Genomic DNA, 119652 nt, shown 5'->3' with positions numbered 1-119652 from the left:
TTTAAACAAAATCAAATTTTAGAATTACTTAATATATCTGTTTTTATACACTCATTTTTCTCACTGTGAAAGTAGAAAGTGTGAAAATGTTATGAGGCCTTCGTTTTCCGAGCTGACACATGCCTGAGTTATCCCCCTTGGACTATGACGTAATATCGGTGCCAATTTTACCGGGTCCCTGTCTAGTCTCAACGCAAAAGATATCAAGTACCAGTTTACGGTAAATCAACATGGCTTACGAGTCCAACGCATCGTCTGATTGAGAAGAATTGTCGTCAGACCGAGAAATTGCAAAGCCAAAGTCAAAGTATGGTGATGAAGAGGAAACAAGATGGAGAAGACCTTCTGTTCGTGTCGTCAAGCTCCGATCCATCTACGCAACAAACGACTCGACCTGACCACCGTACTTGGTAAGAATAAACTAGGCCTAAATATCTAATTACTGATTACAGCTCATTTCCAGAATCGAAACGTATTCTTACAGATATTTGCCATGCCTGGTAACCCACACTCTACTTTATCTATTTATCATGTCCCATCCTGTTTCGATTCTATGGCAATGTCGTCCAATCTGAGCTTTTCAAAGATGCTTTACTTTCCTTACCACCCATGGGCTACTTCGCAGGCTACATGGCAATTTTAATAAACAAATAGATATATCGCCAACCGTTGGTATTCTTTGCGCACAGTTGGCCCAGTTGTCTAAGGCGCCGTGATTGTCTGTGCCCTTGGGCACGCCAGATACCTATGATTGTGGGTTCCAATCCCGGTTCGCCCCAATTATGTTTCTAGATATGTCAGCACCATACCCGTGCTCGTGGGTTTCACCGAAGTGGTAAACGTCTGAGAGCTGCTGCACTCCGGGCTTTCCTCCCACATTAAGCTGACACGCTGCGATATACCTGGAATACTGTTAAAAGCCGCGTTAAACCCAACTCACTCACTCACTCACTTTGGTGAAACTCACGAACACGGGAAATATACTCAGGGATTCGAACTCACGATCTGTGCAGAGTTACTACCCTGGGGATGTAGTCCATATTATGCTGACTGGAATACTGTTAAAAGCGGCGTTAAACACAATTCACCCACTAACATCTAGTCTCTGAAATGAACATGTTTTAAAAAGGAGCCCAGAGACTTTCTTCTGCAGTAATCTAGACTTGCCAAACATTATAGACTTGCATGGGCTGTATTGGATATATTTGTTTCTGTACGACAGAGTAGCTGTCGAGTCAACTCTTTGATTTGTTTACCGATTGAACCACATGACGTGTTAACCTCTCCAGATCTATTAAATATATTTTAGATCCAAATTCATATTGTGTTGCAAGTCAAAATAGTGTAAACAAAAATCGCACAATTACCAAGCAAGTGACTTATCAAAACTTCGCTACCCACAAAGATATCTACATTTCCTTATTATTTCCAAAACTGTATTTCAGTTTGCTGATCAATGTGACCATACGCCCTAATACTATCAATAAAAATGACAAATACGCTTATGAATGACGCAGCATAGGTCGCGAACTAGTCTAGATTTCTGCTCTATCATCCGGGTACTCACGGGGGAAAAACAATAGAATAGGCAACAACCAGTCCCGGGGAATTGCTTTAGATCAGTGCCCCTTTAATTAATTAATTAGTATCAAGCGCTTCACCGAGTACTGCACACCGCACCCCGTCTTGCGTACAAGAATGTTAATGAAAAAAATTATCTGGAACTCTATGGTTACACTACAAGTCACTAATGTTCGTATTTCTTTCTGACTATGCACCCATTCCATCTGACTTTTCATATGGTTGAATGATGATATAACTGAGGTCAACTTCAGTGTATGAATGACCAGATTGTTTTGCCAGGGCTGTGGAAAATTTTGAACTTATCTCTTGAGACCTACAGTAGGTACCCGTGTAGGGTCGGGTAATAGGGGGGTGGGTACCTGGGTAGTAAATTTGGACTCGTCCCAGCCCTAAAAAAACTGGTGTCTGTTACTTCTAGCACTGGTATGGCTTCTAAGATGTTTAAGGGGAGGATTCTTCATGATTGGGCTGGGTTGAGTGATGGAAAAATTTGTTTTATTTATCAAGTTTGACCATATAAGAGCCTCAAAAGTAATTTCAGGGAATATGTCTAAAAAACTTGATGTTAATGAGGGAATATGATTAATACCTGAAAATTTTAGGGATTATGTATATTCCCTGAGTGAATCAGACATTAAATATATTCCCTGAAAATTTCAGGGATTACTGTATTCGACGTAATAAGCGCCCGGGGCGCTCTCAAAATTAGAAATAGGGGGCTCTTATTAGAATATTATGTTGGTGAAAAAAACAGAGTTGAAAGATAAATTTTGTGGTTTATGCTGACAGCCTGAAATGTTTATGTAGGACATATATTTTTCTAGAATTTAATTGCCCATAATTAAGGTGCATATAACACACGAGTGCGTATTGTACGCGAATAAATAAGTCTTGTGTACATTGATCAATCGGAAGGGGTGGTAATTGGGATTGTTCACTAGCCAATATATTAGCAAATATCACTGTGGGCGCTTATTAGAGCGGGGCGCTTATTACGTCGAATACAGTATACATATTCCCTGATTATACATATTCCCTGATTATACATATTCCCTGATTATACATATTCTCTGATTATACATATTCCCTGATTATACATATTCCCTGATTATAAATATTCACTGATTATACATATTCTCTGATTATACATATTCCCTGATTATACATATTCCCTGATTATACATATTCCCTGCAACATATATAATCCAAGCTAAACCATCTTCACAGTTCCGTCACAAATCACAATCTAAATACAGTTTAAACAGTTTTAAACTTGACATATAATCATCTACATACCATAACAATGGTTACCTCACATGTTAATATGCAGGACTTATTCTCATGAATATGGCAAGTCCCAAGATTAATTTATTTGTTATTGTAACCATCTCTGAGACAATTTTTTTTTTCAATTGTGACACTTTCACTTTAATACTGTAACTTATTTTTTTTTATCTCCTGAAGACCTAAACATGCCCAAAGAGTTATATTCTTTTGGAATCTTTAATTATATTCCCATGATTCTTATAATTTTATTGTTAACTAATTCACCATGTACACAATCTATACTGTCTGAATTTTAGAGGATTGCAGGTGGTGTGTCTTGGGGATTTGGGGGGCGGTCGGGGTAGCCTTGTGGTTAAAGCGTTCGCCCGTCACACCAAAGACCCTGGTTCGATTCCCGACATGGGTACAATGTGTGAAGCCCATTTCTTGTGTCCCCCGCCGTGATATTGCTGGAATATTGATAAAAGCGGCGTAAAACCATACTCACTCACTCTTTGGAATTTATTTCAGAATCTTTCAAGAACTGAGCATGATTGAATATTGAATTATTGTAAAATCACAATAGCTGCCATTGGTAAAATTTGAAATTTCATATTGTTATTATTATAAGGGCAGATCATGTGATGGGGGTGGGTTTGGGAAGTGCATATGATCTTGTAATGTTGCAATTTACTTGTTATTGATTATTCATTCATTCAAATACATTCATTACTTTTGAATTAATAGTAAATATTAACTTGAAACGTTCACTTTTTTCGTTTTCAATCAGAATTCATAATATGCTCAAGCACAGGCAATATACATGAAACTGTGCCTATTATATTAACACAGTTTAATAGTCACATAGATTAGCTTTAGATAACAAGTATGTTATGAAATGAAAAATATAGTTAATTCAAATATTTGAAGAAATTATCTGTTGTCATTTTTTAGATGAGGCTGTCAAAATTTCTTGTCTGAAGCACTCCAGATTAATGTCTTCAAATTTCGCGCTAATTTCTTTAATTGGCGCACTGCGTATATTTAGCCAATCAGGTGACTAGCTTGATTCTGCCCGATGTCTAGCCGGTTGAGCCACATTTAAAATGACTATTGCCGAATGTGCCACATTTTCAGCTGTGTGCATTTCCCCTACTCCAGCCGGTAATTAATTAATCAGATTACCGATACCTTTAAATGAGTGTCCCACATTCAAATTGAGTAAACTCACCTCAATTAGCTTGTAGAGATTACTAAGCGTGGTGTTCTTTAGAGATCAATGGCGGTCTTAATAGACATTGAGTTAATCCTGTTATTCATCACATATTTAAGTGACGTCCTGTTCACTCCATGTCAGAACCATGGCAAATGCACACATTCAAATAAAGTTCATTGAAAGTGGCAGAGGAGGCGTCATTTTGTACTGGCTTTAAGTTTCGGTGTAAGAGCAGTCGTGGTGAAAGAAGATACTGGTCCTGTATTGTCAAGGAGTGCACTGCAAGGATCACACCTTGGGGAGTTACTCCACGCCACCTCGTGACAAGGTGGATGATGTGTGGCTTGATGCCATTGCTGACTCTCCTGCTGGCCCTAAAGTGACTGCCTTCATGGACTACGTGACAACCAGTTGGGTTCAAGGACAGGCCTTCATCCCAGAGATTTGGAATCACTTCGACACTCAAGGCCACCGTACCAACAATCACCTAGAAGGGTGGCACAACAAGATAAAAGAGACTTTACATGAAGTGCCACCCGAAGTGCCGATCTACGAGGTAGTGAAGCTCTTTCAGCGCGAGCAGTCCTGAGACCCTCTCACCAGTGGTCAGAACCTTCACGAAGAAGGAAGTATAATTCATTACACAATCGTGACCTGTAATGATATCCATCAATGTAATGTTGAATATGTTATCCCTGTTACGATCTGAATAAAAAATGGGAAAACAAGACTTGTTTTGTTAAATACAGTAACCTGTTAGAATCACAAAGCATGTTTTGACAGCATAGCCACGAGAGCCACATTCCACAATCACGCAACCATAACCATTGCCCCGCGAGCCACATCAATTTTGGCTATCTATTTTCGAAATGTGGCTTAGGCGGCCTGTAACCACTCAGATTACCTGACCGGACTTTCAATAGTCTGTCAGCCGGGCACCCATATTTGACTAATCGGTACCATTCAAGGGGGCAAATTCTAACCTTGTTTATTCAAAAGGGACATATCGCTGCTTCATAAAAATGCATGATAGCAGTCTGTAACTGGTAGCTTTATATATAAAATATGTCCACGAGTACGTCCACCATTTTGAGACAAACTAAAATCTTGTCATTCCATGAAACGATGCTCTCTTTCAACAAACAATTCAAGGACAGTTTAACTTGTGAAAAGAAATATCTGTAATATCTTTTCATTGCATAATATTACACAATTGATTCATTCTTTGCACTCACAACGTTATTGGACATTGAAAAGTCCTCTTGTGTTGATAACCTCTAACCACCCTAAAAGTCGACTTCATCAAATTCATCCTCAGATGAAACATCAGTTCCTGTGTCAACCTCATCCTCTTGATTTTCACACATTTTCAGTTTACACATGCTAGAGCACTTCATTCTGTTGACCATGCATGGACATGATGGCAGCTTGCATGATCGTGAGCATTTGCATGCAAGAAATTCAAGTACTGCTTCTGGTGCTGGTGCACCGTCCATCCAATCAATGACAAGCTTTTCTCCTCCCTCAGGTGCACACTCAATTCTCCAGCCAAAGCCATCAGGACTAGGCACCTCTGGTTTCTGCTGTAGGCTCCTCTTCCAAACTGCTGCTTGGTAGTTTGCCCTCTCTGCATGTTTGTGAAGAGCATCCTTACATGGTTGCATCTGGTGTGACTCAATTGCACCTTTCTTGCTGTAGAATAGGTGATAACGGAAGTCATTAACTCTCATTGATGGCATTCGAGATCCATATAGCTGGCAGGTGTACGTTTCCAACTTGGAAAAGAGTGTTGATGGCAGTGTCCATTCCTGACCAAGTTCTTTAAATACATCCTGTGCAGCTTTGTCATTCTCTAATGTTCTTAGTGCACGAATCTTCCCACGACCAGCAAAAGCGCTGACAGAATCACAACCTGTGAAGGCATGAAGCCCAAGTATTCCTTTACACACATCCATACCAACAGCTCTTGCAACTTTTCCAACATCAATGAACCTTGTTCTGGTGATATTGCCACATTTCTGGTAAAGTGGAACATGTATGGAGTCACTGAAGGCAAGGCACAGAAGAAATACATCAGTGTCTTCTGAGGCAATAACAACTGCAGAAGTATGATTGTCAGCAGCATAGGCAGCGTGGAGTAGTAGTCTGGTATCAGCCTCCTCATGACTGGACTCCAGCTCTAGTACCTCTTGTGTGTCGTCTTTTGTGATTCTATAGCATTTCTCTTCATTTGTCACAAACAATTCCTTCTCTGCTAATAGTTCACGTGAGGTTGGATGTTTCCATTCAGTGACGAGGAACTCAATCAGTGAGGTCTTATTGTCAGTACTTGACAAGAAGTTTCTCCATTGGCGAACAACGTGTGCAGATGCCATGTTCTTGTACTGGACACCATTGTCTTGACAGCGATTCAGTCTCTCTGCCTCCTTGATACTGTGATGCTGATAAACATCAAATACTATGTCAATCCGTGAACTATGGGCTCCTTCTCTGAGGGCTGATGACAGAATCAAAGTTGCGACTTGACCAAACGTTTTCTGATCTCCCATCATTTTTTGAACAAGGGCCATGCCATCAATTATTGTTGTAGATGGCTGTGGAATGTTTTCAGCTACAGATGCTCTCTTCTGCAACTCTCGTGCTAGTACTGCTTTGTTGGTTTTCCTTGGTTTACCATCAGGTGTTGAGAGCGACCATGGCAGTGGTCCAAGGGGATAGCAAAGAACAGTTTTCATCTGCAGCTCTTTTCTGGCCTGTGCAATCAGAATCATCTATGCAAAAAGTTTTCTTTCTGCCACGAGGATGATATCTTTCCCACATGAGTTTACTTTGGTTTTCTTCTTTGACATATTTGTGAAGGTTTGTAGCTTGTGTTGTGGCAATTTGTCATGAAATTTGATTGTTGGTGATTCATTGTCCAATCGTTTTTCTCTAAATCTTTTATAGGCATTCTCACCCACTTTCTCTGCCCTAAGGAGGTCATTGGCAATTTCTGTAGTAGCAGCTGTTGCAGTGGACAGGCTCACTATTTCCTGATATCCATCAAAAGGATTAATCCAATTCTCAATGGTATCAACAACTGTTTTCACTGCTTGTTCATCTTTCAGCATTCTTGGTGACTGGAGTTCTGCATGATGCAGATCACATCTGTTTAGTCCCAACATGTCTCTGAACTGACGAAGGAATGCACTCCGGTATTCAGCAGTTAAGTAGAATCTTGTTACAGCCCCTGCTTTCAAACTGTATTTCCTGATTCCTCCTGGCACTTTGGTGTCCTTGTTCACGGTCTCTTCAGTGGCTTGGTCGACTGGAATTTTGCCGAAAGGATTATCTTGACTGAGTTGAACAGAGAACCTCCCATGCTGAAATTGTTCATATACATCAGGATGTTGTGTTGGTAGCATTGTCATATTGGCATAGTAGACAGGCAAATATCTTGCATAGTTCACTTTGTCATAGGCAAAACACCAGGGAATCATAGCACGCACTGCTGCCAAGTGAAGTTCCCAGTTTCCTTCACGTGACGCCCTTATCAGTCCCAGCAGTATTTTCTGTACCATGTCAATGTAAGACATCCAGTAAGAAGAGAGCGGTCCATTGTCATTCCTCAGAAAATCCAGGTAGGATTGGAAGGCTTTGACTGTAGCTATGAAGGAAGTGTTTTCCAAGACTTCATCAAACTGTTTCTGGCAGACATTGTCTTGAAGTTCAGTTATCAGTTCCTGTGTTTCTTCAGGGTTACACACTTCTCCAGCTTGAGTTTCTCTGAGCCAGGGTACAAAACCTTTCCAAGCAATCCTCATCATTGCTTCAAGAACATACTTGTGAACACGAACTGCTCGGTTGTACTGTCGTCCTTCCATTACAGCCCCAAGAGAACCTTCTGCAACAATACCCGACTCTATGCAAAGATCTCTCAAGCCTGCATCCTGAAAGCGTTTCCCTAAAATGCTCAGTACATTGCAAATAGTGTGAAATGTGCCAAGTCGAAGGATGATACCAGGATAATGGTCCTTGCGCTTCCAGATTACTTCAGCAACTTTTGCAAACATTGCTTGGTCAAAGACTATTACCACCTTTTTAAGATGTAAGTTCCCCATGATATTCTTCGCCTGGTTTAAGATTTCAAAGCATGTTGCTAGGATTGTTGCAGGAGCGTTGATTGTTGGAAGGTAGCCTATGTTGTCTTGGCAGACATCAAGATCTTGGCGGACTGAAATGTTAAACCCTGTCCAGCTACCAATGGTTTGCTGTGGTGAATCTGTTTGCCGAGTGAGGAACCATAAGACATCTTTTCTCAATGCCTGATGCAATGTGTCATCTCTGTTACTGTCAGTAGTGGTCAGCTGCCCAGGTCCACATCTTTCGCCGGTATTATATACTGGCAGTGCAAACTCTCCATCAGGAATGCTTCTCTGTTTCTTTTTTTCTACTATTGGTAGCTGAGGTTTCTCTTCATGTGGTCCGTGCATTCTTGGCTGAACGATAATGCCATTAACCCTATGACTTGTGCCTTCCCCTGTCAATGTCTCTTCTAGGATGTCAATATTATTCCACGCCATGGTTGTGAATACGTGGGGCTGAGCAGTACTTGGAAGCACAACATCACCATCTACAGAAGATGCCATTTTCTGTAGGCAGAGTGCAGTCTCGTTTTCCTCAAGCTGTGAGTAAGATACCCCATGGCCGAGTCTATTTAGTGCTTGAATCAGTTCAGCATTTCCAGTGAGATTCTTGACAACAGCTGGCAAAAGGATGTGTTTTGGTGGTTTCTGCTTGCCACAGCTCACAGCATAGAGGAGGTCCTGTCCAAATGAGTTGACAAGCCAGGTTACCCGCTCTGACGGTTGCTTTGGTGAAATGTCACCAGTTAGCAGCCCAAAAAGAAATTGTTTCAGTGACAAAGGCAGTTTTATTGCAGCTATGTTAAGTGATTCTGGTAAGTGCGGCCATTCCAAAACATCATCTTGCTCCTTGATTCTTGAGCGCAGCAATATGGCAGCAGAGGTTATAACCCCCTTGTCTTCTGATGACTGACTCTGCTTGGAATGAATATCATCTGTAAGTTTTATATTCTCCTTGGCAAGTTCATAGATACTCAGGTTGTCTGGTATAACAAGAAGTTTGCCTTTATCATCTGGAAATATGTGAATTGCTTGACAGAACTCAGCTTCAAGTTTTCTCCGAATGTGCTTCTTTGTAGATTCCCTGATGTTACTTATTCCAGCCATCTTCATGTGATCCACCAGGACTGTTGTGAGGTCTACCATTTTAACAGTCTTTGGGTTTGAAAACAGGGTGTTTCTGATATAGCTAAACAGATGAAAATATGCATCAGCTTCTGCTTCCTGGTACTGGATGTCATGTTCATCAACTTCTGGAATAGAACAGGGAGTGCAGTCAGGTGCCCTTGTGTATTTTTTATAACATGAGCGATGGTAGTGGGCCTCTGCTGCAACAATATCACGTGCTACAAAACTTAGTACTGCTACATCTTGTTTTTTTATGGCCATGTCCCGTACTCTCCTATCAGCACGGAGATCAACACACTGTATAAGGAGTTCTCGACTTTTCTGGCCCTTCTTATACTTAACCTTCCGGCAAAATAAGCATTGCTTTTCATAAACCCTTGATGAAGTTGGTGATTGCCTGTTCGATCTCCGGTTTTCAACACAAGCATGGCTACCTTCTTCTGTTTTGCTTGACTGTAGTGACTGTAATTCCCGTTTTATTGTAAATCTACAACGACATTTCCGATGGTAGAAAATGTTTGGTATCTCAGATGTACTCTTTGCAAACTCCAGAAGTGGTTTGTGATTTCATATTTGTGCTGCTTTCAGCAGAGCTTCCCACGATTCAAAGCTATTAGGTTGAACCAAGTGGCTTTCCATATCTTCACCTTCATAGTGAATGATGCAGGATGTACTACTCCTGGGCTTTTTGCATGGCGGTTCATCGGTGACAATGTCTTCCATATTGCAGTCACTACAGCTATCAGCACTTGTCCCATCTCCATATTTGTCCATTAGAAGTAGTAGTAATACAAATGGCAACTTGGTGTTAAATTCATGGTTGAAGAATGAATTTGTAATCTGTAAGATAATGAAACAAAACATTACAAAATATGTTTAATGTATACTGTATAATTGTGAATAGATCATGTGTTTAGTATGAATGAGTAATAATTTTAAATACATTTAACATGTAAGGATACTAGTATGTGAACTGAAACAATCTTCATTATTTGCAGTTGTTTTTTGTAGATTTTCTGTTTCTTATTTCAAAAGTAGGCATCATTCATTTTTAGGTATGAGAATAAGAAATTTTAATTTTCTCATTTTGGGAATTTTATCATATCATAAAAGAAATAATCAAGTAAATTCAAATTAACACGTGTTTTAATATTTTACATCTAAGGATACTTGTATGTGAATTGAAACAACCTTCATTAATTGCAGTTGTTATCTGTAGATTTTCTATTTATCAATTTCTAAATTCAAAAGTAGGCATCTTTCATTTTTAGGTATGAGAATGAGAAAATTTAACTTTCTCATTTTGGGAATTTTATCATCATATCATATAAAAATATAATCAATTACATTCAAATTAACATTTGTTTTAACATTTTATTGGAAAATGTAATAATTATGCAGAAAAAAAATAATTTTCCAACAATAGTTCAAATAAAGGTTAAAATAAGATAGTAATGATAATTAGTTGTAAGTAAGTGCTATGTACCATTACATCATTATTACATCATCATTACATCATCATTACCAAATTCAGAGATGCTATTGATGCCATTAACTTTTTTATTGAATTGTTTCATAACATTAGTTAAGAGTCAACACTTCTACAGTGTACCCTAAAACTTTGATGAAATAAAAATTACAATTTTATGACATGTTGACAGACAGTCATTGATAAAAAAAACGTTTGGCACCACTTGGTGCCATATACTTATATACTGTGTCTGAAAAGCAGTTTTTGGCTCCCTTTTTTATTGGTAAGATGTATAGTAGTATATGCAACAGCCAAAACAGCAACTTACCCCTGATAGATTGAAATATGATCACTTATGTTCATTAATTACTGTTGCTATGGTCAAATCACCAAGACAGGAAGTAAACAAAGAAGTGAATTATATACTACTCACCGGACAACATATTGTACTGGCCATTCTTCTGTGCCAACTTTGGAGACCTTCAAAAGAACTTTAAAAAAACATGCAAAGCTACTCGATTTCAAATGCTATCATATTTATTCTACATATAGATAGCATTACCTTCAAATTTAAACCGGTCACAATTTGCCCCCTTTTTGGTACCGAAATTTTGCCGGGCTGATAGACTACAAGTGTCTGGGGTAACTATTCAAATCCAGGTTTGAAGTGGGGTAAGATGTATGTTATGTTATATACACGCCCGGTATAGCGAAGCAAGAGAGAGGAATGATCACCTGAGTTAAAAAAAACTGCCATCGATGGATCAACGGAAAATATGTTGATTGATTAATCACTGTTATTTTGCAAAGTGGATTTGTCAAAATTAAGTGTTTACATGTGTAGGTTTACTAAATCAGAAGGAACACAACCATACTTTGCTCAAAGGATTAGCCGATAATACGTTGATTGATTGCTCATTGTTATATATAACTCAATGGATTTATTTCAAGAACTGTGGACATCATGAAAAAAGCTGTCATGTGTGCTATCTCAGCTGACCAATGAGACTTGACACCGATGTGAAACACCAGAAACAAACGTAGACGATCAGTTGTTTCTGACTGTCCCTTACTTTTCCACTCAACAACAATCTTTGAACACTTTGTTTATTGTTTGTTATTTACTTGGGCTTGACATCCTCAACTTCAAGATTATGTGGACATTCTATTATGTTTTACAGCAATATTTAAGTAAATATATTATGTCATCAGACATCTGAGATGTACTTATTCAGTTTATTCATCAATGATCCATCTTTGATAAATTTATGGGACAAGAGTACAACTTTATTTTATCTGGTGCAACTAGGTTCTTATGTCAACATGCACCTGGAGTAAGTTAAATGATTCAAGTTCCCTAACCCCCATCTCGCTACCCTTCCTTGGTATGAAGGTTAGCTGGGGCCTCAGAGGCTGACAGCAGAATATGTCACAAACCCCCTTATTTAATGTAAAAAATGTAGCATACATCAGTTCTTTCTGTTAGGTGCTTTTGTGTGAATGAGTGATGATATTTTTCTATTACATTTCTTAAAACAGACTTTTTTCCCACTAATATGACTTTCAAATAGTTATTTTCCACCCTCAGAACTGTCTCGAGGCTGTTATATCCAAAATGGTTTGACATTTGATATTATATTAACACTGGTCTATGGTCCCTCTGTCTGTCCTTTACAACCTCAGTTCGTTGGATGTAGGGAGGTGATTCACAACAAAATATAATCAAGTTTTAACAGTTTATTAAAGAAAAATAAACAAAACGAAAAAACCCATCTGTATCAAAATATAAATACGAACTCAACAACAATTACAAATCAATCAATCAATCAATCAATCAATCCTAATAAAAAATCCTACTTATTCCCTCAAAATAAAACTCAAAAGCAGCCTAAAGCAAACCCCTCACTAACCCACTTTAATCCCTACAACATCCTTAACACAGTCTATGAAAACAAACCACCCTTTCAAACCTCCAAACACAATCGGTCTATGTAGCTACATCACATAGCTGACATTATTTCCTGATTAAATCCACCCGTCCAACCCAGCTTTCTAACAATTTACCCAATAATTCTAAAGTTGCCACAGAATTTAGATCTTTATTGCCTAAAATCACTAGGGATTGGGGAAATGTTCGTCCTCCGAACACGGTAATTTGGTGTGGTCTCCCTCACCTGTAATGATCTTCCCGATCATGCAAGACAATGCGAGCATTCGCGCCTATCTCTTATATACTCGCAAGGACACGTAACCTCTGGGTCAACACGTCTAAACGGTGCAGCCACTGGCTAATCCAGTCTGTCACCAACCAATCGGAGCGCTCTTACCATACGACCCACGACTGTAAACACTAAATCGGCATGCAGCCGACAAACGCACGTGCCCGCACGTGTGGCAAGATCTGAAACGTGCTGTCCCAAGCGAACTACATATCGGTGAGGAGCTATTAACCACGTAAATGCTACCATCTATCCTACATAATCAGAGGAAATTTCAATATTTCTACACCTTAATGCCTCACTGTGCAGTTTTTCGGTTTGCAAACATGAAATAAGGGCTATATACCAGCCCCAGAATCTGCTTAGTTGAAAATAATACCCACTGGCTCTTCTGGAATGTAACATTATGGTTCCGAAATCATCTGTAAAGAATGTGATAGTGTTCAACAATACTAAATTATCTCCCCTGTTTAGTAAAATACATTTTATCTTTCCTTAAATTATGGGAGAGAAACACTTTTTTAAGCTTGTATTGCATGACACTGTTAATTGTGAATAAAAAGAATTACATTTTTGTCAGGATAAGCTGTACATTTTCTTTGGAATTTTGACTTTGTTTCCTTGAAACTGGCAAATAACTGAAATTAACAAGTTTAGCCACCATGAAACAATAAACAGTATTTTTGATTTCCTGGGAGTATTTTAAAGTCTTAACTGAATAAATCAATAGAGTTAAGTGTAATTTCCTTCCATGTTGTGGTTTGAAAGAGCTTTGGGGCCATTTCCATGTCTTGGTTTAAATGGGCCGTATGGTTCACTGGTCAGTGTTTGAGATTGCTGGCAACAATCCACCCCTTTACTTCCTATTTTCTGTTAAAGTTCATTATCCAGCCTTACATATATGATGACCTTAAAACTGCTTATGGTGTCAATTGCCAATTGTTGACCTGAATTCCATGCTCTCTGTCCAACTTTGAGATTTTTTCCTGATTCCTTTCCATGTGTTCTTATGTCACCAGCCTATATCATAGGTGATTATACTTTTGATTTTTGGAATAAACGAAAGCACAAACATTTGTGATAGCCCTTCCAAAGACGATTAACCAAATGCTGACAGTCATTTGAGTGTTTAATTATATAAACACTGCCGGGTGTAAGTTCCAGCAATCTCAAACAATATCAATCGCATCATGTCATGTGTCAAAACCATATTCCATGAATGTAGCAGACTCTGCTATGTTCTGATGATGTCAGCAAACGAAGGCAAACAACAGACCACTACCGGGTACTCAATTTTATACATGTATTGTTACTGGTTTTGAGGTTTAAAGATTTGTTCATTTTTTTAAGTCAAATTTATTTTAGGGTGATATGATCTATGCAGCCTCAACCATACATGGAATTGACCCTTGACCCTTGACCCCCTTCTTTTCTGAAGTATTAATTGACTCCCATGGTCAGTGTATGAAGGTAGAAACTTCTTTGTTAATACAGAAATAGATTTTGTAAAACATTGATGAAGGGTACATCATTAAACTCTTAACTCTTTCAATTCATCAAAACTATGGATTCTGGTGCAATATAGACATGCTGGATAGGAACAAGAAGTGAAGTTTAATCCAATTTCCATTTTTTTCTGAGAAGCTACATATATATACAATACATAAATCACATATTTGCCTTGGGCAGATGTTTTCTGATTTGTCTACAAGCCCATAAGTTATTGGAGAGAAATACTCTTTTAAGCTGGTATTGCCAAACACTGTTAATTGTGAATAGAAATAACAACTTTTGTGTCGGGATAACCTGTACACTTTGGAGATAGACATTCTGTGCTGGGTCTGTGTAGAGCTAGGTTACCTGTAGATTTAACACGCTAAATTGAATTTGGAACCGAACACACAGTATGTTTATCCCCATTCTACCATGACTAAAACGCAAACTCTTTGGTGTTAGCAAATATACTGAGTGAAGCGGCATGGGTTGAGTTCAGTGTTTTGAGTGGGTCATCGATCTGAATAATGGAATCACCAAAAAAGATATGGTGCTGTATATACTCAAGAAGTTTGTTTACACCGTAATACTTCCCTCGAACATATGGCAGCCATTAAAAGCATATACACACATTGCAACTTGGTAAGCTAACATGAGGTGGGCATCCCTAAAGAAAACAAAGCAAGCTTTGCACGGCTTTTGCTCTACATCGCGCGTCACCATTATGACGTCATATCGCTCATTGGGACGCAAAAGATATGACGTCACAGTCATATATAGAAAAGCGCCAAAATTCCAAGCTCTCTGTTGTCTCCAAAACGTAAACACATTCCCTACGTAGATTTCTATCGTGTTTTCTGCACGAAATGTTTTGCCACACATGCTTTGAATATTGTAGTAACCGCATCTGTGCATTTTGTAACTTTTAATTGTAGATATTATTATTTAAATACGTCTACCGACAATGACTGAAAATAGTACTATTCTATGAATATTAGCTTCCGCAGTGATGCGGCCGTCAAACCAGCTGTTTCAATCAGATGGGGTTTATTGTGATTTATTCTGATTTAATAGCCTTTGATTGACCAATCAGAATCGAGTAAATTCCAATTTCATGGTAGAATTCCTAATTAATATGGAATTTTTGCTTCGTCTCCTTCAAACTGGCAAATAATTGTTATTGGCATGTTAAGCAACTTAAAGACATTAAACAGAATGTGATTCAGATTTTCTTGGAGTATTTCATAGTCTTAAATAAATGAATCATTAAACTTAAGTCTAATTCTCTTTCATGTTGTGGTTTTAAAGTGTTTTCTTTTACTTGAGGAGGTTACTTCCCTTTATCGACTGTGACAGACAGTATGGTAACAATCCACCCCTTTACTTCCTACTTTCTGGTAAGGTTCATTACCTCGCCTCCCATGTAGGAGAACCTTAAAACTGCTAAATGTGTCCCTGGCCAATTTCTGGCCTGAATTCCATGCTTTTTCTGTCTAAATTTGAATAATGTTTCTGATTTCTTTCTGTGTGTACTTAAGTCAGCAGGTTTTATCATAGGTGCTTCTACTTTTGATTTTGGGAGTAAAAGAAAGCACAAACATTTGTGTTAGCCCTTCTATAGATGATTTACTACATGTGGACAGTCATTCATGGCTTGATAGTAGAAACAATGCAGGGATGTAAACTCGAATCTCGAACAATCTCAATCATATCATGTCATGACTGTCAAGACCCTGTTCCATGAATGTTGAAGACTGCTATTATCTGATGATATCAGCACAGGGAGGCAAACAACTGACCATTCATGAATTTGAAATATGTTTTTTTATTGGTGTTGAGGTTTAAAGATTTGTTTATTTTTATATAGTTATACCAAGGTTCCGTCCGTGCGAAAACTTTTCCGTGCGATTTCTCCTAAACTATTCAGTGGATTCATCTCAAACTTAGTACATATAATCTGTGTCATATGGAGGGGTGCAGTCAAAATAAAAAAAATGTTTTTATTAATTTTCCATTTTTTTATGGATTTTTCAAACCCTAACCCTATCCATTATTTTATTTGAAGCTACTGACACATTAGGCAGGTCGGGGTATTAGTGAGCCACGCTCACTTTTGCCCTTGTTTACAGTTGAAAATATATTAAAGGATGAAATGATCTAGGCAGCCTCAACCAAGTGTGGAATTGATCCATGACTCCCCTTCTTTTATGAATAAACTCCCATGGTCTGTATTTGATTGCAGGAACTTCTTATTAATACAGAAATACATTTTGTAAAACATTAATGAAATATATATCATTTAACTCTTACAGCACTTTTGGTACATCAAAACTTTGTATTCTGGTGCCATACAGACATGATGGATAAGTTAAATCCAGTTTTCATTTTTTTTTCTGAGATGCTACATATATATATATACAAAACATAAGTCAAATGTAAAAAATTGTCAACAGGTCCGACAACACCAAATCAGAATCAGTCGTTCAACAAGCAGATTTCATTGAGAGCTTTTTTGAATTTTCTGGCAGCTGTGATTGGATGTAATTTTTTGTAATGTACTTCCATCCAGTAATTAAAACTGACAATGTTTTTTAACATGATGACTTATGCTGAATGTAACTACAGATATTTTCAAGCAAGTGACGCTTGGTGCGGAACTGGGGGTAGTGTGTTTAGCTTCCTGTACTCAGAAAAGGAGCTGGCTAAAGTAGTCAATTCTTTTTGTTTTTATTGCTGCTCTGAGGCCAAACTGTGAACACCTGTGCATTTATTAAATGGCTCCTCAATGCTTAGTTGTTTAAAAAAATATATAACGTTACTATAGAAGTCTATGGGAAAACTTTTAAATCGAGCCCTGATTGTGAACTGTTTTAACTTGCAAACCCCTTTCGTTTTCTAACACCACACCTATCTGTTCTGATATAATGTAAATTGCATTTTCACACTTTGGCTTTTGTGTTGTTTTTTTGAATGTTGAGGGAATCTAATAGATGAGGAAAAAGGCAAAGGAGTTGCAAGAGCAAAGGAAGGGTGCTACACGTTCTATTTCATATTTAAAGAAAAGAAAACATGGTATTTGCAGATTTTTGGCATTTTTATTTGTCTTAAGTGGGAGAGGTAGGTGTCGTTTACGGAAACAAATTGAAAACTGTTAAAGACTTTTCATCCAAAGCAGGTACATGTATTAATCGGGCGGTCGGGTAGCCTAGTGGTTAAAGCGTTCGCTCGTCACGCCGAAGACCCGGGTTTGATTCCCGACATGGGTACAATGTGTGAAGCCCATTTCTGGTGTCCCCCGCCGTGATATTGCTGGAATATTGCTAAAAGCGGCGTAAAACCATACTCACACACACACACACACACACACACACACACATGTATTAATCAAGGGCTGAAGTGATGCCTTTTGCTATTTTGTAATTTTTCAAAATTTGATTTTTTTCCCCAGTTTCCATGGAGACAAGTAAGACTCAGCTGAAACACTAGTAGGTGACGTTTGGGAACAGAACTAAAAATCTATTCAAAATTTTTCATCCAAACATGGTTCATGTATTAATCAAAGGCTGAAGTTGTGTCTTTCGCTATTAAGGAATTTAAAAAAAAAGAAATTCGTGTTTCCATGGCAACAAGTTTGACTTTGACGCTGTTCATAGTGGTGTGTTTGTCTGGGCCGTATCTCTAAAATTATTAGGTATTCTTTCATGACACTTTACACACACAAAGACCAGGTTATCAAATGGTGCCATTTGCTACTTAGGGATGTTTTGAATGTATATCCTTTCTGTTTCCGTGGCAACAAGTTTGATTTTGTTAATATTTTAGTGTACCTGACATCATTCCAAATCCCAATTCCATTGTATTGTTTTGATAGTTAAATAACTACTCATGTATATGGACAGACAGCTTAGATAGAAATTCTCTCATCAAGTTGAACTCAAAGTAACAAAGATAAATTGTTCTTTCGAATTTGTGGGTTTGGGGGGTTTGTCATCTTCTGATGACTCGTGTTTATTCATGTAACAAGAGGCACCAGACTTTTCCCTCATGGGTACAATGTGTGAAGTCCATTTCTGGTGTCCCCTGCCTCAGATATTGCTGGAATATTGCTAAAAGCGGCGTATAACAATACTCACTAACTCAATCTCCCAATGATGATATTATTTGAATATGTTGCTTGAAAACAAACTACAACAGATGTTCCTGTAAATCAAGTTGAGTATACATGTCACCTCTCTTTTGGGGGAACCCTGCAAGCTCCGACGTTCATACAGTTTGGCCGTCACTCTAGCATGGTTTATACTCCAATGAGGGGCATGGGTGGCCCAGTTGTCTAAGGCGCCGCGATTCGCTGTGCAGAGTTGCGTCCCATGGGCACGCCAGAAACCTATGATTGTGGGTTCGAATCCCGGTTCGCCCCTATTATGTTTCTTGGTTTGTCAGCACCATACCCGTGCTCGTGGATTTCACCGAAGTGGTAAATGTCTGAAACCTGCATCACTTCGGGCTTTCCTCCCACAATAAGCTGATACGCCACGATATAACCGGAAAACTGTTAAAAGCGGCGTTAAACCCAACTCACACACACACACACACACACACATACACACATACTCCAATGTACTCACACAAGGTTAAAATCATTTCTTAAGTGTATGTATGTGGGTATTGTATGTATGTAGGTGTCATTGTATTGTATGTACGTGGGTATTGTATGTACGTAGGTGTCATTGTATTGTATGTATGTTGGTATTGTATGTATGTAGGTGTCATTGTATTGTATGTACGTGGGTATTGTATGTATGTAGGTGTCATTGTATTGTATGTAGGTGTCATTGTATTGTATGTACGTGGGTATTGTATGTATGTAGGTGTCATTGTATTGTATGTAGGTGTCATTGTATTGTATGTACGTGGGTATTGTATGTATGTAGGTGTCATTGTATTGTATGTAGGTGTCATTGTATTGTATGTATGTAGGTGTCATTGTATTGTATGTACGTGGGTATTGTATGTATGTAGGTGTCATTGTATTGTATGTACGTGGGTATTGTATGTATGTAGGTGTCATTGTATTGTATGTACGTGGGTATTGTATGTATGTAGGTGTCATTGTATTGTATGTAAGTGTCTCAGCTGGGCTCCTGTTTATGCCTTGTATTACATTGTGTTTATTGTGTGTGAACTTTTGCTAGAGTCTGGAAAAGCGGCTTAAAAGCATACTCACTCACACACTGCTTGAGTGTGACACTTGTTTATTAAAACTGTCTGTAGCTGTTAAACTGAAACTTTTTTTCAAACTTTGTGGCAATCAGAAATGCAATTGTAAATAAAGGTTACCATATTGCAAAACCCATTAGTGGCCATTAGTCAGACAATTTTGCAGATAGTAGAGTTAAATGTTATGTTAGAATAAAATGTTCTATAGATAGATGTGTGGCTTACTTTCTCTACTATGTTTAATTGATAATTACATATTCAAAACACTGTGGTTTATTTTTTTTTTGATGGTTTGTTCTTGTTCCTTAAACTTTATTGAGATGGAATTGTTTTCATTTGAAAAGTATCAGTGTGATTTTTGAATGTGACATTGAAATACACACACACACACACATATATATGTACATACATACATGTATATATAATGTTACACAGCAACCAATGGGTGACATATATCGCCGCGAATAGCTGCAAATTGCTGATGCGGCGTTAGGCAATATTCACTCACTCACTGAAACTGGTACCCAAAGCTTAAGAAAGCTGCTTTCTAAGTGGCTAACGTCGACTTCCTGTTGGTCATTTCATTGGTCGGTCATAGTTCGCGAAAGGTTGTTCTGACGTGACTTGTAATGGGATGTCCTCGTCGATAGCGAGAACTTGTATCTGATTTTAATAATATTGAGGTAATCTAAGCATGTGAATTATCCTGTTTTCTTTATTTAAAGCTTTAATTGTTTATTGTTAAGCAAGTTTATCTCTGCAGCTTTGTAATATGCAGCTAAGTCGACTCGCCTCGCATCAAAACACTAGCTGTGTACTCGCGGGCAGATGACCACGGAGTACGCTAATCACTGTGTCGGATTAACGAGACTGATTAATGAGTGATTTCAGTAATTCGTTGCAAATTAGGTGTGTCGGAGTCGGAGTGCGAGACTGTCGGATTAACGGGTCTAAATAGCACTGATTTAATCGGTTCCCATCATTAGTGTCGGATAAAGCCGATTGTCGGATTAACAAGTGTCGGATTAACAAGACTTAACTGAATTTTTATCCGGGCTTTAGTCATATGAAAATATATAAGTGAATGAGTAATATACGACGTTCTGGACGAAGCATGAAGAAGAACAGCTCGTCAAAACGCATTCCTAATTTTTTTGTGAGCGAAATCGCCAAAACGCAACAAATTGCGTGTACATAATTGAAAACGTGTTTTGTTTCATGGGAAGCATGCAGAATAGGGCTATAAAAGACAGACTTTTAAAAGCCACATCACTTGTTGCTGCAGACATAAAGGGTACTGACACAAGAAATGCCAAGATTATCAGCAGAGGAACGTGAACGTGCCATGGGCATGCTTCAAGTTGGTACGTCAAGTAGAGTCGTTGCACAACGGTTTCAATGCCATCATTCAACAGTCCTCAGGCTACTGAGCAGATACCAGCAGACAAGAACCACCAGAGAGGGGGGTCATGGTGTGGGGCGGCTTCAGTCATAACCATCAAACAGAGCTCCATGTTTGTCGTGGAAGAGTTAATGCCCATTACTACAGGAATAACATATTGGCAAATCACGTCATCCCATTCCTTCATCAGCACCAGGATAATGCAAGAGCGCACACGGCACATGTTTCAACACAGTACCTAGCGAACAATAATGTGCCTCTGCTTCCATGGCCAGCCCTGTCACCCGATCTATCGCCAATTGAACATCTATGGGATTACCTGGGTCAACGCCTCTCACGTCGTCCGCAAGTACAGAACCTGAGAGAACTTGAAGATACACTACGTCAAGAGTGGAATGCCCCAGTACACTATTCGCAGACTTATTCGATCAATGAGAAGACGTTGCATGGCCTGTGTTGCTGCCAGTGGCGGACATAACAGATATTGACTTTTCATTTTAACCCTATGGGTCTTCCTTACACTGATGACGTAAATGTAATTACTGTGTGGTATTCCTGTTTCCTTTGTCGTCTTTCTTAATAATCCGTCTATGTCTGTTCTAATCAAAATCGGTCATTGCTCAAGTTGTTTTTGTAATATTTCAAGATTTATTGCTGGTGCGTTTTCATTGCTGTTCAGTATATATACATGTCCACTGTTCACTTTACCTTTGGGCGACAAGGTATGGGCGACACCAAAAATATATTTTTCATTTGGTGATATGTACAAGGTTTGGTCATTTGTTTATAGTTATGTATCAACATTGATTGTTTGTAACCGTAAAACAACAGTGTGGTTATGTATGGTTGTGATATATGAGTAAGATTGAACACAGTTTTAATAGGCTAGCGCTTTCAACTCGTACCATGTAAGAGCCTCATCAGGCCATAACTGAATAACGGACATGAAGTTGTAACATATAATTACGTGACGTCATAACATTTAGGGGAAACCCTTGCATCATTTTGTGAACGTGGTTGAATGAAGAACACATTATGCTGCCTCTTAAATTTCGGATTCGACCAAAAGAAGGCGAGAGTGATGAAGCAAATGATATTAGTATCAAGCTAGCGGTACACAGATTTCGAAGCAACATTCAGCTGATGCAAATAAATGTGGATCATTATCGCCGTAAGTTTTATGACACAGACAGACAAATGCGAGAATTGCTACATAGAAAAAATTCAGGGCATGTACTTTATAAACTTCATAATAAATAGAAAGATGAAGAAAACGCATGTGAAAAGTGGCGACAAAAAGCAAATTAGTTGCTCAGATATCAAGAAAGATATGGGAAAAGTTTCTTCAAAAATAAGAAGAAAACAGAACACATCCTTTCTGTATCTGTTAATAAACACGCTGTGATGAGGACGTAAGCATCCTACTTCAAAATGTCTAAGACAAAACACAATAAGTCAAAGGTTGTTAAATGCGGGAAAACCTTTGCCGAAACAGTTGCAGTTGGGAATTCTGAACCAGTTCATTCACCACAGCAACCCCTTTCACAAGAAGAGATACAAAGGCGCATCAGTAATGGATACAACGGTGGGGATAAACTAAAGAATATTAAAACATATGGCCGACAACGGGGGCCCAACAGACCGGGACGTGTGTATAAAAAGAAATCAAGAAATATTTTTTAGGAAGAGGCAATTTCCATGAAAAGCCAAGACACCCAAGGTGGAAAAGGGTGGGAATCACATTAAAGATCCTAAAATCATAAACCTGTCTTGTCATCCCTCAGTGTAAATGAAATCAGTTTACCGAAAAAAGGTTTAAAGTTTACACCTACACCTACGCCCAATCCGGATGCTATCAAAACAGGGTTAAAGAACTTTACTCGAAAACTGAGACTGGTGGAATATTTTGAACCTGAAGAGGACAATGACGTTGAATGGAATGATGACGCAGGCAATAAGAAATATAGTGAAAGTCTGGTAAAAAATATATCCAGACTCCACGCGGGAGAGAAAAAATATTTGGAAGACTTTTGTGATATACTTGAAAGTGCTCCTATTCATGTAAAACAAACAAAATGTGTATTGAAAGGCCTTACTAATCTTAAAATAATACAGACATTGTTATTAAAGAAGCCAATAAAGTAGGTGCTACTGTTATTATGAATAAATCATTTTATCAAAGAAAGATAATGTCCATTTTAAATGATGATCAATGATCAATATTATAGCAATTCTAGTAAAAGAGAAGAAAAATCTGTCCAGAATAAGGTTAAGTAATTGTTAGATAAGTATGATGACGAAATTCTAGACAAAGAAAAGGACTATCTCACCAATTTTTATGGCCTACCCAAAGTAGATAAAAGTAAATGTATTCAAAAGGAAATTAATGATCGAAATTGTGAAGTTATTTCTATGGAAAATCCCGAGGATTTAGTCCTATTGTGGGAGGACCCGAGAGCTGTACTCAGCGTCTTAGCCATTTCATAGATATTATTCTTAAGCCTTTATGTAAACATGTAAAAAGTTTTCTCAGAGATGTCATTGATTTTTTATGTAAATGACGTATTGCGGTACCGGAAGGTTCTATGTTAGTTAGTTTTGATGTTGTTAGTTTGTATAGTAATATTGAAACTGAGCTCGGACTGGAAGCTATCTGAAAGAATACCGCCATGAAATACCAGATAGATTTTTGTTAGAGTTTATCATTGATGCATTGAAGTTGCTTATTACATGGCATCACAAGTCAGTATCTCGTGTGTCCGCCATGTGCATTGATGACTGCCGTACAACGTCGGTACATAGAATTGATGAGGCAGTTGATGAAGGCCATAGGCACTTGAGCCCACACTCTGAGGAACGCTTGGCGCAGTTCAGCTGCAGTTGTCGGCCTTGGTCGGAAGTCATTCAGTAGTCTTTGAATCTCGTCCCACAGGTGCTCAGTGGGATTTAAATCGGGACTGGGGGCAGGCCACTGCATGTTTCTGATGCCATTCTGCTGGAGGAAGTCTTTTGTTGCTCTCACAGTGTGGGCACGGGCGTTATCATGCTGAAACTCGTGGTTACGGCGACGTGCCAAATGAGGTATGGCGTGTGGTCTCAAGACTTGATCAATGTACCGAGCCGCTGTGACACCATTGCCTCTCCCTGGACCGATGTTCTGGAAGACAACAGGGCCGACCCTCTGTGCAAAACCAATTCCACACCAAACCAAGATGCTGGGACCACTCCATGAGTCGCTCTCAAGAACACAAGCAAATGAATTAGGTTCTCCACGGCGTCGCCAGACTCTCTCTCTGCCATCTGCTGTTGAGATACAGTAACGGCTCTCATCTGAGAAGAGAACTCTTCTCCACTGCTGGTGGCTCCTATGCTGGTGCTGTGTTGCCCACTGAAGACAGTCCCGGCGATGACGTGTCAGAATGGGTCCTCCCGGGTGTGACCTGTGACTGCTCGTCAATCATCGACGCACAGTGTCCGCACTAATATGTTGCTGGTGTGTCCCCATGGTCTGTCGAGCAGTTTCCACAGCAGTAACAAAGCGATATTTAAGAAGGTTTTTGCACAATGTGACGATCCTGACGTCGGGTGGTGACCCTTGGTCGGTCATCTGTAGTGTTTGTGGTCTGGTACTGCTGCTGGAGCCTGTATATGGTCCTTATGTGGACTTGAAATGCACAGGCTACTTGCCAGGCGGTTTGTCCAGCTTGCAATCATCCAAGGGCTTGGTGTAGCTGATTTCTTGTCAATCTTGGGATGTGGTAGCAATTTAATAACGAATGAATGTTATCCGATCTGGGTCGATTTTTATAGGGCAAAAAATGGGGGAACGCATGTGCATTTCAATTTTCACGGAACTCAAGTGCATCAGGTTACCATGGCCATTGCCGAGGTGCGTTTTGGTGATCGGTTTTATTGTCATCTGCTTTTTTTGTTGATCATCAAATTTCATTTTTCCGGACAAGGGTAAATGTTAAATTTTAGAAAGTTTGACAAAAATTACCCATATATTTAAATGACAACTTTTCGTGCAATGTTACTTGGGGTGATATTTCTTTTGCGGTTCAGTATATATTGTAAAACCTGCAACTCAAGTTGATTGTCTTGAAGTCAACATATCCAAAAGATCTATGTACTGCCTAGCCATCGATAAAAGTACTGGTGTTGTTAGTTTCCTACATTTCTACATTAGTCGTAATATGGAAGCATGAGATATCAATTTGATAAAAGTAGAAAAACCCTGAGGCTTGCTGAGGAGTTTTTTCACTTTTATCAAAAAGTGTTGATATATTTGATATCAAAAGACACGAGGGAGAGCTTTTATTTATAATCCAACATCATTCCTCCAAACTTTTCAGTTTGGAAACAGTAATAAGCAATGTCTTAAGTGTAAAAAGTACTGCCAACAGTTTGAGTAGCAGAGCCATTAGTGATGTCATTTGAGTGTGACGTCATGGTAACCAATGGTGTCACAATGGTCTGTAAAGCATTGTGATGCAATTTCATTGCAGCATCTCACCCAAGCATATCTCCTGTGGGAGCCAGTTTTGTTTGATAAATATGCTTGTCAACCATACTCTGTTCGTCACTTGCTCGATAGCGGTGTTAGAAGAAACAGCGACACGTCGCTCCTAATTGCAATAAAAAAGTTGTTCATCCATACATCTTATCCTTACTTAGTACTCAAACTTCTAAACGCCTCTTAAAGAAGTTTGAAGGTCTATTCATTGGTTTAAAAATACTCCACTATACCGGACCAAAGAAAATAAAACAATAAATGCCTAAAGAAAACTGTCTCTGCCCATGATGACATGGAGTAAATACTCAATGGCTGGAAACCTTGTCTGGAACTGTGCATGCTGATGAAGTAATATATAATCACTGAAATGGTTTCCAGGACAACGCTGGCCAGTGGCAGATCATCTTCTATCTGGCGGCTGCTGTGTATGGTGGCGGCGCCATCATATATGGAATCCTGGCAGGCGAGGAGAGGCAGAAGTGGGCGGAGCTTCCCCTGGGGTACCAGCCTCATCTTGATGACCCAGAGAAGGACCAGTAGGCGGCAGTAGTCTGAACCAGGTATCGGTCCTGGGTATTAGTTTGCAGAAGTCAGAGACAGGAATTGGTGCCAGGAATCCATTCCAGGAACCGGTTCCAAGTATCGATGCCAGGAATCAATTCCAGGAATTGGTTCCAAGTATCGGTGCCAGGAATCCATTCCAGGAACTGGTTCCAAGTATCGGTGCTAGGAATCCATTCCAGGAACCGGTTCCAAGTATCGGTTGCAGGAACTGGTGCCAGGAAACCATTCCAGGAATCAGTTCCAAGTATCGGTGCCAGGAACTGGTGCCAGGAATCCATTCCAGGAACTGGTTCAAAGTATCGATGCCAGGAATCAATTCCCGGAATTGGTTCCAAGTATCGGTGGCAGGAACTGGTGCCAGGAATCTGTTCCAAGTATCGGTGCCAAGAACTGGTGCCAGGAAACCATTCCAGGAATCAGTTCCAAGTATCGGTGCCAGGAACTAGTGCCACGAAACCATTCCAGGAATCAGTTCCAAGTATCGGTGCCAGGAACTGGTGCCAGGAATCCATTCCAGGAATCGGTTCCAAGAACTGGTACTAGGAATCCATTCCAGGAATCGGTTCCAAGTATCGATGCCAAGAACTGGTGCCAGGAATCCATTCAAGGAATCTTTGCAAAGCATGTGCACGCCTGGTATTGAAAGAAAGAATGCACTTCCTTCTTTGAAAACGGTGGACTGAAATGTGATAAGCTCATCCACAATATGGTACACTACCTTATACGCAATGCCTGGAGTGTTTCTTTGAGTGACAAATCAAAGCGTTGCTTCCCTTGCATTGTCTTCGTACTGTGTAAACTATGGATATGTTTTATTTTTGTTTAGTTGAAAGTCAGAAAAAGGAAAGAACAAGGTGTGATGAGGTCCGTTTTGGTTCAACGAGATCTGCATAATTGTTGATCTGCATTAAAGTTGAAGTTGTTGATTATTTGTTGATTCTGCAGAAAACAGAACATAGGCTGACTGTCAGCCATTTGAACATGTGTGAAAAAATACATGTCCTTAATTCAATTTGACATGTCCAATGGGCCCACCCTCCCCGTTCTTCAGTGATTCATTCCACTACTGTGAAATACTAGTATCTCTCTGACTCCACGCTGCTGCTGCTGATCCAGTATTTTCTGGAACAAAAAGTCTTTTTTTTTAAAAATCTCGAACCCACCTCTCATATTCATAGAGACTTGTCATATCTAGACACCTGTCATATCTACAAACACTTGTCATATCCACAGACCACTATTGGACCCACATACCAACCTGTCAATCCAGACCCTTGTCACATCCACAGACACCTGCCATATCCAGAAACTTAACATATCTAGAAACTTGTCAAATCTAGAAACTTCTCATATCCAGAAACTTGTCATATCCCGATTCCTTGCATATCCACAGACACCTGTCATATCCAGATCCTCGTCACATCCACAAACACCTGTCATATCCACAAATGCCTATTGGACCCCTAGACCCACCTGTCACATCCACAGACACCTGTCACATCCACATAAATGTGGCCGTATCTCTAGCTCTCAGTAGGGCTTCGATGACAGCACGTGGAGCCGTACAACCAATGTAAACAAAGGATTAATACGCAAATGGAAATAGTTCTTCATAATTTCAGATATTTTCTCAATGAAAGTTAACCAGTCGATGACATATGTTCGTCTTAATGTGTAGACTCGTCAAAAATGAGACATATGAAAAACATATGCAATGTCTTGAATGGACTCTGTAAAGTGTAACGAATCGTCACATGGCAGAGGTACTCCATGCTGGTGGCATGGAACTCTGGGTAGGAGAGTGCCTTTTCCACTCACTCATTGTTTATTGACTGGTTCCACTGTTGGTTCGGGCTGCAGGCTTTTGAGATTTTAGCCAAAAGGCAGCGGTCAAAACATGTACATAAGTTTATTTTTGGGACAAAATGTTAATCTGCCGTCGCCCTCAAGAAATGATTTTGTCCCCCGCCCCAACGAAGTTGGCGGGGGATATTGAAATGGGTTCCTCCGTCCGTCCGTGCGTCTGTGTTTGCGTGTGTGCGTGCGTCCCGAAATCGTTTCAGGAGCATAACTAAGAAACCGTTAAATATTTCTCTACGAAACTTTGCATGTCTATAAGACTCATACTGAACTGGTGCATTTTGCTATTTAGGAATTTTAGAAATGTTTATTTTTTACGTTTCCATGGCAACAAGTTGGACTTAGGTTCTATAAGGGTGGTGGTCGTTTCCGGAGCGTGACTCAAAAACTGTAAAATACTTTCTTACAAAACTTTGCTTATCTACCAAGCACATATACTGAACTGGTGCCTTTTGCTCTTTAGGAATTTTATACATTTGTAATTTTTATGTTTCCATGGCAACAAGTTGGACTTAGGTTCTATAAGGGTGGTGGTTGTTTGAAGAGCGTAACTCAAAAACCGTTAAATACTTTCTTACAAAACTTTTTTGCACGTTTACCAGACACATACTGCACTGGTGCCTTTTGATATTTAGCACTTTTAATTTTTTTTATTGTTTATGTTTCCATGTCAACAAGCTGTATTTCACTTTTAATATAGGTTGGAGTATAACAAATATACTGTTAAATATTTCCTTGCCAAACATTGCATGTCTATATATAAAGCACATACTGAACTGGTGCCATTTGGTATTAAGGAGTTTTATCATGTAGCTAGTTTGTTGGTTTGTTGGTTTGTTGTTTAACGCAGCTCTCATCAATACTCCAGCTATATGACGGTCGTCTGTAAATAATCGAGTCTGGATCATCGTCTGTAAATAATCGAGTCTGGACCAGACAATCTAGTATTTGATAACATGAGCATCGATCCACGCATTTGGGATACATGCATCAACCAAGTCAGCGAGTCCGACCACCCGATCCCGTCAGTCGCCTCTTACGACAAGCATAGTCGCCCGTAATGGCAAGCATGGGTTGCTGAAGACCTATTCTACCCCGGATCTTCACGGGTCGAATGATTACTGAAGACGCCTTGAACCTTCGTTCAGAGTTGGATACACTTGACCTCAGAGGGTGTTTTCCTGAAGCAGTATCGGCACACCATGACGTCACAATCACATGACATCACTAATGGCTCTGCCACTGAAGCTGTTAGCAGTACTTTTTACACTGAAGACGGCGCAGATAAAATGTCTTGCATTTACTGTTCCTGGTCCTGAAAAATATTAAGTTATAGATATTAAGTATCAATATTTGGCAGTGAATATGGGTATTTTCATAAACGAAACTATGTGAATAATAACTCCGTATCGCATATAGAAGGTATTACCATTTTATTGCCAATAATAATGATGTTATAAAACCACGGCGTGTCAGCACAGTGTGGAAGGAAAGCCCTAAGTGAAACCTACCAGCACGGGTATGTTGCTGACAAACCTAGAAACATATTCAGGGCGAACCCCGATAGATACATAGACAAACAGACCAACTGTCAAATTACCTCAGGAGCTTTTTACAGACTCTGACGCTTTGTAATTCAAAAGGGCTTAGTGACACATTCAGGATTTTTAATGCCGCCCTTGATAGAACCATTCCCAATTAAAATTTGTCAAAAGTCTGATAAAGATCCTGTGATTCGTGGCGGGAAATTCACAAATTTGTAAAAACATTTATTTAATCAAGACAACAATCACATTTTGATTTGTATCTTCCGCATGGTTAAAAAAAATACCGAATCTGTCCCAACAGCGTCCCGATTCTTCCGAATGCGATCCGACAGAGATCAGACAATGACCGGACAGTGAACCGACAAAGACGGTTCACATTCGGCAAGATCTGAACGCAATCTGGACTCAATCGACATGAAACGGCAATGAACAATTTCTCCAAATCATGCCCATTCATGACGACAGCGTCCCGATCCACAGGACACGGTCCAGACAACACAGACAAGCAGTTACATAAAATGTGGAGGTCAGCAAAAGATGACACAGTCCAATATTGTCCGAGGTAGTGACTGAGTGAGTGAGTTGGACTTTTAGGCCGCTTTGAACAGTATTCCAGTTACATCACGGCGTGTCAGCTTAATGTGGGAGGAAAGCCCGGAGTGATGCAGGTCGTAGACGTTTACCACTTCGGTGAAACCCACGAGCACTGGTATGGAGTCGACAAACCCAGAATCACTACCAAGACAAAGAGGGATTCGAACCCACGATCATAATCCGATATAGGTAAAGGTGGATAGCAGAGGGATGTTTAGCTCAGTAAACTTGGTGAAAGGGTTTAAAATGGTTGCTTGGCATTACAGTAACTGTTGTGTGTTGCAACAATATTATATACAACATAGATTCATTCTTGCAGACTTGATTGTGGACATTTGGTTACTTGTTTCATATTTGTTTGAATTTTGTCTTCAGTAATTATTCTTTCATTCTGTCTGAGTTTATTTAAGGATTGGTTGTGGAAAAAAATAATGTATTAAATTCGACAAAGAAAACGTGTAATCTACAGTAGCTTAATCAACAACAGTTGTATAACATCTTTGAGTGGCATTTAGAAGTTGGAATGGTAACTAAGACAAAATTGTTATGGATGAGTAACTTCTTTATTACAATTGGGCTACGTTTCGGTGTAGATTCTATGATCATTTGTTTGATAACGGTGTTAGAATCTACACCGAAACGTCGCCCAATTGTAATAAAGAAGTTGCTCATCCATAACAATTTTGTCTTAGTTAACAGTTGTATATAAACTAAAGCCCAAAAGAAACTTTACGCCATGTATGAAGAGTTACTAAATAACAACAAACGCATGTAGAAAATCAATATGTATATAATTCATTAGAGTAAACATTGATCATCAGGTAGAGAAAATTTCATTTCATTCAATGATAAACTTCCGGTCGGACTTAGACACAAAGACACGTGGGGTCAAAAATTACACAATTCATATTGCGAAAGTTGTGAGAAAACGTTTAAATAGCAATAAAAGCGTGTCTAATGTTTAATTACTAATGCGTGTGTCCACCTTGGTCATTGATACTCACATTAAAACGTCGACGCATTGATGACGTTAGAAGTTGGATGGAGTTAGGCGTGATTCTCTGCCATTCGTCAATAAGACATTTCATCAGAAAACATCACTCGACTCCAGTCACGCACTTGCCAACGTCGAACTCGGCGGGTCCATATAAACCGGTTATGTCGATGTTGATGAATGGTACAGTCGACGAGCTCGAATACCGTATGTCCTTAATCGTCGGTATACAGTCTATCGACTGACCCAGTGTCCCAGTGCCGTTGCTGCCGTTGACGGCGCAGTGGTGAACCGGTTTCTTAAATGCGTTGCCCGCATGTGGCGGTCTTCAGCGGGCGTGGTCACGGGTGGTCGACCATTTCGTGGCCTGTCTATGTCCGACCAGTCTGTTGTAAACGTTGCATTAAATTGCTGACGGTAACACGGCAATAGCGCAGTCTTCTGGCAATGTCGGCGTTGGAGGCGCCTTGTTGAGACACTCTGAAGGCCCTCTCTCTCTCTATGCTTGATGCACGGGGCATAAGTTTGTGTGCTTTTTGTGTACTGTGTTCGTAACGAGTCGCGTAAGCCGTTTTATACAGACAGTTTGCGCGTGCATTTCGTATTACATCACCAAACCTCATTTCTATGCTTTGTACAAATGCAGAGTTTCATGTTTATTTCACACACACAAAAAAGATAAAATCGCTTTTATCTGCCGACTACGTTTGGTTTGGCAGTAGGGATATGTTTAAGTAACATGTCATGACACATTTTAATTTTATAAAAAAAATATAAAACATTTTCGAGAATAAAGTTTCTTTTGGACATACATTTATCTGAGAAGACAAAAATGACGAGATTGATAAACATTTCAGGGCTCATTGCAAAAAGCTATTTTACCACTAAGCTGATACTCCCCTACTTTAACATAGACTTACCACATTCTTAGCACTTAGAAAACAAACTGTGGCGGGTCAGGTGATTGTTTAATTTATGCACCTAACTTGACACGCCCACAATGTCAACAGGCAATCAACGGAGAGTAGGGTCAAAACAAAGTTCATAGGGCCTGTCAATGAAGGCAAGAGGGGAGAAGACTTGCATCAGTCAGTTTGTGACGGTTATCTCCCAAAACCCCTACATTCCATTTCCCCTACAACCCAGTTAGTTCCCCTACAATTAGTTAAAACAACACGCGGCATTTACCTGTCTGGCATTATGAACTCACCTAAAGCAGAGATTAAGGTCTGGAGTAGAGGTAGTAGAAATGAAAGGGGTAGAGCTCCAGGGGTTTAGGTAACTTAAAAGAAAGTTTAAAAAAAAGAGTTGATGTGAGTGTAATGAAAGATGCCTGTATCTTGAGAAGACAATTTTTAGAAATTACAAAAATAACAATAGTAAGAAACAATTATTACACTGAGAAACTGAGATGAGACGATCTATAGTTGAGATGAAAAATGAACATTTTGTTATAATGTATTATGAATTTTGAATAATATCGTAATCGTAATTAAATATTTATCTCAATCTATTCGAGTTTCTTGGGTTGTTTCATTGTATGAAATAGGTAACAGACTAGGTATTAGCAGTGCCATGGACCGTGAACTTTGTTGTCTTAAGCTGTAGGGGAAATGGGATGTAGGGGTTTTGGGAGGTTACCTTTGTGACGAACCGGAACAGATCTGTCTTGGGTGTTTCAAGTGGCCTGGTCAGTTACCGCCAGAGTCGAACATTATTTCCCTGAGAACGAGAGGACACATTCGGAAAAATGCTGGTTAGAAATGAAACCCGAAGACAAGACATTTGTGGAACACAGGCGAGCAGAAATAAACGGGTGAGCGAGCCTGCACGTTTGCTGTTTCACTGCTTCTCGGCCTTGGTCTCAAAGGGTGGTTTGGACAATGAATATGCATGAACTTTGCTAAATGTCCTGTGCATCACGATACCCGTAAGCAGAAAGGGAATTCCCTCGACTGTCATGTTGGGATTCCTCGACATTCCGTAGTAATAAAAGTAGTCCCTTTCAGTGGGCGTGGCTTATTTTTATATATAAGGTTATATCATATATTGTTCATTCTCGACAATCTCTATTAATACTTGATTTTTACTGCACAATAAAACTGTATCTGCTCCTCTTAAATTTTATACATGCTATTTGGACATTATGTATATTGTGTAAAGTGACGCTCATGAACGCATCACGTCATATGTGACGTCATAGATCCATGACTCGAGATGCACCGTTTCTCTCGTGAATGATTAGCGTGTTAAGAAATCACATGCAGCATATCGTGATAAGAATAAAGTCACTCTGTGGTAACTAATTGTTAGTTTTGTCATTAATTGGTACGCGTTGGAAACATCTCTTCTTCACTTCTATTATGTTTCTATGGTTCGCGTTTCTTTTGGCGGTGAGTATATGTGTATATAGTGTTATACGCGTATAAACATAAACACGCACACACACGCATGTATATACATGTACACACATATAAAAAAACATGCCCACACGCATACACACACGCGCTCCGCTCATAGAATCAGGAGTTCGCCACTAAAAAAACAAAAAAACAGTTGATGTACGTGTGTAGACATGTTATATATGATAGTTATTTCTCATCACAATGTTCAGATATTACTTAAATGTTGACTTGTAAATTGGGACAACTGACCTTTAACTGTGTTAATGATTATATAAGTGTTAGACAATGTGTAGATAAGTGTCAGACAATTGATAGACAAGTGCGTGCATTGGGAGGAGAAGAAGGATGCTAGAGAGGACCGGGCTAATGGCCTACTTCAGTTACAGTTGAAACTTACTTCACTTGGGATTGTTTGTCAGTTCAATGTACAAGTACCAATACGCATGTAATGCAGCATATTAATATCACGAGAGGTACCATCACATGACTCATATTCATATTACACGTCCAGAATATTTTGATTGACAGCTACGTCTGCTGTGAGATAAAGTACTTCTCACTCAAGCACACATTCACTCGGATGACATTTAGTCCTTAAAGGAAACGACTCGGTCAACAGCATGGTGTTCCGACTTTGTCTCTGTGTGGTCTTACTGTGTGCTTTCGGATATGTTACCGAATCCAGTGACTGTCAAATTCGGGACAACTACGACACCTTTAAGAAATCCGTGGACTACTTTCTGGCCTCCATGGATAAAACATGTGGGAACACGGACATGCGCAGTGGTGAGTATGTAGCAGCCATTACTTTGCCATCCCACACACGGCATTCGTTCCTTGTGAATTTTGTCCTCTGGTTTAGTTAATGTTCTTACTCGAATTCCACTGACAGGATATCAATCCAAAACCTGACGTATCAGCCAATCTCGCTGTACTACTGACGAGCGGAGCATATAGAAATAACGGTAAAGCACCTCTCCGCGACCAGAAATACGAAACCGACAGTGTAAGATCAACGCATCCTATGCCTAACGTCAGTCGGGGGATTCGCGCCATGTGATTGCCCATTAACATTTGTACAAGGCTTCGATATTTCTCCTTTTTAATCCTTGGAAGAATCGACGCACACCAACTAATCAATTGTTATGCGTTTCCGTCGTTTTGTCCACCCTGGGCACATATACAGAAAGAACCGACGGTTTCGTGTCTGGTGAGGCTGTGCACTCCAAACCTACGGGTCCAAATATGCTGAAACTTCACACAAACATAATTGTTGTTGACAGTGTGTGTTAACACAATAAAATACAACAGTGAAGATCTTCTTGTAACTTTAGAAACATTGAGAAAATATATTTACTTGTTTCATATTTGTTTATAATTTTGTCCTCAGTATTTATCAGGAACATATTTGAATAGCAACGTTGACAGCTTTTGTCAGGTGTCTTTGCTGACATGTTATAGTGTCGGCTACACGTCCAGGTGAGCTAAAGTGCCATACTTCTACAGATCTCGTATATATATTTGATATAATTTATCTGTGAACTCCTGTAAGGATTTGATATAGTTTATCTGTGAGCTCGTATATATGTTTGATACATGTTATTTGTAAGCTCGTGTACATATTTGTCATAATATAAATGTGAGCTCCTGTATATATTTGATATAATTGATCTGTGAGCTCCTTTATATATTTGACATAATTGATCTATGAGCTCGTGTATATATTTGATACATGTTATTTGTGAGCTCGTGTATATATTTTATACGTGTTATTTGTGAGCTCGTGTATATATTTGATACATGTTATTTGTGAGCTCGTGTTTATATTTGATACATGCTATTTGTGAGCTCGTGTATATATTTGATACATGCTATTTGTGAGCTCGTGTATATATTCAATATCATATATCTGTGAGCTCGTGTATATATTTGATACATGCTATTTGTGAGCTCGTGTATATATTTGATACATGTTATTTGTGAGCTCGTCTATATATTTGATACATGTTATTTGTGAGCTCGTCTATATATTTGATACATGCTATTTGTGAGCTCGTGTATATATTTGATATCATATATCTGTGAGCTCGTGTATATATTTGATACATGCTATTTGTGAGCTCGTGTATATATTTGATACATGTTATTTGTGAGCTCGTGTATATATTTGATACATGCTATTTGTGAGCTCGTGTATATATTTGATACAAGTTATTTGTGAGCTTGTGTATATATTTGATACAAGTTATTTGTGAGCTTGTGTATATATTTGATACATGTTATTTGAGAGCTCGTGTACATATTTGATATGATTTATCTGTGAGCTCGTGTATATATTTGATACAAGTTATTTGTGAGCTTGTGTATATATTTGATACAAGTTATTTGTGAGCTTGTGTATATATTTGATACATGTTATTTGAGAGCTCGTGTACATATTTGATATGATTTATCTGTGAGCTCGTGTATATATTTGATACATGTTATTTGTGAGCTTGTGTATATATTTGATACATGTTATTTGTGAGCTCGTGTATATATTTGATACATGTTATTTGAGAGCTCGTGTACATATTTGATATGATTTATCTGTGAGCTCGTGTATATATTTGATACATGTTATTTGTGAGCTTGTGTATATATTTGATACATGTTATTTGTGAGCTCGTGTATATATTTGATACATGCTATTTGTGGGCTCGTGCACAGCTCGTGTGCAACTGTCCTGATATCTGCATGTTATTTGAGTGCAGGCGTAATTGTTGCTATGTACAGTAAACTACGTTTATAACGACCACGCTTATAACAAACTGACGGATATAGCGAACTTACTTTTTTGTCCCGACTATTTGCGGTAGTTATGCTGTATATATGCTTATAACGAACTACGGTTATAACGAACTAAAATTAGTGGTCCCTTTGAGTTCGTTATATCCGTAGTTCCCTGTATTTATTTGCCTCTGTTTATGGCAAGCCTGGGACCAATTGCAATTCGGAATCGGTATTTCTCGTCAGGATTCGTGTGGTTTTACTGATTCGCAAATTTTATTTTCAGAAAGCAAGGCAACACGCCTACAGACTATGGACAACCGTATAAATGATCTCGAGAAGAAAGTCGGTAATTGGTCTTTTCTCAAATAGCATTACGTTTTATTCCTTCGTACTGTCCTAAAGTCGTCGCAGCAGTGTGGTGGATAGAGTGGACGTTCGGTGATTCAGTTCCCTGGACATTTCATACCAAAGGGCCTTAAATTGTGGCATGGTATCCCAGTGGGCTTGCACTTAAAACGACGACGTCCAGTCTATTACAAGTAGGCACACACACACGTACTGCACGTCGAAATATGAATGCAATGATCTTGTCTTTGAAAGGCATTTAGAAGTGATACACATAAGGAAGAGAATTTACGGATGTCAACTTCTTTATTATGAGGAACACAACGTTTCGGAGTATATGCTTACTCCTTCATGAGGTGTATAAATGCTATGTTACTTACTTACTTACTTTGGAGATTTAACGTGCGCTTTTCGACTGATGCGTATTTCGCACACGGGCCCGGCCAGGCCATTTATTGTGTTTCCGAAAGGGGCAAAAATGGTCTGTGCAACCCAAGAGGGGGCTTTAGGGGTTGCTTACATAGAATTTGGGAATTTTGAGATATGGAATAGATGCCGATGGGGTAGGGGAGGAGAACTAAGGGAGCTGGGTATGGTAGATGTTTGTGTGTTTATGTAATTTTGATTTGGTATATTATAGTGTTTTTAGATGCATTTTATTAGTTCCGTTTTGATTAAGAATACGCCTAAGGCCTTGAAGTTTTCTAGTTTATTTTGTGGGTTTAGTATTGCTTCTAGATTGAGGGTGGTTTGTAATGCGGTTCGATGTGTTAGGTAGTGTGTGCAGTGGATGAGTGCGTGTTCTGGGGTTTCTAGTTGTTTGCAGTGTGGGCAGTTACCTGTAGTATGTTTTTTTAAAAATTTTTAGGTGGTTATTTAGGTTGGTGTGTCCTGTTTGGAGTTTAGTGATTACTCTGTCAATTTTTTTGGATGGATGGAGAATTTTTGGTTTGGTTAGTGGTTTGCTGAGTACTTTTTTTATTTGGCTATTTGAGTTTAGATATAGGTTATGCCATTTTTTGGTGATTTTTTGCTTATTTACGCTTTTAATTTCTGATTTTGAGAAGGGTAAGTTTAAATGCTATGTGGCAGAGAACGTATATATGTACCTGTAGGAACAACACAAGTAATAAGATAGCAGACGTGAAAACTTAGCAGGGGAAGCCAACAGATATTTGGCGCTGATAGGTGATTAGCAATGGACAAATAGAAACCAACACTTTATAGTAAATTAGCGCTGCTAGTGGATAGCGATGGACAACAGGAAGCCAGGACTTAAATTACCACTGATTGGTAATGGACAATGGACAATGGACAAACGGAATCCCGGGGTAATAGAATGGAAATAGCAATAGACAAATGGAAGTCAGCTAGATGATTAGCAGTGACAATGATCAAAGCAATAAGTCCCAAGCACTGTGCAGACAGGTTCCCTGGTCGTGGTTCATAGCCGGCTGGTGTCCCCTCATGTCATTGTCTTCTTGTAGTTTTCTTTGTCGCATCGGGCAGGATCCTGAAGCACCGTAAGTCCTCATGATTCCCACTGAGCCCAGATGTGGTTGCTGTGGCTTATAGCCCGTGTCCCGTGTTTAACACAGTCGTAAATACTAAAAAAATTGCTTTCAGATATGACTTTGATGTAATTATATGAGATGCCCCAAGCTGCTACCACTTGTTCTGGTTGCTATATTGTTGAAATAACGCCAGTGTCCCGTTCATTTTAAGTGCCTAGAAAGGGCTGAGTGTAGTGAGTCTTGAAGTATGGTCAACTTGGATTTACGCCGCTTTTACCAACATTCCAGCACTCTCACATTGTGTGTGTGTGTGTGTGTGTGTGTGTGTGTGTGTGTGTGTGTGTGTGTTTGTTGCTGGGAAGCAGTAATCATGTTTACACATTGTACCAATATTTAAAATAAATTCGTAATGTTTGTATGTATATTTACTTTACAGCCAATCTGACGTCTGAGCTGGCTGTGGATTGTGGCTCACCGAACTCTTTAGAAGGCACAGACGTTGTCTACAGTTCAACAGGTCTTCATTCTGTCGCCAAGTACAGATGCAAGAAGGGTTTGCTGAACATGAGTCCTGGTGACCAGATGACAAGCTTCTGTCTGAAGGACGGTTACTGGACGATGGCCAGCATGACGTGTGTCAACAGTAAGTAACTACTTCAATGTCTGTCTGAAAATTTCTTGTACTTTTTAAAATTAGACGTAGGAGTATTTTCCCCAATAATCACGAATGCAAAGTACTTGACCGCTCTGACTACTACTACTACTACTACTACTACGCTTACTACTACGTCTACTACTACTACAACGAGGGCGGTCGGGTAGCCTAGTGGTTAAAGCGTTCGCTCGTCACGCCGAAGAGCCGCGTTCGATTCCCGACATGGGTACAATGTGTGAAGCCCATTTCTGGTGTCCCCCGCCGTGATATTGCTGGAATATTGCTAAAAGCGGCGTTAAACCATACTCACTCACTCACTACTACAACGACGACTACTACTTCTACTACTGCTACTACTTCTAGTATTACTACTACTGCTTCTACCACTACCACTTCTACTATTACTACTACCACTACTACCACTACTATACATTCAGTGATGGATGAAAAGAGGTGCATTTGGCTACCACTGTTTCAGTGGTATTTATATGCATAACCATAGAAGAACAGTACACCCACGAGAAATTGCGAAGGAGGCATAACTTTATTTATTAATGTATTTCTATTATCTTTGACAGTAACCAGTTGCTGGATGATATCTGGTTCAAGAGTGGTATATACTGGCACTCAGTCAACAACCAGATCCGGCAAGACATGCCAGCGGTGGGATGGTCAGGAGCCCCACTCTCACGGCTACGAAGACGGGCAGTTCATTATCCCAGGCTTTGACTCGCTCCAAACTGTAAAGGAATCTGCCAACTACTGCCGTGACCCATCACGTAGCGGGTATTTGTGGTGTTACACCTCGAATAAAAAGGCGCGTTGGGAAAAGTGCGATGTCCCCATGTGTTCCATGCTCCACTCTCCTCCACCCTCCTACTAACGGAAGCAGTATTGTCTGTTCTAGGTTCTATGTTATACTTCAAACTACATTACTAAGAAATGAACCTTTTTCCTTTGAAGATTAAAAACGTCCCGGTGTTACATTTGTTATAGAGATTATTAAAAGAAATTAAACTTCAAATTCAAAGTGTTCTTTATAACGATATGTGATGAAATGTCTATGTGCGTTGCCAATTATACATGTATTGCAATTTGAGAGGAAAAAAACATCAAAAGTTAAACTTTCTCTTTCACTCACTGCCTTGTGGCAATTCCATGGAAGAATATGTTTGGCCTAAGAGGCGACTAAATGGATCGGCGACTTGGGCGAATGCTTGTCGTATTTCAATTCCGCGGATTGGTGCTCATCACTGGATTGTCTGGTCTAGACTAGATTATGTACAGACTAACGTCATAAAGCTGGAATATGGCTGAGTGCAGCGTTATACGTTACCCCACAGACAAAGAAACAAACGGCAGAAATCGACACTCCCTGAAAGGTGTTTTGTTGTCTGTATCAATCACTATACAGTTGACTTCTCGCTCAAGATATCGTGTCATTTGAGATACTGGTACAAACATGTAACCAATATTGTGTTTTGATTCAGTATTTGCGCCGTATTCCCCCATGACGTTATGGTAACGATTGACAACCATTTTACGTCATGTGATACATTAAATTTATCAAAAAGTAGAATTCACAAACGTAAAAAACACTTATCGAGCACCTAAAAGTACTTTTCCTCTTTTTCTTGTTATTTGTCAGTCATCAAAAAGTATATATTTATAATCACGTTTGTTTTCAATTGATACTAACTAAGCTAGAATCATTGAAGCTTTTTTTCACCCGTTTTGTTTCCTTGCCCAAAAGGGAATCCTCGTTTGATGATGCAGCCCCTCAGGGCCATAAAGCCGATTTTGTCTTCGTAAACCCAAGAGGCTAAAGCGTTAATTCGTCACACCGATGGTGTGGGTTCAATTCCCTACACTTGATAATGTCTCTTTTGTTTTGCCCCTACCTTGATGTTGCTAAAATATTACTTAAAACGGCATATAACTATACTCACTAGGTTTTTCTCAGCCGATAGACTTATAAATTGCGAACTAAGCTTCAACATTGTCTTGAATGTGTGTGACGTACTTCATTTTTATGGGCAAAGTTAACTGTCAATCAAGATGCACTTCGTGTATATATCGACAATTGACACATAATACCAAGCCAAGTAAGTTTCAGCTGTAACTGAAATGGGTAATTAAACCCGGTGCTCCCCAAGATGCACACATTTGTCTATCAATTGTTTACTAAGTGTAAACACATTGTCTAACACTCGTATTATCATTCTCTAACATTTCAACAAAATGAAATCGCATTTAAAGATCGCTTGACCTAATTTACAATAAAAAACGACAAAACACAAGAAACATCTACTGAAATCAGAGTAGATTGTACGATTCCCACTATATGATGAGCATGTGTTTATGAATCACTATCAAAAAGTGTTGATACCATCACAAACACATGCAAAGGCAAGTGAATTGTTAATCAAACGAACACAAAAGAACACACAAGAAGATACATTTTCAAATTTAATTAAGAGCCAAACAGTTTTGTTTTCTTCTAAAAAACACATCACAACAAAGTAATTTATATGGCAGACATTTGCATACTCGTTGGACTCAAAAGTTGTGAATTGTGGAGCTGCAGGAATATTGCTCGACACAAAGAGGGAGTGGACTATTGGAGTGAGTGAGTGTGTTTGGTTTAACGCCGCTTTTAACAGTATTCCAGTTATATCACGGCGTGTCAGCTTAATGTGGGAGGAAAGCCCGAAGTGATGCAGGTCTCAGACGTTTACCACTTCGGTGAAATCCACGAGCACGGGTATGGTGCTGACAAACCTAGAAACATAAGTGTGTCGAACCGGGATTCGAACCCACAATCATAGGTTTCTGGCGTGCCGAAGGGACGCAACTCTGCACAGCGAATCGCGGCGCCTTAGACGACTGGGCCACCCGTGCCCCCCTGGACTATTGGAAAGTTGAGGTCATCCATCTTGTCATACAGTCTTTTGGAAATTGTTCTTTTACCTTACATCTTTATGCACAAACCTCATTATGAATCTGGCGAGGTAGTCTCATTGGTCTCTACTGTTTCATTTTATGTGTGTAAATCAGTGGCATCTTATGTTTTTTTGATGATATCAGATCAAGGATAAATGTGAACATATTTTTACCTTTTTGGCTACATAACCTTGTTGTGACTAACCAAGGTGAAATTCCGATTTATTTGCATGAAGAAATAGATCAACAAGAAGGTAGCGCAATTAGGATCATTGGGGATGCCTACCTCTTGCTTAGGCTGTTATCCATTTAGAAGTTCAATATTTATTTATTGTTTCTCAGTATAGTAAACTTCAGATGGCACTTTCTTTCAGGCCATTAAGTATTAACAAATCAGGCCATCCAGATGACCGCTGCATAGCATCAGGCAGTTGGCGTCCACATAGTGAAGATTGGGTGCCAATTTCCAAATCAATAACATTGAAAGCTATCACACTCGTAACAATTACATTAACATGGTTGATGCATGTCATCGTGTCCCAATTGTGTGGATTGATGCTTATGTTATCAATCACTGGATTGTCTGGTCCAGAGTCGATTATTTACAGACCGCCGTCATATAGCTGTAATGTTGCTGAGTGCAGCGTTAACAAACAAACAAACATTCGTTCTGTGCCCCAGTTCGCCAAAGGGTCTTGATTCGTCATTGAACAGGGATTGACGCCCATGAAGCAACTGCCTGACGCTATGGCATCGTGCACAAACACTTGGGGACAAGTGGTCTTTGTCCATATCATTCAAGATGTATTCGGGGGCGGTCGGGTAGCCTAGTGGTTAAAGCGTTCGCTCGTCACGCCGAAGACCCGGGTTCGATTCCCGACATGGGTACAATGTGTGAAGCCCATTTCTGGTGTCCCCCGCCGTGATATTGCTGGAATATTGCTAAAAGCGGCGTAAAACCATACTCACTCACTCACTCAAGATGTATTCGTATTAGGAATTCAAGTCAGATATTTCTTTGTTTTGCAATAATGGACATTGTCCAACGTTTCATCTCGCGGGACAACTTTTGAAAATTTCAGATTTGTTTTGTCGTCAAAAGTCATGTAATTATACCCTAGTTTTGTCGTCAAAAGTCATGTAATTATACCCTAGTGGGATGTATCTCTATATATATCTCTCTCTCTCTCTCTCTCTCTCTCTCTCTCTCTCTCTCTCTCTCTCTGTGTCTGTGTGTGTGTGTGTGTCTGTGTGTGTGAAATACATTTAAAACGTAATTAACGCGACAAAACATATCTACGTGTGTAGAAACTATAACAGTTATTCCCTATCCAAGTGTTTAGATATTACTTAAATGGCGACTTGCAATTTAGGTCAGTAAACCTTTAACTCTGATCTCATTTTGCTCAAACGTTAGACCATGATTATACAAGCGTTAGACAATGTGTAGATAAGTGGTAGACAATTGATAGACAAGTGCGTGCATTGGGAGGAGAAAGATGCTAGAGAGGACCGGGCTAATGGCCTACTTCAGTTACAGCTGAAACTTACTTCACTTGGTATTGTTTGTCAGTTCAATGTACAAGTACCAATACGCATGTAATGCAGCATATTAATATCACAAGGGTTACAGTCACATGACTCATATTCATATTACATGTGTATAGTATTTTGATTGACAGCTAAGTCTGGCTATAAAGATAAAGTACTTCTCACTCAAGCACACATTCACTCGGATGACATTCAGTCCTTAAAGGAAACGACCCTGTCAACAGCATGGTGTTCCGACTTTGTCTCTGTGTGGTCTTGCTGTGTGCTTGTGTATATGCTAACATATCCAGTGACTACTGTCAGGTTCTGGTCAACTACGACACCTTCAAGACATCCGTGGACAACTTTCTGGCTTCCGGGGATAAAACCTGTGGGAACACGGACGTGCGCAATGGTGAGTATGTAGCAGCCATTACCTAGCCACCCCACACGGCATAACATTATTCCAGTCATATCACTGCGTGTCAACTTAATGTAGGAGGAAAGACCTAAGTGATGCAGGGCTCAGACGTTTGCTGACAAACCTAGAAACATAATCGGGGAGAACTGGGTTTAAATCATAGGTTTCTGGCATGCCCAAGGGTTGCAACTCTGCACAGCGAATCGCGGCGCCTTAGACGCAAAAGTTGACGATCTTCTAAATCAACGAGTGTTTCATTTTCATATCAATGTGACGAGAGAGAAACGAAAATAAACATCGCGAAATATGACAGCAATGTTTTACTAAGTGCAAAGGTCACTGGATGTGATGTCCCAGACAGGAGAAGTCTACTGATAATTTGTCAGTACAAAACAATAACAGAACATTTTAAAATATTTCGCCTGCCACATGCAGACAAAACACAAATGAACACATAGTATCAGTAATCACAACTAATATGAAATTATAATGTGACTTTTACTGGAATATTATTAAATCCGTTTTACCTTGTCTACTCCCGTGACCCATGAAACGGTGGAAAATTTTACAACACGCCACATGAGGTTTCTCGGTATCTTTTATTTAGAGAAATGTTAAGGATCACAATGTGCTTTTACGCTTAATGTTGAGGTGTATGATGCATTATGCTGGTGTGTATAGGCTGAGGACTCTCTTTTCACACGGGATCGGGTGGTCACGCTCGGTGACTTCGGTGATGCATGTCATCGTATCCCAACTGCGAGGATCGATGCTCATGATATCAATCACTGGATTGTCTGGTCCAGACTCGATTATTTACAGTTCGCCGTCATACAGCTGGAATATTGCTGAGTGCGGCGTAAAACAACACACAACCAAAGAAAACATCTTTAGATATCGTGGATCACCTTTACTGAATATGATATATTGATATGATAATAAATAGGTATTTTCAGTATTACTCTCACGCATTACGTATAGGATATTTGAAAGATTTTTGCTCTAATAAATAATTCATATTAAAATATATAAAGCTGTAATGGTTCTAACATGATTTTAGAAACTTTCCAATGACATTTATAGATTTATTCCTTAACTTAAAATACCGCCGTGGTTGTGTACTGATGATACATTGTGTAAATGCTTAGATATTTACAACTGTTTACAAGTTTTACCATTTCAGCGGTCTTTTTGATATATTTTCCAAGATAATTATGTATAAAGACGCTAAAAATTGATCAATGCATCGGCACAATGCAGCTGATCAATCGTCAATTATTATGTTTCATCTCAACATAGATTATGTGAAGAAGTATCTATTTGGTGTCATTATTTAATTTTAGTTTTAGCATTCCGTGCATAATAAATAAATAAATAAATAAATGAAGAAATAGATAAAATCAATACAATAACATATATGTACAAAACTCATAAAGACATTGTTTTTGTGTATAATGTTTTGTTTCTGAAAACAAACACAGTTAAAATATGGATGTTATGCGGTTGTAATAAATTAATTCTTTCTCAACAGGGGGCACAGGTGGCCCAGTCGTCTGAGGCGTCGCGATTTGCTGTGCAGGGTTGCGTCCCTTAGGCACGCCAGAAACCTATGATTTTGTGTTCGAATCCCGGTTCGCCCCGATTATGTTTCTAGGTTTGTCAGCACCATACCCGTGCTCGTGGGTTTCACCGAAGTGGTAAACGTCTGAGACCTGCATTACTTCGGGCTTTCCTCCCACATTAAGCTGACACGCCATGATAAACTGGAATACTGTTAAAAGCGGCGTTAAATCCAACTCACTCACTCACTCTTTCATAACTGTGACGTGAGAGTTTTTTAAATACTTTTTTTTTAAGTTTAAGCCAAAATATGAGCCGTAAGAATACTCGTTTTAAAATGTAAACAGAAATCCTAGAGATGAGAAATATTTCTTTATCCCCAAGTTTCACAAAATCTATTTGAAATATAGTGATTTTGTACCCATAATAATTCGGCATAAGTTTTTATTTCAGCAACCTTAAGTTATTTTACAATCACTTTCCAGTCAAAAGAATACAATTGACTAAGGTTTAACTTATTAAACTGGCCTCAACTGGGGGTTCTCAGGTAAAAGTTTCAACGACTTCTTTAATTTTCGGATGAATTGTCATGGCCATGAAATCCCAATAACAACAGTATATTGTTATTATTATGTCATGTCAATATGTTACATCACTCCTCTACGCCCTCATTGACAGAATATAATTAGGTCAAGTTTAGAAAAGTAGTTTCGAAATGAACATCGTAGTAACCGAGTAGGCTTTTTGCATCTTTAAATTATGTATGATATGCTGAAATACACAGCTTGCTAAATCTCAAGATTTCCAATAGTTTATTTACCTGAAAACGGAAATATCTCGAGTTAAAAATGTCGACAGATATTTCTAAGTAGTTAAGCACATCGGTATAGAACCGCTCAGGATTATAGAACCACTCAGGATTATAGAACCAAGATGGCGGCACATCCGTTTCCGGTCACGTGACCTGCGCAGTGCATGATGGGACCCTGCGCGTGCCTCCAAGATGGCGTCGCTTCCGTTTCCGGTGGCGTGCGCCTCCAAGAGGGCGTCGCTTCCGTTTCCGGTGGCGTGCGCCTCCAAGAGGGCGGCACTTCCGTTTCCGGAGGTGCACGCCTCCAAGAGGGCGTCACTTCCGTTTCCGGAGGCGCACGCCTCCAAGAGGGCGTCACTTCCGTGTCCGGTGGCGCACGCCTCCAAGAGGGCGTTGCCTCCGTTTCCGGGGAGGAGTAGGGGAAAACCCGGAGAAGCGCCCGTCAAAGGTGAACGGGATCGACATGGAAAGAAGCGCGTCAAACATCGTTTGTGGTGGTGGTGGTGGTGGTGGTGGTTCTAAACATAGACGGGGTGGCGGTGGTGAAGGGAGGGAGGGAGGGTGGTGGTGGTGGTGGTGGTGAAGGGAGGGAGGAAGGGAGGGAGGAAAGGAGGAGGAGACGGGTTCATGGTGTGGTTTGGAGGGTCGTCAAAGCAAAGGAGGAAAGTTGTCTTTCGGGAGAGATGGGTGGCCCTGAAAAGGGCCGTTTTGATGTTTACATGCATGTGCACGCCACGGTGCAAAGGCACGGGTGGACTTTCATTTGGCGTCTGACAGGACACCTACCGGTGTGCGTTAACCGACGCACGTAGGTGTCCTTCAGCACAGTGCCGCAGTACACACATTCGAAAGTGTCATCCCGTGCCCTTGTACCAAGGGCGTACACAGGCAGGGCCCCTTGGCATCTGCCGCATTGCCATGCTGGAGACCATGGTGGTGGTGGTGATGCTTCTTTCCACAGGGGCAAAGGTTGTTTCACTGTGGCGATTTCTAAATCCCAGTTTTCAGACTTGATGTTGTTGCTGCTGTTGTTGCTGTTGCTCATGATGATGCTTTCTTTTAAAATCAATTTTACAAGTGACACTGACCCACTCGAATCCACTGTTGTTTTATAGGAGAGGTACTGACACCCTGCCTCCTGGTTGGTTCGCCAGGCCGCAGCTCCGATTGGTTCGTTCCGGGGCCTGGTCAGCACCTCGGTTTTCCAAAACGGACCGACCCCTGTGTTTCTTTTCCATAGGAAATGGATTTTACCATGGGAGAGAAAGCACAACCCCGGTTCGACCAATCAGAGCCCGCCATGACCCGAGCGTGGCTTCTGATTGGTCGATAACCCAGGCTTCGGATTGGTCCGATTTCGATCCGGTTTTTTTTCTTCTTGGGTAGCCTTGGTATTTTTTTTGAGACGGTCGTCTGAATGCTAAAGGAAGGTGGACCTTCATAGGTAGACATGAACGTGGGAATGCCTACGTGATGTACCTGTGTGTCACTCCCATGCCAATCGGAATGTCATGTGTGCGTGTGTGTGTGGGTATGTCTTCAAACAGACGTTGACGTTGATGCATAGAATAGCGTGTGGTCAGGCAAAACGTGGTGTCCTGTGTGTGTGTGTGTATTGAGTAGTGTCGTATTGAGATGAATAGAGAAAGATTCTAACACCTACGTGACGTTAAGTTTGCACACGTCATGGACTTCGTGTCGCGATGTGAACGTCATGTACTTTGTGTGTTGCCATGCAAACGTCGTGCCCTGTGTGTGTGTGTGTGTGTGTGTGTTTTCAAATTGGGGTTGGGGTTGGCAAAGCAAGGGTAGAAAGTTGTCTTTTGGGTGAGATGGGTGGCCCTGAAAAGGGCCGTTTTGGGAAAGAAGAAAACTTTTCTGCTGCTGTCCAAGAAGAATCATCATGTCCAAGCTTATGACAAGACAAGGATCGTCGAAGGGGTACTTGCTGTCATCTGGGTATACCATCTGGGTATGTCATCAGGGTGCCCTACGTGACACCAATTGTAGGGTCCAAAAAAAAAAGAAAAGCTTGTAGGAAACAGGAAGCGGAAACAGACTGAACCATCCACAACAACAGCAGTAGACAAACGGGAACTTGAACGGGAACTGGAAGGGGAACTTGAACGGGGAACTGGAACGGGAACTTGAACGGGAACGCAGGACACGGGAAACGTCGTCCTCCTAGGCAGCCGGCTCTGCTACGTCATTCGTGTACCTCTGTTTCTCTTCGCAGAGATAGTGTAGTTGTAGTTGCTTCTGGTGTTTCACCAGCCCGGTTAGCTTGAGGTAATTGCAGTCTGGGGACCACTTGTGATGTGCCGCCCAAGGATTGTCGTGGGGTGCCCATTGTCTCAGCCGCACACCACATTGGAAACAGCACACACCATCGGCACCCTGAGTGTAGACAAAGCCCGCATGAGCCATCTCTTCAGCAGTCTGATACATTTGCGTGGGCCACGTCTCAAACGAAGCGAGCCTTCTTTCAAAGCGTAGATAATAGTGCGATGGCGTTTGACTGAGCAGTGACACCGCCTCCTCGGCATGACTCTTACTCCAACATCCACGAGTATCTGTACCATCCATCCCCACATCTTCGCCACGCGTCGTCGTCGTACCACTCTTCTTTGTTTCAGCCATTCTTGATTTTATCACATCAATTTTACAAGTGACACTGACCCATTCGAATCCACTCTTGTTTTATGGGGAAGAACCGGATCGAAATTGACTGCTTCCTGGTTGGTCCAAAACGCAACACACCGATTGGTTCGTTCCGGTGCCTGGCCTGCACCTCGGTTTTCCAAAACGACCCAACCCTTGTGTTTCTTTTCCATAGGAAATGGATTTTACCATGGGAGAGAAAGCACAACTCGGGTCGGGTGCTGTCTTCTGATTGGTCGACAATCCAGGCTTCGGATTGGTCCGATTTCGATCCTGTCTTGGGGAAGGGTTGTCCATCCATCAGACGTTCAGACCCTCTTAGAGTACAGGCGTTCATCAGACACACATCGCTATCATGACGAGGAACCAAAGTACGCCCTATCGTTTGGAGAGGAAAGATACCACCCGCTCCAGACGGTTAAGAACTGCTAATCATACCTATCGTTTGACTTTCAACCCAGACTACTTGGACACCGTACCACCGGAACGCGTCCCCATGGAACTGCCAGCTTTATTTGACAGGGTGATCGATGACTTTTATGAACAGATGTCAGGTCAGAAGGGAGATCGTATTGGTCTAGGTATCAATCATCCCGCTTTGAACACTCCCATACGGATTCCCTTTCGACGTTTTGAAGATCTCCATGGGGTAACTATTTTACAGGCCGTGGAAAAAGTCCAACAGTCCAACAAAGACCTGAACATCGATGACACCATGGATGTGACTTTAGTACACGTCGCACATCCCGACAGCCTAGGATCGGGCAGTGGTGCTCCCCGGGTGAAAAACGTGATTGGACTCGAAGCTTTTTTAACACGCAAAAGGTGCATCGTACGGATCAAGAACGAAGATCAATCCTGTTTGGCACGGGCCCTGGTGGTGGCACAGCATTATGCCCACAAGCCTCACCCTCTGACCCCAGCATGGGCCGCCCAGCGAATGAGGCTGACGAGAACGAATCGCGACGACGTTCAAGGACATACGGGCACGGGCCTTGTTTCGACGCCTTGGCCTGCCTGAAGGTCCCTGTCGGGGGCTGGACGACCTCGCACGCGTGGGACGGGCCTTGACCCGCCTGAATTATCAACTGAAAGTCTACAGTCAAGAGGTGGGTCAGAGACTGTTGTACAAGTGTGATGAGGCTCCACCCCACGCCACGGTGCTGCATCTATACCATCATGATCAGCACTACGATGTCATCACTTCCATGTCCGCTTTTTATGGGTCTGTCCATTACTGCGAACGCTGCAACAAACGTTACGACCATCCCGAAAAACATCCCTGCACCAAGGAATTCCGCTGTCACCGCTGCTTCTACTCTAGCTATTGCGGACCCCAGGAAGAGCACGGGATCCCTTGCTTGACATGTCAAGGTTGGTTCCCCAATCCAACGTGTTACACCCGGCATCTCCAGTCACCGTCAGAGGGAAAACCCAGCGCCTGTCAATCGATTCACAGGTGCCCGACGTGTTTTCAGCTGGTCCGCGTCTTGGAGACCCCCATGGTTCACCACGAGTGCTTCGACGAAGAACATCCCTGCTTGGTGTGCCGAGAAACCATGATCCCAGACCATCGCTGTTACATGACGCCTCTCCGTGAAGAAAACGAGGAGGGGGAGGAGGAGGAGGGAGAGGAAGCGGAGAAGGAGGGGGAAGAGGAACAACATCACGTACGAGACGACGTCCAATACGTCTTCTACGATTTTGAATGCATGCAAGACACGGGGGAACACATTCCAAATTTGTGCGTGGTGCAACTAGGATGTGGACGATGCATCAGTGAAGTGAGCAAGAACTTGTGCGAACACTGTCCATGGAGAGAAGAAGGGTATGGTCCCAGCCGTGAGATCGTGTTTCGAGGGCCCACCACGCGACATGATGTGTGTGTGTGGTTGACCACGTTGTGTGAAATACCCAAGAAGAAGCCCAACCCGGAGGAAGAGGAGGGCAGCACACGCAAGGGGACAACAGCCCCCCTGGGGAAAAAAAGAAAACGGGATGGCACCCCCTCAAGAAAGGACGCTACCAAACGTCAACGGCATGCATCACCCCGGCAGGAGGCGGAGGAGACGGAAGAGGTGGAGGAGGTGGAAGAGGTCATGGAAGTGAAGAATACAAAGAAGCCAAAGAACAAGAACACCTCCTGCCATACAGTCCCGAAGGAGGATTGCATTTATGTGATGGCCCACAATGCACGATCCTATGATTTACACTTAATCCTGAAGGGCCTGTCCCCCCTCCTGGTGACACTCCCCACCAAGATTTGACATGGCCAACAAATTTTGCAGATGACCCTGGGACGGCTGTGTTTCGAAGACAGCTTAAATTTCATCCCTTACCCCCTGAAAGCCTTTCCCAAGAGCTTTGGGCTGAAAGAAATGAAGAAAGGGTACTTTCCACACTTTTTCAATACGAGAGTCAATCAGACCTACAGAGGTCCCTATCCACCAGCCGTCACGTACGATCCCGATGGCATGTCTCCTGCGGAACGCTCAGCCTTCCTCCAGTGGCATACCCAAAAAGTGCAAGAAGGAACCTTGTTCGACTTACAAGAAGAACTTTTAGCTTACTGCCAGAGCGATGTGGACATTTTGAGACGGGGATGCGCCGACTTCCGACAGAACGCCATCCACTCGGTGGGCATGGATCCCTTTGTGGAAGTGATGACAGCTGCTGCGTTCACCATGAAATCCTTCCGAAAACACGACCTGAAACCCAATACCATCGCCATTCTTCCACCTCAAGGCTACCAACCCAAGAGAAACTATTCCCAGACCTGTATGCACTGGCTCCACTTTCTGATGGAAAGGGATCCCCATCTGCACCTCCAGCACGCCAGGAATGGCGGTGAAAAAGAGTTCACCTGTGGAGAGGGCCAACATCGGTACAGCGTGGATGGGTACGATCCAGCGACAGGCACCATCTACGAATTCCTGGGCTGTTTCTGGCATGGGTGCAAGACCTGTCACAAGACCCGACGTGGAGAACCGCATCCCGTCCTGGGCACGTCATTGGGAGCCCGTTGCACCGACACCCACTACCGCTTGAGTCTCTTGAGTCAACACCCTGAGGTGAAACGGATCGTCGCCCTGTGGGAGCACGAATTTACGAAAATGCAACGGGAGGACTCCGCTCTACGTGCTTTCTTGCAGGGACCCCACTGTCGTCACGTCCCTGGGCCGCTCAACCCTCGCGACGCCTTCTATGGAGGACGCACCAATGCCACGCGATTATGCTACGAAGCCCAAGAAGGTGAAACCATCAAGTACATCGATATTTGTTCCCTTTATCCTTACATTTGTAAGACCGGAGCGTTTCCCACGGGACACCCGACCCTTCTCCATCAACCCCCTGTGGACACGTTGTTTGAACTGAAAGGCCTGATCCAATGCCGTGTCCTACCCCCGAAACGACTCTACCATCCGCTACTGCCTTACAGATCGGGTGGCAAACTGCTCTGTCCTTTGTGCCGTACGTGTGCCGATACCCGGTCAGACTCCCCCTGCGAGCACACTGACGAAGAGAGGTCATGGGTGGGGACGTACGCCACCGTAGAACTCCAGGAAGCCGTGAAGAATATGACTACCAGGTGCTTCAGATCTACGACGTTTGGCATTTTGACACCTTTGCACAGCATGACCCCGACACCCAGCAAGTGGGACTCTTTGACACTTACATCGATCGACATTTCAAGGAGAAGCTCGAAGCCAGCGGATACCCGGAAGGATGTACGGATCACGACGCTTATATCCAGGAGATCTACGACAAAGAAGGCATTCGGTTGGACAAGGACCGCATCGAAAAAAATCCAGGACGCCGCACGATTGCCAAGATGCAACTGAATTCGCTCTGGGGCAAGTTTGGGCAACGGGTAGACTACAGTCAGAACGTCTATATGAACGATCCTGCACAGTACTTTGCCTTGTGGAGGGATGACCGCAATACCATCGAGGATGTGACCGTTGTCAACGAACACATGGTGGAAGTGACCTATACCCAGCAGAAAGAATTCCAAACCCCTCATTCTCATTTCAATGTCGCCATCGCTGCTTGGGTCACCGCCCAAGCACGTCTCAAGCTGTACGAGACCCTTGCCCTTTTGGGCCGCAGGGTCTTGTACTTTGACACGGACAGCGTCATTTACATTCATCGACCCCACGACGCGAATCCAGAGCTGGGTCATTCGTTGGGTGAGTTTACGGATGAACTGGACGGAAACACCATCAAGACGTTTGTGTCAGGAGGTCCCAAAAACTATGGCTATGAGTTAATGAACCCCAGACCCGATGGAACGCGCACGACCTGCAAAGTGCGAGGGTTCACTTTGAATTACCGAAACCAACGCCATCTCAACTTTGACACCATGAAAGGACTGATACTGGGACAACGGTCTGGGAAAGAGGAGGAGAAAATCAGTTTGGATTACCCTCATCAGATCATTCGAAAAGGACCTCGGCACGAAAACGCACTCGTGACACGTCCCACCCGAAAAGACTATCGTACCGTGTACGACAAGCGACGTGTCGTCTACGACGAAACCACAGGCCTACCTGTAGACACGCTCCCCTTTGGGTACAGAGACGACTTTCTATAAAATGATATACCATTGGGGTATGACAGGGGATCGAAACTGAATCGACATGGACCCCTACAGAAAAAAAACGGATCGAAATCGGACCAATCCGAAGCCTGGGTTGTCGACCAATCAGAGGCTGTGCTCGAGCCATGGTGGGCTCTGATTGGTCGCACCGAGGTTGTGCTGTCTCTCTCACGCTACAAGCCTAACCCTATGGAAAAGAAACACAAGGGTCGGTCCAGTTTGGAAAAATGGAGACTCAGACCAGACACCGGAACGGGCCAATCAGAAAGCAGGACCTCCGTGGCTTTTAATATGACCGATGCTCTCCGGTCATCACTTTTCACTGAACGGACCAAGCAACCACATCGTCCCCCTCTGATTGATGTTCCTCACGTTGTGTTGGTTGTTGGCGTTTTATCTGGAAGAAACACGTGTTTGGAGAGAGTACCATCAAGTGTTGACACACCTCCGTGAAGACTTGGAAAGAAACAACAACAACAACAACAACGAACAGAACATCCGGACAACATCATGTCGAAACGGTTGAATGACAAGACACGAAGCGACATGAGTGGCCAAGGAAGCAGTGGAGATGGGAACGGTGACATGACTGCTGAACTGTGGGGTGAAGTGTACGACTTGCTGTGTTTAAAGATGAAGACCGACGACGCGTACGCCAAGTTACGTGCGAAGGGCGACAACCTGATGTGCGAACAGATACGTTCAAAGATGAGGAAGCTGACTGAACCCGAGAAAGGCACATTGAAGAAGACGATAAAGAAGATCCAGAAGAAAAAGACAAGCAAGCCCACAGTCGTTGTGGTCCCCACAGCAGCAGCAACACCCACCACCACCACCACCACCACAGCGCCAGTCCCCACCACCACCACCACAGCAGCAACAGCAACAACGGCTGCAGCGACCACAGACATCGAAACGATGGGGACATCCTTTTTGAAACCTGCAACGCCTGCAAAAAGACGATCACGGAAGAAATTATCTCTGAAGATCTCTCCTCAAGAACAGCTGTAAGTACCCTGCTCTTCTTTGTCTCAGTCATTCTTGATGTGATTCATATTCATGACCTATTCCTATGATAAATGGACTCTGTCCTATGATTGACAGGACCCCTGATGTCAGTTCAGCCCAGTCCGAGCTAGAACAGTGGTGGGAACAAACCCCTCGGGAGCCCACCTATTCACCGAATGCCCCTGCTGTGACGATGGCGACGGGTGACCGTGATGATCATGAAGCGCTCAAGCTGGCCACTCTCCCTTCCATGGATCTGGACACGCTCCCCCTGCTTGAGGCTTCTTGGTCACCAGCATCCCCGGAAGATGTTCATGTCTACTCCTCAGGTACGCCCCTGGTTTGCGACGATAATGAAGATGATGATGATGTTGATGACAACGTTGACCTGGATCCTTATGGAGAAGCTCAACTCACTCCCCTACAACGCGGATGTCATATTTGCCGACACAACAACATGCTAAGATACATCAGTTGCAACAGCGGGCAAGTGATGTGTCATGCCTGTGGTCTGGAGCTCATAGACTGTACTTGTAGTATGTTGACCTATGACCGCATAATGACACATGATGACATGCCTATCACATCTGCTGAGGATCACATCTTATGGTGATCCTCCTCTTCACTCGAAGAACTTGTCAACACGTAAGCTGCAACCGTGATCAAGTGATGTGTCATGTCTGTTTCAGGGAGGCCATAGACTGTACGTGTTGAACGGATGGACCTCTCACATGGTTGAGGGAGGACCACCTCTTATGGGCTTGAAGATGGAAGAGGAAAACGTTGTCGCGTTATTGTTGTTGTTGTTGTGGTTGTTGTAGGGACATGCAAAGCACTCCCTCCTCCATTGACTTTTCGTATTTCCATTGTATCTGGTTGTGATTGTTTTTTTCATGATTAAACAGTGATTGATTGAACTGACTCTTTGTGTCTTGATTAATCTCAACTCCAATAGAGTGCCGAACCGAGGGTAGAGGTTTAGTTGAGATGTCGTTGACGTTGTCTGTCCGTCTGTCTGTCTGTCTGTGCATCTGTCATGTCAGTGCACACCCAAGTGTAAAATTAAACTAAAAATAGATAAAAGAGAAAGGCCATGCTTGAAAGATCAGCTGCCTGGTGTCGGTCATTCCAGTACGCATCGATCCCCCACACCCCTCCCCGTGTACCATGTCATGTCATGGATCATGTCATGGATCATGCCGTGTGTCCGTCAACCCAAACACAGGATGACGTCACGTGATGAGGTGGAGGAGGTGGAGGAGGTGGAAGCTAAGGTCATGACCTTCCGTGGAAGGGAGTAGGGTGGAGAGTTTCATAAAAGCAGGCGAACCCTCAGACCTTCTTTCAGTGAAGTCACCGTCATCATGGAGCAAAGACGTTCTATGAATGTCATGTCATCCTCCCGAGATGTCGTCACCGATTCCGAGTGGCTGTCTGAAAAGGCGAGAGAACAAGAAGCGAGAAAACGTCCCCTCTTTAGGGACGACACGTGGCGATTCAGTGACATTCTGGAGGGACCTTTTCCTTCTTACACCCTGTGTCATCCTTCTCATCCTCACTATGATTCATTTCAAGAACGTCTGAGATCTTTTAAAACGTGGCCTAAACAGATGACCCAGACCCCGTATGACATGGCCATGGCTGGCTATTTCTATCCAGGACAAGGTGACTGTGTGACCTGTTATTGCTGCGGTGTGGCACTCCGCCAATGGGAAGCCACAGACCAACCCTGGAAAGAACATCTGAAGCACGCCAAAGTCCCCTGCGAATACTTGTGTGTGTTTTGTCCTGATGGAGAAGTGAACGAAAAATACAGACGTTTGGTGTCCCAAGAAGCACGGAAGAGAAGAGTCGAGTGTCTTGTTCACCCCAAGTGACAAAGTTTCTTTTTTCAAAGTGTACAGACGTTCATACCCCCGTGTTCACAAAAGTCACAGGGACGACCCCCTCATCCTGTGACTTTTTGTTTTGTGGTGTTGGTTCATGTGAGCGAGGGGATTAAATTTTTTTTAAAAACCCATAGTCGTGTTCTGTGGTCTGTAGGATGAAGAAAAACAAAACAGAATCGAAATGCACACCCCGATAAAAAAAAAAACGGATCGAAATTGGACCAATCCGAAGCCTGGGTTGTCGACCAATCAGAGACCGTGCTCGGGTCATGCGGGACTCTGAATGGTCGAACCGGGGTTGTGCTTTCTCTCCATGGTAAAATCCATTTCCTATGGAAAAGAAACACAGGGGTCGGGCCGTTTTGGAAAACCGAGGTGCAGACCAGGCCGCGAAACGAACCAATCGGGGGCGCGGCCTGGGGAACCAATCAGGAGGTAGGGTGTCAGTGGCTCTCCTATAACACAAAACAAGAGCGAAGCCACTCACACACACACACTGCATTCTATGAAACCCATCATGTCAGTTCGATACAGTTGTAGGAAGTGCCAGACCGACAGTCACAGTTACCTGTACTGCCCTGAAGTGACATGCCTCGAGTGTGGCACTCAAGGTCACCGTCACTATGTCTGTCTGAAGATGAACAGTCAAGAGAAGCAGGAGAATCGGAACCTGGGTCCCTGTTACAACTGTGAAGCCATGGGTCATTTCGCTGCAGATTGCCCAGAACCCAGTCGAAAGAAGACTTCCCATCGCCTGGACCACTGTTACAACTGTCAAGCCTTGGGTCATTTCGCTGCAGATTGCCCAGAATCCAGTCGAAAGAAAACGTCAGCAACACCGTCCACGTCGACACCCGTGGCATCCGTGGCACCCGTGACACCCGTGACACCCGTGGCACAAGTGGTTCATCTCATCGAAGACGTGCACGTCGATGTCCTCGACCTAAAAGAATGCCTCGCACAACTCCGTGCGGGCATCACACCTCTTGTAGAGAAAAGAAAACGGGCCAGAAGCCTCTCAAGAAAACACGCTTCAAAGCGCCGACGACACCTTCAGTCCGAGGATGAGATGGAAGTAGAGGATGAAGAAGAGAGATCATCTGAACAAAGTGACTAACGCATGGGGCCATGCTACCCCACTGTTTTTTACCAGTGTCCCATCGTTTGCAGTTTTTCCAGTGTTCCAGTGTTCCGGTGTTCCTGCCGTTTCCTGTCGTTTCCAGTTTCCAGTTTCCAGTTTGTTTTCCAACGGCCCTTTTCAGGGCCACCCATCTCTCCCGAAAGACAACTTTCCTCCTTTGTTTTGACGACCCTCCAAACCACACCATGAACCCGTCTCCTCCTCCTTTCCTCCCTCCCTCCCTCCCTCCCTTCACCACCACCACCACCACCACCACCCTCCCTCCCTCCCTTCACCACCGCCACCCCGTCTATGTTTAGAACCACCACCACCACCACCACCACCACAAACGATGTTTGACGCGCTTCTTTCCATGTCGATCCCGTTCACCTTTGACGGGCGCTTCTCCGGGTTTTCCCCTACTCCTCCCCGGAAACGGAGGCAACGCCCTCTTGGAGGCGTGCGCCACCGGACACGGAAGTGACGCCCTCTTGGAGGCGTGCGCCTCCGGAAACGGAAGCGACGCCCTCTTGGAGGCGTGCACCTCCGGAAACGGAAGTGCCGCCCTCTTGGAGGCGCACGCCACCGGACACGGAAGCGACGCCCTCTTGGAGGCGCACGCCACCGGAAACGGAAGCGACGCCATCTTGGAGGCACGCGCAGGGTCCCATCATGCACTGCGCAGGTCACGTGACCGGAAACGGATGTGCCGCCATCTTGGTTCTATAATCCTGAGTGGTTCTATAATCCTGAGCGGTTCTATACCGATGTGCTTAACTACTTAGAAATATCTGTCGACATTTTTAACTCGAGATATTTCCGTTTTCAGGTAAATAAACTATTGGAAATCTTGAGATTTAGCAAGCTGTGTATTTCAGCATATCATACATAATTTAAAGATGCAAAAAGCCTACTCGGTTACTACGATGTTCATTTCGGGGTGTCCTTATGCTGTTCGCCTGCATCATTTTGAGCTTTAAGGATGACTTTCATATGCTGTTATAGTCATACACTACACAACCGATTGTCCAATACCGTGATTGAGTTGGGTTTTAACGTCGCGTTGAACAGTATTCCAGTTATACATTTGACACGGTGTGTCAGCTTAATGTGGGAGGAAAACCCGAACTGGTGCAGGTCTCAGACGTTTACCACTTTGATGAAACCAACGAGCATGGTGCTGACAAACCTAGAAACATAATAGGGGCCAACCGGGATTCGAACCCACGATCACTGTTCTAAACAAGTAACTGTAATCTGCATAGCAGAGGGATGTGTCATCTCAATTAACTTGGTGATATGGTTTGACATGGTTACTTATCATTACTATGTTAGTTGTTGTGGGTTGAAATGATGCTAATTCCTTATTGCAGATTTAGAATTATTGAGGAAAAGTTGGTTACCTGTTTCATATTTGTTACTAATTATGTCCTCTCCTGATGCACACACACAGAATATAAACATATTTGACAGCAGCTTCAATGAGGTGTCTGTCTTTGTTCACTTGCAAAACTGTTGGCTACTTAACCAGGTGAGCTACAGTGCCAGTGCGAATTATTATCTTAAAGATGTACGTAGTGAACAAAGACAGACACCTCATTGAAGCTGCTGTCAAATATGTTTATATTCTGTGTGTGTATCAGGTACATAAGACAACTGTCACCCCTTCCATAACGAACGGCGGTACATAGAGACAACTGTCACCCCTTCCATAACGAACGGCGGTACATAGAGACAACTGTCACCCCTTCCATAACGAACGGCGGCACATAGAGACAACTGTCACCCCTTCCATAACGAACGGCGGCACATAGAGACAACTGTCACCCCTTCCATAACGAACGGCGGTACATAGAGACAACTGTCACCCCTTGCATAACAAACGGCGGCACATAGAGACAACTGTCACCCCTTCCATAACGAACGGCGGTACATAGAGACAACTGTCACCCCTTCCATAACGAACGGCGGTACATAGAGACAACTGTCACCCCTTCCATAACGAACGGCGGTACATAGAGACAACTGTCACCCCTTGCATAACAAACGGCGGCACATAGAGACAACTGTCACCCCTTCCATAACGAACGGCGGTACATAGAGACAACTGTCACCCCTTCCATTACGAACGGCGGTACATAGAGACAACTGTCACCCCTTCCATAACGAACGGCGGTACATAGAGACAACTGTCACCCCTTCCATAACGAACGGCGGTACATAGAGACAACTGTCACCCCTTCCATAACGAACGGCGGTACATAGAGACAACTGTCACCCCTTCGATAACGAACGGCGGCACATAGAGACAACTGTCGCCCCTTCCATAACGAACGGCGGTACATAGAGACAACTGTCACCCCTTCCATAACGAACGGCGGCACATAGAGACAACTGTCACCCCTTCCATAACGGCGGTACATAGAGACAACTGTCACCCCTTCCATAACGAACGGCGGTACATAGAGACAACTGTCACCCCTTCCATAACGAACGGCGGTACATAGAGACAACTGTCACCCCTTCCATAACGAACGGCGGTACATAGAGACAACTGTCACCCCTTCCATAACGAACGGCGGCACATAGAGACAACTGTCACCCCTTCCATAACGGCGGTACATAGAGACAACTGTCACCCCTTCCATAACGAACGGCGGCACATAGAGACAACTGTCACCCCTTCCATAACGAACGGCGGTACATAGAGACAACTGTCACCCCTTCCCTAACGAACGGCGGTACATAGAGACAACTGTCACCCCTTCCCTATCGAACGGTGGCACATAGAGACAACTGTCACCCCTTCCATAACGAACGGCGGTACATAGAGACAACTGTCACCCCTTCCATAACGAACGGCGGCACATAGAGACAACTGTCAACCCTTCCATAACGAACGGCGGTACATAGAGACAACTGTCACCCCTTCCATAACGAACGGCGGCACATAGAGACAACTGTCGCCCCTTCCATAACGAACGGCGGCACATAGAGACAACTGGTTAACCAACATCTATTAACAGTTTGGGCATATTCAGCAACAGTGTGAACATTTAGTTCTACTACAAATGTACATAGTCCTAACACATTCTCAGTAATCAATAATCTGTCAACACACAAACAGATACTGAATAAACACATTTTTGTTAAACAGGTAAACGATATCTTGACATTAAGAACATTAAGAGCGATCTGTAAATGACCTCAAAAGGGAAAATGTGAAATCCACGAAGGATTTCTAAAAAAATAAATAATTATTTCCTATATTTCACCTAGAATTGGCCCTAGTTTTGGTTCAGGATACTGGTGTCATAAGGGTACCATCATCATCATTTAGGCCTACACAAACAATTGTTTTTGTTGATATGTCGCGTGCATTCTACTACAGGGCATGTTACTCACCACAATTTGAAAAAATGTTTTCTATGAGCTTGTGTACATACAATGTATATATATATTGTTATCCGTGGGTTGGTGTATACGTTTAATACATACATCTATGATACTGTTTGCCGGTTTGCAGTTTTACGCCGCACTCAGCTTATTCCAGGAGGTATATGACGGCGGTCTGTAAATAATCGGGGCTGGACCAGACAATCCAGTAACTGATATCACGAGCATCGATCCACGCAATTGGGATGCGATGACATGCTTTAACCAAGTCAGCGAGCCTGACCACCCTATCCCGTTAGTTATGACAAGCATCGGTTGCTGAAGTTCATATTCTAACTCGGTTCACGGGTCTGTTATCTATGAGTTCGTGTATATATTTAAGACATGTTATCAGTGGGCTTGTGTATATATTTTATACGTGATATCGGATTGCAGGCTTTATTGTTGCAATCTATAGAGTAACTGAGTTGCCTCTGTATAGGGTAAGCATAGTCATCTGTGACTAATTCTACTCCAGAATACCCTGGGGCAGTAACCGCCAAGGATCATGTTGATTTACTGCTTCGAAAATTTTACTTTCAGAAAGCAAAGAAACATGTCTGGACGCTGTGGACAACCGTATAAATGACCTCGAGAAGGAAGTCGGTAACTGGTCTTTTCTTAAATAGCATTATGTTATATGCGTTCATACTGTCCTTGGGGCACGGGTTGCCCAGTTGTCTTAGGCGCCGCGATTCGCTGTGCATATTTGCATCCCTTGGGCACGCCAGAAACCGATGATTGTGGGTTCGAATCCCGGTTCGCCCCGATCATGTTTCAAGGTTTGTCAGCACCATACCCGTGCTCGGTCTTTCCTCCCACATTAAGCTGACACGTCGTGTTATAACTGGAATACTGTTGAAAGCGGCGTTAAACCCAACTCACTCACTCACTCACTCATACTGTCCTGAAGTCGTCACAGGGGTGTAGTAGATAGAGCGTAAATTCGATGGTTCAGTCCCCTGGCCATTTCGGAACAAAGCAGGTTCAACTGTGACATGGCGTGTCAGTGGGCTAGACTTAAGAACGACTACGTCCGCACTGGTTCATGCAAGTTGACATAATCGTAATACCATTTCACTTCCCCTCGCCTCGTTTCTTACAGAAGGTATAGTGAAATGTTTTTTTCAGTTACCGTTGGATATATACTGACGGACAAAAGTAACTATGCTTGATATAAAGCGGTGTAATCAATATGTTTAAACCCAATATTTGGTGTCGCATTCATTATAGTAAAGAAGTTTTAGAATGTCCATAGAACCGTCTCCTTTGTTAATGTTTGTTCATTCGCCTGATCATTCTGTTATCCTAAGACATTCATTGCCAACATCCATACCCAAATCACAATGTCATTATGACCCCTAAGATACAGGCGAGGCAGTGGCGGCGCACTGAAGACAGCAGATGATGATTGGAAACAGCCTTGGGAATGTTGTTCCATATGTCAAATAAGATTGACACAACTGAGCTAGCGTTACCTGCTGGTTCTGGTCCTGTCGTATGCATCGTTTCATCTTATCTCAGACTTGTTCTATGTAGAAGAGGTCATGAGAAACAACCGGCCACGGCAGTACAGCAACGTTATGCTGCCTCACAAAGTCTGTTACAACACAAGCAACGTGTAACCGGACGTTATCCTGCTGCAAAGTTACGTCCCTAGGCTAGTACATGATCTCGAACGGTTTCGGTTCGTCGGTAGCGTACGCCATTCAAGTTGCAATTACCAATGATGAGTTCTGTTCTCCCTTGATTTGTGATGCCACCCACACCATTACGCATCCACCCCCAAACTGACAACATTGAGAAACGCAATCGTTGATGAACCGTCCTGACCTTTTCAGGAACATCAGATCTGTCCAGATGAAACTTGGACTCATCAGTAGTCTGTACCAGTCTTGTCTTGTAAATACTCAGATGCTGTCTACACCAAGGGAAGCATACCTCACTGTGATGTGGAAGCAAACTTTAACTGGTTGCGTGCAGTTCTACCACTAACTTGTCTCAACCTAGGAATTGTCCGAGCTGTGAATGTTGCAGTTTGGTAGTGATTCCGTAGATGCATCAACCGAATATGGTTGTCTTGTTGACGTGACGTGATTTTTCAGCAAACTGTGGCATTCCATATGCTTTTTTTACAGTTAAGCAAAAGTGTTGTCTTTTGCATCTGGTAAGAAATCAATCAATAAGTTTTGTTCACATTAAAAAACACATGTGTGAGTGTCATGCTCCAAACAACACCCAAACTTCCAAATTGTGCGTCGTGCTTGAACATGCACATGCAAATTGTGAATCGTAAAGTCGAGAAGATGTCTTCCTGAAAGTGTATTGTAAGATGCGCCATGTCATTTTAGAATAAAGCTGTTCTTCAAATGAAGCACACTTATGTTTGTCCGTTAGTATATGTACATTGTACATTAGTTTGAGACGGACCGAAAATCCTTGGTGTAACTTTAGTGTTTACCCTAAATGGTTTGGAATCGGCATGAAAATGATCTGATCTGTCCTGATGTTTGACTAGTACTCTACATAAACAACGAATTGATGACACTGTCACGCCATAGTCATTGTCAACAATATGGATATCAATTTTAGGTTATCAAAGAATACTTAACGTCTTAGTAAATTGTTTTAGAGGCATGTGGAAGACATATCCAAAATTGACGTTTCAGTGAAAAAAAAGTTATCTGATGCAATTCCTTATTGTGTTTGTACAATATGTTCCCGTAATTGTTCAGATGAACAGTTGACTTGCTGTTGCATGTGTTTGTGACGTTTGCAACCGATGGAGCATGAGATGGTCATCATTTTGCGAAAACCTGGTATCACCACTATCTTGTTTTAAGAAATATATTCTAAAATTATGAAGAGTTGTTTTAGCGTTTGTTTGTCAAAATCAAGCAAACACGCATGTAATGTATTCCCTTTTGTTCCAGTGAAGCATACACGCATGTAATATATTCTCTTTTGTTCCAGTGACGCATACAGGCTTGTAATATGATCCCTTTGTTCAAGTGAAGCATACACGCATGTAATATAGTCCCTTTTGTTCCAGTGAAGCATACAGGCATGTAATCCGATCCCTTTTGTTCCAGTGACGCATACAGGCATGTAATATATTCCCTTTTGTTCCAGTGAAGCATACAGGCATGTAATACGATCCCTTTTGTTCCAGTGAAGCATACACGCATGTAATATAGTCCCTTTTGTTCCAGTGACGCATACAGGCATGTAATATATTCCCTTTTGTTCCAGTGACGCATACAGGCATGTAATATATTCCCTTTTGTTCCAGTGACGCATACAGGCATGTAATATATTCCCTTTTGTTCCAGTGAAGCATACAGGCATGTAATATATTCCCTTTTGTTCCAGTGAAGCATACAGGCATGTAATATAGTCCCTTTTGTTCCAGTGAAGCTGTTACGTGACAATGAAAACAAAGAGATTCGTCTCAGTTACCTGGAGACAGCAATAGGTAATTATTTTTGTAATTTACTCTATTTTTCTCTCATCTAATACATACTATCCTCTTAAATAACCCGGGGACCCAATCGTCTGAGGTACCGTAATTCGCTGTGCAGAGTTGCTTCCCTTGAGATGCCAGAATCCTATGATTTTGAGGGATCGAATTCCGGTGTGTCCGGTTGTGTAATCAAAGCTGTAATCATCTCAGAAAGTTTGTTAATATACTCTATTTTTTTCTCTTGTCTAATATCTACTATCCTCTTAAATACCCTTTGGGCCTTATGCACCGCAATTCGTGTTGCAGAGTTGCTTCCCTTGGGATGCCAGAAACCTATGATTTTGAGGGCTTTTGTGTCCGGTTGTGTTTCTTGGTTTGTCATCATAATCAAAGCTGTCAACACGTTTCATCTCAGAAAGTAAGCACAAAGTGATAGGATCCCTGCAGATTGACACACACTTGGTAAACGCCAGCAGCTACTCACGTCTTTAAACTGTTACGGTGTACGTGATTTGAAGCTTTTTGTCTTTCCCAGTGGGAAGAATTTGGCTTCAATTTGTGTATCCACCTGCGTCTGTGTTTTATCGCCTTGCCATCAGTCACAAGCCTGTTGTACATCTTGGAAAGCTGGTAGAAGGATATCGTAATTTATCATATAATGGGTAGGTTTCTCGGCAGGATAAAGCCAACGGATAAAAACGATATCCGTTGGGGTCATGTGCGGATAAAGATGCAAATATCAAAGGTCAAGTAGGGACTACTTTCACTGTTTATAAACAAACATGGCGTCGCCCTCGTCATCTGGCGATCGAGTCAGAATTAACCATCGGGAATCTGGATAAACTACAGGGATAATTGCTATCATTATCAAAAGAACAGTCTAATATACTGAAAATCAGTGTCTAACTGTGACGTAGCTAAGGCATTTTATAAGTTTTGGCAACTTTGGAGATATAAATTTCGAAACAATTTGGCGAGGGCACGAGGCCTAGCCAAGCGGGATCAGTAGCCATATCTGTGCTTGTAGACCTCTGCGGCTTGAAACCTTCTCTACAAGAAACGGATTTCAGTTGGAACTATATTGGCTACTGTCACTGTCCGACTGACACATCACTTACCCTATGACGTAATATATATTAATGTGCGTATTCCAGGAAAACTCGCAATGTTTCGGTAATGTTTGTGAGAGAGGGAAAGCGATTTTGAAGCTCAGAATTAAAGAATGACATTATATGATCAAGAGGTTATCACGCTTGTGTGTTTGGGGATGGTAAATATCCTGTATTAGGAATAAACACTATGTATTTAGCTCGCCAAGGCTCGCTAAATACAATGTTTGCGTGATAACCTCTATGTATGTAAACGTGAATAGTCTGTCACGCCTGGTTTAGAGAGCAGATTAAAAAAAGCAGACAGCGTGTTCACTAAATTGAAAGTATTTGGAAGTCAACTGTTACCCGAGTTCTATTACATATATAGTCTAGTCTACTGACACACCATATTAATAATAATAATCATAATTATGATAATAATAATAATAATAATCATAATCATAATCATAATTATGAAAATGATGATGATGATGATGATGATAATGATAATAATAATCCTCGTTTAGCTTCAGTCACGCAAGGCATTTACATTTACCATCACCAGAGCATGTGCAGTGTATGTACATTGTTACAGGAAACATTGGGAACGAACTATATACCTACGTGGACATCATATATGAGGGGACTGTGATCTATGATATTTTGATTGATTGGCCGGACTGTGAATAGCAAGGGATTCACATTGACTGTAAATCGGAATGATCTATGTGTGAAGGGCACATCATTCTAGAATACTTAAAAGAAATATATAAGCAAAACTGGTGAAGTGATCCTGCTTGGGCATTGGGCAGGACCCGTGCACACACTGTACCCAATACATCGAGAATCCAACCAGCTCCTGGCTGGGAAAAGCCACCCGCATCGTCGTAATGTTTATATGGACATATACTTTACAGCCAATCTGACGTCTGAGCTGAGTGTAGATTGTGGCTCGCCGGTTCCTATAGAAGACACAGACGTTGTCTACGATTTAGTGAGTGAGTGAGTTAAGATTTATAGTCACATCGGCAATATTTCAGCCATATCGTGACTAAATCAAGTTGTACATTAATAATACATAAATATAGACATTGAAATCTGTCGACAAAGGACAGTAAAAACACTAGACTATCACAGATGTAGATTGTAAAACTAGCATAACAGAATAAAATTTGTAACAATTCATAACAATACACAATAAAAATGGGCTATAGATCACCAATAGCCAAAGGTAGGTCACCATACTAGGTACCATGGGGACTTACGATACTTCTGCTACCTACATGGTAACCCAGCAGGATTTACACCATCGCTCTGGCTACTGGTGATTGTCAGCAAGTTTAAGCCAAATCAGTTAAAAACAACAAGAATTCTACAATTAAAAACATGGAAAATGAAAAATACTTTGAATGAATTAGGACTTATGTACCCTCTCAGGGGGACAATTATTTTACGCTACTTCAACCCTGTCTACGATTTAAGAGGTCTTCATGCCATCGCAAAGTACAGATGCAAGAAGGGTTTGATGAACATCAATCCTCGTGACACGGTGATCAGCGTCTGCCAGAAAGACCGGTCCTGGACGAAGGTCATCATGAAGTGTGTCAACAGTAAGGATGTAAACTATTTCAATGTCTGTCTGAAAATACCTGAAACATTGATGGAATTAGAAGTATGACTATTCCCCTATCACGATTGCAAATTGCCTACTACTACTCTACTCTAGTCTAGTCTACACTTCTCTACTCTACTCTACTCTACTCTACTCTACTCTACTACCACCACTCTGCTCTACTCTACTCTACCATTGCTACTGCTACTACTACTATTACTGCTGCTACTACCCCTGCTACTACTACTACCACAACAACTACTACTGCTACACTACTACTCTAGACTACTATGCTGCTACTACTACTACGTCTACTTCTGCTACTACTGTAATCTACTACTACTGTACTCTACTACTACTACTCCACTCCACTCCGCTCCGCTCAAATCCACTCCACTCCAGCCAACTCCACTCCACTCCACTCCACTCCACTCCACTCCACTCCACTCCACTCCACTCCACTCCACTCCACTCCACTCCACTCCACCCCGGCCCACCCCACTCCACTCCACTCCACTCCACTCCACCCAACTTACACTACACTCCGCTCCGTTCCACTCCACTCCACTCCACTCCACTACTACTACTCCACCCAACTCCACTCCACTCCGCTCCACTCCACCCAACTTCACTCCACTCCACCCAACTCCACTCCGATCCACTCCACTCCTCTCCACTCCACTCCTCTCCACTCCACCCCACCCCGGCCCACCCCACCCCACTCCACTCCACTCCACTCCACTCCACTCCACCCCACCCCACCCCACCCCACCCCGCCCCGCCCCGCCCCGCTCCGCTCCGCTCCGCTCCGCTCCACTCCACTCCACTCTACCTTTGCTACTGCTACTGCTACTACTACTGCTACTACTATTACAACAACTACTACTGCTACACTACTACTCTAGTCTACTATGCTGCTACTACTACTACTACTGCTGCTGTTGCTGCTACTACTGCTACTACGACTAATACTACAACTACTACTGCTCCACTCCGCTCCACTCCACTCAGCTCCACTCCACTCCACTCCGCTCTACTACTACTACTCCGCTCTACTACTACTACTCCGCTCTACTACTACTACTCCACTCCGCTCCACTCCACTCCGCTCCACTCCACTCCACTCCACTCCACTCCACTCCGCTCTACTACTACTACTCCGCTCTACTACTACTACTCCACTCCGCTCCGCTCCGCTCCTCTCCACTCCACTCCACTCCACTCTACTCCACTACTACTCCACTCTACTACTACTACTCCACTCCACTCTACTACTACTACTCCACTCCACTCTACTACTACAACTACTACCACTATTCTACTCTACTCTACCTTTGCTACTGCTACTACTACTACTGCTGCTGCTACTGCTACTACTATTACAACAATTACTACTGCTACACTACTACTCTAGTCTACTATGCTGCTACTACTACTACTACTACTACTGCTGCTACTACTGCTACTACGACTAATACTACAACAACTACTACTGCTCCACGCCACTTCACTCCGCTCCGCTCCATTCCGCTCCACTCCACTCCACTCCACTCCACTCCACTCCACTCCACTACTCCACTTCACTCCACTCCACTCCACTCCACTCTACTCGACCCAACTCCACTCCACTCCGCTCCACTCCACCCAACTTCACTCCACTCCACCCAACTCCACTCCGATCCACTCCACTCCTCTCCACTCCACTCCTCTCCACTCCACCCCACCCCACTCCACTCCACTCCACTCCACTCCACTCCACTCCACCCCACCCCACCCCACCCCACCCCGCCCCGCCCCGCCCCGCTCCGCTCCGCTCCACTCCACTCCACTCTACCTTTGCTACTGCTACTGCTACTACTACTGCTACTACTATTACAACAACTACTACTGCTACACTACTACTCTAGTCTACTATGCTGCTACTACTACTACTACTGCTGCTGTTGCTGCTACTACTGCTACTACGACTAATACTACAACTACTACTGCTCCACTCCGCTCCACTCCACTCAGCTCCACTCCACTCCACTCCGCTCTACTACTACTACTCCGCTCTACTACTACTACTCCGCTCTACTACTACTACTCCACTCCGCTCCACTCCACTCCGCTCCACTCCACTCCACTCCACTCCACTCCACTTCGCTCTACTACTACTACTCCGCTCTACTACTACTACTCCACTCCGCTCCGCTCCGCTCCTCTCCACTCCACTCCACTCCACTCTACTCCACTACTACTCCACTCTACTACTACTACTCCACTCCACTCTACTACTACTACTCCACTCCACTCTACTACTACAACTACTACCACTATTCTACTCTACTCTACCTTTGCTACTGCTACTACTACTACTGCTGCTGCTACTGCTACTACTATTACAACAATTACTACTGCTACACTACTACTCTAGTCTACTATGCTGCTACTACTACTACTACTACTACTGCTGCTACTACTGCTACTACGACTAATACTACAACAACTACTACTGCTCCACGCCACTTCACTCCGCTCCGCTCCATTCCGCTCCACTCCACTCCACTCCACTCCACTCCACTCCACTCCACTACTCCACTCCACTCCACTCCACTCCACTCCACTCTACTACTACAACTACTACCACTACTCTACTCTACTCTACTCGTGCTACTGCTACTACTACTACTACTACTACTACTGCTGCTACTACTGCTACTACTACTACTACTACTGCTACTACTACTACTCTACTACTGCAACTCTTCTGCTACCTTTTTGGCTACTGATACTACGACTTCTACTACCACTACTACTACCACCACTGATACTACGACTACTACTACTGCTATTGCTACTGCTGCTACCACTACCACTTCTACTACTTGTGTTCTACTACTACCACTACGAATACTACTACTTCCCATTCAGTGAACAGATGCATATTTGGCTTTTCTTTTTCTTGGTGGTATTTGTCTGTGTAACCGTAGAAGACCAATGCACCAGAGAAGACATGTGAGTACTGGCATCACTTTATGTATCAATGTATTTCTGTTGTCTTTGACAGTATCCCGCTGTGGGGTCGTACATGGTCCAAGAGTGTTATATACTGGCACTCTGTCAACAACCAGTTCCGGGAAGACCTGTCAGCGGTGGGATGCTCAGGAGCCACACACTCACGACAGAAACAAAGACGCCAAGTTCGCTGTCCCAGGCTTTGACACCCCCCAAACTGTAGCAGGATCTGCTAACTACTGCCGTGACCCAGCACGTAACGGATTCTTGTGGTGTTACACTACGAATCCAGCTGCACGCTGGGAAATGTGTGATATTCCTATTTGTCAAAACTGATTTCAGTACAAGTACGATACTGACCCAATGAATCTCTCAGACTCTCATACTAAAGGAACTGGTAATGTCTGCGCCAGGTTCTATGAGATATTTCTATGGGGAGGTGTCGGGTAGATTCGTGTTTTTGCGACATTAAAAACTGTCAGTGTGAAAACAAGAATGCTTTTTTTCTGTTATTTCTGTAGGTTATTGAATCGATTTATTGATAAAGCCAATACTGTGTGATTACGATGGCAATGGACAAGGTGGCGAGTGCTTATTTGGTTTGTTTACGCCTCAATCGACAATATTCACTCTTTATAACTGTGTCTCGCAACTAACCAAGTTTTGGTCACATCAGTTATTGGCTGATGTGACATCACGAAATGGCGCCCGCCATCGCGATACGTTGACAATCAGCTGAGTCACATACTTTAGCCATATGATAGCCATATTGGTCCACTCTCGCTACAAGTATGTGAGAAACCTAATCTGATGCAAAATACACAGAGCTTCAAACCTCTTCGGCTGCAATATGGTAGGTACCAGAACACTGTCGGGAGTTGCCGTCGGTGGTTAATCGTACCCAGACAGCATTGGTCACAATCTCGACCACTGTTTTGTTACGAGTTTGACACTACAGCACCTGTACTCTTGGGCCTCACCAAAATGGTAACCGTCTAAAACCAGCATCATTTCGGGTTTTCCCCCCATTAAGCTGACACCCAAAATGCTGTTGAAAGCAGTGCTACCACCAACTCCCTCTTTTCAAGGTGGGGGCACGGATGGCCCAGTCGCCTAAGGCGCCGCGATTCGTTGTGCAGAGTTGCGTCCTTTGGACACGCCAAAAAACCTATGATTGTGGGTTCGAATCCTGGTTCGGCCCCGTGATATAATTGTAATACTGTTAAAAGCGGCGTTGAACCAAACTCACTCACTCACTCACTCCCTCTTTTCAAGGTAATGCTTACTTTACTGCACTAAATGTACCAACAACCAAAGAAAATAAATCAAATAGACAGTCAGTTGGACCAAGAGATTGCGACATCATGGATTGTTTAGTCAGGTTCGGAGACTTGTTTGATAACTCATCTTACCCCATCGTACTCACAATATCGATCAATGGATTGTATAGTCAAGAAGAAAGATGTAACCGATAACGTCCCCTATCCTTATTCAGACCGCCTCCGTGGTGTAGTGGAAAGAGAGTCTGCCCTGAGAGTGGAATGTCGGTGGTTTGAATGCCTGACCGAATTAAACCAAAAGACGTAAAAAGATGGTACTTTTTGTTACACGGCCTTGTGTTCGGTGGAAAAAACAAGACTGGTCGGCTCCGATTGTACATGCAAAGCAACCACATGGTGGGGTATCCGTGTTAATCTGTAGCATGGGATTATAGTATACAAGCAGTATAAACCAAGTCTAGATTAGTTCAACTACCCATACACGCATCCATGAACGTCACTATCTAAGTGAAATAACCGTGATGTCGGCGTCCTTTTGCTGTTTAGGAATTTTCATTTTTTCCCCCTTTTCAATAAACAAATTCCAATCAATGAACATCGATGAAACATTTGAATTTCCTGACTTATCAATCAAGTCGTCAGCTACTTACTTCATTGTGTCACATTTTGATATTTGTTACATGATTTCTAATTCAATCAACGCAAATGAGAAACCCAAATATATACAAATGACAGCTAATACTCCCAGTGTTGACAGTAGCACTATACTGATTGAATGATGGTCACTGCTTCCCAAATTTTCTCACAGTAACACCATCCCAAGGGGATGTCTAAAGGTACCAGTCTGTCGGAAGGATGGTCACTGCTCCCCTAATCGACTCACAGTAACACCATCCCATGGAGATGTCTAAAGGTACCAGTCAGACGGAATGATGGTCACTGCTCCCCTAATCGTCTCACAGTAACACCAACCCATGGAGATGTCTAAAGGTACCAGTCAGACGGAATGATGGTCACTTCTACCCAAATCTTTTCACAGTAACACCATCCCATGGAGATGTCTAAAGCTACCAGTCAGTCGGAATGATGGTCACTGCTCCCCTAATCTTCTCACAGTAACACCATCCAACGGAGATGTCTAAAGGTACCAGTCAGTCGGAATGATGGTCACTGCTCCCCTAATCTTCTCACAGTAACACCATCCCAGTCAGTCGGAATGATGGTCAATACTCCCCTAATCATCTTACACTAACACCATCCCACGGAGATATATAACGGTACCAGTCAGTCGGAATGAAGTCACTGCTCCCCTAATCTTCTCACAGTAGCACCAGCCCATGGATATGTCTAAAGGTACCAGTCAGTCGGAACGATGGTCACTGCTCCCCTAATCTTCTCACAGTAACACCATCCCAGTCAGTCGGAATGATGGTCACTGCTCCCCTAATATGCTCACAGTAACACCCTCCAACGGAGATGTCTAAAAGTACCAGTCAGTCGGAATGATGGTCACTGCTCCCCTAATCTTCTCACAGTAACAAATTCCCATGGATATGTCTAAAGGTACCAGTCAGTCGGAATGATGGTCACTCCTCCCCTAATCTTCTCATAATAACACCATCCCAAGGAGATGTCTAAAGTACAAGTCAGTCAGAATGATGGTCACTGCTCCCCTAATCTTCTCACAGTAACACCATCCCAGTCAGTTGGAATGATGGTCACTGCTCCCCTAATCATCTGACAGTAACACCATCCCATGGAGATGTATAACGGTACCAGTCAGTCGGAATGATGGTCAATACTCCCCTAATCTTCTCACAGTAACACCATCCCATGGAGATGTCTAACGGTACCAGTCAGTCGAAATGATGGTCAATACTCCCCTAATCATCTGACAGTAACACCATCCCATGGAGATGTCTAACGGTACCAGTCAGTCGGAATGATGGTCAATACTCCCCTAATCTTCTGACAGTAACACCATCCCATGGAGATGTCTAACGGTACCAGTCAGTCGGAATGATGGTCACTGCTCCCCTAATGTTCTCACAGTAACACCATCCCAGTCAGTCGGAATGATGGTCACTGCTCCCCTAATCATCTGACAGTAACACCATCCCACCGGGATGTCTAAAGTACCAGTCAGTCGGAATGATGGTCACTGTTCCCCTAATCTTCTCATAATAACACCATCCCAAGGAGATGTCTAAAGTACCAGTCAGTCAGAATGATGGTCACTGCTCTCCTAATCTTCTCACAGGAACACCCTCCCAGTCAGTCGGAATGATGGTCAGTACTCCCCTAATCTTCTCACAGTAACACCATCCCATGGAGATGTCTAAAGTACCAGTCAGTCGGAATGATGGTCACTGCTCTCCTAATCTTCTCACAGTAACACCCTCCTAGTCAGTTGGAATGATGGTCACTGCTTCCCTAATCTTCTCCCAGTAACACCATCCCACGGAGATGTCTTAAGGTACCAGTCAGTCAGAATGATGGTCACTGCTCCCCTAATGTTCTCACAGTAACACCATCCCATTGAGATGTCTAAAGGTACCAGTCAGACAGAATGATGGTCACTGCTTCCCTAATCTTCTCACAGTAGCACCACGACACGAAGATGTCTAAAGGTACCAGTCAGTCAGAATGATGGTCACTGCTCCCCTAATCTTCTCACAGTAATAACATCCCATTGAGATGTCTAAAGGTACCAGTCAGTCGGAATGATTGTCACTGCTCCCCTAATCTTCTGACAGTAACTCCACCCCATTGAGATGTCTAAAGGTACCAGTCAGTCAGAATGATGGTCACTGCTCCCCTAATGTTCTCACAGTAACACCATCCCATTGAGATGTCTAAAGGTACCAGTCAGTCAGAATGATGGTCACTGCTCCACTAATCTTCTCACAGTAACACCATCCCACGGAGATGTCTAAAGGTACCAGTCAGTCAGAATGATGGTCACTGCTTCCCTAATCTTCTCACAGTAGCACCACGACACGAAGATGTCTAAAGGTACCAGTCAGTCTGAATGATGGTCACTGCTTCCCTAATCTTCCCACAGTAGCACCACGACACGAAGATGTCTAAAGGTACCAGTCAATCAGAATGATGGTCACTGCTCCCCTAATCTTCTGACAGTAACACCATCCCATTGAGATGTCTAAAGGTACCAGTCAGTAAGGAATGATGGTCACTGCTTCCCTAATCTTCTCACAGTAGCACCACGACACAAAGATGTCTAAAGGTACCAGTCAGTCAGAATGATGGTCACTGCTCCCCTAATCTTCTCACAGTAACACCATCCCATTGAGATGTCTAAAGGTACCAGTCAGTCAGAATGATGGTCACTGCTCCCCTAATCTTCTGACAGTAACACCACCCCATTGAGATGTCTAAAGGTACCAGTCAGTCAGAATGATGGTCACTGCTCCCCTAATGTTCTCACAGTAACACCATCCCATTGAGATGACTAAAGGTACCAGTCAGTCAGAATGATGGTCACTGCTCCACTAATCTTCTCACAGTAACACCATCCCATGGAGATGTCTAAAGGTACCAGTCAGTCAGAATGATGGTCACTGCTTCCCTAATCTTCTCACAGTAGCACCACGACACGAAGATGTCTAAAGGTACCAGTCAGTCTGAATGATGGTCACTGCTTCCCTAATCTTCCCACAGTAGCACCACGACACGAAGATGTCTAAAGGTACCAGTCAATCAGAATGATGGTCACTGCTCCCCTAATCTTCTCACAGTAACACCATCCCATTGAGATGTCTAAAGGTACCAGTCAGTCAGAATGATGGTCACTGCTTCCCTACTCTTCTCACAGTAGCACCACGACACAAAGATGTCTAAAGGTACCAGTCAGTCAGAATGATGGTCACTGCTCCCCTAATCTTCTGACAGTAACACCATCCCATTGAGATGTCTAAAGGTACCAGTCAGTCAGAATGATGGTCACTGCTCCCCTAATCTTCTGACAGTAACACCACCCCATTGAGATGTCTAAAGGTACCAGTCAGTCAGAATGATGGTCACTGCTCCCCTAATGTTCTCACAGTAACACCATCCCATTGAGATGTCTAAAGGTACCAGTCAGTCAGAATGATGGTCACTGCTCCCCTAATCTTCTCACAGTAACACCTTCCCACGGAGATGTCTAAAGATACCAGTCAGTCGGAATGATGGTCACTGCTCCCCTAATCTTCTTACAGTAGCACCATCCCATAGAGACTGCAGTTTTTAGTGTTCTAACTGTTTTTTTGTGTTAATGGCCATTGTTTGACCGAGAAGGCATTATCTTTGCTGCTCGCGCTTGCAGTGAGCTCTACTAGACCTACATATGATAGCTGGGTGAAAAATCGCAGAGAACAATGAAGAACGAAACCTGGTTCAATTCACGATAAAACATTGTTTTATCATGACGTTATTTCAGGGCATACGAACATACCCTCAATTGAAACAAGTGTTGAATATGTATGTTTGGTAAACGTCATACGATGTGTTATTTTAGAAATTTGACCTTTGTTTTCTTCTTTCGTCGGTCTTCTTCAAGTGAAACCGTGGACCAATGCCGTGATTCTGTCTTTCGATTTTGTAAGATCAGAGTGTTGACTGTGTCACGTCCGGCTTTCCTTCCACATTAAATTGTGTATAACTGAAGCACTGTTTGAAGTGTAAAAACTCATCAGACTCATTCAATAACACACAAACAGATCACACATTTATGTTTTATTGATATGCAACAGAATGTCAAATACAGGAATGGGTTTATTCACTTTAGAGACATTGTTGTCTAGATTGTGAACAGAAATATCCCCTAAAGAAATCATCGTAACATTAAGGCATTTTTATCTTTATCACGTTTCTCAAAATATGTCTATGGTCGAAGCGAAACGCCATTATCTCATGGTCGGTTACTCAATAATATCATACATTGAGTCCATTGTAAAGGCTTGCCTTCCATTCCAACTTCACATCCAGAGAAGCATGCGTTTATACCACGTGTAACTGAATACACCGGTTCGTTGTGTGATAAATAAATTTGTACAAATTAAAACATTTGAAAGTGTGATAATTGGTCTGATCTTCTATCATATTACCTTTGTTTCACACGAAAATGAACATATTTTTTTGGTACTTTTTCAACATTAAAAGTGTTAACCTAGTAGAGTCATAGACAAAAATATAAAAATATCACAATTAATTAACATATTTTTTTCATTAAAACGATTTATATTTTTCACATTTACCAAGTGTTCTATTTCCATAACAAAAACACCATGGCTTATGCCCCTTGCAATATGACGTCATTGGTGCCAATTGATAAACAGTATGACGTCATCAAGCTTTGTTAGAGCCGCTTCACGTGGTGTATGTACAAGTGTGTGATTCTAGCGTCTCAGGTGCGCAGCCTACTGATTTGAACATGGTATATTGTTCGGTTCCTCGCTGTTCAAATTACAACGCAAAGAAAAATTATTCTAAAATTAGTTATTTTCGTTTCCCAAAATCGCCACGGAGGAAGATTTCACTGTCAATCCAGGCCAGTAAAGTGTTTTTCTGTAAAGCCTGTTGAGTTCGGAGTGGGTGCAGTCCTTGTACCACCACGCCCCTTTATGATGTACAGCACAGTCGAAGCTTTTGCTTGGGTGAGTATCCAGATCCAGGTTCTTTGCACTGAATCGGCTGTTGTTCTGATACAGCATCTTGTCTCCTGAACATGAACGAAAACCAGAACATGTCTGTATATTCCTGCGTCTGACAAAGAAGTGTGTTGAGGATAGTGTCACTGTCCTCAGTCAGGAAGGTTTGCATGTAAGTCTATGTGCTCTCTGAACAGTTTGGCAATGTTGACAGTTATATTCACAATGGCATACGTTCCAATAAGATACTTAAATGTCATGTGCATACAACATACAGGAAAGATGCTCTCCACTATAACATGCGTCAACCTGAACTTATCCTGCAACACAAATCTGACATACTATTTAACTGTCTCACTAGATAATATAAATAAGTTATAGTTTACTTCATTTTTCACCAATAACGTATCTAACGCAAACTATGTCAATTTAATGGGGACATGACGATCGTATATACTCGAAGGAAGAATAACGTTATATGGCAGTATAACTTATTGTTTGATAATTTTGTAATTGCATCACATTACACTGCCATTGAAATTTGATACTGCCACTCTATTGTGTAGTGCCATTGTAATTCATGTGCAGTAATTTGTATTGATTTGTAAACCTATTTAATGTTATAATACAATTGCCAATTGTACACCATTTCTTTGTTGTTTGTTTGGTTGTTTCTGTTACGTACCGATTTCTGTGTTAAGATCTCGTTTTAATTTGGATGTCGACACGTACCAACTGACTTTCAAATAAACATTTAAATGTTTCTAAAATAGTTGACATGCTCACCAGCCGTTCCCGAGTAGTTCCCCACGAACAGAGTGTAGAACTCAGACATGCTGCCCAGATGGAAGCTGTTGTACTCGGCATAGAAGTGACTTCCTGCTTTGTTCACCAGGTCGATCCGCAGCTCATAGGTTTTCTGCTTCGTCAGTCTGTGTATCTTCTCATTTCCTGAAATATGACTGGACTGTACTTTATAACGTTGGCCTTGAGACTCCAGTCAGACATTATATTAATCAAAACCTAAACCATCCCGCTATTACGATGGATGGAAAGGCTTGTATCAAGGAACTGTGTGAATGATTACAGATTAGCACCGTGTATAGCAATATTCCATCAACACTATGATGGGACATGATGCATGAGCCGTCCTGTCGCCTTTGAAACACCTGAACATTGTAAATTCAACTCAGATAATCAAAATTTAGAGGCATAGGTTTGTAAGAGTGGTAACAGTAAATGCGTTGCATCGAAAAGCCAAAAGGGTGTTAAACAATATGAAAAAGGAAAAAAACCCAGCATCAGCTATATTCACAGTGAAATAAATGTCATGCTGGAAATAGTGTCTCCAACTCACCAGCCATCCTCCACCGTGTTGGGTCATGTCACAGTAGGCCAGAAATGACCCCTTCCCATCTGTCGGCTTGATCCGGTAAATTCCGTCTTCAGCTTCGGGAAACTCGTTCAGGATGCTCCTGCAGTCTGTTGAACATCAAAATGGTCAATTCTGATTGGCCATTAAGAGGTTTCAAACCACCATAAATAATTCTGAATGAAAAAGTAGATTTGTCGACCTCATCAAGGCCGAAGCTCATATTTAAAGCAAAGTATCAGTCATTGTCAGTGGGCATTTAAAATACCAACATGCATAGTTACAGGTTACAAATATTACAAATATTACAAATATTACAAAAGCAATACAAAAAGTGTATTTCAAGTTTTAGGGTTAAAGGAAAGCTTGGAATTTTTCGCTTTTCTGTAACTCTCTGTGACAATACTTTTTGCGTCACAATGAGCGTTGTAATGTCATAAGAGTGACGTGTTATAGAAATAACCCTACATGGCTTGCTAACAGTTCTTTAGGATGCCAACTTTTGGTTGGCGTACGAAGTAGTTACGTTGTGTTTAAACTTTCAATGACTGTCATTCATGCGACTAAATAATACTAATGTTCCATACCGGCACCATAACTTGTTATTATCAGTGTTTCTGTTATTACAGGCAACCATTCCAAACATGTGAGTAAACCCATGATACTTGACTCAATATCTTCGCTGACAACAAAGTGTTCGCGCACAGTTCATCGTAGAAAGTCGATAAACATACGAGTTACATGTTCCTGCAGATGATTTAAAAGCATTAATTTGAAATCTACCCGTCAGTAAGCAATACTACTACAGCCTTTTCACCAAACCCAGATCAGCCTTACGTGGTCAGTGCTCTAAAGATGTCATCAAACTCATTCTTCAGTGCTCAGAAATGATGACATTTACGATGTGGTGAATGTGTTTGGACCAGACAACCCAATGATTGACAAGCAGAAACATTGAGTAATCGGAAGAGAAAAAGTACGAATACCAGGTGTGGGATGGCGAAGAAATAGCTTCAATCTACTCACCACTGCGCATGTCCGTGTTCCCACAGGTTTCACCCCTGGAAGCAAGAAAGTTGTCCATGGATGTCTTAAAGGTGTCGTAGTTGTCCAGCACCTGACAGTAGTCACTGGATATGTTAGCATATCCACAAGCACACAGCAAGACCACACAGAGACAAAGTCGGAACACCATTTTGTTGACAATCTCGTTTCCTTTAGGGACTGTATGCCATCCAAGTGAATGTATGCTTGAGTGAGGAGTACTTTATATTTATAGGCAGACATAGTTGTCAATCAAAATACTCTGCACACGAAATATGAATATGAACTGTAACCCTTGTGATATTAATATGCTGCATTACAAGCGTATTGGTACTTGTACATTGAACTGACAAACAATACCAAGTGAAGTAAGTTTCAGCTGTAACTGAAGTAGGCCATTAGCCCAGTCCTCTCTAGCATCCTTCTCCTCCCAATGCACGCACTTGTCTATCAATTGTCTTCCACTTATCTACACATTGTCTACCACTTGGTTATCAATTGTATAATCATTGTCCAACATTTGACAAAATGAAATCACGTTTAAAGGTCAGTTGTCCTCATTTACAAGTCTTCATTTAAGTATGTCTAAAATCTACAAACCTACATCGAATGTTTCTTTGTTCACCCCGACTGTTTGAGTGTGCTCATGTGTGTGTGTGTTTGAATATGTATATATGTACTCAGTGAATTGGATAACATATATATACTATTGCTCTATGACAGATGAATAACAGTGTTTTAAAAACGTTTTCTTCAAATGATAAGCAGTTTACTGCAAAAACAGTTGTTGTGGATGGTTACTGGACATTTGACCGACGGTACAAACCAATCCAGTATTCCAGATAATCTTACCAATATCACAGTCATGTATTATTCCAATACTTGCGATTTTGGTCATCGTGTCAGATCTGATGAATCTATGTGTGGAAAAATCATATGCTTTATGCATTACAGGTATTTAAAGATTAAATATATCCTAGGATAATAAAAACACGTTGGGTAAAATGACAGTATTCTTTCTAACTTCTAAATGTATTACAGATGCAACTTGATATAGTCAGCGACAGACGCAGGACAAAGGTTACATCGTACGATCATGTTCCCCAACTGCTGCCACACACAGAGCATTACAGTCAGTATCTTCTGTAACCACCCCTGTATAAGTACCCATCATGTTCCCCAACTGCTGCCACACAGAGCGCATTACAGTCAGTATCTTGTGTAACCACCCCTGTGTAAGTACCCATCATGTTCCCCAACTGCTGCCACACAGAGCATTACAGTCAGTATCGTGTGTAACCACCTCTGTGTAAGTACCCATCGGTGCACCGTGAACTAATACTCATCACCAGGTTCACAATGACAGCCTTTGGTATGGCGTTCCACTCCCGAATGAGAACTCTCAGCAGATTACCAAGATCGTGTGGCACATAGTGGCGTCTTCTGTAAACACGATGTATCGACTTTGGAGTCTATGGTGTGTGTTCTGGAGACATGTCTGTTCATTAAAAATGTGCTCCAAAACGCACCTGGAGCCTATAGATCGTGCTACACGTGAACTCGTGTTAGTTTTAAATAAAGAATATGTTCTCTAAAACGCACCCGATGCATAACGATAGCATCGCCTGAACACACCGACGTATGGCTGTGACTGCACGTGAAATATGAGGGTTGTGAGCAAATATAAGGCGGTAGCGCGCATCAGTTAGTTAGTTGGTCAGAGTGCGTTAGAGAGCTGGTTAGTTAGATGGTTAGTTAGATGGTGTTAGACATGGTGTTAGACAGTGTCAAGACTCCCTTAGGAGTAAATGTTAGAATTAGCATAAGTTTGTTTCATTTGAGGTTGATTCATCTTTCCTTCACATAATAACAGGTAATCACGTTTAGTTCCTTATAGATCTTCATAGTTTTATAATAGGTTATCACGTTTAGTTCCTTGTTTCATTCAAAAAAGGTAAGTCATTGAAATTTACGATTAGTTTTCATTTTAAGTTAAACCACGCTCAAATATTAAGTTCCACTGCGCAACAGTGTGTACAACAATTTTAATGTGTATTTAACAAAGACCAAATGGCGAATGGTATCAGTGGGAGCTGTATACTTCCCTGAACACCTTATGAACACGACCATGGTCACAATCTGGCTCTAACAATTTTAATAGTCTCACCAGGAAATATGTTTCTGTATGTCAATAGTATCAATACTAACATTACAAGTATTCTGAGCATACAGGGAAACAGAAAGAAAGCATGAATGTTGGTACTTTTAGTAACAGATACTGAAAATATCATCAATTAAATAGAGGTATTGACCATTTTTCATTGAACATTATCATCCTGAAATATATATGCTTAGTCCTCTATGGTCCGTAAACACGCAGCAGAATTGATGACTACTGATGTAGTTCCCATCTCTGATGACGTCCTCGATAACTGTCTGTTCTTTTTCTCGATGAAAGTCCAGGTTGTAGTACACAGAGCCGGAGCTACAGCTGCCAAGAGTTAGTCCAGATTGGGATGGACAAAATATACAAAAATCGTGTTTATTGGTGGGCGTTATGTTGTTGATATCAAAATTAACGACCAGTCCTAAGCCTAAAGGGTACCAAGACTGGCGTCAAACCTCATCATCATGTCGATAATCTGTGAGTAAAAAATCAAGTAAGCTGTAAGTGATGCCAGCCCACACCACCACTGACAATGGTCTTAAAAAATATGCTGTTTTAGAGTGGGTGTTATCATGTTGATATTTAAATTGACGAAGTGCGATTGTCTTAAAAAACTATATCACCATCGAACACCTGTGAGTTAACCATGAAGACGACGACGCCTGTCCTGTGGCTGTGAGCGAGTGACGCAAGCTCACACCACCACTGTACCACCGCCATACCGGTACTGCTGTGCAATGGTACACTGCTGGTAGCGATCTAACATGTCTCTGGCCAGCTGAGAGCCGACACTCGTAACTGAAGTTGGTGTGACGCCAATGACGCAACTGCCTGACGCCAGGTGATCAACAGACCAACGTCAATGACGGGGCGATGACTTTGTAACCGTGCAGCCTTCATTTTATTCAGACTCGGATCGGATTCCCAACAGGAGTATATGTGAAGCCTAGACGCTTAAATCGTAAAACCCAACTCGCTCACTCGCTTCGTCAAGTGTTTTATCACTTCTAATATCACTTTTATCACTCACTCACATTCAAAAAATCCAATTATAATTTCCAATAATCAGGCATAAGTTGCTTGGATAAGATTTGTCCTCGTTATGCCAAATGCTCGGATGTTTGTCATCAATTCTATTGACAGAAGAGCTGTATTAGGACGGGCGTTATGGCGCACTGCTGGAAGCGATCTGACATGTCTCTGAACATGGTATAGCGCCAGTGAAGCAACTGCCTAACGGTACGCGATCAGCAGTCATCGCGGTGTCATTTATTTACATTGCGATAACTTTTGGATCCTGCAGCTATATATAGCATATGAGTGCTCACCCTAAAGTCATCGTTTGTTTTGGATGGTGACCTAAATTAATACACAACTGCTGTGAGTTGACGATGATAGTCTACGCGGAAAGTCGATTTCCACGACATAGAATCAGTGCCCACAGAAACATGAATATTCAATTAGAAGAAATGGAAAAACGTACACAATACCATTTCCCACAGAGGCACGTACATACAAGCAGAACACACAGAAACAGGTACATTTCAAGCAGTACACACGGAAACACGTACAATACAAGCAGTACACACAGAAACAAGAACATTTTAAGCAGTACACACAGAAACAAGAACATTTTAAGCAGTACACACAGAAACACGTACATACAAGCAGTACACACAGAAACACGTTCATACAAGCAGTACACACAGAAACAGGAACATAAAAGCAGTACAGACAGAGGCACGTACACACAAGCAGTACACACAGAAACACGTACACACAAGCAGTACACACAGAAACACGTACACACAAGCAGTACACACAGAAACACGTACACACAAGCAGTACACACAGAAACACGTACACACAAGCAGTACACACAGAAACACGTACACACAAGCAGTACACACAGAAACACGTACACACAAGCAGTACACACAGAAACACGTACACACAAGCAGTACACACAGAAACACGTACACACAAGCAGTACACACAGAAACACGTACACACAAGCAGTACACACAGAAACACGTACACACAAGCAGTACACACAGAAACACGTACACACAAGCAGTACACACAGAAACACGTACACACAAGCAGTACACACAGAAACACGTACACACAAGCAGTACACACAGAAACACGTACACACAAGCAGTACACACAGAAACACGTACACACAAGCAGTACACACAGAAACACGTACACACAAGCAGTACACACAGAAACACGTACACACAAGCAGTACACACAGAAACACGTACACACAAGCAGTACACACAGAAACACGTACACACAAGCAGTACACACAGAAACACGTACACACAAGCAGTACACACAGAAACACGTACACACAAGCAGTACACACAGAAACACGTACACACAAGCAGTACACAAAGAAACACGTACACACAAGCAGCTCACACAGAAACACGTACACACAAGCAGTGCACACAGAAACACGTACACACATGCAGTGCACACAGAAACACGTACACACAAGCAGTACACACAGAAACACGTACACACAAGCAGTACACACAGAAACACGTAGAAGTTCGACTAAACGCACCAAACAATGCTATTATTGACAATAGACGTGTGATATAATGCCAAGCGAAGATCCGGGATAGAACAGGTCTTCAGCAACCCATACTTGTCTTAAAAGCCGACTAACGAGATCGGGTGGTCATACTTGCTGACTTGGTTGATACATGTCATCGATCCCAGTTGCGTGACACCAATCACTTGATTTGTCGGGTCTAGACTTGATTATTTACAGACCGCCGTCATATAGCTAGAATATTGCTGAGTGCGGCGTTAAACAACAAACAAACAAACAAATAAACAAATATAATGTCAAGCAACTTTGTACGACTTTACCTCGACCTCTACACATTCAAGCATACATATTCACGTTCATTTCCAAAAGTTGGAAATGAAATCGGCTGTCCCTTCGTTTTAATTCCAATAGACATGCATAGACCAACTATAGAAAGATTTGTTTGAGTTTTTTTTTGCAGCAACGTTCAATATGACAGCGGTCTGCACATCATCGATTCTGGGAAAGACCAGCCAGTGACAGACACCAGGAGCCTCGGACTATGCATCGACAATACACTTATGACCAAATGGGTTGCTGTAAACCAGTTCTAACTCAGCTCTTCACAGTTGAAATGTAAGTATTTTAAAAATATGCAAGTATGTCTTCCACACTCACTTTCCACCAGGAATAAGTCCTTGCAGGTATCATTGAATATGGTCACTGAATGGACTATATTTTCTAAAAGAATACATGTAACAGAGCTACATATGTAACTAATATAGTCGCGATTTGACTTCGCAAAGTTTTGTTATATTTCAAACTGGCGTCATTAAGTGAAGGCATTTTGTAATGAAGTTGTCACCCTTTTTCTGGTACAGTTTAGGTTCTACCCAAATGCAAACGAGTGTGAGTGTGTCAAAAGTGGTTTTAAGTGATTCGAAGTCCAAATATATCATTCACTATTTACATACAAGTACTCTTCTAGCAACATAATTTTTTTGTCTTGGTTGAAAAATGTACAAATGAATACACTTGGCAGGACTGTATTTAAATCATAGCCATGTCCTGGAAAGGCTCATTCTGTCTCAACAACGCTTCTAACGTCAGGTCCTTGGGATGTAGAGTCTAGAGACAGCTTTCCTCAGGACCATGGGAAGTAGAGTCTAGAGACAGCTTTCCTCAGGACCATGGGAAGTAGAGTCTAGAGACAGCTTTCCTCAGGACCATGGGATGTAGAGTCTAGAGACAGCTTTCCTCAGGACCATGGGAAGTAGAGTCTATAGACAGCTTTCCTCAGGACCATGGGAAGTAGAGTCTAGAGACAGCTTTCCTCAGGACCATGGGAAGTAGAGTCTAGAGACAGCTTTCCTCAGGACCATGGGAAGTAGAGTCTAGAGACAGCTTTCCTCAGGACCATGGGATGTAGAGTCTAGAGACAGCTTTCCTCAGGACCATGGGACGTAGAGTCTAGAGACAGCTTTCCTCAGGACCATCGGACGTAGAGTCTAGAGACAGCTTTCCTCAGGACCTAAGTGACTATTTAAGGCGTGATGAACAAGTGGGACTGTGTACATTTGGTAATGGTCCTGAGGCGTGATTTACAGGCCGCCGTCGTATTGCTGGAGTATTACTGTCTCTTTTACTAGATAACCTACTCTTATTGATATACGGGTTTTGAAGGATGACAGCTTGCGGATGTGCAGCATCAGGCCGTTATCAAACAGTTACATTTTAATGCAAACTGTGTTTTGGCGTATAATCGAAACTGATTATTGTCTGGCGCTGACGTTTTATATTTCTATGTTTCTCCGTAGTTATACTCGTGTACAACTGTGCTAATGTTTGCAGGAATGTTGAAATATATTTCACATCCAAATAATGTGTCCAATTCCCCATTGTCTAAAATTACATTGATAGTCCCAAGAGTTAAACTATGCCCTGATAAGTCGGACTCAACTATTTTGGTGTTCTTATGTAAATGCATAAATGTTGGTCAGACAAATGCGTCTATGTTTAATTCTTACTGTGTATATGTTTTCTGTTATCTGATGGATAGGTCGGACTGTAACAAGGTCGTGTCGGATGTGTCGAATCCCGGATAAGTCGTATTATTTATCTGGTCCTCAGGAGTTTAATGTATGACAATATTACAGCGTCAGTCTGCGTTTTGTACCACAACAAACAGGCCTGTAATGTTTAGGGATTGATTTATGATGAAAACCCTATATGACATACTTACAGAAAGGAAACGATTGCTATTCTTCTTCCATGGGGCCCAGTGACCTTCTGGAAAGTGTCATGATTAATGGTGATGGGTTTGAAATGCGTTACTTCGGACTCCATCCTATATTCAATTACACGTCAAAATTTAACGGAAATATTGTTGGAAGCGGCTGTAAATACATACCTTATTCACACATTGATGCCAGTTTCCTCTTTGAGATACGGCGCAAGTGTTCAACAGAATGTAAGATAAAGGAAATGGGTTTATTCAGTTGGGAGGAATTGTTGCATACGTTTAAAGTAAAAATCACTTCTCATCTTAATCCCGTTTCATAGAACACATCAGTGGACTAAATAAACCGTGTTTCTCGTACTCTGTAAGTCTACAAAATCATAATGTAAGAGTGCATCCTTCCACTTCTTGCCTTTCTCGAAATGTGTCAGCAGTCTAAACAACACACGGTTCTTGTATAAAGTAATACTATGTTTACATGACTATGTAACACTAACGTGAGAGTTCAGCTTTTAGCTCCTACTTCAAACACGGAACTAGATACTAGTACCTCTACAGGATCGCCTGATAAATTAGTGAACTGGTATGACAAACAAAAAACATGACATTATCAGTTCCTTTGAGAGTGTGAGAATGATTGACAAATTACGATTTGCTACTTACCTACAATATATATTCACGCTGGTTATACAAATGGATAGGTTTGTGTTTTACATTTCGGAAATAACGAAACCAAACGATCATGAGTTAGTTGAGAGGTCTGATTTTCATGGATGAAGATGTTACACCTGACAAACCCCTCCAGTAAAGTGTTTTGCTGTACAGCCAATTGAGTTCTGAGTGGTAGCAGCTCTTGTACCACCACGCCCCTTTATTAGCAGCAGCACAGTTCACGGAGTATGTATCCAGATCCAGGTTCTTGGCACTGAATCTGCTGTTGTTATGATACAACATCTTGTCTCCTGGAAATGAACGGTGACCAGGATATTTCGTTGTGTTACTGTATCCTTTAGTAGATCACCTACTCTTATTATTTTACGGGTTTTGAAGGATGAAAGATTGTGGACAGTGTGCTTCGTGGTGTGTAAGGGTTCATACCTTCCTAAGAGATATAGACATTTCATTTATCATATACTTGCTAATGTAAGTGATGCGATAAATCAATCCAATACATATGCAAATGATGTCATCAAGTAGGATACACTGTATTCATCGATGCAATGCCTCCCAATCTTATGCTTGAATAAGATTTAATATGTCAATTTAAAGTGAAACCAAACGTAAATCTATGTTGGAATGTCTCAAAATGACAAAATAAGGGGAAGTTTTCGTTAACAGCAGAAATGAGGAATGATGTGGTATCGCTTGAGTCTCATAGTTTCATGACGGAAATGTTTACTTTCCTGTACTTAAACCACTTCAATGAGACAAATTAACTTGTGTATATCTAAAGAGATTGCATAACTTTCTAACACCCATAAAACTGACTTTCAATTTAAAATCAAACTGTTGCTTAAAATATTTAACGTTCTCACCAGCCGTTCCCGAGTAGTTCCCCACGAACAGAGTGTAGAACTCAGACATGCTGCCCAGATGGAAGCTGTTGTACTCGGCATAGAAGTGACTTCCCGATTTGTTCACCAGGTCGATCCGCAGCTCATAGGTTTTCTGCTTCGTCAGTCTGTGTATCTTCTCATTTCCTGAAATATGACTCGACTGTACTTTCTACCGTAGGCCTTGAGACTCCAGTCACACATTATATTAATTTAAAACTAAACAATCACGCAATTACGATGGATGGAAACGCTTGTATCAAGGAACAGAGTGAATGATTACAGATTAGCACTGTGTGTAGCAATATTCCAGCAACACTATGATGGGACATGATACATTAATTTTACCCATGTGGGGAAACATACGTGTGCAGCGTGACGAGCAAAATACTGCACCCCCCCCCCCCCCCCCCCCCCCCCCCCCCACACACACACACACACACCTTACCCAAACATACACACCGACCACACGTACACACGCATGCACTCACTCTCGGACGCGCATACTCATATTCGTATATATATACAAGTAACGCAATACGGATATGTTTGGCCATAAAAGCAAAATTAGAGGGCCAAGAGGTGCAAAATAAAGAAGTTTAATGTGTTATAGTGTCAGTGAGAAATTTCCTTGATCACAATGATCACAACAAGGACGATTGGGAAAAACGCACCCAGTGCATTAACAAAAGGGCCATGGGGCTGCACACATTGAATGCTACTTGCAGGCAGGGGAATCCCGATCAGCTGTAGCCACGGTTTTCAATGCAGCGCCAATCACTATCACACGGCTAGAGTATCCACACGCCCCAGATCACTACACCCAACTGCGCCACCTCCGTGAAAGGACAACCACAGCCACCTCAACCGCATCCCAAATACCCGGACTGCGCAGTTTCGCCGACCAGAGTGTACAAAACCGTTCAAAAGCAGCAGGTCCACGAGCAACATGTTCAACAACGACTGCATTGATGTCGTCAACACAGGGTATGGCCTCACCTGCGATGGAGAGATGTCTGGTTCAGAAATGAATCAAGATTTCTCCTCTTAGCGAGGGGATGGAAGAGCACGGATCTACAGACGTCGGTGAGAACTTTACGCCCGAAACTGCGTACAGAAGTGGACAGGTTTGGTTGGGGTAGAGTTATGATGTGGATGGCTTTCTCTCATCATGGCAGGACAAATTGGGTCCATATCCAGAGCACTCTTATGGCTCAAGGATTCATCAAGGAAATTCTCCAACCACACGTCCTCCCAATTGCAGCCTAAGGCAACGGTGTATTCCAGCAGGACAACGCTGGACCGCATACAGCACGGATCACAAGAGCCTCTCTACACAACAACAAAGTTGATGTTTTTCACTGGTACTCCAGATCACCGGATTTGAACCCGATAAGGCATCTGTGGGATGAATTTGAGAGACGGCTACGCCGACGGCTCAACCACACCAACAGACGTTGCAGCAGTTGGCATTTGCGTTGAAGGCCGAGTGGGCTACCATTCTCCAGGATGTGACTCGCATACTCGTCTCTACCTGGACAGGAGATATCCCAGGCCGCTATCGATTCCAATGGCGGACATACGCGTTATTGGTGGTAGCTGAGCTTCGCATGGGACGTTTTTTTGTACTGATAACTGAGATGACTACAATTACCATCACTAATTGTTCTCTCCACAACATTTTGTTACATACGGTTCCTCGTATAAATGTATTTTCATACCCCACACGTACACATACACACACACACTGCACACAAAACACACGTGCACATACCCCTTGCTTTATGGCTATAATAATGCTATCACTCACTCACTCACACACAGAGCTGGAGATAGGAACATATTAGGTCGTTATCTCACACACACACACACACACAAACGCAGACACACACACACGCACACACGCACACACACACATACCACACACACAGACACATATGGGGATGACGTCACAGATACGCTAAATATTTATTCAGGACGAATTGCAGTTTGTACTCACCAAGCCAAAATTCTCTTGTAAGGTTTCCAAATCCATCCATGTATTCAAACCAGGTTCGATAGAAATCTTCTGATCCATCCTGTCGCCTTTGAAAAACCTGTACATTGAAATTTCAGTGTCAGATTGTCAAAATCTAGAGAACTATGTTAATAAAAGCTATTACTCCATTTGACAAATATAAAGAACACCAATAGCAAACACAATGAAGGAAGAATGTCATGCCGCAAATAGTGTCTCCAACTCACCAGCCATCCTCCACCGTGTTGGCTCATGTCACAGTAGGCCAGAAATGACCCCTTCCCGTCTGTCGGCTTGATCCGGTAAATTCCGTCTTCAGCTTCGGGAAACTCGTTCAGGATGCTCCTGCAATCTATTAAACATGAATTTTGCATGAACAAGGAAAATGGTCAATTCTGATTGGTCACTCAGAGGTTTCAAATCATTATATCAAACTCTGACTGAAACAGTTGATTATGACGGCAACATCAACGCGGAAGGTCATATAAAATAAATTACTTCTTTTTATTCATAGTCGGTAGGCATACAAACATATCAATATGTAGTTACAGGTTACAAAATCAGTCATGGTTACTATTTGTTGGGCGAAAAGACGAAGGAAATCAACAAAGAAAGTGTATTTCATGTTTCAGGGACAATGGAGAGCTTGAACTTTTCGCCTTGTTGTAGTTGACTGACATTATATCTTTTGTGTCACAACGAGCGTTATGATTTCAAAAGTGGGGCTTGTGGTGAAGAAGTTTATGTTGACTAATGAACTAGTTGTGCTAAATAAATTATACTGATCTTAAAATCAAATTTCGAGCAGAACAAAGCACAATTTATTGTTATTTTCTGTGTTTCTGTTATTGCAGACAACAACTTTACTCAATTCTGTCAACAAAATATTCGCGCTTGATCCTTCGTAGAAAGGATACACCTGTACTAGGATACTGTAGATGATGTTGATGGGATTTTGTCACCGAACACACGGTTACTTTTATCTCCTAAACATGATACACGTCAGTACCAATACCACGGCCATGTCACTAGGCCTAGACCAGAATTTACGTGGTCAGTGCTGTAAAGATGTTTGCAAACCCACTTAAGATAAGCTCTTCAGTACTCAAAGATGGGACACATTCGATATGAGTAAAATAGTTCTGGATCAGATCAACCACTTGTTAATAAGCTGGAATATAGAGTAATTGGAAGACGAAACTAACATGGTACGAATGCCGTGTGTGGGATGGCAGGGTGACGGCTGCTAGTTACTCACCACTGCGCATGTCCGTGTTCCCACAGGTTTCATCCCTAGAAGCCAGAAAGTTGTCCATGGATGTCTTGAAGGTGTCGTAGTTATCCAGAACCTGACAGTAGTCACTGGATATGTTAGCATATCCACAAGCACACAGCAAGACCACACAGAGACAAAGTCGGAACACCATGCTGTTGACACAGACTGTATGTCATCCGAGTGAATGTATGCTTGACTGTGGGGTACTTTATTTTTATAGGCAGACTTTACTGTCAATCAATATACTCTGCACATGTAATATGAATATGAGTCACGTGACTGTGACCATTTGTATATTAATATGCTGCATTGGTACTTGTACATTGAAAGGACAAACAATACCAAGTGAAGTAAGATTCAGCTGAAACTAAAGTGGGCCATTAGCCCGGTCCTCTCTAGCATCCTTCTCCTCCCAATGCACGCACTTGTCTATCAATTGTCTGACACTTGTCTACACATTGTCTACCACGTGGTTAATAATTGTATAATCATTGTCCAACATTTAACAAAATGAAATCTAGTTTAAAGGTCAGTTGTCCTCATTTACAAGTCTTCATTTAAGTAATGTCTGAACATTATGATAGGGAATAACTATCCTATCTCATCTACACACGTACATCGAATGTCTGTTTGTTTATCCCGACTGTATGAGTGTGCTCATGTGTGTGTGAATACGTGTATATGTACTCAGTGAATTGGATAACATATATATACTATTGCTCTATAACGTATAAATAACAGTGCTTTAAAAATGTTTTGTTCAAATGATATCCAGTTTACTGCAAAACAAGTTGTTGTGGATGCTTACTGGACATTTGACCGACGGCACAAACCAATCCAGTATTCCAGATAATCTCACCAATATCACAATCATGTATTATTCCATTTCTTGCGTGTTGGTCATCGTGTCAGATCTGATGAATCTACGTGTAGAAAAATCATATGCTGTTTACATTACAGGTATTTGAAGATCAAATATATCCTAGGATAATAAAAACACGTAGGCTGAAATGAAAGTATTGTTTCTAACTTCTAAATGTATTACAGATGCACACTGATATAGTCAGCGACAGAAGCAGGACAAAGATTACATTGTAACATCATGTTCTCCAACTGCTGCCACACAGAGAACATTACAGTCAGTATCTTGTGTAACCACCCCTGTGTAAGTACCCATCGGTGCACCGTGATCTCATACTCATGACCAGGTTCACAATGACAGCCTGGGGTATGGCGTTCCACTCCCGAATGAGAACCCTGGGCAGAGTACCAAGATCGTGTGGCACATGGTGGCGTCTTCTGTAAACACGATGTAGTGACTTTGGTGTCTATGGTGTGGACAACAATTTTAATGTGTATTTAACAAAGTCCAAATGGCGAATGGTATCAGTGGGAGCTGTACACTTCCCTGAACACCTTACGAACACGAAACTTTAGATTCTATGTATTTTACACGGAAGACGGCGATCTGATTTCCATTATATAAATTAGGACTACGTCATTTCCTGCAACAAAACAAGACTGACATGGTCACTATCTGGCTCTAACAATTTTAATAGTCTCACCAGGAAAAATGTTTCTGTATGCCAATAGTATCAATTCTAACATTACAAGTATTTTAAGCATACAGGAAAACAGAAAGAAAGCATGAATGTTGGTACTTTTAGTAACAGATACTGAAAATATCGTCAATTAAATAGAGGTATTGACCATTTTTCATTGAACATTATCATCCTGAAATATATATGCTTAGTCCTCTATGGTCCGTAAACACACAGCAGAATTGATGACTACTGATGTAGTTCCATCTCTGATGACGTCCTCGATAACTGTCTGTTCTTTTTCTCGATGAAAGTCCAGGTTGTAGGACACAGAGCCGGAGCTACAGCTGCCAAGAGTTAGTCCAGATTGGGATGGACAAAATATATTGGCGCACTCAACTTTTTGCTGGTCAAGACGTTTCCATTCCTTACAAAAATCGTGTTTATTGGTGGGCGTTATCTTGTTGATATCAAAATTAACGACCAGTCCTAAGCCCAATGGGAACCAAGACTGGCCTCAAACCTCATCATCATGTGGATCATCTGTGAGGAAAAAATCAAGTTAGGTGTAAGTGATGCCACCACTGACAATGGTCTTAAAATTCAAAGCTGTTTTAGAGTGGGTGTTATCATGTTGATATTTAAATTGACGAAGTGCGATTGTCTTCAAAACTATATCACCATCGAACACCTGTGAGTTTACCATGAAGACGACGACGCCTGTCCTGTGGCTGTGAGCGAGTGACGCAAGCTCACACCACCACTGTACCACCGCCATGACGTTACTGCTGTGCAATGGTACACTGCTGGTAGCGATCTAACATGTCTCTGGCCAGATGAGAGCCGACACTCGTAGCTGAACTTGGTGTGACGCCAATGACGCAACTGCCTGACGCCAGGTGATCAACAGACCAACGCTAATGACGGGGCGATGACTTTGTAATCGTGCAGCCTTCATGTTACTTAGGGCCGCGTTGAATTCCCCACATGGGTATAATTTGTGAAGCCCATACGCTAAAATCGTAAATCCCAACTCACTCACTCACTCGCTACGACAAAAGTGCACGTTTCTGACTTCTTATACATATCTAACACACACACACACATACACTCACACATGCATACGCACGCACGCACACACGCAAGCACGCACACATTCTGACTAACACACTCGCACTCATACACATTGACCTCTCTCATTACTGTCGTCTTGTGTAAATCTGGATGTCACCAGAATTTTTGTGAATGTTTCTAATGTGATGATTATCAATGTTATTGATTTCGAAATTGACACCCAAGGCGGATTGTTCTACATAGGTGTCAAAACAGTCTTTCCAACGTCCACGAGAAAGTAGATCTGGAGTGGTGATGATCACTATTGGTCTCCACTTGCTAACCGCCACACTCAATTAAATGAGATGCGATCGTCTCCTACCCAGCAACTCATGGGTGGACGTCTGAGGACTGAGGACAATCAAGATTGACTCGTTACCAGAGATCAGAAATGTGAAAGAAAGAGAAACACAAATTGATTCCAAAAGGAGTCAAATTTATTACTATGAGATATCGCCATACCCTTGGTAAGTTTTAAAAACATATGATAACTTAAGAATGAGACAGGGAAAAGATTGGATCCCATACCCTAGAATTATTTTAAATACTTTTAAACACTCACTCACTCACTCACACTCTCACTCACTCACTCACTCACTCACTCACTCACTCACGTACAGAAACTTCAATGTCAACGTAGTCGTTGGTGATGTGGCGGCCGTAGCCGACGCCACGACTAGCCCTACAATCCGTGCGCTCCTGTCAATGATTTAAGGTGTTACCTGCCACAGAGAGAAAGAAAATTGACATATTGAAAAAATCCAATAATAATTCCTTATAATCAGTCATCAGTTGTTTGGTTGAGCTTTGTTCTCGTCATGACAGTGCTCGGATGTTAACATTTCTCCTAAATGCCATTGACCGAATTAGGCTGTATTAGGACGGGCGTTATGACCGAACTGACTGGACTGACTGGATTGACTGACTGGACTGACTGGACTGACTGGACTGACTGACTGGACTGACGTGACTGACTGGACTGACTGGACTGACTGGACTGATTGGAATGACTGGACTGACTGACTGGACTGACTGGACTGACTGCACCGACCGACCGGACTGACTGAACTGACTGGACTGACTGGACTCACTAGGCTGATCTGACTGGCTGACTGACTTGACTGACTTGACTGACCTGACTGACCTGACTGACTTGAAAGACTTGACTGACTGGACTGACTGGACTGACTGCACTGACCGGACTGAGTGGACTGACTGGACTGACTGAACTGATTGGACTGACTGGCTGGACTGGATTGACTGACTTGACTGACTTGACTGACGTGACTGACGTGACTGACGTGACTGACGTGACTGACTGGACTGACTGGACTGACTGGACTGACTAGGCTGATTGGACTGACTGGACTGACTAGGCTGATTGGACTGACTGGCTGACTGACTTTAATGACTTGACTGACCTGACTGACTTGAAAGACTTGACTGACTGGACTGACAGGACTGACAGGACTGACTTGACTGACTTGACTGACTTGGAGTGACCGGACTGACCTGACTGACTTGACTGACCGGACTGACTGGCTGACTGACTTTACTGACTGGCTGACTAACTGGACTGACACTGACCGAACTGACTAGCTGAACTGCCTGACGCCAGGTGATCAACAGATCAACGTCAATGACGGGGCGATGACTTTGTAACCGTGCAGCCTTCATTTTATTCAGACTCGGATCGGATTCCCAACAGGAGTATATGTGAAGCCTAGACGCTTAAATCGTAAAACCCAACTCGCTCACTCGCTTCGTCAAGTGTTTTATCACTTCTAATATCACTTTTATCACTCACTCACATTCAAAAAATCCAATTATAATTTCCAATAATCAGGCATAAGTTGCTTGGATAAGATTTGTCCTCGTTATGCCAAATGCTCGGATGTTTGTCATCAATTCTATTGACAGAAGAGCTGTATTAGGACGGGCGTTATGGCGCACTGCTGGAAGCGATCTGACATGTCTCTGAACATGGTATAGCGCCAGTGAAGCAACTGCCTAACGGTACGCGATCAGCAGTCATCGCGGTGTCATTTATTTACATTGCGATAACTTTTGGATCATGCAGCTATATATAGCATATGAGTGCTCACCCTAAAGTCATCGTTTGTTTTGGCTGGTGACCTAAATTAATACACAACTGCTGTGAGTTGACGATGATAGTCTACGCGGAAAGTCGATTTCCACGACATAGAATCAGTGCCCACAGAAACATGAATATTCAATTAGAAGAAATAGAAAAACGTACACAATACCAGTTCCCACAGAGGCACATACATACAAGAAGAACACACAGAAACAGGTACATTTCAAGCAGTACACACAGAAACACGTACAATACAAGCAGTACACACAGAAACAAGAACATTTTAAGCAGTACACACAGAAACAAGAACATTTTAAGCAGTACACACAGAAACACGTACATACAAGCAGTACACACAGAAACACGTTCATACAAGCAGTACACACAGAAACAGGAACATAAAAGCAGTAGACACAGAAACACGTACACACAAGCAGTACACACAGAAACACGTACACACAAGCAGTACACACAGAAACACGTACATACAACCAGTACACACAGAAACACGTACACACAAGCAGTACACACAGAAACACGTACACACAAGCAGTACACACAGAAACACGTACACACAAGCAGTACACACAGAAACACGTACACACAAGCAGTACACACAGAAACACGTACACACAAACAGTACACACAGAAACACGTACACACAAGCAGTACACACAGAAACACGTACACACAAGCAGTACACACAGAAACACGTACACACAAGCAGTACACACAGAAACACGTACACACAAGCAGCACACAAAGAAACACGTACACACAAGCAGCTCACACAGAAACACGTACACACAAGCAGTGCACACAGAAACACGTACACACATGCAGTGCACACAGAAACACGTACACACAAGCAGTACACACAGAAACACGTACACACAAGCAGTACACACAAGCAGTACACACAGAAACACGTACACACAAGCAATACACACAGAAACACGTAGAAGTTCGACTAAACGCACCAAACAATGCTATTATTGACAATAGACGTGTGATATAATGCCAAGCGAAGATCCGGGATAGAACAGGTCTTCAGCAACCCATACTTGTCTTAAAAGCCGACTAACGAGATCGGGTGGTCATACTTGCTGACTTGGTTGATACATGTCATCGATCCCTTCGTTTTAATTCCAATAGACATGCATAGACCAACTATAGAAAGATTTGTTTGAGTTTGTTTTTTTGTGGTATTTTTTGCAGCAACGTTCAATATGACAGCGGTCTGCACATCATCGATTCTGGGCAAGACTACCCAGTGACAGACACCAGGAGCCTCGGACTATGCATCGACAATACACTTATGACGAAATGGGTTGCTGTAAACCAGTTCTAACTCAGCTCTTCACAGTTGAAATGTAAGTATTTTAAAAATATGCAAGTATGTCTTCCACACTCACTTTCCACCAGGAATAAGTCCTTGCAGGTATCATTGAATATGGTCACTGAATGGACTATATTTTCTAACAGAATACATGTAACAGAGCTACATATGTAACTAATATAGTCGCGATTTGACTTCGCAAAGTTTTGTTATATTTCAAACTGGCGTCATTAAGTGAAGGCATTTTGTAATGAAGTTGTCACCCTTTTTCTGGTACAGTATAGGTTCTACCCAAATGCAAACGAGTGTGAGTGTGTCAAAAGTGGTTTTAAGTGATTCGAAGTCCAAATATATCATTCACTATTTACATACAAGTACTCTTCTAGCAACATAATTTTTTTGTCTTGGTTGAAAAATGTACAAATGAATACACTTGGCAGGACTGTATTCATATCATAGCCATGTCCTGGAAAGGCTCATTCTGTCTCAACAACGCTTCTAACGTCAGGTCCTTGGGATGTAGAGTCTAGAGACAGCTTTCCTCCGGACCATGGGAAGTAGAGTCTAGAGACAGCTTTCCTCAGGACCATGGGAAGTAGAGTCTAGAGACAGCTTTCCTCAGGACCATGGGAAGTAGAGTCTAGAGACAGCTTTCCTCAGGACCATGGGAAGTAGAGCCTAGAGACAGCTTTCCTCAGGACCATGGGAAGTAGAGCCTAGAGACAGCTTTCCTCAGGACCATGGGAAGTAGAGTCTAGAGACAGCTTTCCTCAGGACCATGGGAAGTAGAGTCTAGAGACAGCTTTCCTCAGGACCATGGGACGTAGAGTCTAGAGACAGCTTTCCTCAGGACCATGGGACGTAGAGTCTAGAGACAGCTTTCCTCAGGACAATGGGACGTAGAGTCTAGAGACAGCTTTCCTCAGGACCTAAGTGACTATTTAAGGCGTGATGAACAAGTGGGACTGTGTACATTTGGTAATGGTCCTGAGGCGTGATTTACAGGCCGCCGTCGTATTGCTGGAGTATTACTGTCTCTTTTACTAGATAACCTACTCTTATTGATATACGGGTTTTGAAGGATGACAGCTTGCGGATGTGCAGCATCAGGCCGTTATCAAACAGTTACATTTTAATGCAAACTGTGTTTTGGCGTATAATCGAAACTGATTATTGTCTGGCGCTGACGTTTTATATTTCTATGTTTCTCCGTAGTTATACTCGTGTACAACTGTGCTAATGTTTGCAGGAATGTTGAAATATATTTCACATCCAAATAATGTGTCCAATTCCCCATTGTCTAAAATTACATTGATAGTCCCAAGAGTTAAACTATGCCCTGATAAGTCGGACTCAACTATTTTGGTGTTCTTATGTAAATGCATAAATGTTGGTCAGACAAATGCGTCTATGTTTAATTCTTACTGTGTATATGTTTTCTGTTATCTGATGGATAGGTCGGACTGTAACAAGGTCGTGTCGGATGTGTCGAATCCCGGATAAGTCGTATTATTTATCTGGTCCTCAGGAGTTTAATGTATGACAATATTACAGCGTCAGTCTGCGTTTTGTACCACAACAAACAGGCCTGTAATGTTTAGAAATTGATTTATGATGAAAACCCTATAAGACATACTTACAGAAAGGAAACGATTGCTATTCTTCTTCCATGGGGCCCAGTGACCTTCTGGAAAGTGTCATGATTAATGGTGATGGGTTTGAAATGCGTTACTTCGGACTCCATCCTATATTCAATTACACGTCAAAATTTAACGGAAATATTGTTGGAAGCGGCTGTAAATACATACCTTACCCACACGTTGATGCCAGTTTCCTCTTTGAGATACGGCGCAAGTGTTCAACAGAATGTAAGATAAAGGAAATGGGTTTATTCAGTTGGGAGGAATTGTTGCATACGTTTAAAGTAAAAATCACTTCTCATCTTAATCCCGTTTCATAGAACACATCAGTGGACTAAATAAACCGTGTTTCTCTTACTCTGTAAGTCTACAAAATCATAATGTAAGAGTGCATCCTTCCACTTCTTGCCTTTCTCGAAATGTGTCAGCAGTCTAAACAACACACGGTTCTTGTACAAAGTAATACTATGTTTACATGACTATGTAACACCAATGTGCGAGTTCAGCTTTTAGCTCCTACTTCAAACACGGAACTAGATACTAGTACGTCTACAGGTTTCGTGCACCACTTGGACCTGATAAATTAGTGAACTGGTATGACAAACACAAAACATGACATTATCAGTTCCTTTGAGAGTGTGAGAGTGATTGACAAATAACGATTTGCTACTTAACTACAAGATATATATTCACGCTAATTATACAAATGGATAGGTTTGTGTTTTACATTTCGGAAATAACGAAACCAAACAATCATAAGTTAGTTGAGAGGTCTGATTTTCATGGATGAAGATGTTACACCTGACAAACCACCCCATTGAAGTTTTTTGTTGTAGAACCGATTGAGTTCTGAGTGGGTGCAGCTCTTGTACCACCACGCCCCTTTATTAGCAACAGCACAGTTCCCGGAGGCTGTATCCAGATCCAGGTTCTTGGCACTGAATCTGCTGTTGTTATGATACAACATCTTGTCTCCTGAAAATGAACGGAGACCAATGAATTTCGTTGTATTACTGTATCTTTTAGTAGATAATCTACTCTTATTATTTTACGGGTTTTGAAGGATGAGAGATTGTGGACAGAGTGCTTCGTGGTGTGTACGGGGGCCTAGCTTCCAAAGAGATATAGAAATTTCATTTATCATATCCTTGCTAATGTAATTGATGCGATAAATCAATCCAATACATATGCAAATGGTGTCATCAAGTAGGATACACTGTATTCATCGATGCAATGCCTCCCAATCTTATGCTTGGATAAGATTTCATATGTCAATTTAAAGCGAAACCAAACGTAAATCTATGTTGGAATGTCTCAAAATGACAAAATAAAGGCGAAGTTTTCGTTAACAGCAGAAAGGAGGAATGATGTGGTATCGGTTGAGTCTCATAGTTTCATGACGGAAATGTTTACTTTCCTGTGGTTTAACTTCAATAAAACAAAATAACTTGTGTATATCTAAAGAGATTGCATAACTTTCTAACACCCATAAAACTGACTTTCAATTTAAAATCAAACTGTTGCTTAAAATATTTAACGTTCTTACCAGCCGTTCCCGAGTAGTTCCCCACGACCAGAGTGTAGAACTCAGACATGCTGCCCAGATGGAAGCTGTTGTACTCGGCATAGAAGTGACCTCCAGATTTGTTCACCAGGTCGATCCGCAGCTCATAGGTTTTCTGCTTCGTCAGTGTGTGTATCTTCTCATTTCCTGAAATATGACTAGACTGTACTTTCTACCGTTGGCCTTGAGACTCCATTCACACATTATATTAATCAAAACCTAAACCATCCCGCTATTACGATGGATGGAAAGGCTTGTATCAAGGAACTGAGTGAATGATTACAGATTAGCACTGTGTATAGCAATATTCCAGCAACACTATGATGGGACATCATACATCAATTTCACCAATGTGGGGAAACAAATGCGTGCAGCGTCACGAGCAAAATACTGCAATCCCGATCAGCTGTAGCCACGGTTTTCAATGCAGCGCCAATCACTATCACACGGCTAGAGTATCCATCCGCCCCAGATCACTATACCCGACTGCGCCACCTCCTTGAAAGGACAACCACAGCCACCTCAACCGCATCCCAAATACCCGGACTGCGCAGTTTCGCCGACCAGAGTGTACAAAACCGTTCAAAAAGCAGCAGGTCCACGAGCAACATGTTCAACAACGACTGCATTGGTGTCGTCAACACAGGGTATGGCCTCACCTGCGATGGAGAGATGTCTGATTCAGAAATGAATCAAGATTTCTCCTCTTAATGAGGGATGGAAGAGCACGGATCTACAGACGTCGGTGAGAACTTTACGCCCGAAACTGCGTACAGAAAGTGGACAGGTTTGGTTGGGGTAGAGTTATGATGTGGATGGCTTTCTCTCATCATGGCAGGACAAATTGGGTCCATATCCAGAGCACTCTTATGAAATGACCCCTCAAGGATTCATCAACGAAATTCTCTAACCACACGTCCTCCCAATTGCAGCCTACGGTAACGGTGTATTCCAGCAGGACAACGCTCGACCGCATACAGCACGGATCACAAGAGCCTCTCTACATAACAACAAAGTTGATGTTTTTCACTGGTACTCCAGATCATCGGATTTGAACCCGATAAAGCATCCATGGGATGAATTTGATAAACGGCTACGCCGACGGCTCAACCACACCAACAGACGTTGCAGCAGGTGGTATTTGCGTTGAAGGCCGAGTGGGCTACCATTCTCCAGGATGTGACTCTCATACTCGTCTCTACCTGGACAGGAGATATCCCAGGCATCTATCGATTCCAATGGCGGACATACGCGTTATTGGTGGTAGCTGAGCTTCGCATGGGACGTTTTTTTATGTACTGTAAACTGAGATGACTACAATCACCATCACTAATTGTTCTCTCCACAACATTTTGTTCCATACGGTTCCTCGTATAAATGTATTTTCCTACCCCACACGTACACATACACACACACACTGCACACAAACACACACGTGCACATACCCCTTGCTTTATGGCTATAATAATGCTATCACTCACTCACTCACACACAGAGCTGGAGATAGGAACATATTAGGTCGTTATCTCTCATACACACACACAGAAACGCAGACACACGTGCGCGCCCGTGCACACACAAACGCAGACACACACACGCGTGCACACGCACGCACAAACACACATACCACACACACACACAGACACATATGGGGATGACGTCACATATACGCTAAATATTTATTCAGGACGAATTGCAGTTTGTACTCACCAAGCCAAAACCAGCCATCCTCCACAGTGTTGGGTCATGTCACAGTAGGCCAGAAATGACCCCTTCCCGTCTGTCGGCTTGATCCGGTAAATTCCGTCTTCAGCTTCGGGAAACTCGTTCAGGATGCTCCTGCAATCTATTAAACATGAATTTTGCATGAACAAGGAAAATGGTCAGTTCTGATTGGTCACTCAGAGTTTTCAAATCATTATATCAAACTCTGACTAAAACAGTTGATTATGACTGCAGCATCAACGCGGAAGGTCATATTAAAAAATATTACTTCTTTCTCAGTCATAGTCGGTAGGCATACAAACATATCAATATGTATTTACAGGTTACAAAATCAGTCGTGGTTACTATGTCTTGGGCACAAAAACGAAGGAAATCAACAAAGAAAGTGTATTTCATGTTTCAGGGACAACAGAGAGCTTGAACTTTTCGCCTTGTTGTAGCTGACTGACATCATATCTTTTGCGTCACAACGAGCGTTAGGATTTCACAAGTGGGGTTTGTGGTGAAGAAGTTTATGTTGACTAATGAAATAGTGGTACTAAATAAATTATACTGATGTTAAAATCAAATCTCGAGCAGAACAAAGCACAATTTATTGTTATTTTCTGTGTTTCTGTTATTGCAGACAACCACTTTACTCAATTCTATCAACAAAGTACTCGCGCTTGATCCTTCGTAGAAAGGATATACACGTACTAGGTTACTGTAGATGATGTTGATGGGATTTTGTAACCGAACACACGGTTACTTTTATCTCCTAAACATGATACACGTCAGTACCAATACCACAGCCATGTCACTAGGCCTAGACCAGCCTTTACGTGGTCAGTGCTGTAAAGATGTTTGCAAACCCACTTAAGATAAGCTCTTCAGTACTCAAAGATGGGACACATTCGATGTGAGTAAAATAGGTCTGGATCAGATCAACCACTTGTTGATAAGCTGGAACATAGAGTAATTGGAAGACAAAACTAACATGGTACGAATGCCGTGTGTGGGATGGCAAAGTGACGGCTGCTAGTTACTCACCACTGCGCATGTCCGTGTTCCCACAGGTTTCATCCCTGGAAGCCAGAAAGTTGTCCATGGATGTCTTGAAGGTGTCGTAGTTGTCCAGCACCTGACAGTAGTCACTGGATATGTTAGCATATCCACAAGCACACAGCAAGACCACACAGAGACAAAGTCGGAACACCATGCTGTTGACACAGACTATATGTCATCCGAGTGAATGTATGCTTGACTGTGGGGTACTTTAATTTTATAGGCAGACTTTACTGTCAATCAAAATACTCTGCACATGTAATATGAATATGAGTCACGTGACTGTGAGCATTTGTATATTAATATGCTGCATTGGTACTTGTACATTGAACGGACAAACAATACCGAATGAATTAAGTTTCAGCTGTAACTAAAGTGGGGTATTAGCTCGGTCCTCTCTAGCATCCTTCTCCTCCCAATGCACGCACTTGTCTATCAATTGTCTGACACTTATCTACACATTGTCTAACACTTGGTTAACAATTGTATAATCATTGTCCAACATTTAACAAAATGAAATCATGTTTAAAGGTCAGTTGTCCTCATTTACAAGTCTTCATTTAAGTAATGTCTGAACATTATGATAGGGAATAACTATCCTATCTCATCTACACACGTACATCGAATGTCTGTTTGTTTATCCCGACTGTATGAGTGTGCTCATGTGTGTGTGAATACGTGTATATGTACTCAGTGAATTGGATAACATATATATACTATTGCTCTATAACGTATAAATAACAGTGCTTTAAAAACTGTTTTGTTCAAATGATATCCAGTTTACTGCAAAACAAGTTGTTGTGGATGCTTACTGGACATTTGACCGACGGCACAAACCAATCCAGTATTCCAGATAATCTCACCAATATCACAATCATGTATTATTCCATTTCTTGCGTGTTGGTCATCGTGTCAGATCTGATGAATCTACGTGTAGAAAAATCATATGCTTAATACATTACAGGTATTTGAAGATCAAATATATCCTAGGATAATAAAAACACGTTGGCTGAAATGAAAGTATTGTTTCTAACTTCTAAATGTATTACAGATGCAACTTGATATAGTCAGCGACAGAAGCAGGACAAAGGTTACATTGTAACATCATGTTCTCCAACTGCTGCCACACAGAGAGCATTACAGTCAGTATCTTGTGTAACCACCCCTGTGTAAGTACCCATCGGTGCACCGTGATTTCATACTCATGACCAGGTTCACAATGACAGCCTGGGGTATGGCGTTCCACTCCCGAATGAGAACCCTGGGCAGAGTACCAAGATCGTGTGGCACATGGTGGCGTCTTCTGTAAACACGATGTAGTGACTTTGGTGTCTATGGTGTGGACAACAATTTTAATGTGTATTTAACAAAGTCCAAATGGCGAATGGTATCAGTGGGAGCTGTACACTTCCCTGAACACCTTACGAACACGAAACTTTAGATTCTATGTATTTTACACGGAAGACGGCGATCTGATTTCCATTATATAAATTAGGACTACGTCATTTCCTGCAACAAAACAAGACTGACATGGTCACTATCTGGCTCTAACAATTTTAATAGTCTCACCAGGAAAAATGTTTCTGTATGCCAATAGTATCAATTCTAACATTACAAGTATTTTAAGCATACAGAAAAACAGAAAGAAAGCATGAATGTTGGTACTTTTAGTAACAGATACTGAAAATATCATCAATTAAATAGAGGTATTGACCATTTTTCATTGAACATTATCATCCTGAAATATATATGCTTAGTCCTCTATGGTCCGTAAACACACAGCAGAATTGATGACTACTGATGTAGTTCCATCTCTGATGACGTCCTCGATAACTGTCTGTTCTTTTTCTCGATGAAAGTCCAAGTTGTAGTACACAGAGCCGGAGCTACAGCTGCCAAGATTTAGTCCAGATTGGGATGGACAAAATATATTGGCGCACTCAACTTTTTGCTGGTCAAGACGTTTCCATTCCTTACAAAAATCGTGTTTATTGGTGGGCGTTATCTTGTTGATATCAAAATTAACGACTAGTCCTAAGCCCAATGGGAACCAAGACTGGCCTCAAACCTCATCATCATGTGGATCATCTGTGAGTAAAAATCAAGTTAGCTGTAAGTGATGCCAGCCCACACCACCACTGACAATGGTCTTAAAATACATGCTGTTTTAGAGTTGGTGTTATCATGTTGATATTTAAATTGACAAAGTGCGATTGTCTTCAAAACTATATCACCATCGAACACCTGTGAGTTAACCATGAAGACGACGACGCCTGTCCTGTGGCTGTGAGCGAGTGACGCAAGCTCACACCACCACTGTACCACCGCCATGACGTTACTGCTGTGCAATGGTACACTGCTGGTAGCGATCTAACAGCCGACACTCGTAACTGAACTTGGTGTGACGCCAATGACGCAACTGCCTGACGCCAGGTGATCAACAGATCAACGCTAATGACGGGGCGATGACTTTGTAATCGTGCAGCCTTCATGTTACTTAGGCCCGCGTTGAATTCCCCACATGTGTATAATTTGTGAAGCCCATACGCTAAAATCGTAAAACCCAACTCACTCACTCGCTACGACAAAAGTGCACGTTTCTGACTTCTTATACATATCTAACACACACACACACACATACACTCACACATGCGTACGCACGCACGCACACACGCACGCACGCACGCACGCACGCACGCACACATTCTGACTAACACACTCGCACTCATACACATTGACCTCTCTCATTACTGTCGTCTTGTGTAAATCTGGATGTCACCAGATTTTTTGTGAATGTTTCTAATGTGATGATTATCAATGTTATTGATTTCGAAATTGACACCCAAGGCGGATTGTTCTACATAGGTGTCAAAACAGTCTTTCCAACGTCCACGAGAAAGTAGATCTGGAGTGGTGATGATCACTATTGGTCTCCACTTGCTAACCGCCACACTCAATTAAATGAGATGCGATCGTCTCCTACCCAGCAACTCATGGGTGGACGTCTGAGGACTGAGGACAATCAAGATTGACTCGTTACCAGAGATCAGAAATGTGAAAGAAAGAGAAACACAAATTGATTCCAAAAGGAGTCAAATTTATTACTATGAGATATCGCCATACCCTTGGTAAGTTTTAAAAACATATGATAACTTAAGAATGAGACAGGGAAAAGATTGGATCCCATACCCTAGAATTATTTTAAATACTTTTAAACACTCACTCACTCACTCACACTCTCACTCACTCACTCACTCACTCACTCACTCACGTACAGAAACTTCAATGTCAACGTAGTCGTTGGTGATGTGGCGGCCGTAGCCGACGCCACGACTAGCCCTACAATCCGTGCGCTCCTGTCAATGATTTAAGGTGTTACCTGCCACAAAGAGAAAGAAAATTGACATATTGAAATAATCCAATAATAATTCCTTATAATCAGTCATCAGTGGTTTGGTTGAGCTTTGTTCTCGTCATGACAGTGCTCGGATGTTAACATTTCTCCTAAATGCCATTGACCGAATTAGGCTGTATTAGGACGGGCGTTATGACCGAACTGACTGGACTGACTGGATTGACTGACTGGACTGACTGGACTGACTGACTGGACTGACGTGACTGACTTGACTGACTGGACTGACTGGACTGATTGGAATGACTGGACTGACTGCACCGACCGGACTGACTGAACTGACTGGACTGACTGGACTCACTAGGCTGATTGGACTGACTAGCTGACTGACTTGACTGACTTGACTGACCTGACTGACCTGACTGACTTGAAAGACTTGACTGACTGGACTGACTGGACTGACTGCACTGACCGGACTGAGTGGACTGACTGGACTGACTGAACTGATTGGACTGACTGGCTGGACTGGATTGACTGACTTGACTGACTTGACTGACTTGACTGACTTAACTGACGTGACTGACTGCACTGACTGGACTGACTAGGCTGATTGGACTGACTGGCTGACTGACTTTAATGACTTGACTGACCTGACTGACTTGAAAGACTTGACTGACTGGACTGACAGGACTGACAGGACTGACTTGACTTGACTGACTTGACTGACTTGACTGACCGGACTGACTGGCTGACTGACTTTACTGACTGGCTGACTAACTGGACTGACACTGACCGAACTGACTAGCTGAACTGCCTGACGCCAGGTGATCAACACATCAACGTCAATGACGGGGCGATGACTTTGTAACCGTGCAGCCTTCATTTTATTCAGACTCGGATCGGATTCCCAACAGGAGTATATGTGAAGCCTAGACGCTTAAATCGTAAAACCCAACTCGCTCACTCGCTTCGTCAAGTGTTTTATCACTTCTAATATCACTTTTATCACTCACTCACATTAAAAAAATCCAATTATAATTTCCAATAATCAGGCATAAGTTGCTTGGATAAGATTTGTCCTCGTTATGCCAAATGCTCGGATGTTTGTCATCAATTCTATTGACAGAAGAGCTGTATTAGGACGGGCGTTATGGCGCACTGCTGGAAGCGATCTGACATGTCTCTGAACATGGTATAGCGCCAGTGAAGCAACTGCCTAACGGTACGCGATCAGCAGTCATCGCGGTGTCATTTATTTACATTGCGATAACTTTTGGATCCTGCAGCTATATATAGCATATGAGTGCTCACCCTTAAGTCATCGTTTGTTTTGGCTGGTGACCTAAATTAATACACAACTGCTGTGAGTTGACGATGATAGTCTACGCGGAAAGTCGATTTCCACGACATAGAATCAGTGCCCACTGACACATGAATATTCAATTAGAAGAATTAGAAAAACGTACACAATACCAGTTCCCACAGAGGCACATACATACAAGAAGAACACACAGAAACAGGTACATTTCAAGCAGTACACACAGAAACACGTACAATACAAGCAGTACACACAGAAACAAGAACATTTTAAGCAGTACACACAGAAACAAGAACATTTTAAGCAGTACACACAGAAACACGTACATACAAGCAGTACACACAGAAACATGTTCATACAAGCAGTACACACAGAAACAGGAACATAAAAGCAGTAGACACAGAAACACGTACACACAAGCAGTACACACAGAAACACGTACACACAAGCAGTACACACAGAAACACGTACATACAACCAGTACACACAGAAACACGTACACACAAGCAGTACACACAGAAACACGTACACACAAGCAGTACACACAGAAACACGTACACACAAGCAGTACACACAGAAACACGTACACACAAGCAGTACACACAGAAACACGTACATACAACCAGTACACACAGAAACACGTACACACAAGCAGTACACACAGAAACACGTACACACAAGCAGTACACACAGAAACACGTACACACAAGCAGTACACACAGAAACACGTACACACAAGCAGTACACACAGAAACACGTACACACAAGCAGTACACACAGAAACACGTACACACAAGCAGTACACACAGAAACACGTACACACAAGCAGTACACACAGAAACACGTACACACAAGCAGTACACACAGAAACACGTACACACAAGCAGTACACACAGAAACACGTACACACAAGCAGTACAGACAGAAACACGTACACACAAGCAGCACACAAAGAAACACGTACACACAAGCAGCTCACACAGAAACACGTACATACAAGCAGTGCACACAGAAACACGTACACACAAGCAGTACAGACAGAAACACGTACACACAAGCAGCACACAAAGAAACACGTACACACAAGCAGCTCACACAGAAACACGTACATACAAGCAGTGCACACAGAAACACGTACACACATGCAGTACACACAGAAACACGTACACACAAGCAGTACACACAGAAACACGTACACACAAGCAGTACACACAAGCAGTACACACAGAAACACGTACACACAAGCAGTACACACAGAAACACGTACACACAAGCAGTACACACAGAAACACGTAGAAGTTCGACTAAACGCACCAAACAATGCTATTATTGACAATATACGTGTGATATAATGCCAAGCGAAGATCCGGGATAGAACAGGTCTTCAGCAACCCATACTTGTCTTAAAAGCCGACTAACGAGATCGGGTGGTCATACTTGCTGACTTGGTTGATACATGTCATCGATCCCAGTTGCGTGACACCAATCACTTGATTTGTCGGGTCTAGACTTGATTATTTACAGACCGCCGTCATATAGCTAGAATATTGCTGAGTGCGGCGTTAAACAACAAACAAACAAACAAATAAACAAATATAATGTCAAGCAACTTTGTACGACTTTACCTCGACCTCTACACATTCAAGCATACATATTCACGTTCATTTCCAAAAGTTGGAAATGAAATCGGCTGTCCCTTCGTTTTAATTCCAATAGACATGCATAGACCAACTATAGAAAGATTTGTTTGAGTTTGTTTTTTTGTGGTATTTTTTGCAGCAACGTTCAATATGACAGCGGTCTGCACATCATCGATTCTGGGCAAGACTACCCAGTGACAGACACCAGGAGCCTCGGACTATGCATCGACAATACACTTATGACGAAATGGGTTGCTGTAAACCAGTTCTAACTCAGCTCTTCACAGTTGAAATGTAAGTATTTTAAAAATATGCAAGTATGTCTTCCACACTCACTTTCCACCAGGAATAAGTCCTTGCAGGTATCATTGAATATGGTCACTGAATGGACTATATTTTCTAACAGAATACATGTAACAGAGCTACATATGTAACTAATATAGTCGCGATTTGACTTCGCAAAGTTTTGTTATATTTCAAACTGGCGTCATTAAGTGAAGGCATTTTGTAATGAAGTTGTCACCCTTTTTCTGGTACAGTTTAGGTTCTACCCAAATGCAAACGAGTGTGAGTGTGTCAAAAGTGGTTTTAAGTGATTCGAAGTCCAAATATATCATTCACTATTTACATACAAGTACTCTTCTAGCAACATAATTTTTTTGTCTTGGTTGAAAAATGTACAAATGAATACACTTGGCAGGACTGTATTTAAATCATAGCCATGTCCTGGAAAGGCTCATTCTGTCTCAACAACGCTTCTAACGTCAGGTCCTTGGGATGTAGAGTCTAGAGACAGCTTTCCTCAGGACCATGGGATGTAGAGTCTTGAGACAGCTTTCCTCAGGACCATGGGAAGTAGAGTCTAGAGACAGCTTTCCTCAGGACCATGGGAAGTAGAGTCTAGAGACAGCTTTCCTCAGGACCATGGGAAGTAGAGTCTAGAGACAGCTTTCCTCAGGACCATGGGAAGTAGAGTCTAGAGACAGCTTTCCTCAGGACCATGGGAAGTAGAGTCTAGAGACAGCTTTCCTCAGGATCGTGGGTTGTAGAGTCTAGAGACAGCTTTCCTCAGGACCATGGGAAGTAGAGTCTAGAGACAGCTTTCCTCAGGACCATGGGAAGTAGAGTCTAGAGACAGCTTTCCTCAGGACCATGGGAAGTAGAGTCTAGAGACAGCTTTCCTCAGGACCATGGGAAGTAGAGTCTAGAGACAGCTTTCCTCAGGACCATGGGATGTAGAGTCTAGAGACAGCTTTCCTCAGGACCATGGGAAGTAGAGTCTAGAGACAGCTTTCCTCAGGACCATGGGATGTAGAGTCTAGAGACAGCTTTCCTCAGGACCATGGGAAGTAGAGTCTAGAGACAGCTTTCCTCAGGACCATGGGATGTAGAGTCTAGAGACAGCTTTCCTCAGGACCATGGGATGTAGAGTCTAGAGACAGCTTTCCTCAGGACCATGGGAAGTAGAGTCTAGAGACAGCTTTCCTCAGGACCATGGGATGTAGAGTCTAGAGACAGCTTTCCTCAGGACCATGGGAAGTAGAGTCTAGAGACAGCTTTCCTCAGGACCATGGGATGTAGAGTCTAGAGACAGCTTTCCTCAGGACCATGGGAAGTAGAGTCTAGAGACAGCTTTCCTCAGGACCATGGGAAGTAGAGTCTAGAGACAGCTTTCCTCAGGACCATGGGATGTAGAGTCTAGAGACAGCTTTCCTCAGGACCATGGGAAGTAGAGTCTAGAGACAGCTTTCCTCAGGACCATGGGATGTAGAGTCTAGAGACAGCTTTCCTCAGGACCATGGGAAGTAGAGTCTAGAGACAGCTTTCCTCAGGACCATGGGATGTAGAGTCTAGAGACAGCTTTCCTCAGGACCATGGGATGTAGAGTCTAGAGACAGCTTTCCTCAGGACCATGGGAAGTAGAGTCTAGAGACAGCTTTCCTCAGGACCTAAGTGACTATTTAAGGCGTGATGAACAAGTGGGACTGTGTACATTTGGTAATGGTCCTGAGGCGTGATTTACAGGCCGCCGTCGTATTGCTGGAGTATTACTGTCTCTTTTACTAGATAACCTACTCTTATTGATATACGGGTTTTGAAGGATGACAGCTTGCGGATGTGCAGCATCAGGCCGTTATCAAACAGTTACATTTTAATGCAAACTGTGTTTTGGCGTATAATCGAAACTGATTATTGTCTGGCGCTGACGTTTTATATTTCTATGCTTCTCCGTAGTTATACTCGTGTACAACTGTGCTAATGTTTGCAGGAATGTTGAAATATATTTCACATCCAAATAATGTGTCCAATTCCCCATTGTCTAAAATTACATTGATAGTCCCAAGAGTTAAACTATGCCCTGATAAGTCGGACTCAACTATTTTGGTGTTCTTATGTAAATGCATAAATGTTGGTCAGACAAATGCGTCTATGTTTAATTCTTACTGTGTATATGTTTTCTGTTATCTGATGGATAGGTCGGACTGTAACAAGGTCGTGTCGGATGTGTCGAATCCCGGATAAGTCGTATTATTTATCTGGTCCTCAGGAGTTTAATGTATGACAATATTACAGCGTCAGTCTGCGTTTTGTACCACAACAAACAGGCCTGTAATGTTTAGGGATTGATTTATGATGAAAACCCTATAAGACATACTTACAGAAAGGAAACGATTGCTATTCTTCTTCCATGGGGCCCAGTGACCTTCTGGAAAGTGTCATGATTAATGGTGATGGGTTTGAAATGCGTTACTTCGGACTCCATCCTATATTCAATTACACGTCAAAATTTAACGGAAATATTGTTGGAAGCGGCTGTAAATACATACCTTATTCACACATTGATGCCAGGTTCCTCTTTGAGATACGGCGCAAGTGTTCAACAGAATGTAAGATAAAGGAAATGGGTTTATTCAGTTGGGAGGAATTGTTGCATACGTTTAAAGTAAAAATCACTTCTCATCTTAATCCCGTTTCATAGAACACATCAGTGGACTAAATAAACCGTGTTTCTCTTACTGTGTAAATCTACAAAATCATAATGTAAGAGTGCATCCTTCCACTTCGTGCCTTTCTCGAAATGTGTCAGCAGTCTAAACAACACACGGTTCTTGTATAAAGTAATACTATGTTTACATGACTATGTAACACTAATGTGAGAGTTCAGCTTTTAGCTCCTACTTCAAACACGGTACTAGATACTAGTACGTCTACAGGTTTCGTGCACCACTTGATGGGCTAGATAAATCAGTGAACTGGTATGACAAACAAAAAACATGACATTATCAGTTCCTTTGAGAGTGTGAGAATGATTGACAAATTACGATTTGCTACTTACCTACAATATATATTCACGCTGGTTATACAAATGGATAGGTTTGTGTTTTACATTTCGGAAATAACGAAACAAAACAATCATGAGTTAGTTGAGAGGTCGGATTTTCATGGATGAAGATGTTAAACCTGGCAAACCACTCCAGTAAAGTGTTTTGCTGTACAGCAGATTGAGTTCTGAGTAGTGGCAGTTCTTGTACCACCACGCCCCTTTGTAAGAAACAGCACAGTTCCCGGAGGCTGTATCCAGATCCAGGTTCTTGGCACTGAATCTGCTGTTGTTATGATACAACATCTGGTCTCCTGAAAATGAACGGAGACCAATGAATTTCGTTGTATTACTGTATCTTTTAGTAGATAATCTACTCTCATTATTTTACGGGTTTTGAAGGATGAGAGATTGTGGACAGTGTGCTTCATGGTGTGTAAGGGTTCGTACTTTCCAAAGAGATATAGACATTTCATATATCATATACTTGCTAATGTAAGTGATGCGATAAATCAATCCAATACATAAGCAAATGATGTCATCAAGCAGGATACACTGTATTCATCGATGCAATGCCTCCCAATCTTATGCTTGGATAAGATTTGATATGTCAATTTAAAGTGAAACCAAACGTGAATCTATGTTGGAATGTCTCAAAATGACAAAATAAAGGCGAAGTTTTCGTTAACAGCAGAAATGAGGAATGATGTGGTGTCGGTTGAGTCTCATAGTTTCATGACGGAAATGTTTACTTTCCTGTACTTAAACCACTTCAATAAGACAAATTAACTTGTGTATATTTAAAGAGGTTGCATAACTTTCTAACACCCATAAAACTGACTTTCAATTTAAAATCAAACTGTTGCTTAAAATATTTAACGTTCTCACCAGCCGTCCCTGAGTAGTTCCCCACGAACAGAGTGTAGAACTCAGACATGCTGCCCAGATGGAAGCTGTTGTACTCGGCATAGAAGTGACTTCCCGATTTGTTCTCCAGGTCGATCCGCAGCTCATAGGTTTTCTGCTTCGTCAGTGTGTGTATCTTCTCATTTCCTGAAATATGACTAGACTGTACTTTCTACCGTTGGCCTTGAGACTCCAGTCACACATTATATTAATTGAAACCTAAACCATCACGCAATTACGCTTGTATCAAGGAACTGAGTGAATAATTACAGATTAGCACTGTGTATAACAATATTCCAGCAACACTATGACTGGACATGTTACATCAATTTTACCCATGTGGGGAAACATACGTGTGCAGCGTGACGAGCAAAATACTGCAACCCCCAACCCCGACCCCCCCACCCACCCACCCACCCCCCGGCACACACACACACACCTTACCCAAACATACACACCACCCACACTCACTCTCGGGCGCGCATGCTCATATTCGTATGTATATATACAAGTAACGCAATACGGATATGTTTGGCTATAAAAGCAAAATTAGAGGGCCAAAAAGTGCAAAATGAAGAAGTTTAATGTGTTATAGTGTCAGTGAGAAATGTCCCTGATCACAATGATCACAACAAGGACGATTGGGAAAAACGCACCCAGTGCATTAACAAAAGAGCCATGGGGCTGCACACATTGAATGTGCAGCAGCACTATGAACGGTATTAAAGTGCAGGGTTTATAATTGCCTGACATCCGCGTCAATCGAACAGTGGCAGTTCAACAACATGCCAAGATTAACAGAAGTGTTAAGAAACACCGCCATTGGCTACTTGCAGGCAGGGGAATCCCGATCAGCTGTAGCCACGGTTTTCAATGCAGCGCCAAGCACCATCACATGGCTAGAGTATCCACCCCGCCCCAGATCACTACATCCGACTGCGCCACCTCCTTGAAAGGACAACCACAGCCACCTCAACCGCATCCCAAATACCCGGACTGCACAGTTTCGCCGACCAGAGTGTACAAAACCGTTCAAAAGCAACAGGTCCACGAGCAACATGTTCAACAACGACTGCATTGGTGTCGTCAACACAGGGTATGGCCTCACCTGCGATGGAGAGATGTCTGGTTCAGAAACGGATCAAGATTTCTCCTCTTAGCGAGGGGATGGAAGAGCACGGATCTACAGACGTCGGTGAGAACTTTACGCCCGAAACTGCGTACAGAAGTGGACAGGTTTGGTTGGGGTAGAGTTATGATGTGGATGGCTTTCTCTCATCATGGCAGGACAAATTGGGTCCATATCTTGAGCACTCTTATGGCTCAAGGATTCATCAAGGAAATTCTCCAACCACACGTCCTCCCAATTGCAGCCTAAGGCAACGGTGTATTCCAGCAGGACAACGCTCGACCGCATACAGCACGGATCACAAGAGCCTCTCTACACAACAACAAAGTTGATGTTTTTCACTGGTACTCCAGATCACCGGATTTGAACCCGATAAGGCATCTGAGGGATGAATTTGAGAGACAGCTACCTCGACGTCTCAACCACACCAACAGACGTTGCAGCAGGTGGCATTTGCGTTGAAGGCCGAGTGGGCTACCATTCTCCAGGATGTGACTCTCATACTCGTCTCTACCTGGACAGGACATATCCCAGGCCGCTATCGATTCCAATGGCGGACATACGCGTTATTGATGGTAGCTGACCTTCGCATGGGACGTTTTTTTGTACTGATAACTGAGATGACTACAATTACCATCACTAATTGTTCTCTCCACAACATTTTGTTACATACGGTTCCTCGTATAAATGTATTTTCCTACCCCACACGTACACATACACATACACACACACACTGCACACAAAACACACGTGCACATACCCCTTGCTTTATGGCTATAATAATGCTATCACTCACTCACTCACACACAGAGCTGGAGATAGGAACATATTAGGTCGTTATCTCACACACACACACACACACACACACAAACGCAGACACACACACACGCACACACGCACACACACACATACCACACACACAGACACATATGGGGATGACGTCACAGATACGCTAAATATTTATTCAGGACGAATTGCAGTTTGTACTCACCAAGCCAAAATTCTCTTGTAAGGTTTCCAAATCCATCCATGTATTCAAACCAGGTTCGATAGAAATCTTCAGATCCATCCTGTCGCCTTTGAAAAACCTGTACATTGAAATTTCAGTGTCAGATTGTCAAAATCTAGAGAAATATGTTAATAAAAGCTATTACTCCATTTGACAAATAAAAAGAACACCAATAGCAAACACAATGAAGGAAGAATGTCATGCCGCAAATAGTGTCTCCAACTCACCAGCCATCCTCCACCGTGTTGGGTCATGTCACAGTAGGCCAGAAATGACCCCTTCCCGTCTGTCGGCTTGATCCGGTAAACTCCGTCTTCAGCTTCGGGAAACTCGTTCAGGATGCTCCTGCAATCTATTAAACATGAATTGTGCATGAACAAGGAAAATGGTCAATTCTGATTGCTCACTCAAAGGTTTCAAATCGTTCTATCAAACTCTGACTGCAACAGTTGATAATGACTGCAGCATCAACGCGGAAGGTCATATTAAAAAAAATTACTTCTTTCTCAGTCATAGTCGGTAGGCATACAAACATATCAATATGTATTTACAGGTTACAAAATCAGTTATGGTTACTATTTGTTGGGCGAAAAGACGAAGGAAATCAACAATGAAAGTGTATTTCATGTTTCGGGGACAACAGAGAGCTTGAACTTTTCGCCTTGTTGTAGCTGACTGACATATCTTTTGCGTCACAACGAGCGTTATGATTTCATAAGTGGGGCTTGTGGTGAAGAAGTTTATGTTGACTAATGAACTAGTTGTGCTAAATAAATTATAATGATGTTAAAATCAAATCTCGAGCAGAACAAAGCACACTTTATTGTTATTTTCTGTGTTTCTGTTATTGCAGACAACAACTTTACTCAATTCTGTCAACAAAGTATTCACCCTTGATCCTTCGTAGAAAGGATATACACGTACTAGGTTACTGTAGATGATGTTGATGGGATTTTGTAACCGAACACACGGTTACTTTTATCTCCTAAACATGATACACGTCAGTACCAATACCACATCCATGTCACTAGGCCTAGACCAGAATTTACGTGGTCAGTGCTGTAAAGATGTTTGCAAACCCACTTAAGATAAGCTCTTCAGTACTCAAAATGGGACACATTTGATATGAGTAAAATAGTTCTGGATCAGATCAACCACTTGTTGATAAGCTGGAATATAGAGTAATTGGAAGACAAAACTAACATGGTACGAATGCCGTGTGTGGGATGGCAAAGTGACGGCTGCTAGCTACTCACCACTGCGCATGTCCGTGTTCCCACAGGTTTCATCCCTAGAAGCCAGAAAGTTGTCCATGGATGTCTTAAAGGTGTCGTAGTTGTCCAGAACCTGGCAGTAGTCACTGGATATGTTAGCATATCCACAAGCACACAGCAAGACCACACAGAGACAAAGTCGGAACACCATGCTGTTGACACAGACTGTATGTCATCCGAGTGAATGTATGCTTGACTGTGGGGTACTTTATTTTTATAGGCAGACTTTACTGTCAATCAATATACTCTGCACATGTAATATGAATATGAGTCACGTGACTGTGAGCATTTGTATATTAATATGCTGCATTGGTACTTGTACATTGAACGGACAAACAATACCGAATGAATTAAGTTTCAGCTGTAACTAAAGTGGGGCATTAACCCGGTCCTCTCTAGCATCCTTCTCCTCCCAATGCACGCACTTGTCTATCAATTGTCTGACACTTGTCTACACATTGTCAACCACTTGGTTAACAACTGTATTATCATTGTCCAACATTTAACAAAATGAAATCTAGTTTAAAGGTCAGTTGTCCTCATTTACAAGTCTTCATTTAAGTAATGTCTGAACATTATGATAGGTAATAACTATCCTATCTCATCTACACAGGCACTCGTGAAGAGCAACCTCCTCGTGGTGAGTGCTGGGTAACGCTAATAGCTCTTCCCCCGTGTGGAACCGGGGCAGAATATTTCCACAGCCTCCCATTGCTGGTCGTATGAGGCGACTAAAATGGGCAACCTGTTTGCCGTGGGTTGCGTCCCTGTGTCGGCGGAGGACGGGAGTCTGGTAGTTGAGGGCACTGGTTCCTGGAACTGTGTTCCTTTGCCCAACACACTACTTCGACCCTTACTTCGCCTAGACGGGTGGTAAGATGGGCCCGGTCTTATCAATCGGCTGGTCATGCCAGGCCCTGTGCGTAATATTGTATATGCACTACTGTCTTGTATTATACTGTATATTTTGGTCTTGGCCATGCATACTTTGTATGTATTAACAATTTTTGATGGAATTAATTGCCTAGAGTCTTACGCCAGAAGGCGGTGGCTCATGGGCCAATCTGGTGATGTTGACCTCTGTATTCTGTATGTCTCCAGTTTCTTGTCATGGACTGAACCTGCCTGGCACTAAATCTGGTAGATAAATATAGCTGTACAAGTCATATTCGCTGGAGTATAACATCCCTGTATCCCTGGTGTTTGCATCCTGGATATCCGGTGCAATATAACACTGTCCTTGTTGACACTCGATAGCGGGTGGGGAACAGGGGTGCTGAATCATTTTCTTTTCAACATGGCTCTCCCACAATCTGGTTCATCTCGTAATGAAAAAAAGAGACGTCTTGAGGAAATTGAAATTTCAGCTGGAAATCGTTCTCAAAATATTGATTCCTGGGCTAAATTCCTGGTGATTGAGGCTACTGATAACCTACCCATCAAATTGAATCCTTTTGCTGTTTCTAAGGCTGTATCCGGGATTTGCGGTGAAGTCAAGAACGTCACCCGTCTCCGTAGTGGTTCGCTTCTTGTGGAGTGTGCACGGAGACAGCAATCTCTCAATCTTTTATCTATTTCTACATTTGCCAATATTGAGGTTGCTGTGTCTGTGCACAGAACATTAAATTCATGTCGAGGCATTGTTCGTGACAGGGCTCGTTGTCTGTCCGACATGTCTGAAGAAGAAATCGCTACGGGGTTGGAAGACCAGGCTGTTACTGCGGTTAAACGTTTCACGATAAAGAAAGATGGTGTCGTCACAAACACAAATACTTATCTCATGACGTTTGCCCGTACTTCTCTTCCCCAGTCAATTAAAGCTGGTTATTTCCACATCGGAGTGGATGTGTAGGTCCCCAATCCACTCCGATGCTACAAGTGCCAACATTTCGGTCATGGTTCCAAATCTTGTCGTAATTCTGTGATATGTCATCGTTGTGGTGACAATCATGAGAGCACTGACTGTAATCATGATTTGAAATGTGCTAACTGTTCTGGCTCACATGTTGCTTCATCTAAATCTTGCCCCGTGTGGCAAATGGAATCTAAAATCATGAAACTAAAATGTGAAAGAAACATTTCTTACGTGGATGCCCAAAAACTCATCAAAGATCAGTCAACAACTCAATCTACTATTTCTTACTCTGCTGCAGTATCCCGCCCAGCAGCAACATCATCCATTTCGTGTCAGACTGACTTGACATGGGTCAAGTCAGAAGAACCTGTTGTTACTGTTCAAATCCATCGACCTATTCCTGCCACTCAATCTAGTTCAGGATCTCAGACTGAGATTCAACCTGAGAAACATTCTCAAACAACAGAACCAGTAACTCAGTCAAAAAAAGGGAAAAAGAAATTGAATAGAAAACAAGCACCGATCGTCCCTTCACCTTCAGAGGTTCCTTTGCAGAACTCATTTGGGCCTCTGGACATGGAGGTTACTCTGTCCTCACCGGACAGGCG

General features: G+C 42.2%; 7 protein-coding genes across 8 annotated transcripts; 4 read left to right on the top strand and 3 right to left on the bottom strand.

Annotated features, from left to right (window-relative positions):
* The first annotated feature begins 34031 nt into the window (after positions 1-34031).
* Positions 34032-39980, top strand: LOC139477138 (uncharacterized). Its single transcript, XM_071259690.1, has 4 exons — positions 34032-34387; positions 36657-36719; positions 38669-38875; positions 39466-39980. Exons 1-4 carry the CDS (start codon positions 34222-34224, stop codon positions 39768-39770), a joined length of 741 nt encoding a protein of 246 aa, XP_071115791.1. The 5' UTR covers positions 34032-34221; the 3' UTR covers positions 39771-39980.
* A 3587-nt stretch (positions 39981-43567) lies between these two features.
* On the top strand, positions 43568-70464 carry LOC139477128 (uncharacterized). The gene is made up of 6 exons (XM_071259682.1): positions 43568-43775; positions 61409-61471; positions 64278-64340; positions 64635-64746; positions 66902-67029; positions 70081-70464. Exons 1-6 carry the CDS (start codon positions 43607-43609, stop codon positions 70362-70364), a joined length of 819 nt encoding a protein of 272 aa, XP_071115783.1. The 5' UTR covers positions 43568-43606; the 3' UTR covers positions 70365-70464.
* Positions 53819-55292, top strand: LOC139477149 (uncharacterized). The gene is made up of 2 exons (XM_071259699.1): positions 53819-54420; positions 54518-55292. Exons 1-2 carry the CDS (start codon positions 53924-53926, stop codon positions 55032-55034), a joined length of 1014 nt encoding a protein of 337 aa, XP_071115800.1. The 5' UTR covers positions 53819-53923; the 3' UTR covers positions 55035-55292.
* LOC139477146 (uncharacterized) lies at positions 56816-57427 on the top strand. The gene has a single exon (XM_071259697.1). The coding sequence runs from the start codon at positions 56816-56818 to the stop codon at positions 57425-57427; it is 612 nt and encodes a 203-aa protein (XP_071115798.1).
* A 6339-nt stretch (positions 70465-76803) lies between the features above and the next one.
* LOC139477074 (fibrinogen-like protein A) lies at positions 76804-79556 on the bottom strand. Its single transcript, XM_071259632.1, has 4 exons — positions 79358-79556; positions 78317-78441; positions 77746-77910; positions 76804-77030 (listed from the first exon to the last, which is right to left on the bottom strand). The coding sequence occupies exons 2-4, from the start codon at positions 78321-78323 to the stop codon at positions 76804-76806; spliced, it is 399 nt and encodes a 132-aa protein (XP_071115733.1). The 5' UTR covers positions 78324-78441; positions 79358-79556.
* Positions 79557-86567: 7011 nt separating this feature from the next.
* LOC139477132 (fibrinogen-like protein A) lies at positions 86568-91341 on the bottom strand. Its single transcript, XM_071259686.1, has 5 exons — positions 91158-91341; positions 90127-90251; positions 89882-89978; positions 87865-88029; positions 86568-87291 (listed from the first exon to the last, which is right to left on the bottom strand). The coding sequence occupies exons 1-5, from the start codon at positions 91324-91326 to the stop codon at positions 87077-87079; spliced, it is 771 nt and encodes a 256-aa protein (XP_071115787.1). The 5' UTR covers positions 91327-91341; the 3' UTR covers positions 86568-87076.
* Positions 91342-99609: 8268 nt separating this feature from the next.
* LOC139477129 (fibrinogen C domain-containing protein 1-like) lies at positions 99610-117364 on the bottom strand. 2 transcript variants are annotated; one of them, XM_071259684.1, is made up of 5 exons: positions 117172-117364; positions 116143-116267; positions 115898-115994; positions 100453-100617; positions 99610-99881 (listed from the first exon to the last, which is right to left on the bottom strand). In XM_071259684.1, exons 1-5 carry the CDS (start codon positions 117338-117340, stop codon positions 99667-99669), a joined length of 771 nt encoding a protein of 256 aa, XP_071115785.1. In that variant the 5' UTR covers positions 117341-117364; the 3' UTR covers positions 99610-99666. The 2 variants fall into 2 exon arrangements, with proteins under 2 accessions (XP_071115785.1, XP_071115784.1); XM_071259683.1 differs by lacking the exons at positions 99610-99881; positions 100453-100617 and adding exons at positions 112444-113185; positions 113760-113924.
* Between the last annotated feature and the right edge of the window lie 2288 nt (positions 117365-119652).

The sequence above is a fragment of the Haliotis cracherodii genome, unplaced genomic scaffold (genome assembly GCF_022045235.1).
Source record: "Haliotis cracherodii isolate W230 unplaced genomic scaffold, xgHalCrac1.p SCAF_31, whole genome shotgun sequence".
NCBI classification, from domain to species: domain Eukaryota; kingdom Metazoa; phylum Mollusca; class Gastropoda; order Lepetellida; family Haliotidae; genus Haliotis; species Haliotis cracherodii.
Note: the sequence above shows the minus strand (reverse complement) of the source record. Positions and strands in the feature narration are given on the sequence as shown.

What these genes read in the sequence shown, in the direction of transcription:
- LOC139477138 (XM_071259690.1), top strand. Translation starts at nt 34,222, where the DNA reads ATGGTGTTCCGACTTTGTCTCTGTGTGGTCTTACTGTGTGCTTTCGGA. An exon ending in GAACACGGACATGCGCAGTG is followed by an intron (nt 34,388 to 36,656) that starts GTGAGTATGTAG and finishes TTTTATTTTCAG; the next exon opens with AAAGCAAGGCAACACGCCTA. An exon ending in TGATCTCGAGAAGAAAGTCG is followed by an intron (nt 36,720 to 38,668) that starts GTAATTGGTCTT and finishes TTTACTTTACAG; the next exon opens with CCAATCTGACGTCTGAGCTG.
- LOC139477128 (XM_071259682.1), top strand. Translation starts at nt 43,607, where the DNA reads ATGGTGTTCCGACTTTGTCTCTGTGTGGTCTTGCTGTGTGCTTGTGTA. An exon ending in TGACCTCGAGAAGGAAGTCG is followed by an intron (nt 61,472 to 64,277) that starts GTAACTGGTCTT and finishes CTTTTGTTCCAG; the next exon opens with TGAAGCTGTTACGTGACAAT. An exon ending in AACACGTTTCATCTCAGAAA is followed by an intron (nt 64,747 to 66,901) that starts GTAAGCACAAAG and finishes CTACGATTTAAG; the next exon opens with AGGTCTTCATGCCATCGCAA.
- LOC139477149 (XM_071259699.1), top strand. Translation starts at nt 53,924, where the DNA reads ATGTCGAAACGGTTGAATGACAAGACACGAAGCGACATGAGTGGCCAA. An exon ending in ATCTCTCCTCAAGAACAGCT is followed by an intron (nt 54,421 to 54,517) that starts GTAAGTACCCTG and finishes TATGATTGACAG; the next exon opens with GACCCCTGATGTCAGTTCAG.
- LOC139477146 (XM_071259697.1), top strand. Translation starts at nt 56,816, where the DNA reads ATGAAACCCATCATGTCAGTTCGATACAGTTGTAGGAAGTGCCAGACC.
- LOC139477074 (XM_071259632.1), bottom strand. An exon ending in GAACTACTCGGGAACGGCTG is followed by an intron (nt 77,031 to 77,745) that starts GTGAGCATGTCA and finishes GTTCATGTTCAG; the next exon opens with GAGACAAGATGCTGTATCAG.
- LOC139477132 (XM_071259686.1), bottom strand. Translation starts at nt 91,326, where the DNA reads ATGGTGTTCCGACTTTGTCTCTGTGTGGTCTTGCTGTGTGCTTGTGGA. An exon ending in TACAAGAGAATTTTGGCTTG is followed by an intron (nt 88,030 to 89,881) that starts GTGAGTACAAAC and finishes GTCATATTTCAG; the next exon opens with GAAATGAGAAGATACACAGA. An exon ending in GAACTACTCGGGAACGGCTG is followed by an intron (nt 87,292 to 87,864) that starts GTGAGAACGTTA and finishes GTTCATTTCCAG; the next exon opens with GAGACAAGATGTTGTATCAT.
- LOC139477129 (XM_071259684.1), bottom strand. Translation starts at nt 117,340, where the DNA reads ATGGTGTTCCGACTTTGTCTCTGTGTGGTCTTGCTGTGTGCTTGTGGA. An exon ending in GAACACGGACATGCGCAGTG is followed by an intron (nt 116,268 to 117,171) that starts GTGAGTAGCTAG and finishes CATGTTTAATAG; the next exon opens with ATTGCAGGAGCATCCTGAAC. An exon ending in AACACGGTGGAGGATGGCTG is followed by an intron (nt 115,995 to 116,142) that starts GTGAGTTGGAGA and finishes TTCAATGTACAG; the next exon opens with GTTTTTCAAAGGCGACAGGA.